Below are 106,933 nucleotides of genomic sequence, written 5' to 3'. Positions count from 1 at the left end.
GTGGATTAAACAAAAGTTAATTTCTTCTTTTTAAAAAGTAAACATGTTATTTTGAATAAAGTGCTGTGAATTTCTTTGCCCTATTATTGATTTCCTCTATTGCTTATTTGTCAAAATTAATTGTCTCAGATCTTCATTACATATGTAAAATAAGACTAAGAGAACCTGGGTAAATAAAAAATGTAGTGTTTAAATTAATATATTGTTTTAAGAAAAAATGTGAACAGGAACCTGGCCCTGTGTGAAAAAAATTATAATTTGTGGTTTGTGCTCACTATTTACAATGTATGAAAAGGGAGGCTCTCTGAACCTGTCTATTTCCTTTGTGGGCAGTGGAATAAGTGAGGTCAACTAGCTAGTCTCACCACCAACAGCCGACCATTTAGCCAAACACAAGATGTTAGTCTGAAAATAAATATTGGATCAACTGCAACAAAATGGTTTCTCACTGTCTTTTACATGTCTTGATTTCATGTCAGTTTTGTCTGTGTGATGGTGAAGAAGCGTGATGAACACTCATCAGATTCTCATCATATAGAAAGTTAGTAGGTAAAACTTTTGTTCAGAGAGAGTTACTCATCACCAAGACAGAATGGTTCATTCCTGGTTCTGTGTTCTACTCTGTGAGTACTGACTTAAAATAACTACTCTATCACTACAATACAGTTTACATTACTGTGTTACTACTGTATTATAATGACTTTCTATGTCTTTGTCATAGTACTGAATACCCTCATCTACTGTGGTCACTCTCAAGGTAATAGAAGATATTCATGCACTTGATCAATTTCACTGTGCTTCATCCTTTTAGTCTCTGCCACTACCTTTCCTTTTTCAAGTACATTTTTACTAAATAGGTGTTTTAGTTGTGTATGTGATTAAGAGAAGTCAGTAACACTATTTTGTGAGTCCCAAAAGAGTGCCTGTAGATGCTCTACAGATTATCTACTGACTATCTGTAACATTTTAACTATCTACTTACCATAACCCTTACCTATATTCTAACCCTAAACCTTATTCTAAACCTAACCTTAGCAAAGAGTTGTTCATCAACTGATGATGTTTTTTTAAGTGGGTAGTATTACATGATAGTATTACTGTGACGCCCTCCTCCGACGTGGACCCACAACCACGCTCCACTGCTCCTGAACGCACCCCTGATTTACTGCCACACTGGCCCCGCCCGGCGACCCTGCTCCTGATCCTCCGCCGGTTCTGGGTCGGTGCTCCTGTCCCCGTCCCATGGAAGAGCCTCCACCTTGTTGCCCTGCCCGCCCTCCCCTTTGTTTGGTTGGCGTCCGTGTGTCTGAGCCTAGAGGGGGGGGGGGGCTGTGATGCTCTGTTCTGGTTTGGCTTTGGTTTTGAATGTAGCCCTGTAATGTTTTGTTTTTGTTTGTGTCCTTACTTGTGTGTCCTTACTTGTTTGTTTGTGTCCTTGTTGTTTGAACCTGTGTCTTGTTGGTCCTCATTAGCTCCCTATTTAATTTGCCCTCTTCTGTTAGTCCTTTGTCTGTCATTGTGTTTTTGTGCTTGGTTTATGTCCGTCCCTGCTACAAGTCTGTGGTTTTCCTGCCTGCCTCTGTTTCTTCTGTTTCCTTGTTTTGATTTTCCCGTCTCTGTTCCACCAAATAAATCCTTTATTTGTCCTTCAAGTCTGTGCTTGGATCCTGCTACTCTGAAATCGTTACAATTACTATCTTTAGAACATCTACAGATGGAAATAGGCACTCTCTAAATAATGTGTCACAGAGAAGTCTATATAATTAGTGTTTTATTGTATGTCTGATACTGAAGGTAATTGTGTTATGATGGTTTTGTTTGTGTAGGTAAACTAAAGCATGTAGTGACACTGAAGCCCAACAGTCCAATATTCACTGGAGAGACTGTCACTATCAGATGTGTGGTAAAAGGATGAGATACTGACTGGGAGTATGACTTTTATAAGAATGGTCAGTCAGTTTACTCTGACACAAAGCCTGAGTACAAAATCAGTCCTGTCTACACATCTGACAGTGGTGAATACAGTTGTATCAGAAAACACAGAAGAGTCCAAAATGATTCTGAGTGGAGTGATGCAGTCAAACTGAAAGTGTTTGGTAAGATCATGTCTATTTTTAATCTCAGTTCCTCCATAATGACTTTTATTTGGACGTGTCTTTAAGGAAGCTGTTCAGCCATTTCTACTGAAACATTTGTTGTAACATTGTCATTGTTATTATTAATGTGGAGCCCCATTGATAACAGAATTATGTCTATTATCACTGGATGTTTGTGTCTGAAGGGTTGAGAAAGAAATATACAGGACCTGATGTAGTTACATTCATGAATTATTGTTTCCACAGATCTGCCCAGGGCCTCAGTGAAGATAGTCTCTCCTCAGGAGCCACTGTACACAGGAGACAGAATCACTCTACAGTGTTACATATCAGAATACACAGACTGGACTTATGTCTGGTACAAAGATAAAGGGCTCCTTCCAAGTGAGACCAGTAAAACCGCCACCATCATTCTCCCAGACCAGGCTGGTCAGTACCAGTGTCAGGGGAAGAGGACAGATCAGCCCCAGTCATCATATATTAGTCCTAATCACCCCATCAGTGTTACTGGTAAGATTCCTTAGAAACCAACTTATATTCAATATCCACATAATCCTATGACTCTCAATGTGTCTATTTATTCTGTCAGTATTTTTGTTTTGCATCAGTTATATTATTATATAAAAGTAAGATCATACTGAGGAAAGATTGTTGATGTGACTGTATTTCCTTTCATTTATGTCAATGATGCTACAGCTCTACCAACTGCCTCAGTGAGTGTCTCTCCTCATGGTCTCCTCTACTCTGGAGAGACTGTTACTCTGAAGTGTGACATGTCAAACTACACAGACTGGACATACAGGTGGTACAGAGAGGATCAACTACAGAGTCCTGGTTCACCTTCTAAAACCATCACTACTCTGTCTGACCAGGTGAGTCAGTACCAGTGTCAGGGGAGAAGAACAGATCGTCCCCAGTCGTCACAACGCAGTGATTACCTCCACATCAGTGTCACTGGTGAGTTCACTATTAATATTACAAGGTTTTTCAATTTGTTGTTGTTGTAATCATGGTGGCGATTGTGTTACCCACTCAAACCTATTTAAACAGCTAATCAAACAAAGGCCACACTGAGTTCAGACCAACAGGACATATTGACAGGAGACAGTGTGACACTGACCTGCACTGTAGAATCTTCTGGATGGAGGTTTTACTGGTACAAACACAAACAAGACTCTGAACCTGTAAAAACAACCTCTGGATCCTCCTACACACTCAGCCAGGTCAGTGTCTCTGATGGAGGACAGTACAGGTGTAGAGCTGGGAGAGGAGACCCTGTCTACTACACCCAGTACAGTGAACCAGTCCACATACAGGTTACTGGTGAGTCCAAGCATGTTATATTGTTATTGGTTGCGGTGTCATATGGACAAAAAAGTTATATGTATTAATATTTAGTCAGCTTACTCTATCTCCATAATTGTAGCTCACGTAAAGCTTTAGTAATGTGTAGACAGATTTCTACATTATTATATTCAATATAATGCATCTGTATATTCTACTGAGTTTGTTGTCTGTGTTGTTTCTGTCCAGAGAGACCTGTTGCTGTTCTGACCCTCCAACCCAACTGGACCCAGATATTCACAGGAGAGTCCATCACTCTCAGATGTGACATACAGGGGGGAGGAGATACTGACTGGGAGTATGACTTTTATAATAAAGGTCAGTCAGTTTACTGTGACACAAAGTCTGAGTACACAATTAGTCCTGCCTACACATCTCACAGCGGTGAATATCGTTGTATCAAAAAACACAGAAGTGTCCGAAATGATTCTGAGTGGAGTGATGCAGTCAAACTGACAGTGTTTGGTAAGATCCTCTCAGTTCCTCAATAATAGCTTCAAATTGGACGTGTCTTTCAGGAGTCTGTTCAGCTGATTCAAACATTATTAATATCTGGAGCCCCACTGAAAGCAGTATGATGTTTATTATCATTGGAGGCTATTATCATTCTGAAGGCTTGAGAAAGAAAGACAGGAACTAATGTAGGTATATTCATTGTTGGTGTTTCCACAGATCTGCCCAGGGCCTCAGTGAAGATAGTCTCTCCCCAGGAGCCACTGTACACAGGAGACAGTGTCACTCTACAGTGTAACATACCAGAATACACAGACTGGACTTATGTCTGGTACAGAGACAACCAACACCTTCCCAGTCAGACCAGTAAAACCTTCACCATCTCTGTCCCAGACCAGACTGGTCAGTACCAGTGTCAGGGGAAGAGGACAGGCCGGCCCAAATCATCATATATTAGTCTTCATCACCCCATCAATGCTACTGGTACTCCCCTTGCCCCGCCTCAGTCTCAGTTCCTTGTTCTCTGCATTCCGCCTGAGCTTCCCCTGGCCTGCAGCCCATCTCCTCCCCTAGCCTGCACCCCATCTCCTCCCCTGGCCTGCACCCCATCTCCTCCCCTAGCCTGCACCCCAGTCTGACCAGGTGAGTCAGTACCAGTGTCAGGGGAGAAGAACAGATCGTCCCCAGTCGTCACAACGCAGTGTTTTCCTCAACATCAGTGTCACTGGTGAGTTCACTATTAATATTTTAAGGTTGTTTTTCATTTTGTTGTTGTTGTAATCATGGTGGCGATTGTGTTACCCACTCAAACCTATTTAAACAGCTAATCAAACAAAGGCCACACTGAGTTCAGACCAACAGGACGTATTGACAGGAGGCAATGTGACACTGACCTGTACTGTAGAGTCTTCTGGATGGAGGTTTAAGTGGTACAGACAAGACACTCCAACCCAACTGGACCCAGATATTCAGAGGAGAGACTGTCACTCTCAGATGTGACATACAGGGGGGAGGAGACACTGACTGGGTGTATAACTTCTATAAGCAGGGGTGCACATAAAAGGTACGCAGGTACGAATGCGCGACAAAAATCAGGAATGCATAATGCCACTTGTGTTACTACGCGCCTTCGCCATCTTGACCAATCTTCTCATCTAACCTTACACATGACATGATGTTGCTTGTCAACTACTGTCAGAGATCTCCAAAAAGCAACAGACATTAAGCAGCTTCTTTGGCGTTTCGCCACCTTCAAAGAAACCCCAACTGGAGCCAGAGCCGAAGAAAATACCTTTTTCGGAAAAGTGGCTCCAAAATGTACAGTGGCTTGAAGCTAACGATGAGCGCGCTGAAATGTGGTGCAAGATTTGCCGCTCAAATCCACATCTAGCAGACAAAACAGGTGCCTTTTATAAAGGCTCAAAGAATTTCAACCATCCTTTATTTGACAAACATGAAAAGAGCAAGGAGCAGCCATTGCTAATAAACAAGCTAGCCGAGAAGAAATGTCCTGTCGCCCACTTGCCAGATGGCGAGACAACTGAATGAAGAGCAAGCTCTGTTTAATATTTTTCTCCTCGCCTTCCATAAAGCTAAACACGCACGTCCCACGTCTTCCTATTCTGAGGATTTTCCTTTACTGAAGCAGCTTGGAGTAAATGTCGGTGGTGCATCTCCTTCTCGTGAAGGGGGCACACGGATCATGCAGAGCATCGCTCACACCATCAGCGGGGAGTTACGAGCCAATTTGCAGACTGCTGAATTTTGGGGGCTGCTTTTTGATGGATCTGAGGACATCACAAAAACTGAGCAGGAAATCGTTTACATTTTGTCTGTGTCCAGCAACGGAGAGTTTACTTCGGACTTTATTGGACTGATTGAATTCGGTGCTGACCGCGCAGGCCATAACAGACGGACTTGTGAGACCTTTCCAGGAGACAAGCTTGGATGACTGGACAACAAAGTTGGTCGCTGTGTGCACAGATGGGGCTGCTGTCAATGTCGGCAACTTGCTGCGGTTGGAGACTCCCTTGTGCACATTCTGTGCACCGCACACACACTGGAGAATTACGCAAAATCAGCTGATCGCAACGTTCCTTACTGTGAGACATTTAATCGCTCTGTGGTCAAGCTGCTGCAGTTTTATTTACAAAAAGGTGGAGCAAAAAAAAAACTACTGCACTAAAGAAGTTGTGTGAAGAAAATGGGATCTCTTTTGTGAAACTGGGTAAGTTTCATAATATCAGATGGTCTGCATGGAGGCATGAAACACTGTTAAAAATATCAAGACTATTGCCAGCCATTAAAATGCAACTGGCTACGAGTGATAACAGTGACTTGCAGCATATCTGCACAGGGAGTTTTCAGTGCTTTCTGTCAGACATGCTTGACATTGGTAACATTTTGAAGACCACATCTATTAGGTTTCAGAAGGAAAAGCTGACCCTTTGGAGATTGTAAGGATGAACTCATGGTGGCCATTGGACAGTTCACATGTCTGCTTGATGGTGAAAGCCACAGGGCACACACTGTTTCTAATGCTGATGCTGACAGAGACAAGACACATTTACTCAGGGGTTCATTGAAGGGTTTGAAATCAGATATGACTCCCTAAAGTCATGTGATCATTTCTTAGTATTTGATCCTTCAACATGGCCTCAGGAAATGCAAGACCTCCACAGTTTTGGAATCACAACAGTTTGCAGCATTCTCAAGAAATATGAGGCCACCTTGAAACTTGACATAGATACCACTGTGACGGAATGGATGCGCTTAAAGCAGGCAGGAAAATGCCTGGGAGCCTCTTCTGTGTATGACTTGGTCCAAATAGTAAATACAAGTAACCCAGATACTTACTCCAACATCAACACCGTGGTTAAGCGGTCTCTTACACTGCCTTTAAGCAGTGCAGCTTGTGAGAGGGGATTCTCACATCTCAACATAATAAAAACCAAGTATAGATCTCGTCTGTCACATGCTCGTCTCTCAGCCCTGATGCACATTCACCTGTCAAAGCAGACCACAGAGACATTTGACCCAAAGCCTGCTGTTGACCTGTGGATGGAGACAGCTAATCGGAGGCTGCATCTGCAGCATCTTCATCATCTACCATGCAGGAAGCTGAATCAGATGACAGTGGGGGCGACACTGAAGAGGACAGTAGTGTCGGCACTGAGGAGGACAGTGAGGAAGACTGCACTTATTAAGACCACGCTACATATGGGGTGAGTTCCAGACACCATCTGCTGGTACTCACCTGAGTAACTCACTGGAAAAGTTATATGCACCCCTATTTATAAGAATGGTCAGTCAGTTTACTCTGACACAAATCCTGAGTACAGAATCTGTCCTGTCTATACATCTCATACTGGGTCATATACCTGTATGGGTGTAAAGGGAAACAAGGAATCCATAACCAGTGATGCTGTACAACTGACCGTGTCATGTAAGGATATCTAATAATGTTAACATCTGAATAGCAAACTAAAATACTTTGTAAGATTGACTGTTTGAATCTTGTTCCCTGTCTCATCACAGATCAATCCAAGGCTGTCCTGAGTATCTCTCCTCAGTGGATGAACCCTGGAGACTCAGTGACTCTGAACTGTGAAGTTAAAGAGTCGTCTACAGGCTGGAGGTTCTCCTGGTATAAGACTGTTCCCTACAGAGCTGGGTTACCCTCTCTATTGGACAAGTCCTACTCTGTAGAGCCCCTATCTGGATATGGGACTACTGAAGAGTCTTACACTCTGAGTCCTGCTGGTCCTACTGACACAGGAGGATATGTGTGTAGAGCTGTGAGAGGAGACCCAGTCTATTACACAGACTACAGTGAACCTCAGTTTCTCTGGTCAGGAGGTAAGTACATTGAATTATATTTAGGTTACCCTTATGTGTACAAAATGAGCGATGAAAGTTTGACTCTGTCTGTCTTTGTTCAGATCTGCAGTCTTCAGTGTCTCTCAGAATAAGTCCCAACAGAACTCAGCACTTTACATCAAAGTCTCTCTCACTGACCTGTGATCTGAAGGGGAACTCTACTGGATGGAGACTGATGAGATACACAGAGACAGGAGTGAAGTCAGGGTGTTCCCCTAACTGGGGATCAATAACAGGGTCCACATGTACCATCACCTCCACAGACACATGGGACAGTGGAGTGTACTGGTGTGAGTCTGGATCAGGACAGTACAGTAATGCTGTCAACATCACAGTGTCTGGTAGGTCCATGAGGCAGTCATTTTAGTATTATAATATTAGATATTATGTATTATTCTGGAACTGAATGATGGAAGCTCTTATGCCAGTGAATAAGTGTTGATTCCAGATTGACTGTATTATTTTATATTATGTTACACAGGTGGTGATGTGATCCTGGAGAGCCCTGTCCATCCTGTGACTGAAGGAGACTCTGTGACTCTTCTCTGTACACATAGAAATCAACCACACACTAACCCCAAGGCTGATTTCTACAAAGATGGAGTACTCATCAGTAATGAGAACACAGGAGAGATGACCATCCCTACAGTATCAAAGTCAGATGAAGGTTTCTATAAATGTAAATCAGATCAAATAGAATCTCCTGAAAGCTGGGTGACAGTGAGAGGTGAAACATTTATTATCACATTACCTTTATATCAGTGGTAGTCAGTATTTTTTTATGTAGTTTTAGAATTGTATTATGATTACATTGTCTTTAAAACAGTGGTAGTCAGTAATTTGTCATGTAGTGATAACATTATATTGTGATTGCAGTGTGTCATGGTGCGGTGAGCAGCAGCGCCACCGTGCCATGTTTTCACAAGTTCACATATCTCACGAACACATCCCGGACTGTCACATGTTTCCAATCTTCCACACCAGGTCCCAATCTAGCTCGTTTGTATGTGTATATATGTTTCCCCTCTGCTCCCCACATTGTGGCTCATTGTTCTTGTCGTGTTTGGATGTCGTGTGTGTTGCCGGTATTTGTAAGTACTTGTGTCATTTCTTATTGTGGTTTTTGCTGCTTTAGTCAGCCCTTTGCTTTGTGTGTTTTGTGCTCGGTGTTTTGTTTATTTCTTATAAATTAAGGTATCAACACCGACTACCCCTGCCTGCACCTGGTTCCTTGTCCATGCAACACTGCACTACACCACCCTGTTTGTGACAGAATGAGCCACCTAATCTGGAACCCGCAGGCTATGACGGAGGAGGACCACCTGTGGAATCGCCGCCTCCTCTCATGCATGCTCGGCACGTTCCTCTACCGAGACATGGAGCGGGACGCTCCCTTTACGGTGGAGCGTGTACTCGTGGAGGCGTGCAGACAACGGGCCATCACCAGCACGAAGGAGCTGCTGGCCCGGTACCCATTCCATCTGCGGAGGGACATCTTCCCTTCGTCTGGGAAAGCACAGAAGAGGGCAAGGTGCCCAACGCTCAGCCCGAGGTCCCCCCAGGAAAATTTTAGGGGGGGGCTGAGCGGGTGCCCGAGGGAAGCCCCGACGGCGCCCCCTCTATGTCCGGGGCCTCCTCGACCCCGTGCAGGCTGGCCAGGCTGTAGGCTGGCAATTAGGCGCACACCGCTTCCTGCTCTGCGGCCTTCCGCCGCCCCTGTCCCTGCGCCACGGCGCCGATTGCCCCCTGCTGCATTGGAGCAGCAGCCAGCGCCTCCTACCTGCCAGCAGCGGCAGGAAGCGCCCCCTGCTGCATTGGAGCAGCAGCCAGCGCCTCCTACCTGCCAGCAGCGGCAGGAAGCGCCCCCTGCTGCATTGGAGCAGCAGCCGAGGAGGAGTGGCCTGCACCGCCTGAGGCCGAGGAGGAGTGGCCTGCACCGCCTGAGGCCGAGGAGGAGTGGCCTGCACCGCCTGAGGCCGAGGAGGAGTGGCCTGCACCGCCTGAGGCCGAGGAGGAGTGGCCTGCACCGCCTGAGGCCGAGGAGGAGTGGCCTGCACCGCCTGAGGCCGAGGAGGAGTGGCCTGCACCGCCTGAGGCCGAGGAGGAGTGGCCTGCACCGCCTGAGGCCGAGGAGGAGTGGCCTGCACCGCCTGAGGCCGAGGAGGAGTGGCCTGCACCGCCTGAGGCCGAGGAGGAGTGGCCTGCACCGCCTGAGGCCGAGGAGGAGTGGCCTGCACCGCCTGAGCTTGCCGGGGTTTGGCTGCCACCGCCCCTTCCTGTCCCGGCCGCCCCGGCGGCCGACCCACCGTCGGCTCTTCCGGCTACCGACCCACCGTCGGCTCTTCCGGCTACCGACCCACCGTCGGCTCTTCCGGCTACCGACCCACCGTCGGCTCTTCCGGCTACCGACCCACCGTCGGCTCTTCCGGCTACCGACCCACCGTCGGCTCTTCCGGCTACCGACCCACCGTCGGCTCTTCCGGCTACCGACCCACCGTCGGCTCTTCCGGCTACCGACCCTCCTTCGGCTCTCCCGGCCTCTGACCCTCCGCCGGCTACCGACCCTCCGTCGGCTCTCCCGGCCTCTGACCCTCCGCCGGCTACCGACCCTCCGTCGGCTCTCCCGGCTACCGACCCACCGTCGGCTCTCCCGGCTACCCACCCACCGTCGGCTCTCCCGGCTACCCACCCACCGTCGGCTCTCCCGGCTACCCACCCACCGTCGGCTCTCCCGGCTACCCACCCACCGTCGGCTCTCCCGGCTACCCACCCACCGTCGGCTCTCCCGGCTACCCACCCACCGTCGGCTCTCCCGGCTACCGACCCACCGTCGGCTCTCCCGGCTACCGACCCACCGTCGGCTCTCCCGGCTACCGACCCACCGTCGGCTCTCCCGGCTACCGACCCTCCGTCGGCTCTCCCGGCCTCTGACCCTCCGCCGGCTACCGACCCTCCGTCGGCTCTCCCGGCCTCTGACCCTCCGCCGGCTACCGACCCTCCGTCGGCGCTCCCGGCCCCTGACCCTCTGCCGGCTCCTGATCTTCAGCCGGTTCTGCCTCCCCGGCCTGTCCCGACGGCTCCGCCACCCTGGTTAGTCGCGGCTGTACCGCCCCCTCGGCGGGTTTGTGCCGATGGGGGTACTGCGCTGCCCCGCCCCCCCCTCCCTTGGGCTGGGGTTTGTCTTGGGGGGGGGGGTACTGTCATGGTGCGGTGAGCAGCAGCGCCACCGTGCCATGTTTTCACAAGTTCCCATATCTCACGAACACATCCCGGACTGTCACATGTTTCCAATCTTCCACACCAGGTCCCAATCTAGCTTGTTTGTATGTGTATATGTTTCCCCTCTGCTCCCCACATTGTGGCTCATTGTTCTTGTCGTGTTTGGATGTTGTGTGTGTTGCCGGTATTTGTAAGTACTTGTGTCATTTCTTATTGTCGTTTTTGCTGCTTTAGTCAGCCCTTTGCTTTGTGTTTTGTGCTCGGTGTTTTGTTTATTTCTTATAAATTAAAGTATCAACACCGACTACCCCTGCCTGCACCTGGTTCCTTGTCCATGCAACACTGCACTACACCACCCTGTTTGTGACAGTGTTTTTAAATCAGTGTTAATTGTTAACACTTTCCGATAAGGGTACATGTACTACCATTAACGAATATCATGAACGAATTATTAACAATGACATGAACAAACAGTTAATAATGATAACCCTTAATTTGTAAATAATTTACCAATGTGTTGACACAGGACATAAACTCATTTTGTTTTTTGAGTGAACACACAATATGTACTGTAATTGTTTAATGTTGATGCAGAACATGCATTCATGTAGCTAGTTGTTTGCATAAATATGTTAAGTACTATACATTAGTAATAAGATATTTAAATTTGTGAATTTGATTACAGTGCGTCAACCATTATTACTAAGGTAGGCTGGCTACTTGCGTCTTCAAATAGGTGTGACGTGCACAAAATGTATGGTCACATTTAGGGTTATGTATTGTCTGAAATGGGGATACATTACTTATATTAATGGACACTTACTATGGTTGGCCAGTAGGGGGCAGAAAGACGTGGGCGCTTTTCGTTGGGACTGAATTCGATCCAAACAAACACCTGTGCGTTCTGGTAACTCTTGAAGGCAAAGCAATGTTTTATTTCAAATTATTTATCCTGTTTTCCAGGTCGGTAATAGAGTACAATAGTACACTGGACATTTTGATACTTGCCTGTTAAAATGTATGTAGAGAGTTGGAAAAGCAGAGTAATTTTATAACTATGAGCTAGACAGGAAACCCATGTTGAATGTAAAATGCCATGATTTGGAAAAAAAACTGAATTTGTTACATACTGAATGAAAATTTTATTTTCTAAAACAACACTCCTGACAATATCCCTAGGATTAATATCATTTAATTTTGTAATTGTATTGATTATACATTTTGCAGTTGTTGCACTGTAAGGGGTTAGCGATTAGCTTGTTCCTGTTAGCTGGCTCCAGTTAGCTGTATTCTAACTCCAGTAAATTGTTTGTTAGTTTCGGTTAGCACTTTGGTAGCTTGCTCAGCCATATATTATATTTGTGTTAACATTAAGGTAAATTGCAACTGTCTAATCCTTTTACCAGATTTTACTACACTAGATGAACATGGAGGTGTTATAAACACAAGTACAACATTACTGCTGTATAGAACTTTGTGAAATGCCTGATGTAAAAAGGGCTTGACAATTACATTTGATTGACTGATTAATGTGACTGTTTTGGCATAAGCCTTGCCTGATTACACTTCTACAAAAATACATTACTCATCTCTTCCTTCATGATGTCCATGTTCCCAGAGTGGTTGTTTTGCAAAGTGTCTTTATAGCCTACACCTAATCCTGTGATTCTTTAAGGGAGGACTATGTGCTGTCACTAGTATTCTAACACCAAATCATTAGTTCATACTCTTTTGGCCCACTGAGTAACCATTGAGCTGGAGTGAAGCACTAATAAAGGATACCTCACTATTAGGTAATTATTTTGTGTCCCTTTAATTAAAGTGATTAATTATCATACATTTATAATCTCTAATGACCTGAGTTCATGTTCTGACAAATTACACTACACACTGTTAGTTAATGCTTTGGTAAATAATAAAGTAGGGGTTATCATTATTAACAGATTGTTTATGTCTCTGTTCATAATGTGTTCATGTTAAATACTGTATTCATTAATGGTAGTTCATGTATCCTTATTGGAAAGTGTTACCGTGGTAGTCATTGATTTGTAATGCAGTGATAACATTATATTGTGATTGCAGTGTCTTTACATCAGTGGTAGTCGGTGATTTGTAATGCAGTGATAACATTATATTGTGATTGCAGTGTATTTACATCAGTGGTAGTCAGTGATTTGTTAATAAAGATAAATTATGCAGTCCTGCAAAAAATTAAGAAACGACTGCACCTTTTTCTTTCCTTTCCTAAAAGGTTTAAAAGGAAAGTTTTAAGTGAGGAAAAGAAGCGTTCAATTTGCAGTGGTCTCATTATTTTAACCCTTCTGTTCCTCACTCAAAACCTTCCATTTCCCCAAAAAAATATGCAGTAATGTTTTCCAGAGCTGTATATTCAGTATCTAAAAAATAATGGATGTCCCCTACTTTAAATATAAATATATATTTTATTAACAGTGACTTTATTCTGCATCTCATGGTGTTGTGCTTTTCTCCCCTGTCATAGTTCCTGTATCCTCTACATCAGTCCTAGTAGGAGTGGTTGTGGGTCTGGTTGTTGTTGCTGTTGTTCTACTGACCATCTTCTTGATCCTACTTTGTCAATACAAACAAAACAAAGGTTTTACTATGTCTTAACGTTTTAGAGAACATTAGTTCAATACATAAATGACCTGATATCATTTTGTGTGTTTCTCTTTACAGGTTTTTGTTCTAACAGAATATTCTGGTGAGTACATGTGCCTCTAAATAATGTTGATTCATACAGTAACACATTGTCTATATTCTTTATTAGTATTTCTCTCCCTATTCATCCCCAGAGCACCAACCAGGACCCTCAACAGGACCACGGATCTACCCAGGTTCAGTCTCCTGATGCTGGGTATACAGGTCAGTAGTATGGTCAGTCTCCTGATGCTGGGTATACAGGTCAGTAGTATGGCCAGTCTCCTCATGCTGGGTATACAGGTCAGTAGTATGGCCAGTCTCCTGATGCTGGGTATACAGGTCAGTAGTATGGTCAGTCTCCTGATGCTGGGTATACAGGTCAGTAATATGGTCAGTCTCCTGATGCTGGGTATACAGGTCAGTAGTATGGTCAGTCTCCTGATGCTGGGTATACTGGTCAGTATGGTCAGTAGTAGTTAGTGTAAGGTATATTGTGTCAGAATGGTGATTTATGGCCCTGGGGGGCGGGACTTCCATATTGATGTGACAGGTGGGCAGGACATCCGGTTTGTAGGGTGGGACTTCCGTTATGACGTATGTTAGGGTGGGACTTCCGGTATGACGTATGTTAGGGTGGGACTTCCTGTATGACGTATGTTAGGGTGGGACTTCCGGTATGACGTATGCATGTCCGGTGACTTTGTGATTTATGATTACATTGATGTGTCAGTGTTTGATGTTTTACAACGCTTGATGAGCAAACCAGACTAGTGTTATAACAGGTGGGTTATGTTTGATGATTAACAAATGGGGTTTAGGTATGGGCTGAAATATGTGCCACCAGAAACTGAATTTGAATCATTTATATTTGAATTTGAATTGCTAAATTTGAATAATTGCATTGAAAAACTGAATTTGAATCACATAATTTGAAATTGTATTGTTTAATTTGAATAATTGCATTGAAAAACTGAATCTGAATTGTATAATTTGAAATTGAATTTATTCGTTTGGATCCGAAGTCCAATAAAATGTGATCCTCACTGAAAATTAAACTCTCTATATCTTCACATTCACTTCTCACAATTCAGATTCAGTTCTCAAATTCAATTTCAAGTTACTGAGACAGACATCCGGGTAGTTGGAGGATGAAGGAAGAGCAATCGAGTGCAGATCGATAGATAGCGTTCATTGGCGCACAGGACTCCTCTTGGGCCAATCAGCACCTACGTTTTGGAGCATAGTACATGAAACAAGGAAGAAGCTCTTGCCTTGCCAGTGGCCGGCCTTGACCCAGAACGCCCAGTCTGGCGTGACCACCATGGATTCGGCTGGGACAAATACGGTAATTACAATTTCACATATCTACGAACTAACAATCTTTTGTTTAACTGTTGTTAATGTTATAGCTGTTTTGTAGAAACGTTTCGTTTAGTCCGCGAGCATACACAAATCATGTTTACAATTACATTAGACGACTAGCTCGCACCATTGTTCTATATTTATGACTAGCACGTTAGCATTGTTTCTGCTATTATTTTAGCAACGCAGCTAGGAGCGCTGGAGCTAGTCTACAAACAGCTGTGCGTACAATAACAACCCCTTTTTTCTTTCTTTTTTTTTACTGTCAGTGAATAGTACCGAGTGAAAGTCAATGATTTCTTTATAACTAGTGACAGTGATCATGTCGTTAGCTCAGATAAGTACCGGTAAACTTAGTAAGATCTAGAGATAGAAGGCATCGTGCTAGCTAACTTGCCAGTCCCACCTATGACTTTAAACAACCCAGCTGTTCTTTTGGAGATACATTTTTGACCAACTTATGCTGTGATCTGCACAATGTTTAGCAAGGTGAAACTTACCGTTATAGTGATTATGGGCATGATCCAACCAGTTACAAATTAGTTTTTACTGTTAACATGGTATAGGAAACATATCTGGCAATATTGTTACATTCATAACTAGTTGGCTTGTAGTCACATAACAAATATAATTGGTTTGCTACTATTCCTTAATTTTGGTGGTTCCTCATCCATCACATTTGATATTAACTTGACATGAAGTCCATAGCAATCAGTGATGATTGAATCTGTTTATGATAAAGCAATTACATTTCTTGGCAATGAAAACCTACTACTTTCAACCTTCACCACTTCTAGATTATGTTACCAGCTACCTCTCTGTAGCTCACATCTCCTATTTGGAATATTATTAGTTCCACAATAGATATTAATACCCTACTATTAATGTATGAAATACATAGTATGTCAGTGATTCTCAGTGACATCCGAAAAGAATAGCTCCAGCTGATGAAATGGGTTGCATTACTAAATGATATATGTTAACAATTCATTAATACTATCTTCTGTTGGTTTTAGGGAATCCAAATTGAGGATTTTGATTGGGAGAGCTCAGGGCTCTCTCATAACTCTGCCAACACAGGTGTTACCATGCCAGAAATGGACTGTCCATTGAAGACCGAGGACATTGAATCTCTACGCGTTGCCATTGATCCCCTTTCTCATTCAAATAGTTTTGGAAAATACATTTATTTGACCACACTTGCACATGCATTGTACCTACTTCACCATCATTGACAGTCATGCCTGTGCCAATCAGAGGACTAAAGGCTTTTAATAATTCATGATTGCTTAAGTCCAGTCTAGGACCCCATGTATCCAGGCACCTTATAGTCCACCTTCCATTCACAGCAATTTTTTTAAATCTGACTTCTGTCTTGCTGACACAACCACAGGGAAGCGGGAAAGAACGTAGTGAAGAACATCTTCTCTGACAAACATTGTAATGGAGCGATGCACATATGGAAATGCTTTTTGAAGTGTAACATTCAATGTGGCTAACAATGATTTATACTTTCTAAAATATCAAATCAATTAGCCATGCACACTGGGTCATTTAATACACCCATGAACATTGAATTGGGTTAACATACAAACTGGATTTGACAAAAAATTAAATAAGACTGCACAAATATCTTATCTATTACTATTTGAGTCTGAATGTACAGGTGCTGGTCATAAAATTAGAATATAATCAAAAAGTAGATTTATTTCAGTAATTCCATTCCAAAAGTGAAACTTGTATGTTTACATTCATTCCACACAGACTGATCTATTTCAAGTGTTTATTTCTTTTAATTTTGATGATTATAACTGACAACTTATGAAAACCCCAAATTCAGTATCTCAGAAAATTTGAATATTGTGAAAAGGTTCAATATTGAAGACACCTGGTGCCACACTAATCAGCTAATTAACTCAAAACACCTGCAAAGGCCTTTAGATGGTCTCGCTGTGTAGCCTACAGAACTAGACTATCATGGGGAAGACTGCTGACTTGACAGCTGTCCAAAAGACAACCATTGATACCTTGCACAAAGAGGGCAAGACACAAAAGGTCTTTGCTAAAGAGGCTGGCTGTTCACAGAGCTCTGTGTCCAAGCACATTAATAGAGAGGCGAAGGGAAGGAAAAGATGTGGTAGAAAAAAAGTGTACAAGCAATAGGGATAACCGCACCCTGGAGAGGATTGTGAAACAAAACCCATTCAAAAATGTGGGGGAGACTCACAAAGAGTGGACTGCAGCTGAAGTCAGTGCTTCCAGAACCACCACGCACAGACGTATGCAAGACATGGGTTTCAGCTGTCACATTCCTTGTGTCAAGCCACTCTTTAACAAGACACAGCGTCAGAAGCGTCTCGCCTGGGCTAAAGAGAAAAAGGACTGGACTGCTGCTGAGTGGTCCAAAGTTATGTTCTCTGATGAAAGTACATTTTGCATTTCCTTTGGAAATCAAGGTCCCAGAGTCTGGAGGAAGAGAGGAGAGGCACAGAATCTACGTTGCTTGAAGTCCAGTGTAAAGTTTCCACAGTCCGTGATGGTTTGCGGTGCCATGTCATCTGCTGGTGTTGATCCACTGTGTTTTCTCAGGTCCAAGGTCAACGCAGCCATCTACCAGGAAGTTTTAGAGCACCTCATGCTTCCTGCTGCTGACCAACTTTATGGAGATGCAGATTTCATTTTCCAACAGGACTTGGCACCTGCACACAGTGCCAAAGCTACCAGTACCTGGTTTAAGGACCATGGTATCCCTGTTCTTAATTGGCCAGCAAACTCACCTGACCTTAACCCTATAGAAAATCTATGGGGTATTGTGAAGAGAAAGATGCGATACGCCAGACCCAACAATGCAGAAGAGCTGAAAGCCACTATCAGAGCAACCTGGGCTCTCATAACACCTGAGCAGTGCCACAGACTGATCGACTCCATGCCAGGCCGCATTGCTGCAGTAATTCAGGCAAAAGGAGCCCCAACTAAGTATTGAGTGCTGTACATGCTCATACTTTTCATGTTCATACTTTTCAGTTGGCCAACATTTCTAAAAATCCTTTTTTTGTATTGGTCTTAAGTAATATTCAAATTTTCAGAGATACTGAATTTGGGATTTTCATTAGTTGTCGGTTATAATCATCAAAATTAAAATAAATAAACACTTGAAATATAGTCTGTGTGGAATGAATGCATACATTATGCAAGTTTCACTTTTTGAATGGAATTACTGCAATAAATGAACTTTTTGATGATAATCTAATTTTATGACCAGCACCTGTATATGCATATTTAAAGCTGCAACATTTCACTTAAACCTGATGAAATGCCTGCCCTAGATGGAAGGCCTCTGTCATCACTTTTGCATATGCAGGCAGGAGGATTGTATTACTACATGCAGCGACTGTTGGGTGGCAAACTGTATGTGAACCATACAGGATGTCACAGGTGTGATTGAACTGCACAAAGACTGAAGTTTTCTTCTGGTAAGACAGGAATGTGGCCCTGTCCTGTGAGCCACTGGAGAAACGTCCTGGGGGACAGGTGACCTGGATAGTCTACTGTGTCACCCGCCTCTGGATGTTCACCTTTTCAGAGACAGAAAGCAAACAATCATGTTAAATATTTGGTTTACCTGTACCAGCACAGAGGTACATAAGTACTTACAATGATAATGAAATCTACATGGAAACTTAATTACCAAATAAAAAATTACAAAGTGGGATGTTTTCCATATTCCAAAGAAAATGTATTGCAAAAAGTTATTCAAGTAAATGGCTAGCTATATCAATATAAAACATTAATACAACAGGCACTATATTTATAGACCACAATACCATATGCACTATTACATTTAATGTAAACATGACTGTTTTTACACTAAGTTGACCAAGTATGATGTTATTATATAGTGGCAAGCACGGTTTTATAGCTACTAGCCCATATTTACTGTAGCGCTAGCTAGATAATGCTCTCAACAAAATAATGAAAGCACTACTGGATTGCTAGTTTTAAAAACCATCCCTTTTTATTTTCCCTGCAAATACGGAGAACAGCCAGCTTTCTTTCGAAGAGTAAATGTGCTATTTTTGTGTTCAAGTCAACCGGAATTAGCTATGCATTCAATTCAAATGAGTAGGGCTAGTGCTATGGTGTAATTGCCCGGAAGTTTATGGCCTTACATTATCCTAACATCTGCCAAACACAGCAACACAGACACTACTCTCCCTCCCTCCCTCTCAGTAAGCAGTACCCTGACGGTGTCAATGACAATCACAAGGAGTAGTTATCGGAAATTATCATGCTGAAGACATGACCAGTCTACTTGGCGGCGGCTAGCACTAGCTACGTTTGCAACAACATTTTCACCGGAGGAAGAGGCAAATGCTTAGAAATAATTAACACCAGGCAAAGATGTTACCAGAGCTCTTTTATGGTAGCCTACTAAGTAGGCTACCATAAAAACGTGGGATAATAGCTACTGTGTTTGCAACATCGAGAGAAAGATTTAATTTCCCCTGTTTCTATAAAAACAGCTATATCATTAACAACATTTAAACAAAAGATCATTAGATCGTAGATATGTGAAATTGTAATTACCGTATTTGTCCCAGCTGAATCCATGGTGGTCACGCCAGACTGGGCGTTCTGGGTCAAGGCGGCCACTGGCAAGGCAAGAGCTTCTTCCTTGTTTCATGTACTATGCTCCAAAACGTAGGTGCTGATTGGCCCAAGAGGAGTCCTGTGCGCCAATGAACGCTATCTATCGATCTGCGCTCGATTGCTCTTCCTTCATCCTCCAACTACCCAGATGTCTGTCTCAGTAACTTGAAATTGAATTTGAGAACTGAATCTGAATTGTGAGAAGTGAATGTGAAGATATATAGAGAGTTTAATTTTCAGTGAGGATCACATTTTATTGGACTTCGGATCCAAACGAATAAATTCAATTTCAAATTATACAATTCAGATTCAGTTTTTCAATGAAATTATTCAAATTAAACAATACAATTTCAAATTATGTGATTCAAATTCAGTTTTTCAATGCAATTATTCAAATTTAGCAATTCAAATTCAAATATAAATGATTCAAATTCAGTTTCTGGTGGCACATATTTCAGCCCATACTTAGGGTTCCGGAATGTTAAATTCCCAGGCAGTAAATAAGTGTTGTGTCAGCGGTAAGGTGTTTGGTGTTAAACAAAAGGGGGCCAGGGTTCCAATGCCTTGTGGTACAGATGTAGTACAGCCATTTCTGTTTAAACAAGCCTTCCCATAGCCCCTTTGTTGTTATATATTTTATTTCTCAGTGTTCTTTGTTTTGCTTGTTTTTGTAAAGCATCTTTGGGTCATTGAAAAGCGCTATATAAATCCCATGTATTATTATTATATTATTATTATGTAAACTTCCATGTTTTGCAATGTGGTTGTAACATGGTGTTTTTCCATAAACACGGAGTTACACGTGAGAGACGTGTTTTTCTGTAAGATATAAAGAAGGGGATGGGGCGGGACTTACAAGTTTGGATAGTTTTCAGCCCAACATTCATTTTAACAAGAGATGGGCTTCAAGGTTACATCTGCCCAGCAGTAATGGTCCCTAAATAACCACTAATACAAACTGTAGTATATGCAGGTTAGAAACCATCCCGTGTCTCACGGTTTGAAGTCCAACACAGCATTACAGCAAACTTACATCACATGAGCAATGCTATTATTTTGAAGGAGCATCCATGGCCCAGGGCCAACCACACATTTCGCAAAGGTGGATTGTGTCATGGTTGGGGGGTTTTAAAATATTGTTATAAATAAAAACAAGTGTATGTATGAGCAATGTTGAGTTTTGTAATAAAAATGGTTAAGTCAGCATTAACTTCTAAGTTGCATTATATGGCAAAACGTTACAAAGTTACCAGCAAGGTCGCGTATAAATTTGCATGAACAACGGGGAATCGTTGACAGGTAAGGATAGGTTATTTCAGGTAATTAAAACATTCGTAAAGCCGTCTTTTGAAATTGTACAACAGAGATCAACGCAAGATTGTTTTACCACACATTGGTAGAAATGTTTAATAATAGGCAACGTTGGTTAAAAAAATACTATAGTATTTGTGTTAGTATGGGGTTATGCTGTCACTTCCGGGTGAAGATGCTGCATTCTCTTAATGACCAACTCGTGAAATCTGATTTTGTATTGCTGTATTATGGTCCTGTGTTTGTTAAATGTTGAACTGATTAATGGCGATATGGTGACAATAGCAAGCGTTTATATGTAAGCAGATGAGTTTATCGTTAATATATACAATTCTATGACGTGATGTCACGATCTTGGTAAGTAGACTTTTGACATTATTGTTAATCAGCTTTAATTACATGTATACGCTTGTTAATCCTATTTGTATTTAGTTCAAGTGACCGCGTCAGTTGGACTGGGTGGTCAGACTGTGATCTTACACAACCTGAGCAGATACTTTGTGTAAGTTTAATTATTTACAGACATTTTTAGTCTTGTTCTAAAGTGTTATTAACAATTATGACTATGCATACTGACCCTTGGTACAACATTCTATATTCCAACAGATTGAGGACAGCCGGGTGATGATACAAAGTACATTACCACAATGGGGTCAGTTACGGATAACCTTCCTTGTGGCTGCACAGCGTGAGGGGATTTTTGTTTTCTTTCAGGCTTGAAAGCTGAAGGTAATACAGCCAACTCTTCAAAACTGTGCTGTATGTAAATGTATGTTTGAGTTAGAATATTCAAATCTGAAAAGTGGATTGTTATTTACACGTTAAACCAGAGAAATGGCGAAAGATAATGCTAACGACAGTCCAGACACGGAACAGCCAACAACCTCTACACATAATCAATCGACCACACCCCAAAATACAAATGAACCAACCGTTACTTTGTTACACAGCAATGAGCACAATAATCCTCAGATACAAGGCTTGTTAACTGAGCTTATTAGCCCCCATTTTTCACACGATCTAGTTGACACTCCTTGAGCTCTCTGATGCAAACTCAGTGCAGTGATGTTAGAGTTATACAGCGTAATGCGTTTGACAATGTTGAATTACGACAGTTGATAAATTTACAAAATGTTGGTGATTTTGGCACATTCTACGCAAGTATTATGGCAGGCTTGGATACTTTGATTGTTAGAGCCTCAGACTTTGTACAAGGGCCTGGTGATCGTCTGCAGATTGAGTTGATTGGTGAATCTCTGATAGACCCTGTACATGTGACCATGAGAGCGGATGAATATAATGAACGCACGTTTGGTAATTTACTTGAAAGTGTTATGCAGAGTAATACGGAGCTTATGATTGATGAATCACTAGAACTGGTGGTACAAATTGTCAAAAACCGTGAGGGTGGTGCCCCACGACGTAAAGCTCAAACATTGTTGATAGATCAGATTATCAATAAAAAAAGAAGACATTTATATGTGGCTGTGAATAATGATTCTACGTGTTTTTCTGTTTGTTTGATGGGTATGTTGAACCCGCAGTACACATATCCCGAGGCCCTGGTTAGTGGTCGTGAGCTACATAAGGGGGCTGGTTTTACCATTTCTACGGTATCATGAATCTGAAGGGTTTTCTGGGTGTGTCTTATGTTTGTGACTGGTGCTATACCGGTTTCAACACACGTGGTGATCATGGTTGTAATCATAGCTGTAGTGTCTGTCTTCATGAAGATTGTCATACCCAACCCCGTAACACAAAGCAGTGCCCTGACTGTAAACGGATATGTTATTCAGATTTTTGTTATAGCCAGCATAAACGTTTGAAGCACCACAAAAGTGTGGATCGTTGGGTTAGCAGGTGTGACCAAAAGAAATACTGTGTCGATTGTGGTCGCTATTACAATGTCAGTATTACCAACTATAAAGCACACAGGTGCAGAGCTAACATGTGCCCCAATTGTAATGTGGATCTGGCTTTTGAAATGAATCATCAGTGTTTTATAAAACCTGCCAAGCCCGAGGACCCCAGTGAGTGCTACATATTTTATGATTTTGAGACAATTGCCAATCCGGTGAATGGTGTACACACTGCAAATTTTGTGTGTGCAATAAGCTTTGATAACAAGACGTGGTGTTCAGCCGGAGATGGTTGTGTCACTGCTTTTTTTCAAAAGTTTAGGCAACCGAAATATAATGACTACACATTTATAGCACACAACTCTAAAGGTTTCGATGGTTACATCTTGATGCAGTACCTTGCTAACAATGGTATTGGCACGACACTTATTGCTAATGGTAGCAAGCTCATGATTTTTACAGACAGCACATTCAATCAGAGATACATTGATAGTCATTGCTTTCTACCTATGAAGCTGTCAGCCTTGCCACGTGCTATGGGTTTTAAGGATTCGAAAAAAGGCTACTTTCCTTACAAGTTTAACACCAAGGAGAATGAGAACTATGTTGGCCCCCATCCAGAACCGCATTACTATGGTGTGAATACCATGATGGCTAAAGAAAAAGATGAGTTTTTGCAATGGTATGCAACTGTTTCCGCAGACCCCTTTGTCATGCAGGATGAAATAAAGGCATACTGCGTGAATGATGTGGTCATCTCGAGAGAGGGTTGTATGCGCTACAGACTCGAGTTCCTGGAGTGTGGTGGTGTTGACCCATTCCGGTCAATTACGATTGCTTCGGCTTGTATGAAAGTCTTTTGCAACAGATTCCTCACCAAGGACACCATTGCATTGGTCCCCTCAGACAACTACAACCGTTGTCAGAAGACATTATCAAACAGCTCAATCCAGTGGCTTGAGTATGTGGCCTCCGATGAGAATATATCAATACAGCACGCCCTGAACAGGGGTGAAGTGAAAATCGGTGCCTACTACGTTGATGGATATGCTGAACGCGATGGTTTTAGCACGGTCTATGAATTTCTATGTTGTTTCTGGCACGGTCACCCAAAGTGTCATTGTTCAACAAGCATCAATCCAATGACAAAGATTCAGTATGGGTTGATGCACCAGCATGGACGAGGTAAATTTAGTAGAACTATTAACTTGAACACAAACTACCTCATCTTGTTTAAAAACCCCCACGACAATCAGCAGATTAGTATTTTAGGCAGACAGGTATACCCCAGTCTTTCTCGATTCTTCATGGAGAGTTTTAAAGATGCAACACATCCGCCTTTTGGTTATTTACTTATTGACTTTAAAGCTACAACACCAGAAGACTACCGTCTGAGAACAGGGTTATTTTCAGGGGATTGGCCTGTCGTGTACGTTCCTAAGAAAGTTTGATCATGTCTAAACGCATTCGTAGAAATGTACCACTTTTCAAAATGATATTTAAGGCACCGGCAAGTCAACGAAAAGTTATTTTAGAATCAGCATCCACCAACCTCATTCTATCACTCTGTGAAATAGCGCTTAATCTAAGGCGCGGTAATATACCCTTAACCGAGTCGCAGCTCCGAAAAGTAAAGAGACAAAAAGCCAAAACTATATACATGTCTAGAAAGAACACTTCAGTTGCAAGGAAAAGAAAAACCATCAACCAATCTGGAGGTTTTCTACTGCCGTTACTAAGCGTTGCAGTTCCATTCTTAACCAGTCTAATTGCATCGAGACAGGGTTAAACAACATGGAGCATGCTCAGAAAATGTTTCTGGTGCCACAACATCAGTTAGAAAAACTGTGAGAATCCAAAACGACTAGCCCCGATGTAAGACAGTCTGTTGAGAATGATTTGGACTCATCGATTCCCAATATACTGTTGAAGCCTGATATGGATTTACATGAGAAAGCTAAAAGATACTCTGCCCTTTTACAAAGATTTTTGACTGTTGTGCGCCAGGAGGAGCTTGATACAAACACCCTGACTTTAAGTCTACCCGGATCTGAGACCGGGTCTGCTGTAGTAAACGTGACTGAGAATAAGCAAACTGTTGACCGAAATGTTGACCTTGTTGATGAAATTTTGGATAATGTGCCTGTGAAGCGTAGAAAGAATGTTGAATATATTCTTAATAGAATGCACAGGTCTAAAGATTTGACTTCATGGAATTCAAATGGTGAATTTGTTTTCAAAGGAGAGATAATCAAGGGCTCGCACCTATTGGATCTTGTTAAAAGTGTGACAGCTACCAATAAAATTGCTGACGATAGAAGACCGTTGGGGTGGAGTGTGTTTTTAGAGGCCATGGCATGTCTCAACATGCCTTTTACAACTATTCCAACTGCTCATGTAAGACGTAAAATCAATTTGTATAAACAAAAGTCTGGTGACACAATGGTTGATTTAGCCACACCACCAGCAACTGGTTTTCAAACAACCAAAGCTTTCTTTGAACCTCGTACCACGGACCCCGCAAAATGGCTTCCATTTTAATGTGTTTTTATTTTATTTGTGATACATTGTATGTTTGTTTTATCTTGAATAAATGTTGTATGAAAAATAATATGTAAACATTGATGTGGTTTTTATTTTTGTTTTTATTTTTGAATAATACATTTGACATACACTCATCTGAGACGAACTGCATTGTGGGATTGTTGACGTGCTGTACCCTGCCTGCTGTTACCTACCTGGCTACCTGCCAAACTTTTTCGAATTTACTCGATATAAACTAATTGGTCAAAATTCTATTTTAGAGTTTTACCAACGCAATATTTATCTGTTGACCTCTTACCCAACTTTTCTACACCGGGACTCTTTTTGGACATAATTAACAGAACTACTTACCCCTGAACACCCGAGGCTAAGTATCATTACAATGCCTTTTCACTGTAATTGTTGTAGCAACAACACGGAGGAGAATGTTCGTCTTAAGTTAAAGATAGCAGAGTTAGAGGCTCGGCTTCTGACGCAAATGCCAGGCAAGGATTATGCTAGTGTAGAAATAGAAAAATCTGCGTCAGTGCCACCAGGTAGAAACGATAGTTTTGTTAGCCCCCCGGCACAGCTCCTGCAGCCGGGCAATAACTTTCTCTTGGTCACTGGGAAGAAATGCCGTCGACCAGTTAAACCTGAATCGTTGCTAAAACCAACTGAGACTTTGAACAGGTTTTCCCCACTGGAGTCGGAGTCAAGACCCGAGCCGTCTTCGGAGGGGAATGGTCGGCAGGCATGTTCTACCGGTGGACTTGAAAAACTGAAAACTTTAGTCATTGGCGATTCCATCACACGCAGTATTAGACTAAAGAATCAGCCGGCGATCGTACATTGTTTACCGGGGGGCAGAGCCACCGACGTAGCCGCAAATCTGGGGTTGGTGCTAGCGAAGTCTAAAACTAGCAAGTATAGAGAGTACAGAGATATTGTTATCCACGTTGGCACCAACGATGTTAGGATGAAACAGTCAGAGGTTACGAAGCAGAACATAGCATCAGCGTGTAAATTAGCTAGAAAGATGTGTCGGCATCGAGTAATTGTCTCTGGCCCCCTCCCAGCTAGGGGTGGTGACGAGCTCTACAGCAGACTTGCGCAACTCAATCGCTGGCTGAAAACGGAGTTCTGCCCGTCGCAGGAGGTAGAGTTTGTAGATAACTGGCCTTCTTTTTGGGACTCTCCCAGAAATAGGGCCAGGCCTGATCTGCTGAGGAGCGACGGACTCCATCCTAGCTGGAGTGGTGCTCTTCTTTTGTCTAGGAACATTGACAGGAGTCTCACTCCTATAGCTTTAACATGAGATAGGGTGCAGGTCAGGCTGCAGGCTGTTAGCCAGCCTGCTAGCATAGTGGAGTCTGTCAATAGCATAGCCAGAGTAGTTAGTACAGCTTTACCTATTGCCACTGTGACTCGTTCCAGGCTGAGAAAAGTTAAACAAGGTAGTGCTAACAAAAACAACCTTATTAAGATAAAGCCTTCCTCCACCTCGGTCAAAAATAAAAATAATTGTATCACTTCGCATCTCAAAATGGGACTCCTAAATATTAGATCTCTTGCTCCAAAGGCAGTTGCGGTAAATGAATTAATCTCTGATCATAAACTAGATGCTATTGGTTTATGTGAAACGTGGCTAAAGCCTAAAGAATTCACTGCCTTAAATGAGGCCTCTCCTCCTGGCTATACTAGTGATCATATCCCTCGTGCATCCCGAAAAGGAGGGGGTGTCGCTAATATTTATGACAGTAAATATAAACTTACTCTCAAACATATCACAGAGTTTCATTCTTTCGAAGTTTTACTCATGAAAGTTAACCAGGCCGATAAATCATTTTACATAGCTACTATTTATAGGCCCCCCGGGCCATACACATTGTTCCTCAATGAGTTTCCAGAATTCTTGTCTAACCTTGTAGTCATGGCAGATAGTATTCTAATTTTTGCCGATTTCAATATCCATATGGAAAACCCCCATGATCCTCTTCAAAAAGCCTTTCAAGCCATAATCGACTCAATGGGTTTCATCCAACATGTCTCAGGTCCAACACATTGCCACAATCATACCTTAGATTTAGTCCTGTCACGAGAAATAGATATTGTAGATCTAATAATTTACCCCCAAAATCCTGGATTATCGGATCACTGTCTTATTACATTTACCGTTAAAACAAGAAATTCACTTGCCCCCCAAACAATGAGTTTCAAAAGCCGTACTATAAATTCTCGGATTACAAATAAATTCCTTGATATTCTTACTAGTTCGCTCTTAAATGACAGAGTAAATAAATCTGTAAACGATCAAATCGAGGATCTAAACTCAATACTGCGAAATACATTAGACATAGTTGCACCACTAAAAACTAAAGAAATACGCAACAAGAAACTTGCTCCTTGGTACACCGACAATACTAGAGCACTTAAGCAAGCCTCCAGAAAATTGGAGCGAAAGTGGCGCTCCACCAAGTTGGAAGTATTTAGACTAGCCTGGATAGACAGTACAGTACAATACCGAAAATCACTCACGTCTGCTCGATCAGCTTATTTCTCCAACCTGATTGAGGCGAACAAAAACAATCCAAAATTTCTCTTTGATACAGTTGCAAAGTTAACAAAAAAGCAAAGCTTAGCATGTGAAGTGGGTCTTCACTTTAGTTGTAATGAATACATGAACTACTTTGATGAAAAGATCGTCACCATTAGAAAACAAATAACTGAATCCCTAAATAGTTATGGTCCTAAAAATCTCGGTTGTCCGGAAAATTTCCGGAGCCTCCCTGATCAGGTGTCAATGGGGACACTTGAGTTTTTTGATACCATGTCGCTTGACACATTTACAAAATTTGTAATGAGTTCTAAACCCACAAACTCTCAGCTAGACCCGATTCCTACAAAATTACTTAAGGAGTTATTTCCTGTGCTAGGTCAGCCAATGCTGAACATAATAAATTGCTCCCTTTCCTCCGGATGCATACCAAACTCACTAAAAATTGCGGAAATTAAGCCTCTTCTAAAAAAAATCGAATCTAGATCCCGACATATTAAACAATTATAGGCCAATATCAAACCTCCCGTTCCTCTCAAAAATCTTAGAAAAATGTGTTTCCCAACAACTGAATGCCTTCCTAAAGACAAAAAACATTTATGAAATATTCCAGTCTGGTTTTAGATCTCATCATAGTACTGAGACTGCACTCGTGAAGGTAACAAATGACCTTCTAATGGCCTCAGACAAAGGTTCCGCATCCGTCCTGTTGCTTCTTGATCTTAGTGCTGCTTTTGACACTATTGATCACTCCCTTCTCTTAGAGAGACTGGAAACCAATATTGGGCTACGTGGACATGTTCTAGCCTGGTTTAAATCTTATTTATCTGAAAGATATCAGTTCGTTAGTGTGGATGGCATATCCTCTGACAAGTCAAAGGTATGCTTTGGAGTTCCTCAAGGCTCGGTTCTGGGCCCATTACTTTTCTCACTATACATGCTCCCTCTGGGCGATGTAATCCGAAATCACAATATTAACTTTCACTGTTATGCTGATGACACACAGTTATATATTTCAATGAAGCATGGAGAAGCCCCTAAATTAGCTATTTTGGAAGCATGCGTTTCAGATATTAGGAAGTGGATGACAGAGAATTTCTTGCTCTTAAACTCAAATAAAACAGAAATGCTCCTTTTAGGACCCAAAAAACAAATAGCGTTGTTAGCAGATCTCACTGTGAACCTCGACGGCTGCATGGTCGTATCCCAAAAAACTGTAAAAAACCTTGGCGTTACCCTTGACCCTGACCTCTCCTTTGAAGAACATATAAAATATGTCTCAAGAGTTGCTTATTTTCATCTTCGAAACATCGCAAAAATTAGAAACTTCCTATCAAAAACTGATGCAGAAAAATTAATCCATGCTTTCGTTACTTCTAGATTAGATTACTGCAATGCTCTTATCTCTGGTTATCCAGACAAATTAATAAATAAACTTCAATTAGTGCTGCACACAGCTGCTAGAATCCTAACTAGAACAAAAAAATTTGAACACATTACTCCTGTCCTGGCATCCTTACATTGGCTGCCTGTTAGGGTTAGGGCTGATTTTAAGGTTTTACTCTTAACCTATAAATCAATACATGGACTTGCTCCTACTTACCTTGCTGAAATGATCCAGCCATATATACCTACACGTAACCTTAGATCGCAAGACGCAGGCCTTTTAATTGTACCTAGAATTTCTAAACAAACAATTGGCGGCAGGGCCTTTTCTCATAGAGCTCCACTCCTGTGGAATGATCTGCCAATTAAGGTTAGAAATGCAAACTCAGTGCAAACTTTCAAGTGTCTACTAAAAACTCATCTCTACAGCACGGTTTATAATTAGGTGTAGCCTGGCCCGGGGGCGTGAAGGTGACCAGTAGGCTTGATACTGTCCACCCTTGCTGTCTTGCCAGGTGGGCTCTCGTCGCCACTGGGATGCCCTCCCTCCAATGCCCTTCGGGGGAAGAGTCACTGGCTTGTTGTTGACTCTCTATTGCGCACTTGTGCAGTTGGGCTGTACGCTGCTCGCAATACTCGGCCCTCATTCAGGGGGGTTGCGGTTGGTGGGTGTCCCTTTGGTTGATGCCTGGCAATGTGGTTGGATTGATTTCCTGCCTGTTGGGCCCTGTCCGGGGCCTCCCCCGGGTAGGGCCACAGTGTCACCGGACCCCCCCGTCTCAGTTTCCAAGGTGTTACGCTGCTATATTATTGTGCTGGGGGACATGAGGGATGTACTACTAACTTTTCTCAGTTTCCTCCAATTTTAAATTTTAGAAGGAGATGAGGTCCTGGTCCACACCTGCGGATTACCTGGTTTGGGGGGACCGTTGCTGTTCCTGTCCTTGTCCACTTGGTCATACTTCTGACCTAGTCTAAAATCAAATATACTCTGGATTTAGCCAAGAGAAATTTATTTATTATTCCAATTGGACTCTTAATATCTCACCCGGCACAGCCAGAAGAGGACTGGTCACCCCTCTGAGCCTGGGTCCTCTCTAGGTTTCTTCCTAAAATTCGACCTTCTTAGGGAGTTTTTCCTAGCCACTGAAATTCAACACTACTGTTGTTTGCTCCTTGGGGTTTAAGGCCGGGTGTCTCTGTAAAGCACTTTGTGACAACTGCTGTTGTAAAAAGCGCTTTATAAATAAATTTTGATTGATTTTGATACACGTGATTGGCTTTTCTATTTCTTCAACAACCATGGCACAAATTAAACGTTTCACAAGATTGAGCATGTTGTATGCAATTAAACAGTTGCTTATCACGCTTACTCTGGTACATCTTAGCTACAAACTTTGAGACTAGGGCATCATTTTCTCGTAAATCATCAGCATAAAAAGACATAAAATCTTTATAACTCAGACATTTTGTCATTAGAAAGAGAAAGAACAAACAATGCTGTCCACACGTGGTTGAAACCAGGTCCTGTACTTGTTTTGAACTGTATTCCACATTCTCACAGGTTTTCAGAAAGGCCTTGATTGACAAATATGTAAAATCCGGGGGGTTTCCAAAACTGTCATAAAACCTTCCAATGCCACCATCCGTTATGTAAATAGCCAGCCAGTGCTCCCCAGGGTGATTGCTTGGGTGTGTATTAACAATCATCAATGATGCAACATCTCGGACAGGCACCCTAGGTAGTTGGTCACTTGCCAGCACACCATAGAAATGGGTCCTAGATGAAAATTGGTTCACCACACTGGTCAACTCTGCAATATTCATTTCCACACAGTTCTCCTAATAGTAGTCAACCATGACTTGTCGCCAGTTTGACACTTCGATAATGGAGTCAAAGATTGAATAAACAACTAAATTAATTGTGTGGGGTAGTGGTTGTCTGAACCTCATCTCAAGTCGTACATTCCCTGACTTGATCAAGGATATGTGCTGACCACATTCCTTGTCTGGCGCGCAGTTGAATGCATAAAGGGCATAGCCGTGTAAGAAGTCTGACCTGTCAATAGCCAAGGCTTGGTCCTTTAGGTGTTTTCCTGAAGCTAAGGCCAATTGGTAAAATTCACGCACTGCTGACCCTGTTGTGTAATTTGGTTGGAATGGTTTGCTAGGAAATTGCTGACCATCTACATACATAGCCATAAACTCCAAATTATAATGTTTGAAATTAAATGGATTCTTTGTGTAACTTCCGGTAAAACTGTCATTGTCCACCAATCCGATTACAACACATTTTGGCAGAGGTCCTAAAAATAGGTTTTCCAGGTTACAAACACGACCCCCAGCCGGTAAACTAAATGTCTTCATACACACTCTTTCAATTGGGTACTTGGCATTGGTTGAGAGTAGCGCTTGAGCGTGTCCAAGTTTCACGGCTGGCGAAACAGACACTTTCTTGACAAATAGTGATGCTGATAGTATATGCAAACGATAACGCACATCCCCGACCCCCATAAGGCAGAACTCATCTTTACCGCGCACCATCCTCACCTTTATGTCAATGCCGTTTAACATAAGTTTCTCTTGAAAGAAGATATCGCTATAAACAGGGCCGATCATTTCAAATGTTGTGCTATCCGCCGAATAGGCTGCCCTTTTCGTAAGTCCATCGTTCTCACCTACAGGGTCCGTAACATCCATGTGACCTGCGGCATCCTTGTAAAACAACCCAGCTGAAAACTGTGTCTTTAATGTATCACATCCATAATTCAGAATGCTCTCTATAACGGCTCTGTAGGGGTATGTGTTGCTACTCTGGCTAATTAAACGATCACCCAAGGACACATCCACTTGTGAAAATAGGGTGGCTATCGGATAGTTGATAACCCCAACACGTGCTCCGGCATCAATATTAGTTCCATCCGGTTTAGTGATTTTTACACGTAGGTACAGCAAAGTATTGTTTAGATCAACGTAGTCTTCGCCAATAAAGAACTCCAGAGGGGCTGCGTCTGATATTGCTGATAGGGTCGGTATTTCAATGTATGTATTTTTCTCAATAGATGTCTGTGTGAATGGAACTGTGAATAAATCCAACTCTGTCTTCATACATTCGCCAGACATACGGTGTAGGAGTGCCATCTCTCTAAAATATATTCTTAATCAGATTTGTCGTGTTCCCTTTGAGTGTCCTCCGGGGTGTATGTCCTCTTTTAACCACGGCTCTTGTTTTTGTCTCATTCTTGTGTTTTTTACTCTTGGGTTGGCTCCGCCTACCAGGTGGTCTCTTTCTAACACCTCGAGACATAACCATCAATCCAGAACCGTCCTGCTGTTTTGTTTGTCGTGACATAACACTGTTGACAACATCCCGACTATATTCCTAGCCGCACTCTTCAGATGTGGTTTTGCTATGGAGAACCCGCGCTTCAACAAAGGTATTGCCATCCGGAAAAGCCCTCGGAAAAGGCCCCCTAGACCAGCCCCATACATTGCTGAGCTACCATGATACCCTGGTAAACCGTTACCGGCCTGTGTTGTGTAGTATTCAACAGACCTTTGAGGATCATCATAGAGCTTCTGCAGCGGCATCTTAAACTCTAAAAGATTGTTTGACGGGTCTGAAGTGTAATTTTGCAATCACCTTCCCCACTACAAATGAAACCAGCTGGTTTTGATCAGATTTTACTTCAATACAGATCTCATCAAATTGTCTCTTACTAAGAGGTACGTAGTGTGGCTTGTCGTACGTCACTGTGACAACTTCATTCTTTCTCCCTGTAATATGTACAGTTTGCAGCAGTGGGACATGACTGTCACCAACACATTGATAATCAATTATATCTGTGTAGATGTATAGGGTGTTAAACCCCGCCAGAATATCTGTGGGGTATGTTCCGTACCATGTGGCGGGCCACCGCTCGCCTGGTTTTAACCCCAATATCTGTTTCAGTTTTGCGCTAAATTTCAAACTAAACTGGGGCTCACTTTTTAGAAACACTCTATTTTTAAATTCATCGTACCCCACCGATAAACCATGTGTTTTTATATGACTGTTGAGCTCTATCACTAGTTTTAATATGCTGCTGTAATAACCGGTGTCGAGTTCATATTTCCAAGTTTTGTCGTTTTTCAAGTCAAGTAGTTCAAATGCGTTTTCGCCCAGTGTAAAAGTTTTCCACGTATGCGGGTATTGGAACTCTATCAAAGATACTTCCCAATCGCCTTTCAAATCTATACCTTTGGCAAATTTAGTGGTATAGCACGAACTCGTGTTGCTTGGATAGACATGTCTCGATGAGTTACTGGACAGCGTTATGTAGAAACCACCGTCACCCATGCTGATCGCAGTCAATGTAAATGACGTGATCCTGGAAATCCTGGAGTTTTATCTAGTTTCTTGGTCAACCACTTGTTCCGATGGTATCCAGCTGTTGAATTTCTCAGGCCAACCAAGCCACTTCACAAGACACATTTTCCTCCCTTTCTATACTTTCTCATTCAAAACTGCTTCCACTTTAAAAGTTTTATCCTTAGCCACGATTATTTTCAGCAATTCCTGTTCATAAAATGTCCCGACTATCACATCACCATCGTAATCTTTTATTCTATATATAGGAGGTACCCGAGGAATGCATTCTGTTATTGTAAAATATTCATCTGTGTACCCTTTTTCATAGCCTTTTGTAAACGCACCTCTCAGCTTTGAGAGTCTCACAGTATCCCCAACCTGGAAATTGTAGCTTTGATTACCATTTCTCGTTAATGTTGTGCCATACAGGTTCTTGAGAACTAATCTAACATTTTCTTCACAAACGTCAGCAGGCTTCATCTTAATAGACCGATGGTAGCTATGGTTGTACCCACAAACTAAATCTTGAATAACCTCAACATAGTGGTGAGTGTTGGCTGCTGTCAGATACCTCCACATTCGTGATTTAATTGTTTTATTAAACCTCTCAACGATACTCGCTTTGACATAATTTCCTGTAGCAAAATGTTTTATGTTGTACTTCTTCATCAACATTTCAAAATGTGAATTAAAAAACTCCTTCCCCTTGTCCGTTTGGACTTTTTGTGGTGTTCTTCCTTCTTTTAATATGTCTTCAAATGCTCGCTTTACCTCTATAGCGCTTTTATTTCTCAGCACGCGAATCCATGCGTATTTGCTTAATACATCTATGCATGTTAACATAAATTTCATGTTATCGTTTTCCACACTGTAAGCACTCATGTCAACCAAATCCAGCTGAAATTGTGAATTTTTATCATGAACAATAACTCTATTTCTTTTAAAATGTATAGCTACAGGCCTGTGTAGCGTGTATGTATCCTGGGCGAGCAGCCAGCCATCGGCCTCACCATTTTTGAGGATCTCCCCGGTTTTTTCCAAGTATGCTCTTTTCAAACCCTCTCTACCCACATAAGCACCAGGGTTTGCCGGGTCATAGTAAATACTTTTCATAACCTGTTCAGACATCGTAGAGCGTTCGAGCAATAATGAGAATGAATACATGTTTAACAATGTTTTATTTGAGTTTTTGAAATTACACAACCAATATATTCAGAAAAGTTACACAAACATTCAGATTTCTCATAGTCTTTGTTTATATACATGTTAACATGAGAACTGAAGCTACCCTGGCCTTAGACAACAGACTCTTTGCTTTCATCACACCATGACCCCGCTGCGTCACATACAACATCCTTATTAAATTTGTCCATGTACTCATCCCTGTTCTCACTCAGTCTCTGTGTGATGTTCGGCTCCAACTTGAGCTTGTGCAGAAAGTTCTCAGCGGCCTCGTGAACATCAGTCATCGGTGTGTGAAAACCAGATGCGTTCAAAGCCTTGACCAACACATGTTTCAGTCGCGGCAGTCGCGGTGTTAAAACTGTTGCCACAATGTCATCATAATGGGCCTCAAAAAAATACTCAGGCGGTTCAAGACATGAATGTCTTGTCTGGCTCGGGTGGTCCACTTCACATCCGATGCATGCTTTGTGTAGAATAGCCCCAACAACGTTTTCCAGAATCATACCCATTGTTGCTTTGATGATCTTTAAAATTTTTGGTGCAAGTTGTTTGTCCATTTTGTGATAACTCTTGTTAGTATTTGAAAGGTATGACAGGTTAAGAGGACCTAGTTGATCACCAACCCTGTCAATCCAATGGTAGTTTCTTGTTGGGTATGCCAGTGGAATCGAGCTGTCTGGGTCAGGGGTTCCGTAGAAGGCTTCAGCGTTGTCATCCCAGGCGTCACACAGCCAGTCCTCAGCCTTGGGTTCTTCAATCACCGCTTGGTTGTAATCTTGAGACATGTTTCGTAAATTCTTCCGACTGCTTGAATGTCACCGGCGGTCTGTCGGTTTTTATGCTGTGCTGATGAAGGTGTTGGCTTAAGGCGGGGCTTCGGGGGGTCTTAGGTCGGTCGATCAGTCCGCAGTCACAAACTAACGCGCCGATATTTAAATAACTCCAATCTGACAGAGTCATGCTCTTTCAGCCCCTCGACAACTTTAAACAGTACATCTACTGTATTATGTGGGCCTTGTTTTGGCCCCAAATAAAACACTTTTCGAAAGGTGGCCCATAAACTGGCATTAAAAACCATTTGATCAGTCACACCAGCCTTAAACACTTGGCCTTCGGGTAATTCATAAAATGCAACCTCTGGTTGCTCTGGGTTGAAGATGTATCCCCCGATCCGACCATCGTCCAATTTCCACTCCTGTGCCACCATATCCGGGTGTAACTGATGGATTCGGGTTAAACTCTGCATCGGTTTCTTCGGGGCTGGCATGTTGATTGCATCTCTGCGGTCCATTTGCAATTTCTTACCAAATCGCTGAGCTGCGTTTAAGCTGTTAGCTTTCACCGGTGTTTCACCCAAAACATTGATAGCTACACAATCCTCCATGTTTTGTAATGTGTAGGTAAGTTCGCTCAGGCAAGACTGAATGACCATCACCGATGTCAGCGTGGTTTAAATACACATACCACGCCAGTCAACCCATAAAACATGAAAGGTTAACAACCACCGTTTGTATGCCAGCTGTTGCAACACTTGTCAGAAGATAAAACACCAGGGTTTTATATTTGTCGAACACCATTTGCTGTACACCAAACACCTTACCGCTGACACAACACTTATTTACTGCCTGGGAATTTAACATTCCGGAACCCTAAGCCCCATTTGTAAATCATCAATCATAGCCCACCTGTTATAACACTAGTCTGGTTTGCTCATCAGACGTTGTAAAACATCAAACACTGACACATCAATGTAATCATAAATCACCGGACATGCATACGTCACTCCTGAAGTCCCACCCTAACATACGTCATACCGGAAGTCCCACCCTAACATACGTCATACCGGAAGTCCCACCCTAACATACGTCATACCGGAAGTCCCACCCTAACATACGTCATACAGGAAGTCCCACCCTAACATACGTCATACCGGAAGTCCCACCCTAACATACGTCATACAGGAAGTCCCACCCTACAAACCGGATGTCCCGCCCACCTGTCACATCAATATGGAAGTCCCGCCCCCCAGGGCCATAAATCACCATTCTGACACAATATACCCTACACTAACTACTGTCAGTCTCCTGATGCTGGGTATACAGGTCAGTAGTATGGTCAGTCTCCTGATGCTGGGTATATAGGTCAGTAGTATGGTCAGTCTCCTGATGCTGGGTATACAGGTCAGTAGTATGGTCAGTCTCCTGATGCTGGTATACAGGTCAGTCTGTAAACTATGTGAATGTTCCCTTTCAAGAGCAACACCTACAGTTGCTCTTAATATTTATTTAATGACAGATTTAAAGATGGTAATGTGGGACCAATACAATTAAAAAGTTTAGAAAAAATACAATTGGATGTCATGGGGCTCAAATCAGCACATACGTGATATTCTATAATACACAATTATTTGGGAATCTTTCTGGCTGATCAGCACCACCTTCACAACCAGTGGCTAGAAATTACAGACTGCATCTTTGAGTCTTCCTGTTTTATGCATCAGATTCTGCTGGTGTTTCTGCTGATGGGTCAAGTGATGTGACATATGCCCAGATTCAACTGAAGAAGATGGACAAGAAACAAAAAGGTGACACAACCGTGCCATACATTAATAACATTATTTATCACTGAATTAAATCTGAATAACAAAAACAAATGACTTGCACCACTTCAGAAAAGCCAGCTGATCCAAATGAAAATACAGTCTACTCTGTGTTGAAGACAGTGAAATCTGCAGGTAAGACATATTCTACAAGTTGACTGTCATTCACATTTTAATTTGTGTTTCTGTAGTTTTGGACAAAGAACAGGCAATAGGCTAATTCACTTGATTATTTACCTGGACATTTTCATTGTCAGCATCGTCTGGGCCAGTTGATGTAACCTATTCTGAGATTGACCTAAAAAAGATGGTCAAAACCCAGAAGAAGAAAAGTAAGACTGGACATCCTTCTCTTCATTTTTCCCCATTCAAAACCTCATCCCTCTTTATCCCATATTGAATAGTTGGATAATATCCTGTATAAAACAAATATTGTTTAATTCCCATCTACTACAGAATCAACACCCCACCAGAGTCAGAATCAGTCTATTCTCCAGTAAAGACACAGTAAGACTAGATCACATCTATTAAAGGGTATGGAACTAATGGTCTGATATTAGAGTATATCTAAGTATGTTCTAACAAACTCTATGCGCTGACATGTTGCAGGTCCTTGAGAGAGATGAACACAATCAGTTGAGGAACAGGAACAACCAGGGAACATGGATGTGGTTTTTGTACCCACACTCTCCCTGTAACCACAGAAATGTGACACACACATCACACACCCAGTCACATATGGACCACACACACAATAATGCCTTATACATGAAGGATTTCTATCATACTATGCTATCAACTGAGTTTAAGTTGTAATAATTAATAAATGAATGTGGGCTGTGTCCAGAGTCAGTAAAACCTAATCAAGGTCAGAAGCATGACCAGATGGACAAGGACAGGGACAACCTGGGAGGGGTCAGCAGAGTGGCAGCTGGAATCGTCAGGTATCTTCTTGATCTGCAACACAAGGACAGGGACAACGAGTCTTTTTAGCCTGGTACTTTTTACCCAGGTGTGGGCCAAGACCTCATGTCCTCGTAAGTTTAAATGGCGCAGGAGAGAAATTTGGAAAGCACAAGGATTTACAGTGGAGAAGGAGAACTGACCCTACTCCCTCGGAACATTAATATAGCAGCATAAAAAAATAATATTTATATGAATTTTATTCACGTGTTTGGGGCCGCAAGAATTTTTAGATTTCGGAATGGGGTCGTCGGCCAAAAAAGTTTGGCATAGCCTGACCTTAATTAAAGTGACAATCTGTGAAGTGTGATGGCAATTACACTGAATAGAAAATTAATTATCTTTGTACAATGTACTGTTTTAGTAAGCTTTCAAGGAGAAAGTAATCATAGTAAAAAGGTAAACCATGAGACATCTCTGAAGAAGTTGGAAATATATTCAATACTTATAACAGAATGGGTGGGGGTAAGAGTTTGTCCTCTTGTGAAAACAACATATGTTCCTTATTCCTTCCTACTCCCTGTTGTGTGTTTTCCTCTATCCTGTCCTAAAACACATTGATCTGTCCTGACCCCCACTCTTACAATTGGTTTACATCAACACCTCTGGCATTCCTCTTCTTGTCTAAACACACTAAGTACTTCAATGCAACAGAAATGCAATCCAACAGTAATGTTTTGGTACCCTTCCTCACATCTGTGTCTGGACACAACCCGGTATCAAACTCATCTGGCAATTCCTTCAACTTCATGACTTGGTATTCACTCTGACATGTGAGGTCAAATGGGGAACATTATGTAGACAGTTGTGTGCCTTTCCAAATCATGTCCTATGTCAAAGTTGTTTAACCAGGTGTTGTCTGTCAAATGTCAGTCATGTCATTTTTGATGGGAAAGACTTCTGTTATTTTTGTATTATGTTATTATTGTATTACTTGGCGAGTTGAAGGTCTGTTTGTCTTATTCCCAAGGACCCACAGTCAGGTCAGCCAGTCACCATTAATAGGCTTTTAAGAAATAGCTTGTTTTGTTGTGCTTTGTCATGTTCACTATGTAACTAAGAGTCAAACACATTTATGGCTTTGATAATATTTTATTCCGTAAGGCCCTAAGGTTAGGGGGGGTCTCACGACAGTGATAAATACATAGAAATGTTTAAATTATCTGACTCCAAATTGTTTGTAAACACACTGAAACCTCAATGACCATTATATGCTGGAAGTTCTTAGAAAAAGTAGCTAATCTTTCGTCATGAGCCAAACATTTAAAATATTGAATGTTTCATGGCCTACGTTCTCCTCAATGCTCCTCATCAGTCCAAAAAACAAGGGATCATTTAGCAACATTGAACTCAGAGACGATCAGTCTGGTCACTTTGATTTACGTGTGTGTATGTGCCTCTATCAGTTATCATAAGCGCCCATTAGGTGTAGGTGGTTTAACACGAATTATACAGTAAAATGCTGTGTGTTCCTGGGTCTAACAGAAAGTTAATTATGCCCAACGACCCAGGGATGATTACATTGTCATGTGTTCCTGGGTCTAACACTTTATTATGCCCAACAACTCAGGAATAACTCAAAAGTCATATGTTCCTGGGTCTATCCAAACTGCTCCAAGAATTCCAGGACTCAGGGACTTCAAGTCTGGTCTCTTAGACTTACTAATGTGTGTGTAATTACCAGTAGCCCTACGAGCTTCAGTATGGAGATGAACGAGGAATGCCGTAGTAATCTGTATTCCAAATAACACAATTTATTCCAATCAAGTAATACAGTTACAATACAAAACATAGTTACATACAGACACGATTCAATGTCCGCCCAACTAGCCTAACAGTGTACTAATTATACCACAGGTATTAAGACACTATAGCACAAAGGTATGCAAGGAGCTTCTGTCGAAGATAGACTCCTGAATATGACTACAACACAACGTGTCGGGAGGTCTCTTTAACAATGACAAACTCCTAAATATAAGTACAACACGATGTGTGGGGAGGTCTCTTTAACAATGACAAACTCCAATAACTTTTTGGAGACATGGCTATTTGTCCCAAAATCAAACATGTCTAACAGTTCCCAAAAAGTCATTATCATTACTTTACCTTGTAACACAATGAACACAAAGGACAGGAACTGTCCCAATTAATTAATGTAAAATTATCCAATAGCAGGGGATTGCTGTCAGTTGTTGTTTGACATGCAACAAGGCAAACATTTCTAAAATGTTCTTGTGCAGTTTGACCCAACACCCATACAGTACAATAAAGCATATCAGTCTATTCTGCCCTTTATGGGGAACAGGGAAAATCTAAACACTACAGATAAATGTCCACAATATCATGCATTTAGATACACACCAGTTTGCTCAGAGTTTCACACCTCTTCAGGTGAGCTTAGGAGGGTGAGGCTGATGGCCCACACATGGTGTTCCAGATCTTTATAGAAGCATATGTTACCCAGGACACTGAATAACTTCACCAAGGGTGTGTTGGAGACTTGGTGGGTCCAGATCTTTAGAGAAGTAAATGTTATGTAGGACCCCTGATTAACATCACCAAGGGTCTGTTGGAGACTCTGTTGGGCCAGATCTTTAGAGAAGTAAATGTTATGCAGGACCCCTGATTAACATCACCAAGGGTCTGTTGGAGACTTGGTGGGGCCAGATCTTTAGAGAAGTAAATGTTATGCAGGACCCCTGATTAACATCACCAAGGGTCTGTTGGAGACTTGGTGGGGCCAGATCTTTAGAGAAGTAAATGTTATGCAGGACCCCTGATTAACATCACCAAGTGTCTGTTGGAGACTTGGTGTGGCCAGACGCACCTCTTCATCGAATACCCTTCCACTCTTCCTCAACAGACATGTTTCATTACACTCCTCTAGTACACGTAGGGAACTCTAAACCAAGTGCTACATTGGAAGTTGGTACAATTATAATTATAATCTAGTAAAATAGTCTCATGGTGTTCTTACAAAATATTAAAATATTGTGTTTTCTCTCATGGTGGAATGAAGAATCCACATGGTGATAATGTTTAATGTTAGGGAGAAACGCTGTGTAGCATAAGGACTGAATTTGAATCCAATATAGTCATAGCCTATGAAGAGGGTAATACAGCCAAAATGTAATAATGTAGTTTCTCGTTTGTATTTATATTTACAATGATAATTGGGATAATACTTGTGTTTTACAACAGATGCCTGATACTCGTTAAAGGAGTTTAAATTCTAAAATGGTCAATTTACTAATGAACAAATAGGGTATAGATGTAACAGTGTTTAAGGCTACATTGAGTGTCCTTTGGATTACTTATTGTACCTTGATTTTAGTGACGTCATACATCTGATTTCTGTCTACACCACCATTCTCATAAGTACTCATGTGGTACTCTGACCTGTAGTATGTGGAGTCCTTCCAGTCAACTGGCCTGTGGTACTCTGACCTGTAGTATGTGGAGTCTTTCCAGTCAACTGGCCCGTGGTACTCTGACCTGTAGTATGTGGAGTCTTTCCAGTCAACTGGCCCGTGGTACTCCGACCTGTAGTATGTGGAGTCTTTCCAGTCAACTGGCCCGTGGTACTCTGACCTGTAGTATGTGGAGTCTTTCCAGTCAACTGGCCCGTGGTACTCTGACCTGTAGTATGTGGAGTCCTTCCAGTCAACTGGCCTGTGGTACTCTGACCTGTAGTATGTGGAGTCTTTCCAGTCAACTGGCCCGTGGTACTCTGACCTGTAGTATGTGGAGTCTTTCCAGTCAACTGGCCCGTGGTACTCTGACCTGTAATATGTGGAGTCTTTCCAGTCAACTGGCCCGTGGTACTCTGACCTGTAGTATGTGGAGTCTTTCCAGTCAACTGGCCCGTGGTACTCCGACCTGTAGTATGTGGAGTCTTTCCAGTCAACTGGCCCGTGGTACTCTGACCTGTAGTATGTGGAGTCTTTCCAGTCAACTGGCCCGTGGTACTCTGACCTGTAATATGTGGAGTCTTTCCAGTCAACTGGCCCGTGGTACTCTGACCTGTAGTATGTGGAGTCTTTCCAGTCAACTGGCCCGTGGTACTCTGACCTGTAGTATGTGGAGTCCTTCCAGTCAACTGGCCCGTGGTACTCTGACCTGTAGTATGTGGAGTCTTAGTATTGTTTCTTGTTATATGCTGGTGGCTATGCTATTTCATTTTGGTAAATAATGTTCATAGTAAGTTTAGTCGGATGTTTATTAATGTGCATTATTATTTGCTTATATTTCAGAACTACATCTAACTTCATGTTTGAGTTGTAAATAAATCTGAAAGTCAGACATCTCCGGTTCAAGTTCTTACCGGACACACTACAGCCGGCCAGTGTTTTAGTAGCCAGTTTTCAATAGTAAATAAAAACTCTGGTCACTATAACCGTGAGGTTAAATGTTCCTACCGTTGCATCCCTATACATGACTATAGTTATGTTATTAGGCTGTATCTTCATAGAGTTTAATCTGCTTTATTGCTATAAATTCTGTTGATTTTGTTCTGTGATAATTTCCATTTTGTCTTTTGTTTTATAGATATTTATAGATCTCCTTTGCTGCCACAGTTAACATCACAAGAAATGGAGTTGGAGAATCAAGAAGAACACTTCAAGAAGCAAGATTTAACTCAATAAATAGTAACTAATGGACGGATAAACAGTCTTTAAGAATCATTTACAGCAAATAACTTATCTGAAGAACACTTGCTAGCTACAGAATTAGGCTACTTTAACAAACACTATCTAAGTCTTCAACATCATGTCAGAAAGCTAGTAAGGAATGTGCCACCACTGCTCAAGAAGAAGTGTAAAGGACTGTAAAACAACCATTGTTCATTGATTACAGTCAATGGATTCATACATGGATTATGTCTGGTTTCTTTATTAAGTATTCAACAGATGGCGGTAAAGGGCAAGTTTTAATGACCAATGATGATAATGAATAATAATCAGGTCAGTGGTCGTCTCCGGTGTGACAGGTCTCTGTCAGGGATGGGGAGGCCTGCCAGGGTCAACACCCCTACTCTGTTGTCATGGACACTGATTTTAACATCCCTCACAAATGTAAGCCCTCCATTGGACTACACTGCTATGGGGCACTGATACTTTTTACATCAAAACAAGAGGGAAGAGTGCCCCCTGGTGGTTCCCCAAAACCACTTTCAGCAGCATCTGGTCTCCTGTCCAGGAGCCAACAGTGACTGACCCTGGTTAGTTTCAGAGGGTGCTATGAAACAGGAATACCGATTTCCCCCAACATTATTCTAGTTGATTCAGAGTTTTGACATGTCTTCTTTGCATCTTTAAGTGTTGTAAAGTTGTAAAGTTATGCTATGTGTCGAACTGTCAAGATTGCAAAAGCGTTTGGTACTCAAATGTAAAAATCCATGTTGGGGGAAACTGGGTAACATTTTATTTGTGAGTTAATTTATACTCCCCTTTGAGTATCTCTCTACAGAGGCTCTGAACTGTGAAGTTAAAGAGTAATCTACAGGCTGGAGGTTCTCCTGGTACAAGACTGTTCCCTACAGAGCTGGGTTATGTAATATATGTGAGAAGAGAGGGGTTGTCTCAGGATGGGCAGTGGAACCATTGAGGTTAGCTGGTTATGCTCACTATTAGTAACCAACTTAGTGAATGTTTTAGGGGATTAGTGTAGTAGGAGTGAGATTGATATTGATGGGATGTTATATCCATCTTTTACAACTTTCATATAACAATAAATGATCAGACAGTAGACAGAGCTCAGGTAACGTAAATTTATTTTGGTTCATTTGGTTAAATTATTTGGTTCATTTGTTCACATTATTCTTTTCCCTTTACTCATGGTACTGTGTCTGATAAAACAACAACAAGTTCAGTAAGACAATCAATACAATTGGGTTAAAATTAAGAGACCACTGCAATTTTAATGCTTCTGTTCCTCAATTAAAACTTTACTTTTAAATTTTTTTGGAAAGGAAAGAAAAATCTATAGATTTTTTCCAGAACTGTATTTGTCTAAATGCATGGTCTCTGGTCTTCATTACTTAAAATAAGACGGAGAGAACCTGGGTAAATACAGTATGTAGTGTTTAAATTATCATTGAATTTTTTTAAGTAAAAAAGACCTGTCAACTAGAAACTTGCCCTGTGTGAGAAAAAAATATATTTATAATTTGTGGTTTGTGCTCACTATTTACAATGTGTGAAAAGGGAGGCTCTCTGAACCTGTCTATTTCCTTTGTGGGCAGTGGAATAAGTGAGGTCAACTAGCTAGTCTCACCACCAACAGCCAACTAAAGAAGGGAGGCTAATTTAAACCTCATGTACATCTGTATGTAGGGAACAATACCAGAAACTGATCTCATCTCATCACGTCTCTAGTCTTTATTCTTCTAATAACAAAGAAGCAACCAGGGTCAAACGTTTTAACCAACCATAAGATCTTAGTCTGAAAATATACATTGCATCAACTGCAACAGAATGGTCGTGTCACACATTGGTTAGGAAGGCAGGACACAACCACAGAGGTTTAATGATGTTTCACAGAAGGAAAATACAAAAGGCACAAATGGCAGAAACAGAATTCAGAACCAACTCACTAACGACAACGACCAACACGAAAAAAACTTAATTAGGGACACAATGAGGAAGTAAATAAGGTACAGGTGGGAACAATAAGGACAGGCTGCATGTAGAAACACACACAAAACCCCAAAATAACGGAGGTACATTCAAAAACTAAAACCCAAATGGAACAGGTTGCTCATAGTCTTTTAGATGTCTTGATTTCATGTCTGTTTTGGCAGTGAGAGGGTGAAGTGGCGTGATTTAACAAGACCCTTATCATATAGGAAGTAGAGTGGTTAGTAATGAAAGGGCATTAAAACAAATAAAGGTTATTTTAGTTGTTTTTAATGCCCTACATGATCAGCAGCCTTCTATATTTCAGACCTCCTTAGCAGCACTCTTCCTCAAGGACCCTTAGGTCGTCCAACAAACTGCTTTTGTGTTCCACGTCACATCTGAAGTTTAAAGGAGATCGGGCCTTTTCTGTTGCTGCTCCAAAGTTGTGGATCAGCCTACCTTTATATATTAAGGCCTCTACTAGTAGTAAAGTTTTTATATCTCATCTTAAGACCTATCTTTTTTCTTTAGGAAATGGGTAGTAAGTTCTGTTTCTGTTTGTCATGTCCTATAAATAGGTTTAGTTGGCTATATGTTTTGACTGTACAGCACTTTGGTCGACATAAGTGCTTTATAAATACATTTGACTTTGACTATTGTTCAGAGGGAGTTACTCATCACCAAGACAGAATGGTTCATTCCTGGTTCTGTGTTCTACTCTGTGAATTCTATTTGTATGTTTGTTATGAGTACCAAGTGTACTAAGGTTAATTACTACTCTATTACTACAAAACAGTGTATATACCTCTATTACTACTGTACTGTAATTACATTCTTTGTCTTTGTTGTAGTACTGAATACCCTCATCTACTGTGGTCACTCTCAAGGTATATAGATATAAGATATTCATTAATTTGATCAGACCTCAATCTCTTTGTTCTTCGTCCTCGGTGTCGGTCACTGCCTTTCCTTGTTCATGTTCATTTTTATTAAATAGGGGATTTAGTTGTTTTTGTTTCAGAGAAGTTTCTGTAATATGTGTTTTATTTTGTCTTATACTGAAGGTAATTGTGCTATGATGGTTTGGTTTGTGTAGGTAAACTAAAGCCTGTAGTGACACTGAAGCCCAACAATCCAATATTTAGAGGAGAGACTGTCACTAACAGATGTGTCATAGAAGGAGGAGATACTGACTGGGAGTATGACTTTATTAAGAATGATCAGTCAGTTGATTCTGACACAAATACTGAGTACAGAATCTGTCCTGTCTACACATCTCATACTGGGTCATATACCTGTATGGGTGTAAAGGGAAACAAGGAATCCATAACCAGTGATGCTGTACAACTGACCATGTCATGTAAGGATATCTAATAAATGTAACATCTTAATGGCAAAGTATTCCATTTGCAATGGTGTCTTAATTTTAACCTTTCTGTTCCTCACTCAAAACCCTCCTTTTCGGCTTTTTTGGAAAGGAAAGTAAAAGGGGCAGTGGTCTATTACTTTTTTCTGGAGCTGTATGTTCATGCAAAGAGCAAACAACAAGCTGCACAGAACTCACTACTGTGATGGTCCAGGTTACTATGTGACTCATGTTTGCATCTCAATGTAAAAAAATAGTCTTTATGATTTTCACAAAGAGGGCAGCTGATGCTACTGAGCCAGATGTTTATGTGTCAGGGGAGAAGCTCCTGGTGGTTCCCAGTTTTAGGTACCTTGGCATCATACTTGATTCCAACCATTCTTTTAAAAGCAGGTGAAAAAGGTAACTCATCTTCATCCGCTTATCTGCTCGGGTTGCGGGAGCAGCAGCTCCAGCAGGGGACCCCAAACTTCCCTTTCCCGAGCCACATTTGCCAGCTCTGACTGGTGGATCCCGAGGCTTTCCGAGGCCTGTGTCGAAATATAATCTCTCCACCTAGTCCTGGGCCTACCCCGAGGTCTCCTCCCAGCTGGACGTGCCTGGAACACCTCCCTAGGGAGACGTCCTGGGGGCATCCTTACCAGATAACTGAACCACCTCAACTGGCTCCTTTCGATGCAAAGGAGCAGCGGCTCTAATCCGAGTTCCTCGCGGATGGCTGAGATTCTCTAAGGGAGAAGCCAGACTTCTGAGAAAACCCATTTCAGCCGCTTGTACTCGCGATCTTGTTCTTTCGGTCATGACCCAGCCTTCATGACCATAGGTGAGGGTAGGAACGAAAAGTGACCGGTATATCGAGAGCTTGGCCTTCCGGCTCAGCTCTCTTTTCATCACAATGCAATACCTCCCCCGCTGCTCCAATTCTCCGGCCAATCTCCCGCTCCATTGTCCCCTCACTCGCGAACAAGACCCTGAGATACTTGAACTCCTTTACTTGGGGTAACGCCTCATTCCCTACCCGGAGAAGGCACTCAATCGGTTTCCTGCTGAGAACCATGGCCTCAGATTTAGAGGTGCTAATCCTCATCCCAACCGCTTCGCACTCGGCTGCGAACCGGTCCAGTGAGTGCTGAAGGTCACAGACCGATGATGCCATCAGAACCACATCATCCGCAAAAAGCAGCGGTGAGATCCCCAGGACACCGAACTGCAACCCCTCCTCACCCCGACTACGCCTCGATATCCTGTCCATAAAAGTTACAAACAGGATTGGTGACAAAGCGCAGCCCTGGCGGAGGCCAACCCCCACCTGGAACGAGTTAGACTTACTACCGAAAACCCGAACACAGCTCTCACTTTGGACGTACAGGGATTGGATAGCCCTCAGAAGGGACCTCCTCACCCCATACTCCCGCTGCACCCAGGGGCGTAGTTTATGGGGGGGATGGGGGGGAGGTAACCCCCTCAATATTCAAATCCATCAGTTACAACCCCCCCAATATTTCGACATGAGAATTACAGTAGATCAAATGAAAAGTATGAAGAATTCATATATTTTGTAACAATAATTGTTCCTACTCAAATAGGAGTTTGTCAATCAAATAGGAAAAAAAATAATAATAATACTCCCCTCCATTGAACCGATTGGTAACGCCCAAGGCGCACTTTTTCCAAAACAACGCGAGTGGAGAGCACACGAGTCACGACGACGGGTAACGTTCAAAAATGAAGAGAAGCGCTGCACAGCGGACTTTATTTAACTGCTGGTCAGAGAGGGATGTAAAAAAACAACAACCATGTACTGAGAATGAGGTATGAGAATATTGTGTAATAGCTAAGTACACACCAGTGAAACCAGATATATTTTAGCTAGCTAATCTCCATTTCAATGTATTTAACTTATAGCTCACTTATCAGTATAACAAGTTACCAAATCAGCCGTCTGTTTTGCTAGTTCATTTTTCAATAGTGTCTGTAATTATCAATGACAAAAGTATTCACATCGGTGTTTGTTTTCTTCCTAAATTAATCTGACTTTTTAACGAATTGGATGAATGAACGATTTACTGGCGGTTTCTGTACTTAAGGCGAGACACGGCAGGCAAAAACATCGTTTTTTTCACTGGTCAATGTTGAGATTTGGGGCTCTATGGGGGCTATTTGTCTTCAATAACATGACTTCTGTCAGACTTGTGGTGTAAAAAAAGTCAAAAATACACATTAGGTCTTTATTTTACTACATTTCTAGTCTATTTGAGTCTCTTGATTTCGCCTAAATTCATCAAATGTTGTCGTTCTAAATCAACTTGCTGCTCCGCGCGATCGCTGTTTGTACCCTGTCATATCATATATCACTGGAAAGGTCTCTCTCTCATGGTGAGTGCTGTTGGGTCTAAATATGCTAATTTTCTTTTTATCAGCAAGCAATCGTCAAATTAAAATTGGGCATTTTACTCTAAAAGCGGATCTCATTGGCTGATGTCAATTTCTGACAACGTGATTCGTTCAGACGCATCACGTGACATGCTCGGAGTGTGTTTTTGCCTTTTCTTTTCGCTATTCTGTTCAGTTAAAGGCTATAAATGCTGTGTTATAAGTGTTGAAGTTTTTTTTAGATGGTTTGTATTGTTGATTGCTAATGATTTTATAAGATATTATGTTTGTAAATAGTTTTTTCCACAAAAAAGTATGCATTTTTACAATACAAATCTTTAAAGGCTGTTTTCTCAAAATGGGTTTTTCTCATACTCTGAGCCAGAAATCTCCACTTCAGCAGCACTTACATTCACCAAATTTTCCATGTGTATTCCTATCCTTATACTCAAGGTTTTTACAGAGGGGTTTGTTTATATATCATTCACATTCTGATTTATACAACATTTTGTACCTAAAAGAGGGGCGAAAATTGATTTTTTTCTGGCTGTTGGCAGTTTTTTCTAATTAATGGAGTGATAAAAAGAGATATCCAAAAAAAAAAAAACAGGCAGCACACAACTTTAAACCCCCCCAATGTTCAAACCAAATCTACGCCCTTGGCTGCACCTCCCATAGTATCTCCCAGGGGACCCGGTCATACGCCTTCTCCAGATCCACAAAACACATGTAGACTGGATGGGCATATTCCCAGGCCCCCTCCAGGATCCTTGCAAGAGTGAAAAGGTAACTCCAAATTACCAAATTCAACCTAGATCATTTCCGCTTTGTAGACTATAGAGGTAGCAAAACTGTATATTCAATCTATGATACTCCTTCACTTAACATACTGCTTGACTAGTTGGGCCAAAGCTTGCAGTACAACATTAAAATAAATAGTCCCTCCAGTTTCTCTGGTCTCCATCTCTCTGTCCAGACTGCTGTGTGGTCTACTGGTGGTGTCTCCATTTCTACTGGTGTCCATCATACTGATGGTAGAAAACTTCAGAGCTGGAGTTGAGAACTTTCTTACAGTGAATCTTATAGCCACTGATCCAGATGTATTTTCTCCTTTATTTCATGCTCATATCACTGTTAATGGTTGAATTAAATGGTTCATTTAAAATGTTACTAGACATTTGGCCAGGGTCAACTATTTCTGTTTTATTGGTACAGTTTCTCCTGAAGACATGTTACGATCTGATGATGTCCTTGGTCAGACTGAATCATCTTTGTGATCATTACAATTTGAACTATTTTGTTGTTAATCAAACAATATTTAGTATCTTATTTTAATATGTAAGGATTTTACATTATGTTTTCCCTTTCTGGATATTGTCTCTTTCTAACTGAATGGTTTCAGATCTTCATCCAAAATATAAAGTAGGATAAAAAGAACTGACATCATCTGGCACTGTGTGAAAAAATAATTCATTTAAAATGTGTGGTTTGTGCTCACTATTTACAGTGTGTGAAAAGGGAGGCTCTCTGAACCTGTTTATTTCCTTTCCGGGCAGTGAGGTTAACAGGCTTGGTTCACCACCAGTAGCCAACTTAGTAAAAGACTGAGGGGAGGCTAATTCAAACCTAATGAAAATCTGTATGTAGGGGCACAATTCCAAAAAATATGATCTCTTCTCATCTCTCTCTTCTTTATTCTACTTATAATGAGCAAGGAACCAGGATCAGACCATTTAGCCAAACAAAAGATATAAACATTGGATCAACTGCAACAGAATGGTTGCTCATAGTCTTTTACATGTCTTGATTTCATGTCAGTTGTGTCTGTGTGATCGTGAAGAGGCGTGATCTAACAAGACTCTCATCATATAGGAAGTAAGTAGGTAAAACTGTTGTTCAGAGAGAGTTACTCGTCACCAAGACAGAATGGTTCATTCCTGGTTCTGTGTTCTACTCTGTGAGTACTGACTTAATATAACTACTCTATCACTACAATACAGTTTACATTACTGTGTTACTACTGTTTTGTAATGACTTTATATGTCTTTTTTGTAGTACTGAATACCCTCATCTACTGTGGTCACTCTCAAGGTAATGGAAGATATTCATGCACTTGATCAATTTCACTGTGCTTCATCCTTTTTTCCTTTTTTTTTGTTTTAGTTATGTATGTGATTAAGAGAAGTCAGTAACACTTTATTTTGAGAGTCCCAAAGGAGTGCTTTTAGATGCTCTACATATTATTTACTGACTATCTGTAACATTTTAACTATCTACTTACCATAACCCTTACCTATATTCTAACCCAAAACCTTATTCTAAACCTAACCTTAACAAGCAGTTGTTCATCAACCGTTAAAAGTGGGTAGTATTACTGGATAGTATTACTGTGACGTTCTGTTTTGGTTTGGCTTTGGTTTTGAATATAGCCCTGTAATGTTTGGTTTGTGTCTTACCCACAACCTGTGTCTGTCCTTGTTGTTTGTACCTGTGTCTTGTTGGTCCTCATTAGCTCCCTATTTAGTTTGTCCTCTTCTGTTAGCCCTTTGTCAGTCATTGTGTTTTTGTGCTTGGTTTATGTCCGTCCCTGCTGCAAGTCTGTGGTTTTGCCTGCCTGTTTTCTTGTTTTGAGTCTGTGGTTTTTCTTCGGTTTTCCCGCTTCTGTTCCCCCAATTAAATCCTTTATTTGTCCTTTAATTCTGCGCTTGGGTCCCGCTTCTCCGAAAGCGTGACAATTACTTTCTTTAGAGCATCTACAGATTGAAATTGGGACTCTCAAAATAATGTGTCACAGAGAGGTCAATATAGTTACTGTTTTATTATATTCCTGATACTGAAGGTAATTGTGCTATGATGTTGTTTGTGAATAAAGCCTGTAGTGACACTGAAGCAGTCCAATATTCACTAGAGAGACTGTCACTATCAGATATGTGGTAGAAGGAGGAGACTCTGACTGGGAGTATGACTTTATTAAGAATGGTCAGTCAGTTTACTCTGACACAAAGCCTGAGTACAGAATCAGTCCTGTCTACACATCTGACAGTGGTGAATACAGTTGTAGGAGAAGACACAGAAGTGTCCATTATGATTCTGAGTGGAGTGATGCAGTCAAACTGAAAGTGTTTTGTAAGATCACCTCTACTTTTAAAAACACTTCTCTTCTCACGTGCCTATGACTGAGCACTTAAACCTAACCACACTGTTTAGCCTTATAGCTTCCTATGTTTTTATCCCATTTTTAATCTCTATACGTTTTCTTATTGTATTTTTTATTATTATGATGTATTCATTTGTGCCGATGTTTTCATTTGAGTATTTGTTCTTATGTTATTGTACTTTCATATATTTTTCTTTGTAAAGCTCATTAGATTGCTACGATGTATAATTTGTGCTATATTAATAAACTTGCTTGTTTGCTTGCTTTTTAATCTCAGCTGTATAATACCTTTTAGTTGGAGGTGTCTTTAAGGAAGCTGTTCAGACGTTTCTACCAAAACATTTGTTGTAACATTGTCATTGTAATTAATATGTGGAGCCCCATTGAAAACAGAATGATGTCTATTATCACTGGATGTTGGTCTCTGAAGGGTTGAGAAAGAAATATACAGGAACTGATGTAGTGACATTCATGTATTATTGTTTCCACAGATCTGCCCAGGGCCTCAGTGAAGATAGTCTCTCCCCAGGAGCCACTGTACTCAGGAGACAGAGTCACTCTACAGTGTTACATACCAGAATACACAGACTGGACTTATGTGTGGTACAAAGATAATGGACTCCTTCCCAGTGAGACCAGTAAAACCACCACCATCATGCTACCTAACAATGCTGGTCAGTACCAGTGTCAGGGGAAGAGGACAGGTCGGCCCCAGTCATCATATATTAGTCCTAATCACCCCATCAGATTTACTGGTAAGATCCCTTAGAAACCAACTTATATTCAATATCCACATAATCCTATGACTCTCAATGTGTCTATTTATTCTGTCAGTATTTTTGTTTTGCATCAGTTACATTATTATACAAAGGTAAGATCATACTTAGGAAAGATTGTTGATGTGACTGTATTTCCTTTCATTTATGTCAATGTTTCTACAGCTCTACCAACAGCCTCAGTGAGTGTCTCTCCTCATGGTCTCCTCTACTCTGGAGAGACTGTTACTCTGCAGTGTGACATATCAGTCTACACAGACTGGACATACTGGTGGTACAGAAAGGATCAACTACAGAGTCCTGGTTCACCTTCTAAAACCATCAGCACTCTGTCTGACCAGGTGAGTCAGTACCAGTGTCAGGGGAGAAGAACAGATCGTCCCCAGTCGTCACAACGCAGTGTTTTCCTCAAAATCAGTGTCACTGGTGAGTTCACTGTAAAAATTCTATCACTAACTTGTTTGTTGGTAGCATAGATGTGTTAGAAGTATTGTGTGTTAGTATAGAGGATTTTCAACTCATACCACTTAAATCCAAACAGCTAATCAGCCAAAGGCCACCCTGAGTTCAGACCAAAAGGACATCTTGACAGGAGACAGTGTGACACTGACCTGTACTGTAGAGTCTTCTGGATGGAGGTTTTACTGGTACAGACACAGACAAGACTCTGAACCAGTAGCTACAACCTCTGGATCCTCCTACACACTCAGCCAGGTCAGTGTCTCTGATGGAGGACAGTACAGGTGTAGAGCTGGGAGAGGAGACCCTGTCTACTACACCCAGTACAGTGAACCAGTCCACATACAGGTTACTGGTGAGTATAAAAGACATGTTTTAATTATCTTACATGGATGTAAATGAATCTAGGATATGGTAAATTCTCTTGAATATCATGTGTATTACAACAAATGAAGCTGTTGTAAATCATTAATCAAGAATAGAACCCCATCAGTGGTACAGGTAAACTAAATTATATTAAAAATAAATGCAATTATATCACAATATCCTTGTCTCTTTTTATGGAACGCTATTATTTGAGGAAATCATGTAATCATTATCGGTGTGCCACTATTTATGTTGTAAGTGTCATTAATACAGTACTACAGTATACAGAGGAAAGATCATGCATCTGAAATATTGGCTTGCTGACTCTTTGTCTTCATTTGTGTTTCAACAGCTCCACCAACAGCCTCAGTGAGTGTCTCTCCTCATGGTCTCCTCTACTCTGGAGAGTCTGTTACTCTGCAGTGTGACATATCAAACTACACAGGCTGGACATACTGGTGGTACAGAAAGGATCAACTACAGAGTCCTGGTTCACCTTCTAAAACCATCAGCACTCTGTCTGACCAGGTGAGTCAGTACCAGTGTCAGGGGAGAAGAACAGATCGTCCCCAGTCGTCACAACGCAGTGTTTTCCTCAAAATCAGTGTCACTGGTGAGTTCACTGTAAAAACTCTATCACTAACTTGTTTGTTGGTAGCATAGATGTGTTAGAAGTACTGTGTGTTAGTATAGAGGATTTTCAACTCATACCACTTAAATCCAAACAGCTAATCAGCCAAAGGCCACCCTGAGTTCAGACCAAAAGGACATCTTGACAGGAGACAGTGTGACACTGACCTGTACTGTAGAGTCTTCTGGATGGAGGTTTTACTGGTACAGACACAGACAAGACTCTGAACCAGTGGCTTCAACCTCTGGATCCTCCTACACACTCAGCCAGGTCAGTGTCTCTGATGGAGGACAGTACAGGTGTAGAGCTGGGAGAGGAGACCCTGTCTACTACACCCAGTACAGTGAACCAGTCCACATACAGGTTACTGGTGAGTATAAAAGACATGTTTTAATTATCTTACATGGATGTAAATGAATCTAGGATATGGTAAATTCTCTTGAATATCATGTGTATTACAACAAATGAAGCTGTTGTAAATCATTAATCAAGAATAGAACCCCATCAGTGGTACAGGTAAACTAAATTATATTAAAAATAAATGCAATTATATCACAATATCCTTGTCTCTTTTTATGGAACGCTATTATTTGAGGAAATCATGTAATCATTATCGGTGTGCCACTATTTATGTTGTAAGTGTCATTAATACAGTACTACAGTATACAGAGGAAAGATCATGCATCTGAAATATTGGCTTGCTGACTCTTTGTCTTCATTTGTGTTTCAACAGCTCCACCAACAGCCTCAGTGAGTGTCTCTCCTCATGGTCTCCTCTACTCTGGAGAGTCTGTTACTCTGCAGTGTGACATATCAGACTACACAGACTGGACATACAGGTGGTACAGAAATAAACAACTACAGAGTCCTGGTTCACCTTCTAAAACCATCAGCACTCTGTCTGACCAGGTGAGTCAGTACCAGTGTCAGGGGAGAAGAACAGATCGTCCCCAGTCGTCACAACGCAGTGTTTTCCTCAAAATCAGTGTCACTGGTGAGTTCACTGTAAAAACTCTATCACTAACTTGTTTGTTGGTAGCATAGATGTGTTAGAAGTACTGTGTGTTAGTATAGAGGATTTTCAACTCATACCACTTAAATCCAAACAGCTAATCAGCCAAAGGCCACCCTGAGTTCAGACCAAAAGGACATCTTGACAGGAGACAGTGTGACACTGACCTGTACTGTAGAGTCTTCTGGATGGAGGTTTTACTGGTACAGACACAGACAAGACTCTGAACCAGTGGCTTCAACCTCTGGATCCTCCTACACACTCAGCCAGGTCAATGTCTCTGATGGAGGACAGTACAGGTGTAGAGCTGGGAGAGGAGACCCTGTCTACTACACCCAGTACAGTGAACCAGTCCACATACAGGTTACTGGTGAGTATAAAAGACATGTTTTAATTATCTTACATGGATGTAAATGAATCTAGGATATGGTAAATTCTCTTGAATATCATGTGTATTACAACAAATGAAGCTGTTGTAAATCATTAATCAAGAATAGAACCCCATCAGTGGTACAGGTAAACTAAATTATATTAAAAATAAATGCAATTATATCACAATATCCTTGTCTCTTTTTATGGAACGCTATTATTTGAGGAAATCATGTAATCATTATCGGTGTGCCACTATTTATGTTGTAAGTGTCATTAATACAGTACTACAGTATACAGAGGAAAGATCATGCATCTGAAATATTGGCTTGCTGACTCTTTGTCTTCATTTGTGTTTCAACAGCTCCACCAACAGCCTCAGTGAGTGTCTCTCCTCATGGTCTCCTCTACTCTGGAGAGTCTGTTACTCTGCAGTGTGACATATCAAACTACACAGGCTGGACATACTGGTGGTACAGAAAGGATCAACTACAGAGTCCTGGTTCACCTTCTAAAACCATCAGCACTCTGTCTGACCAGGTGAGTCAGTACCAGTGTCAGGGGAGAAGAACAGATCGTCCCCAGTCGTCACAACGCAGTGTTTTCCTCAAAATCAGTGTCACTGGTGAGTTCACTGTAAAAACTCTATCACTAACTTGTTTGTTGGTAGCATAGATGTGTTAGAAGTACTGTGTGTTAGTATAGAGGATTTTCAACTCATACCACTTAAATCCAAACAGCTAATCAGCCAAAGGCCACCCTGAGTTCAGACCAAAAGGACATCTTGACAGGAGACAGTGTGACACTGACCTGTACTGTAGAGTCTTCTGGATGGAGGTTTTACTGGTACAGACACAGACAAGACTCTGAACCAGTGGCTTCAACCTCTGGATCCTCCTACACACTCAGCCAGGTCAGTGTCTCTGATGGAGGACAGTACAGGTGTAGAGCTGGGAGAGGAGACCCTGTCTACTACACCCAGTACAGTGAACCAGTCCACATACAGGTTACTGGTGAGTATAAAAGACATGTTTTAATTATCTTACATGGATGTAAATGAATCTAGGATATGGTAAATTCTCTTGAATATCATGTGTATTACAACAAATGAAGCTGTTGTAAATCATTAATCAAGAATAGAACCCCATCAGTGGTACAGGTAAACTAAATTATATTAAAAATAAATGCAATTATATCACAATATCCTTGTCTCTTTTTATGGAACGCTATTATTTGAGGAAATCATGTAATCATTATCGGTGTGCCACTATTTATGTTGTAAGTGTCATTAATACAGTACTACAGTATACAGAGGAAAGATCATGCATCTGAAATATTGGCTTGCTGACTCTTTGTCTTCATTTGTGTTTCAACAGCTCCACCAACAGCCTCAGTGAGTGTCTCTCCTCATGGTCTCCTCTACTCTGGAGAGTCTGTTACTCTGCAGTGTGACATATCAGACTACACAGACTGGACATACAGGTGGTACAGAAATAAACAACTACAGAGTCCTGGTTCACCTTCTAAAACCATCAGCACTCTGTCTGACCAGGTGAGTCAGTACCAGTGTCAGGGGAGAAGAACAGATCGTCCCCAGTCGTCACAACGCAGTGTTTTCCTCAAAATCAGTGTCACTGGTGAGTTCACTGTAAAAACTCTATCACTAACTTGTTTGTTGGTAGCATAGATGTGTTAGAAGTACTGTGTGTTAGTATAGAGGATTTTCAACTCATACCACTTAAATCCAAACAGCTAATCAGCCAAAGGCCACCCTGAGTTCAGACCAAAAGGACATCTTGACAGGAGACAGTGTGACACTGACCTGTACTGTAGAGTCTTCTGGATGGAGGTTTTACTGGTACAGACACAGACAAGACTCTGAACCAGTGGCTACAACCTCTGGATCCTCCTACACACTCAGCCAGGTCAATGTCTCTGATGGAGGACAGTACAGGTGTAGAGCTGGGAGAGGAGACCCTGTCTACTACACCCAGTACAGTGAACCAGTCCACATACAGGTTACTGGTGAGTATAAAAGACATGTTTTAATTATCTTACATGGATGTAAATGAATCTAGGATATGGTAAATTCTCTTGAATATCATGTGTATTACAACAAATGAAGCTGTTGTAAATCATTAATCAAGAATAGAACCCCATCAGTGGTACAGGTAAACTAAATTATATTAAAAATAAATGCAATTATATCACAATATCCTTGTCTCTTTTTATGGAACGCTATTATTTGAGGAAATCATGTAATCATTATCAGTGTGCCACTATTTATGTTGTAAGTGTCATTAATACAGTACTACAGTATACAGAGGAAAGATCATGCATCTGAAATATTGGCTTGCTGACTCTTTGTCTTCATTTGTGTTTCAACAGCTCCACCAACAGCCTCAGTGAGTGTCTCTCCTCATGGTCTCCTCTACTCTGGAGAGTCTGTTACTCTGCAGTGTGACATATCAGACTACACAGACTGGACATACAGGTGGTACAGAAATAAACAACTACAGAGTCCTGGTTCACCTTCTAAAACCATCAGCACTCTGTCTGACCAGGTGAGTCAGTACCAGTGTCAGGGGAGAAGAACAGATCGTCCCCAGTCGTCACAACGCAGTGTTTTCCTCAAAATCAGTGTCACTGGTGAGTTCACTGTAAAAACTCTATCACTAACTTGTTTGTTGGTAGCATAGATGTGTTAGAAGTACTGTGTGTTAGAATAGACGATTTTCAACTCATACCACTTAAATCCAAACAGCTAATCAGCCAAAGGCCACCCTGAGTTCAGACCAAAAGCACATCTTGACAGGAGACAATGTGACACTGACCTGTACTGTAGAGTCTTCTGGATGGAGGTTTTACTGGTACAGACACAAACAAGACTCTGAACCAGTAGCTACAACCTCTGGATCCTCCTACACACTCAGCCAGGTCAATGTCTCTGATGGAAGACAGTACAGGTGTAGAGCTGGGAGAGGAGACCCTGTCTACTACACCCAGTACAGTGAACCAGTCCACATACAGGTTACTGGTGAGTCCAAGCATGTTGTATTGTTATTGGTTGCTGTCTAACGTGAACAGAACATAATCAAGGTCATAATATTTAGTCAACTTAATCACCTTAATTGTAACTCATAGTGCTGTAGTAGGACGAGTCATACTCAGGTGCTAACATGAATCTGAAGGAAATCCTAACATGAGGGGTGTCTAAATTATGTATTGTTTCCTGGGAAATTCAAATATCGGTTTATTTTATAGGTAGGATTGTTTTAATCTACATAATATTTTGTATTTCTAAATTGCCAATTTGACCCTTTCGAACCACTAAATATATTAAAACCCTTCACGGACTATCGGGACGTGGATCTCCTGAATCCACCTAATATGAAATATCTTTAATACTGTTAATGACAGCAAGAATCGGTTAACATCACCGTTTTCCTGATGTCGAGCAGAAAAAAATCATGTCTGGGTCGATTGCTCATGTCTTTCCTGGTCGTGGTCATCTATCCTAATGCAAGCTTTACCCTTATGCACCTGACCAATGGATGGGCTGATGGGTGACCTCATCAATGCAAAATCGACCAATGGAAGGCTGTTAATAGGCAAAATAATTCATTTTACCCAATCAGGGGAAGGTTTCTGCTACGTTTTTGAGCAAATCAATAGGTGGGACATAATGAGTTTGTATACTAGAGTGAAATACAATATGGAAAGTTAAAGTTTGTAGTCATAGCTTGGATGCTAACGTTTTAGAATTTTGTCCTAGCGCAACGATAACGTGTCGTACAGAAAGGATATGTTTTGTTAAGAATTAACGTGTATCAGAATCTCTGAAGATGGACGAGGCTTCGGTCCGAATGAAGATTTAACACAAAGATTTATTAATTAGAAAATGATGAGCCAAAATACATGAAATACGCTGCAGCGGTCAAATACTTTTGATAATGCTGACAAGATGCTAACGCACAGCAGTTTTCTAAAATTAGATGTTAACATCAAGTAAAATATTTATCATAAATAATGTACTACAAATGTGATCATTATAGATATTGTCTGCTTTGCGTATTTGGAATGGGAGAACTGTTCCACATGGGTGTTTGTGGCCTGGTATCACCTGGTAATCAATGATAAATGGAAGAATGGGTGTGAAAAGCATATTGGACAGTTTGCACAAAGGGGAATTATTTCATTGTTCTGTTCACATTTATTGTGATACAATGCATATTTGTGTAAGAATAAGTGTTTGCAGAAAACATTTGTGTTTCAAAAACGAATCGAGACTGTTGTGGTCAGAATTAAATTATGTATAGAAAAAATCTGTTTTTTTTATTTTTATGATTAGTTCATTGTGCATAATCACTCAAATACTACCTTTATAAATACATTTTCATGCGTGTTTATATCAGTTGATGTTATTTAGAATGATTTGAAGCCAAGTTCATGATGGTCCATAAACATTACATATTGTTTATAGCCTAATGTAAAATTAGTGAAAGGGGGGGAAACCCCCCAGTCCCCCAAGGGTCCCAGATATAAAGGAAATCCTTCATATTTATGGAGCCAAATCTAATGTACATATTTATGAACTAGTGAACTGCATGAATATCACTGGAAACAATTACAAGGAACAATCTCCTGACTTCCTGAACTTTGCCAGGTTACACAAGTCCTTCTTTGATTCATTCTTGGCCCCCTGCTGGTCTCCTGAGCCCTGATCCCTCCATCCCTCTTCTCCTGAGCCCTGATCCCCCCATGCCTCTTCTCCTGAGCCCTGATCCCTCCATCCCACTTCTCCTGAGCCCTGATCCCTCCATCCCTCTTCTCCTGAGCCCTGATCCCTCCATCCCTCTTCTCCTGAGCCCTGATCCCTCCATCCCTCTTCTCCTGAGCCCTGATCCCTCCATCCCTCTTATCTTGTAAAAGGGTGTTGATGGAGTTTTGATGGAGTTTTTTAACTCCAGATGTGCCAGCTCCAGCTTCCTCATCACTCCAACATTCATACCAGTGTTGACATTTGTTGAGTCTCCTCCAATGGCCCCCAAGATCTTATCAAAAGCCTTCTCTTGTAGCCGGTCCAACAAGACCTTAGCAATCTGCTCAGCATGTGACTACTGTTTAGTAGATTTTTCTGGGGTAAAGTGGAACAGATAGTTACTTCCAGGCTCTCTAGCAACACTATAGTGTTCTTCTTTGATCTTGGCAGGAAAAGATTGGTCACTGCCCTCATCTTCCATCATCACATTAGTCAGGTCAATCCTCCCATCAAAGAGGATGTAGGAGACCCCCCCCTCCTCCCTGCATTTCTCCACCAACTCTTCACCTAGCTCTCTCATCAACTTCTCCTGTGCTCTCTTGACTTTATTCTTATCAATCACTTGTGTTGTCTTCTGTGCTGATTCCCACATCAGTCAGGGGGGCAGTTGTTATAGCTGTTGTTGGCCTCAGCCCTATGCCATACCTTACATTAGCAAGGGCAGTGTTTGGAATCTCATCATTATTTTTTTGTATCTCCACAACAGACCCAGGGTCAGTTTCAGGGAAGAGCTCATCTTCAGCATTACTTCTCTTCAATCCCATATCTTTCCTGGCTGCCTTCTCTGCTGCTGCAGCATTTCCCTCCTTCTCCTTTTCTCTGCCTTCTTTTCCACCTGCTGCCTTTCCAATGTCCTCACCTGTCTCGTATGCTCTGGCAGATAATTGTTCTCTCTTCTGCAGAAACAGTTAATGTGGGCTTGGATCTCACAGCCTTCACAGCCTCCCCCTTCACAACTGGTAATCTGACACTTTCATGTCAAAATATCAAATAACTTGTCTAACTTGACCATGAACCTCTCTATTGGAATCAAGTTTCCCCTTCCCAAGAGAGAACTTCACTGCCTGATTCCAGACCTCCTTGAGCTTGGACATGATAGTCACCCTCTCATTGATAACAGGTGGCTTAAAAAGAGCATTAGCTTTGCTCCACTGACAAATCAGACCAGGGTAGATGTCCCTCACCAGCTGATCCACTGGGTAGTTCCTCCTGTCATCTTCACTTTGCCCCCTCCAGGAGATGCTCTACCTCAGGATATCCTTCACAGTTGGCAGTTTAGACACCAACAGATCCCTGCCAACAAGATTACTCAAATGAGAACTTGACCTCCTCCTTGTTCTGATTTGAGCCATTTATTCCACCAGTTCATAACTCAATAACTGTCACGGCTTCGGGGTTTAGAGGAGCAAGGAGGAACCGGAGAAGGCGTAGTGGAAGGATTGTTTAATTGTATCCCAGCGAAAGTATATAGCATAAGCTTTAACAAAGCGTTGTATGGCTCTATTAGTAGCTAGAGACAATTACACACAAAGTCAGGGGGAGCAGAGGGAACATATATACCGGGGGAAACAGCGATGATGAGGAACAGGTGCATTAAACGAGACACAGGTGAAATGTATGATGAGACGGTGGTGTCAGAAAGCCGGTGACGTCGACCGCTGGGGCCCGCCCGCTGCAGGGGGAGGTGAACCAGCAGAGGTCGCAGTTGTCACAGTACCCCCCTCTGACGCGCGGCCCCAGCCGCGCGACGACACCGGCCTCGGGGCCGACCCGGGGGGCGCGGAGCAAGGCGATCCGGCCGACGCTGATGGAAGTCGCGGACAAGGACGGGAGCCAGGACGTCCTTCACCGGAACCCAGCTCCGCTCCTCCGGGCCGTACCCCTCCCACTCCACGAGGTACTGGAGGCCCCCCTCCCGGCGCCTCGAGTCGATGATGGAGCGGACAGAGTACGCCGGGGCCCCCTCGATGTCCAGAGGGGGAGGGGGAACCTCCCGCACCTCACACCCCTGAAGGGGACCATCCACCACCGGCCTGAGGAGAGACACATGGAACGAGGGGTTAATACGGTAGTCGGGGGGAAGGCGTAACCGATATGTTACCTCGTTGACTCTCCTCAGGACTTTAAAGGGCCCCACAAACCGCGGGGCCAGCTTCCGGCAGGGCAGGCGGAGGGGCAGGCCCGGTCGCCCGGCCGATACACCGGGGCCTCCCCGCGGTGGCGGTCCGCAGAGGTCTTTTGACGGCGGACAGCGAGCCGGAGGCGGGATTGTACTGCCTCCCATGTGCCCGCTGCCGGCCGGAACCAGTCGTCCACCGCAGGGGTACCGGTCTGGCTCGGCGTCCAGGGCGCCAGGACCGGCTGGTTGCCCAGTACGCACTGGAATGGCGTCACGCCCGTGGAGGAGTGGTGCAGAGAATTCAGTGCATATTCTGCCCACGGCAGAAACTCTGCCCACTCCCCCGGCCGGTCCTGGCAGTAGGACCGGAGGAACCTACCCACTTCTTGGTTTACCCGCTCCACCTGCCCGTTGGACTGGGGATGGTAGCCAGAGGTCAGGCTGACCGAGATCCCCAGGTGCTGCATAAATGCTTTCCACACCCTGGACGTGAATTGGGGACCCCGGTCAGACACGATGTCCTCGGGCACCCCATAGTGCCGGAAGACGTGTGTAAACAGGGCCTCCGCGGTCTGTAGGGCAGTAGGAAGGCTGGGCAGAGGCAAGAGGCGGCAGGACTTCGAGAACCGATCCACAACGACCAGGATGGTGGTATGGCCCTGGGAAGGGGGGAGATCAGTCAAAAAATCAACAGATAGGTGGGACCATGGTCGTTGTGGAATGGGCAAGGGGTGCAACTTGCCCACAGGTAGGTGCCGGGGTGCCTTACTCTGGGCGCACACCGAGCAGGAAGAGACGTATACCCTCACGTCCTTGGCTAATGTGGGCCACCAGTACTTACCGGCCAGGGCGCGCACTGTTGGCCCGATGCCAGGATGACCGGAGGAGGGAGATGTATGCGCCCAGTAGATGAGGCGGTCGCGGACAGACGCCGGCACATACGTACGGCCCTCAGGGCATGTGGGCGGAGAGGGCTCGTCGCGCTGCGCTCTGGCGATGTCCGCATCCAGTTCCCATACCACCGGTGCCACGATGCATGACTCCGGGAGCACGGGAGCATCATCCACTGGCCTCTCCTCCGTGTCATGCTGGCGGGACAGCGCGTCAGCCCCGACGTTCTTACTCCCCGGCCTGTAGGTCAGAGTAAACACAAACCGGGTGAAGAACATAGCCCACCTTGCCTTGCGAGGGGTCAGCCTCCTCGCTGCCCGCATGTACTCCAGGTTCCGGTGGTCAGTCCAGACGAGGAAAGGGTGTTTAGCCCCCTCTAACCAGTGCCTCCACGCCGACAGAGCTCGAACCACGGCCAGCAGCTCACGATCACCTATGTCGTAGTTCCGCTCCGCCGCACTGAGCTTCTGGGAGAAGAAGGCACAGGGACGGAGCGTGTTACGACACCCCGTCCGTTGGGAGAGGATGGCACCGAGCCCACAATCGGACGCATCCACCTCCACGATGAACTGGAGCGACGGGTCGGGATGGGCCAGGACCGGAGCGGTGGTGAAACGGTGTTTCAGTTCCACAAACGCCCGCTCCGCTTCCACGGTCCACCGCAACCGGGTCGCCCCCCCCTTCAGAAGGGAGGTGATCGGAGCCGCGACCTGGCTAAAGCCCCGGATAAACCTCCTGTAGTAGTTAGAGAAGCCTAAGAAACGTTGCACATCCTTAACCGTGGTTGGGGTCGGCCAATTACGCACGGCGTCAATGTGAGGCTCCTCCATAGCCACACCCGTGCTGGAAAAGCGATAACCCAGGAAGGACACAGACGACTGGAAAAACAGACACTTCTCGGCTTTAACGTACAGGTCATGCTCCAGCAGTCGAGCCAGCACCCTGCGTACCAACGAGACATGCTTGGCGCGGGTGGCAGTGTATATCAAGATGTCATCGATATACACCACCACGCCTTCGCATAACAAGTCCCGGAATACGTCGTTAACGAAGGACTGGAAGACTGAAGGAGCATTCATTAACCCGTACGGCATCACTAAATACTCGTAATGGCCGGACGTGGTACTAAAGGCCGTTTTCCACTCGTCTCCTTCCCGGATACGCACCAGGTTATAGGCACTCCTGAGGTCTAATTTAGTGAAAAAGCGGGCCCCGTGCATCTTCTCCACCTCCGCAGAGATCAAAGGGAGAGGGTAGCGGAACGGGATGGTGATCTTGTTCAGCGCCCGGTAATCTATGCACGGGCGCAAACCACCGTCCTTCTTTTTCACAAAAAAGAAACTCGAGGAGACCTGTGACTTGGAGGGCCTAATGTAGCCCTGTGCCAACGCTTCCGTAACATACGCGCCCATGGTTTCCGTTTCGGTGCGGGACAGTGGATACACGTGACCCTTCGGGAGTGCGGCTCCGTCAACGAGGTCTATCGCACAATGGGCACGGCGGGAGCACTGTCTGGACTTTCCACCGAGGTCGAGCCAACGGAAACACCCAAACACCTACCCTGGCACTTCCGCGACCACCCCGACAGACGTCGACTAGACCAGGAGATGACGGGGTCATGTAGGGACAACCAGGGGAAACCTAAAACGACTGGGAACGTGGGTGAGTCGATCACGTGAAATGAAATGGTTTCGCTGTGTCGGTTGTCGGTAATCAGGAGGAGGGGAACAGTGCAACTTGTGACTAGGCCTGACCCTAGTGGCCGGCTGTCTAAAGCTCTCACGGGCAGGGGGGTGGTGAGGACCTGGAGGGGTATGCGTGACCGCAGGGCAAAAGACCTATCCATGAAGTTCCCAGCTGCGCCTGAGTCTACCAGCGCCTTACACCGGGAAAGCAGCGGAAAGCCGGGGAACCTAACAGGGACCGTGCACATAGAGAGGGAAGAGGTAAGTGGTGAATGTGCATGTGCTACCTGGGGTGACGCGGAAGTACCATGCCTGTCGCCTCTCGACTCAGGGAGGGAGGTGCGGTGTGGTGCAGTTGAACGGCCTCGTTTCCCCTTGGAGGCACTCCGCACCTGTCCTCCCCGACGTCTGCCCGGCAGTGCAGCCGCCCCCAATTCCATGGGGACGGCGGTGTCGGGTTAATATGGTTGATAGGGTGGAACGGACGGGCCTCTTCCGGGACGTCCTTGGGCAGCCAGCAGGTTGTCGAGACGGATGGAGATGTCAACCAGCTGATCGAAGGAGAGGGACACGTCTCGACAAGCCAGCTCCCTCCGGACGTCCTCGCGAAGGCTGCAACGGTAGTGGTCGATTTGAGCCCGTTCGTTCCACCCTGATCCCGCTTCCAGGGTCCGGAACTCCAGTGCGAACTCCTGTGCCGACCTCGTCCCCTGCCGTAGGTGGAACAGCCGTTCACCCGCCTCTCTTCCTTCGTGTGGATGGTCGAACACGGCTCGGAAGCGGCGGGTGAACTCGGCGTAGCTGCCCTGGGTGGGCTGCTCGGTGTTCCAGACGGCGGTGGCCCACTCCAGGGCTTTTCCGGACAGGCAGGAGACGAGCGAGGTGATCTTCTGAGCCTCGGTCGGCGCAGGGTGCATCGCCTGGAGCGCGATGTCCAGCTGTAGGAGGAATCCCTGGCAGCGGTCCGCCGCCCCGTCGAAGTCCCTGGGCAAGGGAAGATGCAGTGCCCCTGGCGGCTGCTTGGCTGCACGGCAGGGGCCGGCGGAGAAACGGCCGGTGCTGCGGGGGTCTGCTGGCTCAGCTCTAGGCGCTGTACCGCTTTTAAGACGTTGTCCATTGCAGCGCCTTGGCTGGCCAGCATCGTTGAATGTACTTGGACCGCCTCCGCAACACTGACCTCGCCCGTGGCTCCATATCCTTGCTGTCTTGTGGTGGTGTGTAATTCTGTCACGGCTTCGGGGTTTAGAGGAGCAAGGAGGAACCGGAGAAGGCGTAGTGGAAGGATTGTTTAATTGTATCCCAGCGAAAGTATATAGCATAAGCTTTAACAAAGCGTCGTACAGCTCTTATAGTAGCTAGAGACAATTACACACAAAGACAGGGGGAGCAGAGGGAACATATATACTGGGGGAAACAGCGATGATGAGGAACATGTGCATTAAACGAGACACAGGTGAAATGTATGATGAGACGGTGGTGTCAGAAAGCCGGTGACGTCGACCGCAGGGGCCCGCCCACTGCAGGGGGAGGTGAACCAGCAGAGGTCGCAGTTGTCACAATAATTATGTTACAAATTAATGAAGTTCTCACTCACTCAGTTCGTCTCTTCCCTTTTAGAAACATAACAGCGGTCTGGTTTCTCCTTCACAAAATATGTTGCTATTTCCTGACTGAATTGGGGCATAACTATTTGGTTACTTGATGATCAAATGCTGTGTCTGGACAAAATTACCAGACACAACATTGTGTGACATATATGAAATATCAACACATTTCCTGGATCCCCATTTCCCATGAGAATATTCAACTATCTTTAAACCATAGGCCAGATTTTCAAAATGTAAGGGGCTAAATCAATTAAACTTTGATTTCTCACTTAATAAATCCCCTCAAACAGCCATATTATTACTTTTACTAAGCATACTTGAATACTTTGTGAGATTGACAGTTTGATACTTGTCCCGTCTCCTCTTAGATCAGGCTGTCCTGAGTATCTCTCCTCAGTGGATGAACCCTGGAGACTCAGTGACTCTGAACTGTGAAGTTAAAGAGTCGTCTACAGGCTGGAGGTTCTCCTGGTACAAGACTGTTCCCTACAGAGCTGGGTTACCCTCTCTATTGGACAAGTCCTACTCTGTAGAGCCCTTATTTAGGTTACCCCCATGTGTACAAAATGAGCGATGAAAGGTTTGACTCTGTCTGTCTTTGTTCAGATGTGCAGTCTTCAGTGTCTCTCAGAATAAGTCCCAACAGAACTCAACACTTTACATCAAAGTCTCTCTCACTGACCTTTGATCTGAAGGGGAACTCTACTGGATGGAGACTGATGAGATACACAGAGACAGGAGTGGAGTCAGGGTGTTCCCCTAACTGGGGATCAATAACAGGGTCCACATGTACCATCACCTCCACATACACAGGGGACAGTGGAGTGTACTGGTGTGAGTCTGGATCAGGACAGTACAGAAATGCTGTCAACATCACAGTGTCTGGTAGGTCCATGAGGCAGTCATTTTAGTATTCTGATAGGAGATATTATTTTATTCTGTAACTGAATGATGGAAGCTCTGAAGCCAGTGAATAAGTGTTGATTCCAGATTGACAGTATTATAAATATATTATGTTACACAGCTGGTAATGTCACTTTGGTGAGTCCAGCCCATCCTGTGACTGAAGGAGACTCTGTGACTCTTCTATGTACACATAGAAATCAACCACACACTAACCCCAAGGCTGATTTCTACAAAGATGGAGTACTCATCAGTAATGAGACCACACGAGAGATGACCATCCCTACAGTATCTAAGTCAGATAAAGGTTTCTATAAATGTAAATCAGATCAAATAGAATCTCCTGAAAGCTGGATGACAGTGAGATGTGAGAAATTGTTCATGATCACATTACATTTACTATATTGTGAAGTGTGAGGGTTGAGTGTGAAACTGATGAGGCAAAAAGGAAAACAACACAACGATAATGCAGCTTTAGGATTAGTCTCATTTATAGAAACCCACACGGTTCTCCAACAAAGAAACAACAATCCATACATTAAACATCACAAACAACATTTATATACAGAACTAAATAGGTGATTGGGAGCAGGTGTGTCCGTGGGGTGTGTCTCTGACATCAGTCTCCTGCTGGTGGTTAGTACACCGATGAGGTGGAGCACTGGAGAAGAACAGGTGTTACACAACATCATGAGGAGCAGGTGTTACACAACATCATGAGGAGCAGGTGTTACACAATGTCATGAGGAGCAGGTTTTACACAACATCATGAGGAGCAGGTGTCACACAACATCATGAGGAGCAGGTGTTACACAACATCATGAGGAGCAGGTGTTACACAACATCATGAGGAGCAGGTGTTACACAACATCATGAGGAGCAGGTGTTACATAAGGATAGTCTTTGCAGTCCTGCAGGTTTTCTAAACCCAAATGTACATTCTGTATCCAAAGCATAATGAAATATGTCCCATCCTTTATTTATTTTATTTACAGTGACTTTATTCTGAATCTCATGGTGTTGTGCTGTTCTCTCTCCTGTCATAGTTCCTGTATCCTCTACATCAGTCCTAGTAGGAGTGGTTGTGGGTCTGGTTGTTGCTGCTGTTCTACTGACCATCTTCTTGGTCCTGCTGTGTCGAGGTAAATAAAGACTTTGTGAGACTTTTACCATTCACTAAGTTTTCAGGTGATAAGATTAGCAACTCTTAATAATTGCGGTTCAAAACAAAAACAACCTGCTTTAATAATGTCTATTTCTCTGTACAGGTTCCTGTGGTAACAGAATATTCCGGTGAGTACACCTGTCTTTAACCAATGTTACATACAGTACCATATTGTCTGTGTTCTTCATTAATGTCTCTCTCCCTGTAGGCCCATCCATCCCCAGAGCACCAACCAGGACCCCCAACAGGACCAAGGATCTACCCAGATTCAGGCTCCTGATGCTGGGTATACAGGTCAGTAGTATGGTCAGTCTCCTGATGCTGGGTATACAGGTCAGTAGTATGGTCAGTCTCCTGATGCTGGGTATACAGGTCAGTAGTATGGTCAGTCTCTAACTTTAACTTCAGACTCTGTCTCTTAACCACCCACTCTGTATTACATGTTATAGAAGTCTATGTCTTTAGGAAAGCTGAGACGATTCCAATACTTTCTCTCCTTTGCCCAACAGGAAATTTAAACATCTACCATCTGATCCATCACCCAGACAACAATGATAATGGTAAACTGTAATGTGATGTTTTTCAGTTTGCTTTTCCCCACAATATATATATATATATATATAGGTGGCGGATCATAAGGTCTCTAACATCCACCAGCTCTGTGATGTTGTAATTCGAGTGGCAACCTGTGAAGCTCTGGTGAACTCCATGTCCAAGAGGGTTGAGGCAGTACTGGAAAATAATGGTGGCCACACAAAATATTGACACTTCAGGCCCAATTTGGACTTTTTCACTTAGGGGTGTACTCACTTTTGTTACCAGCGGTTTAGACATGAATCGCTGTTTGCTGAGTTATTTTGAGGGGACATCAAATTTACACTGTTAAAGTTGTACACTCACTACTTTACATTGTAGCAAAGTGTCATTTCTTCAGTGTTGTCATATGAAAAGATGTAATCAAATATTTGCAAAAATGTAAGCAGTGTGCTCACTTTTGTGAGATTCTGTGTGTATATATATATATATATATATATATATATATATATATATATATATATATACACACAGTAGTTTGTTATAAATGTGTAACGTTAGTAAACTATGTGGATATTCACTTTCCTAACACTTATAGTTGCTCTAGATTTAGATTTAATATGACAGGTATAAATTTAATAACGCCAATTTTGACCTGGACCTTGAATATGTTTATATAGAATATATACATAGTATTTAAGTAAAATCTCAGTTATCCATGAAATTCCACATTTAAAAGCCATTGGTTTTTATGACATGGGGCTCAAATCGTCATATACATGACATACTGTAACACAGTTATTTAGGAACCTCATCAGCGCCACATTAACAACCAGTGGCCAGAATTGCAGACTAAATCCTTAATTAAATGAGTGTTACTGTTTCATGTATCAGATTCTGCTGGTGTTTCTGCTGCTGATGGGTCAGGTGATGTGAAGTATGACAAGATTCAACTAAAGAAGTTGGACAAGAAAAGGAGAGGTGATTCAACAGTACCATAATTTAATATTGTTGTCACACAATTAAATCTGAATAACAAAAACAAATTATTCGCTTCTATTCAGAAAAGCCAGCTGATCCAAATAAAAATACAGTCTACTCTGAGATGAAGACAGTGAAAACTGCAGGTAAGACATATTCTACAAGTTGACTGTCAGTCACATTTTAATTTGTGTTTCTGTAGTTGTGGACAAAGAAGAAACAATATGCTAATTGACTTGATTATTTTACTGTACATTTCCATTGTCAGTTGATGTAATCTATTCTGAGATTGACCTAAAAACAATGGTAATCTTTCCCCATTTATAACCTCATACCTCTTTATCCCATATTGAACAGTTGGATAATATCCTGTATGAAACAAATACATTCTTCCTCTGTTTAATTCCCATCTACAACAGAATCAACAACCCTGCCAGAGTCAGAATCAGTTTATTCTCCAGTAAAGACATTCCCAGTCCATAGTAAGACTAGATCAAATCTGTTAAAGGGAATGGAACTAATGGTCTGATATTAGAGTATATCTAAGTATGTCCTAACAAACTCTATGTGTTGACATGTTGCAGGTCCTTGAGGGAGATGAACACAATCAGTTGAGGAACAGGAACAACCAGGGAACATGGATGTGGTTTTTGTAACCACACTCTCCCTGTAAACACCGAAATGTGACACAGACATCACACACCCAGTCACATATGGACCACACACACAATAATGCCTTATACATGAAGGATTTCTATCATACTATGCTGTCAACTGATACAATATTTTTATTATTCTACTTGTAGCTAGAGACTATTTTTTTTATTAGTTATTGTACAGTAGTTTTGTAAATCTATTGACATGTATCATCTTTGACTTGTTGGATATGAAATTCAAATGATTTAATCAAATTTTTGTAAATGAATTATACTTAATAATAGAAGTGAATTATTATCAATCTATCAATCAATCAAATGTATTTATAAAGCCCTTTTTACATCAGCAGTTGTTACAAAAGGCTTTTGCAAAACACCCAGCCTGAAATCCCAAGGAGAAAACAACAACACTGTTGATGCACAGTGGCTAGGAAGAAATCCCTAAATGGTGCTGAGATTTAGGAAGAAACCTAGACAGGAACCAGGCTTGGAAGGGTGACCTCTTCTGGCTGTGCCAGGTGAACATTCTAAGAGTATAAGTTGTAATAATTAATAAATGCATGTGGGCTTTGTCCAGAGTCAATAAAACCTAATCAAGGTCAGAAGCATGACCAGATGAACAAGGACAGGAACAATCTGGGAGGGGTCAGCAGAGTGGCAGCTGGAATCGTCAGATATCTTCTTGATCTGCAACACAACCAGGAAGATTTAGGACAGGGACAACAACAAGTCTTTTTAGCCTGGTACTCCGGAGGTGTGGGCCAAGACCTCATGTCCTCCTAATTTTAAATGGACCAGGAGAGAAATTTGGAAAGCACAAGGATTTACAGTGGAGAAGGAGAACTGACCCTACTCCCTCTGAACAATAACTAAGCAGCATAAAACCTTGGGGCTGAGACTGGGGTGTCCAGTGACACTGTATTATACAGTAAACCAAATGTTTTGATGTAATTGCCTGTCATTTCACAATGTCGATTTGTTTTTTTAATAATATTTGTTTTCAACCACCAGATGGCATGGCTGCCTACCTGTGTGCACTAACAACCTAAATCAGAAGTTCCCAAACTAGGGGTTGTGACCCCATATGGGGTCACCAGATATGAAAATGGTGTCGGGGGAGAATGTTTTACAATGGACTCTCATAGCCTCAAATAAAAAAATAACGATTATATGAATTTTCTTCACGTGTTTGGGGTTGCAATAATTTTTAGATATCGAAATGTGGTTGTCGGCCAAAAAGGTTTGGGAACCCCTGACCTTAATTAAAGTGACAATCTGTGAAGTGTGATGGCAATTACACTGAATAGAACCCTTTAGGAAGTAGGTACCGAGGAAAAAGTCTCTTGGCACAATGTATGGTTTTAGTAACCTTTCAAGGAGAGAGGAATCATAGTTTAAGGTAAACCATGAGACATCTCTGAAGAAGTTGGAAATACATTCAATCCTTATACAAGAATGAGTGGGGGTAAGAGTTTGTCCTCTTGTGAAAACAACATATGTTCCTTATCCCTTCCTACTCCCTGTTGTGTTTTCCTCTATCCTGTCCTAAAACACTTTGATCTGTCCTGACCCCCACTCTAACAAATGGTTTACATCAACAACTCTGTCATTCCTCTTCTTGTCTAAACACACTGACTCAGTTCATCCAACAGTAATGGTTTGGTACCTTTCCTCACATCTGTGCCTGGACACAATCCGGAATCGAAGCTCTACGCACATTTCCTTCAATCAATCAATCAACTTTAAAACCGGGCAGGAGACAAGGAACATTTATTAAATTAATTCCTTAGATCTAAAATGAAGACCCACTTCACTTGAGTGCTGCTTTTTAAATTTTGCAACTGTTTCAAAGAGACATTTTGGATTGTTTTTGTTCACCTCAATCAGGTTGGAGAAATAAGCTGATAGAGCAGATGTGAGGGCTTTTCGGTATTGTAGTGTACTGTCTACCCAGGCTAGTCTGAATACTTCCAACTTGGTGGAGCGACACTTTCACTCTAATTTTCTAGAGGCTTGCTTAAGCGCTCTAGTATTGTCTGTGTACCAGGGAGCATGTTTCTCGTTGTGTATTTATTTTCTTTTTAATTGTGCAACCGTATCTAAAGTTGTCAGCGTTCTGTAGGCAGGAAGTCACGCAGGGAGGTAGCTTGCGACTGTTTATTCAAGGTGAGCAAGCAGAGGAGGGTCACCCAAAAAGGCAGCCACGTCAAATGCTGGGCAATAACAGGGTACTTAGTAACTTAGAAAATGTACATCCAACAGAACGGTGCAACAAACAATAACCCACAATCCCCCTAACCAACAGACATCCATGTACCGACACTAATCACACACAACAATGAGCAGATGCAGAGGGGAAGGGGGGGGTGGCTTCAGAAGGCCGGTCACACCAACCGCTGGAACCCAGGAGCACCAGCAGGGGGAGCCCCAGGGGAGGGAGTCGGGACAAAGTATGTTGAGTTGAGTTTAGTGTTGAGTTTAGTTCCTCAATGAGATTGTTTGTGGATTTATTCACTCTGTTGTCGATGAGCAAACCTGGAAGAATGTCAAGGAATCTATTTGTAGTCTGAGAATTTATAGTTTGGCTTTTGAAAGTCATTGTTTGCGGAGCAAGTGGATTTCTTGTTTTAACGATAAATGTAATTAGACAGTGATCCAATATTCCAGGATTGTGGGGGAAAATTATTAGATCTACAATATCTATTTCTCCTGACAGGACTAAATCTAAGGTATGATTGTGGCAATGTGTTGGACCTGAGACATGTTGGATAAAACCCACTGAGTCAATTATGGATTCAAAGGCTTTTTGAAGAGGGTCAATGGACTTTTCCATGAATATTGAAATTGCCAAAAATGTGAATATTATCTGCCATGACTACAAGGTTAGACAAGAATTCTGGAAACTCAGTGAGGAACATTGTGTATGGCCTGGGGGGCCTGTAAATAGTAGCTATGTAAAACGATTTATCAGTCTGGTTAACTTTAATGAGTATTACTTCAAAACAATGAAAACCAGTGATGTGTTTCAGAGTAGATTTATATTTACTGTCATAAATATTAGCAACACCCCCTCTTTTTCAAGATGCACGAGGGATATGATCACTAGTATAACCAGGAGGAGAGGCCTCATTTAGGGCAGTAAATTCATCAGGCTTTAGCCACGTTTCACATGAACCAATAACATCTAGTTTATGATCAGAGATTAATTAACTTACTGAAACTGCCTTTGGAGCAAGGGGTCTAACATTTAGGAGTCCCATTTTGAGATGCGAGGTGATACAGTCATTTGTATTTGTGACCAAGGTGGCGGAAGGCTTTACATAATAAAGTTGTTTTTGTTAGCACTACCTTGTTTTACTTTTCTCAGCCTGGAACAAGTCACAATAAGCAAAATGATACTAACTACTCTGGCTATGCTAACGACAGACTCCACTATACTAGCAGGCTGGCTAACATCCTATCTCATGGTGAGGTTATACTCTGACATTGATTGAGACAAGTGAGGCCTGTAGATCCTTTGATATTAACCAGGGGTTCTTAGATACATGTTTTGGTCAGCTCTTTGGCTGCATTTAGTGAGACATCCTGTCTCATGTAGATTAACAGTGGTCTGGAATATTCTCCATTTTGTCAATGATCTGTTGGTCAGTGGAGTGATATGCTTCAAATTGCTTGGATATGGCTTTGCAACACATTCCACACTCACAGGCATCAACAATCCTTTGATTTTTCTTTGATCTTGGCATAATGTGTTAGCACACACCCTACGGTTGAGACCAAACCAGACCTTTCTAATGTTCAGGTACCAATTAACATTATAATCAGGTGTTTAATGTCATCGTAAAGGTAAGGTTGTATATTTACCACAATCTGAATTTGCATTTTGGTTGGAATTAATTGCATAGATCATTTTGAATGTTACATTCATCATCTATGTACATTTAATGTTATTATTTTATTACTTGGCGAGTTGAAGGTCTGTCTGTCTCGTTCCCAAGGACCCACAGTTAGGTCAGCCAGTCACCATTAAAGTCTTTGACAAAATCCATTTCTAGACGTAACAGGAGAGACAGTTGAGGAATGTGCAGGCCATTTTACAGGTGACAATGGGGTTTTCATTTGTTTCTATTACATTTCTTTAAAAAAATAACTAATCGCACACCTGTAGTGGAATAACCAGGGGCCTGTTGCACAAAACCAGGATAAGAGATTAAGCCGGGATATCCAAGTCATCCTGGATTAATTTAGCTTTGACTTGGTTGCACAAAAGCAGGCTGAGTTAAACCCAGCCAAGTAACCATGGAGATTGATTCTTTGCAGCTAGCCTGCTCCAGAGCAGGCTAACAGCCAGGCTAAGATTAATCCTGGAGTCCTGTGTTAAATTAGCTGCCGCTCTGATCCGAAATAAACGTCTAACAGTTGTTCCGTTCTCTTCTGAATGTTTTCTACTTTATTGTTAACATGCATTACTTGTCACTGTTGCTGTGATGAGTTTGATTTAAATCCTACTATTGCAGTTTAGATGGTTTGTAGTGGTTGATGGATTTGCAACGGGGATTTCAATGAAGTCAGTGATGAGGGCAATATATAAAGTCCCATTCACCTGTGTTTCTCCCTGCACCATGGCATGCCCATTTCTGAATGACGTTTTGGATGAAGAAGCGCTGATATTTAGACGTGCTTTCAAACGTGAGAGGGTGTTTCGGGACAGATCAGACCCTTTAGCTTTTCCCGACGAGTACCTGCATGAGAGGTATCGATTTACTGGAGATGGAATCCGTTATTGTGTGGCACTGCGTTTTTTTAGAAGCAGCATGTTTTTATATGCCGTGGGACATGCCGAAATTCTAAATAAAGGCACTATTTGCCGTTGTGTCAGAAGTGTGTTTGGCACTCAAATCCTTGGCACACATCTTTATTACATTCGCTGGCCACAGAAGAATGTGCTTCATCAAAGAGATTTCTACAAGATTGCAGGTAACATGAATTACAGATTACAAAAACGTGTTACATTACAACAGTCACAGGATATACTCAGACTATTTTATGGTTACAGCTTTCCCTAATGTCATTGGTGCGCTGGAATGCACAGATCCACATTAAACTCCCCTCAGAAGCCCACGAGGGAGATTGTGTCAACAGAAAATCCTTCCACAGTATCAATGTTCAGGTAAAAATTATTTAGTTACTGTCAACTAGCCCAAATGTATTCTGTGCATGACATGTATACTGAATAGGAAACATTGCATTGTTTCAGATGATCTGTGATGCTGCCTGCATCATTACCAATGTGGAGGCAAAGTGGCCTGGGTCCGTCCATGACTCCCCAGTTTTTAGGTCCAGTACCATTTCCCAGCGACTATCACAAAGTAGGCCACACACATTTCACTGATAAACACAGTTGCGTCAAAGGTTTTACTTGTGTAGTTGTAATGATTACATTTTGTATTCTCAGATGAATTCTCTGCCGTTCTGCTGGGAGACAAGGGTTATGCCTGTGAGACATACCTTCTCACTCCCCTTGCAGACCCTCAGACAGCAGCACAGCAAGGATACAATCTTGCCCATGCAAGAACAAGGGCCTGAATTGAGATGGCATTTGGCCTTCTCAAGTCACGATTTCAGTGTCTCCACCACCTGAGGGTCACCCCAGACAGGCCCTGTGACATTACTGTAGCCTGCATGGTCCAACACAATATTGCCTGTCTGAGAAAGGAAAGGGGTCCAGCAGTGGCACCGGAGATTGAGTGGGACAATGCAGCTATATTCCCAGATGACATTAATGGCAGGCTGGTCAGAGACCCATACATTATTTCAGATGAGTGATTTCATTGTCTTGTCCTTCTCCAATAAAGGATTGTTTGTGTTACTCCTTAATTAGGCCTAATGTTTTATTCAATATTATAGTAGCTTACTTTGGTTTCATAACCTCAATTTTCATCTCACTTCACTGAACTAATAACTTTGCATAGTGTAGTGTACATTCATCACACAGGGAACACCACAATGCTTCTTAAGCTTTTTATTTTAGTGCTGTCACTTGTCAGTTTGGAGCTTGGGAGAGAGAAAGAAAATCATGATTAATACATTGTTTTACAGATGAGCTAACAGTGGGGATTGAAGTCACTTATTTTTCTAGTTTCTGGATTTTCCTCAGTGTTCTATTCTTGATTTCTATACCAAGGTCCAGATCCTGGAGAGTCCTTTTACTTACAGCAATCTGTGCATCTGCCAGCTCTATTTGCTTGTTCAGATGTCATGTATACAGACATCTTACAGTTTGTGAATTCTGTAAACCACCCATTGATTAGCACAGCAGGAATTGTGCATAATTCAGATTTCCATTAGCCCATACTTACTATGTTGCCAGGCGGGCTGTCATACTGTACTGCATCTGGATCCTGTTACATACAGATCCTTCCATCACAGGCCTTCCTTGGTTCAAATCAAGGGCCATTTCCTCAGCTGGGGTGAAGTGTGGAGCTGGCGGCCCCAACACAGTGCCAGACAAATGAGTCTTCTTAACAGCTAAAATACATTTAGATAAAATATGTGAGCAGGAATCTTGTAAGGAGTTTCTACATACCATTTGCACACTGTTAAGAATTAAGGCACTTACCAGCTTGCAAAATGTTTTTATATTTGATCTTTACTTGTTGCCAGGTTCTTTTTTGCCCAGTCACATTTGTTCTGAATGAACATTAAGCCTAGTCTTTAGGGTAAATTTCCTGAGGAACATTAATTCCCTCTGCTCACTTTTATGGCAAAGTAGGCTAAATAATATAATGTTATTTATATTGTGCTTTACATGTTACTCAAAGACACCTACAGTACAACCAGCACATTTAGCACACAACGAGATACAGCACTGAAACCGACACATAAAACAAGCATATTAAAAGCAATTAAAACAGTGTACAACTTTTCTAGAAAGTAGATATTTTTAAATCCTTACGCATTCAGTCGGTCCGCTATTGTCTGCCAGGGTTTTCTCTCAGTTTAATAACAGCCGCCGTATTTCCTTTTCCGCATAGTATATGCTTTACCTCCTCATAACTTTCCATAATTAGCTGCTGCTCCTCGGGTGAAAAATATGCCGCACGCGTCTTCTCCATCTCTGAATCAGTAAATCTGTGATCGATACCGTGGTCTATTTCAGAAAGCCGTGGACGTGCACTTATCCCGACTATCTACACCTGGCTTGACATAGCTTCACCTTCTCATCCTGGCTCGGCAAACATGCAACCGATTAAGCCGCGATGAGCGGATCACGCTAAGTCAAGCTGCGCTTTTTCAGTTATCCTGGATTTCTTCATTCTACTTTTGTGCAACAGGCCCCAGGTGTGAGAAAAAAATAACAATACAAAATATTGATATTCTTGCGTGTTTCCTTGTTATGCAGGTACTGGTCACTTAGCAACAGAACACTGTTCCTTCAGAAGTCTGCGGTACTCAAGTTGTGATTGATTCTGAATGCTTGTTGACTCAGACTGTTGTCTGGGCGTGTGTAGAGTCTGAATGCTTGTTGACTCAGACTGTTGTCTGGGCGTGTGTAGAGTCTGCATGCTTGTTGACTCAGACTGTTGTCTGGGCGTGTGTAGATTCTGAATGCTTGTTGACTCAGACTGTTGTCTGGGCATGTGTAGATTCTGAATGCTTGTTGACTCAGACTGTTGTCTGGGCATGTGTAGATTCTGAATGCTTGTTGACTCAGACTGTTGTCTGGGCGTGTGTAGATTCGTGAGGCTCTGCGCTACCTACACTTCAAACATTTCGCTCACTGACTTGAAACAATGAGTGTCTCTCCTCATGGTCTCCTCTACTCTGGAGAGACTGTTACTCTGCAGTGTGACATATCAGACTACACAGACTGGACATACTCGTGGTACAGAAATAAAAAACTACAGAGTCCAGCCTGCCCCGACCTGGCCCAGCTCCTTCTTTAACACCTTTTGTCTATTTATTCTATCGGCAACTAAAAACATGCTAAAGTGAAATCTATATTTTTCATACCTTGTAAAGGCTTAAGCCTACTATTGACCTATAGATGGGTGCTGGCAGCCTGGCACAAAAAAAACACACCCACTACAGCAGTCCTCCCCAGTAGTTTCTGATACAGTTAAAGATGTTTACGGCACTGAATGAGATGTTTAACTTAGATTGTAAGAAAAAAAATTACGTTTTGTTTTCAGCAGCCAAGTCAACTGAACATGAAAAGTGTGATGATGTCATCGAACAGACTGAATCATCCAATATAAATAATGGTTGGTTAAAACTCACTGAGCAGACCTTCTATTAAACCTTTGTTTATAATGTTTAGTATTTCCTTTAAATGTGTATTATTGTTTCACTTTCAACATATGTATTAGAATGGTCACTTTTTAATTATTTTTATGATCAAAATGGCTTCAATACACCTTCGTAACATTGCATTTATACAGCAGTTGTTATATAAAACAGTGTTCCAGTATGGAGACTGAATGAAGGTGTGTTGTACTGTATTTTGTACAGGCAAAGTGTTACGATTCCCCAAGTTGGTTGTCTAGAAATTGCTCTGTTTCAGCAGTAATGAAGAGCTTGACTGTGGGATGGAGGATGTGCCTTCTGTACCATTGAGAGACAGTGAAATAATATCTATAAATGTGGTTTTAGGATTAAAATGAAATACTATATGTGAGAAGAGAGGGGTTGTCTCAGGATGGGCAGTGTAACAATTGAGGTTAGCTGGTTATGCTCACCATTAGTAACCAACTTAGTGAATGTTTTAGGGGATTAGTGCAATTGGTGTGGGAGTGATATTGAGGGGTTGTTATATGTATGAAGTTTTTACAACTTTGAAATAATAAAAGATCAGAAAGTAGACAGAGGTCAGGTAAAGTAGCTTCAGTTGGTCCATTCGTTCACATTATTCTTTTCCCTTTACTCATGGTACAGTGTCTGATAAAACAACAAGTCCAGTAGGACAATCAATACAAACACAACAGGGGGCAGATTATATATTTTTTCGAACTGGTAACATTTTCGTCCTTGAAATTGAAACTTCCTCAAATGTATTGGATTTTTGTATCTTCATGGTGTAAAACCACAACATCTGATCTCATCTCACATGTCAATGCTCATTCTCTCCTCCTTTTTTCTAAAAATGAGGAAGGAACCAGTCTGAGGTCATGTACCATAAGGAGAAGTTGGTCTATAATAAACATCTATTTCTGTCTGTTTGAGGGTACAGAGATGCTATCTAACCAGACTCCCATCATATACGAGGTAGAGGGGTTTGTAAGAACTCTCAGAGAATGTTACTTATCACCAAGACAGAATGGATCATACCTGGCTCTGTCTTCTACTGTGTAACTAACTTTGTATGTTTAAGAGCATAAAGTTCACAAAGGTCAATATTACTACTGATATTGTTGTATAGTGGTTACTTTAGTAAAAACATACCCGGTCGAAAATCAAGGGAGACATTTTTTTTATTAAAAACACTGCAGCAGATTTGTCTGATGATACATATTCAATCTCACATGTAAAGATTGTTGCTAGCGGATATATACAAATCACATTTTCACTACAACCTACTGCCAAATGGTCAATGTCAACATTCCACATCCCTGAGGTCTGCAGAGTGTGACCTACAGAGAGGGAATCTAATTACAGATGTTGTCATGGTGCGGTGAGCAGCAGCGCCACCGTGCCATAGTTTCTCAAGTTCCCATATTCTCACGAACACATCCCGGACTGTCACATGTTTCCAATCTTCCACACCAGGTCCCAATCTAGCTAATTTGTATGTGTATGAATGTTTCCCCTCTGCTCCCCATGTTGTGGCTCATTGTTCTTGTCATGTTTGGATGTTGTGTATGTTGCCATAGTTGTAAGTACTTGTGTTATTTCATATTTTCGTTTTTTGCTGCTTTAGTCAGCCCTTTACGTTGTGTGTTTTGTGCTCGGTGTTTGTTTATTTCTTATCAATTAAAGAATCCACACCGACTACCCCTGCCTGCACCTGGTTCCTTGTTTAAGCAACACTGCACTACACCACCTGTTGTGACAGATGTGTCTGTTGTTCTCATTATCTAGGCATGTTTAACTTTCATTGACACATACATGCATGATTCCACACTACTCTACTGCAGCACAGTGTATTGTACATTACTGTATTTCTAGTGTACAGTAAAGACTTAGTCTTTGTTGTAGTACTGAATACCCTCATCAATTGTGATCACTGAAGGTAATGGCAGATATTTATATGGTCATACCTCCATCTCTTTATGTTTAATCTTATTTGCTTTTTCTTCCTCTTGCTCTTTTGACTAAATAAATGACTCAGTTGTGTTATGTATTATCTGTGTGATCATTGAAGTGGTGTTTGTGTCATCCACTTAAACCAGATATCATTTCAAAGTCACACTGAGTTCAGACCAATAGGACATATTAACAGGAGCTGTTTTGAATAACAGCCAAGTCCACCTCGCTTTCTATTTGACTGAATCACTTAGGAGTAACAAATACAAGTCCAACTACTCAACCTCCAGTTCACTACCCTCCTGCTCTCTGGGGATGAGCAACTCAACCCTGGGCCTAACACCACTGAGCCAGGGATACTCACCTTAGTGGAAAGCAGTGCATGGCATTGCCCTCTGTTATGGACATTTTTGACTAAGGTGCATTTGAGAAATGTCTGTCTCTCTATTGGCTGGTATGTAAATCTTTACTTTGATTGTGACACACGTCTGTATAATATCAGAGGATTATTAGGTATTTGGGCCATGTCCTCCTGCCTAGACAAAGAAGGGTGTCAGTCCTTTCTGTTCCTTATGAATGTAGGAGAGAGGGATCTGGTATTTGTCCTAGGGGGGCATCCTCTGACCGGCACCAGTAGGTTGTAGGGTTCATCATCTGTCGACCTGTAGGTTGTCTAGATGCTTTAAGTTGCCCTCAATGGTTGAGAAAGTTAACCAGATGGGGGAAGACAACATGTCCCTTGTGTCAAGCCCAGGACATGTGATAGAACAAAGGGCACGTTCATGTATGGAGTTCGAGACTCCTCAGACGATTATGTCTGTTAGCGTTTTTAACGTCTCTCTCATTTGCAAATTATTTAATAAAACTGTTAAATTGTGCCAAGAGAACTTTGTCTCTGTTTCTTACTCCTTTAAGAGTGTCGATACATGGAATTGCCATCACACCTCTAACCATGCCCCTCATGGAAGTGGGTGAGGTCTATGGTACAATGATTTCTCTCGAGTCACCAGGCTCCAGGATGAAAGTTGAATCTCCAAACATATCAAAGATGCAATATGCAACCCCTGACTCTGCTCCTGGCACACAAGCTGTTTTAATTAGTTCTCTGTATATAGACCAAGTGAAAGAGAGAGTTAACATTCCTTTTCTCATCTAAACAGTTGCTCAGTCGTTTAATCAGTTAGAATACATTATTAAAGAAATTTCTCATACAACAATCCATCCTCTTGATACCATGTCAAACCTTGGTATCAAACCTTAAACAGTTCACTCATTAGGATGTAGACTGCAAAACAGTACTCTGTAACAACATGACCCACTCAATATTATTACCCGTAATGATTAGAGAACTGAGCAAATCTGAAATGTCTGGATCCTCAATTACATTCTTCTAGATGATTACTTTTCGTATAAAATCCAAGATCACACATTGTCATCATAAAGAATCATAACATAGTATAGCAAAACCTTTATGTTAAAATCATCATAAACACCTATCACTGAATGCAACCTTCAATTAATTACTGTTACAAAGTCCTCTTATGCCAATTACTCGATTCACTGAAAAGTCCTCTTCATGGTTCCAATTAGATGTACTTCCAAAGTCATCACAAATGTTCTGCTCCTCCAAACGTCAGACAGTCAGTTATGAACCATTTCTTTGGCAGGTCGGTGTAACAGACCGAAAAAGTCAGATGTATATTCCAAGGTGTTGTCCTTCACAGCTCAGATGCAGACACAGCTCTTGTTGTCTCCATTCTAGCTGCTTTATCAGCCAGGCCAGGAGAATCTGTGTGTTCTCCCTTGTGAACTCCAAGATGACCAGTTTTAGCTAAAGGTTCTATAGCCAAAGGCCATGTAGAAAGTGACTGGTTACGAGCACCAGAAAATTCACTTTCCCTCAGTGACTTCAATTCACTGTGTCTAACCCTTTAAACACTGAAGTCCTCTTGTAGCGTGTCGTCGATCCCAGGTTCCTCTCTCAGCTACCTGGACAGCAGATGAGATGTACCTGGTATGGACCCAATCAGCGTAGCATGATGTCGTGCAGTAGATCTTTCCGCCCCCCTAAACGTTTTCCATAACCGGAGCTTTCCTCGCCTCCATCCTCTCGACCAGAGGTTACCTTCTCCATCACATTGCAGAATCATCAGGACTCGAGTCAGTCCAGCTCACAGGAAACCAGCATCCTGTAGACGTGCGGCACCTGGACGTGCAGCGAGCCAGAGTAGACTCCTCTCTCAGCTGTAGGACAGTCTGTCTGTGAGATCCATCTCATCTCAGCCACCTCACAGCTCTCCTTTTAAGCCAAGCTCAGTCTCTCTCTGGGCTCAAACAAGTCCTCTATTGCCGAATCGCTTTCAAGTGTCCTGTATCTGAAGTGTGATTAATTGCAACTGCACAGTACATCATTAGCTTGTTGCATCTTGCTGATAAATTATAACAACACACTATCAAACACTCAAACCCTGTATTTCCAATATCTCTCTACTTCTTTTGTCCAAATAGAATAGAACAGTTGTAAACAGTAACAGTATCATTAAAACATTAACATCTCTGGTGCTTCTGTTCTGCTAGTGTAGCAAAATAACCATTCCACTCTTTTCTATAGTTGGTTTAACAATCAACACAAAGAACAGAAGAACACAATTTCACATTTCTCATTACTGTTCCAAAAACTCATCAGTTAAGATAGTTTGCTTATATTGAAGTACCATTCTCTAATAGTAGTTCATGAACAATTCTCAGTTCACCTATATAATTTACATCTGATTGTATTGTATCGGAACTACAATCAAATTCACCCATTGTTTCACATAAAGGATCAAATACCTTATTTCAAATAAAAACATTTCACACCATCTTGAAGGTCAGCTAACATAACTGTTATTTAGCCTAATCAAAAGATGAAACTCAGTGTGAATGTCTCCAAGTCTCTTCTTATTATCCTAGAACATCAAACACACTCTGAAATCCTGTCATAAATCGTGACCCCCCCTTTTTACTCCTTTATCACCACAGGGCTCTCCCTGGAGTGGGGGGTGGTCTACTAACCTAAGAACAGACCCTGGTCTTGAAGAATGGTCAGTTCGAGTCCCTTTCCTTACAGGTTAACCGTGCACGGCCAGAGATAGCTCTGGAATTCTAGTATCGTCCAGAAAAGGCTTATCCTTTGACGGGCTGAGAAAGAGTGCCTGACGGGAGCTGGGACTCGTGCCTGATCAGTACAGGTTTCCTGCGGAAATTGAATTTGGAGGTAAGAACGCAATACGGTTAGATTCGAGTGTTCAGCCTGTTCTCACCCGTGGTAATTTTACCAACACAAGCATGTTCAGTTTTGGGACGATAAAACATTAAGTGAAAGCTAAATATGTTTTCCTCTCACTGGCTTTAATGTTTACATTTCTGATTTTGGATCAAATTGTAGTAAGGGTGAAGACCTTCAGTCATCCAACATTGTTAATTGCTAGTACAAATTTGATGTCTTTGCATGACATATGCATGAAAGTAGCGATTTTGGCTGACCGCCACTATTTTTGAATGACATAGACATACATCTAAAATTGAGTCATGATGTTTGTTGGTCTCAACTTAGTTTGGCCGTTGCCTGTGGAAATGCACATTTTGATATGCTACTTTGGGAGTTCCTTCACACGAGCGACCGTGTGTGTGATACAGTTTTTTTATTTCCTTTGTGGGTGTTTTTCTTATTTTCGGTTGTTTTGGTTGGATATTCAGTTTCTGCTTTCAAGCTTGGAGTCATTTTCCGTTTACTCTGTCGTGAAAGCAGGGGGGGATTGTATGAAATGATTATCTATAGTGGCAAAGAGTTAAACTTAGAGTTCAAATGAAAAAGAGTTGAACTTAGAGTTCAAAGCAAATTAAATAGGTACTTAAAGAAGTTACGTGAATAATGTAGTTTGTCTAATTGGGTTTTTGAAAAGTATGTTTTATGCGAAATCTAACATGGTTATGGTTGAGTAGAATACATCTTACCATTTTGAAATGGTTTAGCTAAGCAATAACTAATTTGATGGGTGTGTTACTGTTCAGTTAGTTTAATATTTGATTAGAAGTAATCATGTTAATCTCCTGCATTATGGAATAAGTGGGTAAAAACGTGCAGGGAGCACATTTTGTTATTTCTTACATGTTTACAAAATGTTACCATGTTTTAATTGATACTGAGAAAGTAATTCTGAGGTACAGACCCACTGGAGCACTCCACTCACTGACACAAAAACCCGTTTGAGATGGATTTTTTCTTGTTTGGACTCTTTAGAAGAGAAACAGACATTATCAAAATTGGGTATTCTAATTTAATTTCTGTCCTAGTAGGCAATCATTGGGAAGTTAATGGTTAACAGAGGTTTCTTTGAGGTGAATGATGAGAAGGAAAAAAGTTTCACTATTGTCTGGCCTGGGTTGTTTCTCAAGATAACAACAGTGTCCCTTATTGATAAGGTGACCATTCTTCAAGACCAGGGTCTGTTATCCTTAGGTTAGTACACCACCCCCCACTCCAGGGAGAGCCCATCCATCCATCCATCCATCCATCTTCTTCCGCTTATCCGGGGCCGGGTCGCGGGGGCAGCAGTCTAAGCAGGGAAGCCCAGACCTCCCTCTCCCCAGACACTTCCTCTAGCTCTTCCGGGGGGACACCGAGGCGTTCCCAGGCCAGCCGGGAGACATAGTCCCTCCAGCGTTTCCTAGGTCTTCCCCGGGGACTCCTCCCGGTGGTTCGGGACCGGAACACCTTCCCAGGAAGGCGTTCCGGAGGCATCCGAAACAGATGCCCAAGCCACCTCAGCTGACCCCTCTCGATGTGGAGGAGCAGCGGCTCTACTCTGAGCTCCTCCCGGGTGACCGAGCTTCTCACCCTATCTCTAAGGGATCGCCCGGCCACCCGGCGGAGAAAGCTCATTTCGGCCGCCTGTATCCGGGATCTTGTCCTTTCGGTCATGACCCAAAGCTCATGACCATAGGTGAGAGTAGGAACGTAGATTGACCGATAAATTGAGAGCTTCGCCTTGCGGCTCAGCTCTTTCTTCACCACGACAGACCGATACATCGACTGCATAACTGCAGAAGCTGCACCGATCTGTCTGTCAATCTCCCGTTCCATCCTTCCCTCACTCGTGAACAAGACCCCTAGATACTTAAACTCCTCCACTTGAGGCAGGCACTCTCCACCAACCTGAAGTGGGCAAGCCACCTTTTTCCGACTGAGGACCATGGCCTCGGATTTGGAGGTACTGATTTTCATCCCCACCGCTTCACACTCGGCTGCAAACCGTCCCACTGCATGCTGAAGGTCCTGGTTAGAAGGGGCCAACACGACAACATCATCCGCAAAGAGCAGAGACGAAATTGTGTGGTCCCCAAACCTGACACCCTCCGGCCCCTGGCTGCGCCTAGAAATTCTGTCCGTAAAAATTACGAACAGAACCGGTGACAAAGGGCAGCCCTGCCGGAGTCCAACATGCACTGGGAACAAGTCTGACTTACTGCCGGCAATGCGGACCAAGCTCCTGCTTCGGTTGTACAGGGACCAGACAGCCCTTAGCAAAGGACCCAGGACCCCATATTCCCCAAGCACCCTCCACAAGATGCCGCGAGGGACACAGTCGAATGCCTTCTCCAAATCCACAAAACACATGTGGATTGGTTGGGCAAACTCCCATGAACCCTACAACACCCCGGAGAGGGTATAGAGCTGGTCCAGTGTTCCATGGCCCGGATGAAAACCACACTGTTCCTCCTGAATCCGAGGTTCTACTATCGTCCGTATTCTCCTCTCCAGAACCCTGGCATAGACTTTCCCGGGGAGGCTGAGAAGTGTGATTCCCCTATAGTTGGAACACACCCTCCGGTCCCCCTTCTTAAAAAGAGGGACCACCACCCCGGTCTGCCATCCCAGAGGCACTGTCCCCGACCGCGTGTCAACCAAGACAGCCCCACAACATCCAGAGACTTGAGGTACTCAGGGCGGATCTCATCCACTTTCATGTCAAAATATCAAATAACTTGTCTAACTTGACCATGAATCTCTCTTTGGAATCAAGTCTCCCCTTCCCAAGAGTGAACTTCACTGGCTGATTCCAGATCTCCTTGAGCTTGGACATGATAGTCTCCTTTTCATTGATAACAGGTGGCTTAAAAAGAGCATTAGCTTTGCTCCATTGACAAATCAGACCAGGGTAGATGACCCTCACCAGCTGGTCCACTGGGTAGTACCTCCTGTCATCTTCACTTTGCTCCCTCCAGTAGATGCTCTACCTCAGGATATCCTTCACAGTTGGCAGTTTAGACACCAACAGCTCCCTGCCAACAAGATTACTCAAATGAGAACTTGACGTCCTCCTTGTTCTGTTTTGAGCCATTAATTCCACCAGTTCATAACTCAATAACTATGTTATGAATTAATGAAGTTCTCACTCACTCAGTCCGTCCCTTTCCTTTTAAAAACAAAAAAACGGTCTGGTTTCTCCTTTACAAAATATGTTGTTATTGCTGTTGCTATTTCCTGACTGAATTGGGCCATACCTTTTTGGTTAATTTGAAGATTTGATTTCTCACTTAATAAACCTCCTCAAACAACCATATTATTACTATTACTGAGCTTGATGGTGCAACAAAACAATATAGTTCCGGAATAATATTCTGGAACAATATTCTGGAATAATAGCTAAAAATACAAAATGAAACACAATTCAACAGCATATTCATGTTGGTTAGGGTCATCAGAATTTTAAAAATGATTCAGGTTTGTTCTACACACCTAAATACATTATTTGAACACCCCTCTCAATTGATTTATAAAATACAGAGCTTGGCCCACCCTGGTGCTATAGTAATGTGTAGGTACATTAATACACTCAATCATGTGTCTGTTCATTCAGTTGAGTTAGTTGTCTGTGTTGTTTCTGTCCAGAGAGACCTGTTGCTGTTCTGACCCTCCAACCCAACTGGACCCAGATATTCAGAGGAGAGACTGTCACTCTCAGATGTGACATACAGGGAGGAGGAGACACTGACTGGGAGTACAGTTGGAACATTAATCATAACACATCTGAGTACAGAATCAGTCCTGTAGACACATCTCATACTTGGTCTTATACCTGTATGGGTGTAAAGGGAAACAAGGAATCCATAACCAGTGATGCTGTACAACTGACCGTGTCATGTAAGGATATCTAATAATGTTAACATCTGAATAACAAACTTGAATACTTGGTGAGACTGATAGTTTGAATCTTGTCCTCTGTCTCATCACAGATCAACCCAAGGCTGTCCTGAGTATCTCACCTCAGTGGATGAACCCTGGAGACTCAGTGACTCTGAACTGTGAAGTTAAAGAGTCGTCTACAGCCTGGAGGTTCTCCTGGTACAAGACTGTTCCCTACAGAGCTGGGTTACCCTCTCTATTGGACAAGTCTTACTCTGTAGATCCCCTATCTGGTTATGGGACTACTGAAGAGTCTTACACTCTGAGTCCTGCTGGTCCTTCTGACACAGGAGGATATGTGTGTTGAGCTGGGAGAGGAGACCCAGTCTATTACACAGACTACAGTGAACCTCAGTTTCTCTGGTCAGGAGGTAAGTACATTGAATTATATTTAGGTTGAGCAATGAAAATGAGCGATGAAAGGTTTGACTGTCTGTCTTTGTTCAGATCTGCAGTCTTCAGTGTCTCTCAGAATAAGACCCAACATAACTGAACACTTTACATCAAAGTCTCCCTCACTGACCTGTGATCTGAAGGGAAACTCTACTGGATGGAGACTGATGAGATACACAGAGACAGGAGTGGAGTCAGGGTGTTCCCCTAACTGGGGATCAATAACAGGGTCCACATGTACCATCACCTCCACAGACACAGGGGACAGTGGAGTGTACTGGTGTGAGTCTGGATCAGGACAGTACAGTAATGCTGTCAACATCACAATGACTGGTAGGTCCAATGGACAACATTGAATAATGGTTTATATTTCAATGTGTTGAACTGATTGTATTGATGTAAATACAAATCCATAAGACCTTGACATGTGGTCAATGATGGTTCCAGATTAACTATTCTTTACAAATTTTTCACAGATGGTGATGTGATCCTGGAGAGCCCTGCCCATCTCGTTACTGAAGGAGACTCTTTGACTCTGTGCTGTAAATGTAGAAATCAAAGAAGCACTAATCCAAAGGTTGATTTTTACAAAGATGGAGTACTCATCAGTAATGAGACCATAGGAGAGATGACCATCCTGTCACGCTGTTAGGTATGGAGACGGAGGCAAATGCAGAAGTCCATAGGGTTTCCCCTTTTTATTAAACAAACGAAGGAATAACGTAACTGAGTGCCGGGCACTACAAAAAGTCCAATGGTGCAGGAGCACAGGAACAACAGGTGTACACGACATATACACACACAATGACCCACAAGGACAAGGAGAACCAGGGCTGAACTAAATACACTGAGAAAACGAGGAAAACAGAAACAGGTGGGGGCTAAAACACAGGTGAACTGAATATAACGTTGAACAGAAACAAGAACAGGAAAGACCATACAAGGACAAGACAAGGAAACACAGAAAACACGAAGCGGAATGGCCCCTTAAGGAAGGGACCATTACACATACAAGGACAAGACAAGGAAACACAGAAGACACGCAGCGGAATGGCCCCTTAAGGAAGGGACCATCACAGTACCCCCCCCCCAAAGGCGCGGACTCCCGGACGCGCCCAAACGCCCAAAGGGGGGGACGGGCAGGGCACCAAGGCGGAGACACGGCCCCAGGACTGGGACCAGGGACCGGAACACAAGGAAGACCCCCAGCAGAGCCCCGATCCGGCGGCCCCAAGGACCCAGGAGACCCAGCCGGGACAGCCGGGCGGCGGGAGCAGGGAGCACCGGGACCAGGGAGGGTCGGAGGCGGGCCGGGACCATGCGGGGCGTCGGGAGCCGGGGGGACCGGCGGGGTTCCGGGAGCCGGGGTGGCCGGCGGAGTTCCAGAAGCCGGGGAGGCCGGCGGAGGTTCAGGGGCCGGGGTGACCGGCGGAGGTTCAGGGGCCGGGGTGACCGGCGGAGGTTCAGGGGCCGGGGTGACCGGCGGAGGTTCAGGGGCCGGGGTGACCGGCGGAGGTTCAGGGGCCGGGGTGACCGGCGGAGGTTCAGGGGCCGGGGTGACCGGCGGGGGTTCAGGGGCCGGGGTGACCGGCGGGGGTTCAGGGGCCGGGGTGACCGGCGGGGTGTCAGGAGCCGGGGTGACCGGCGGAGTGTCAGGAACCGGGGAGGCCGGCGAAGGTTCGGGAGCCCAAGTGACCGGGGGAGGACCGGAAGCCAGGGGAGGACCGGTGGCCGGGGGACCCGGCGAAGGTCTATGACTCGGCTGAGGATCAGGGGCCGGCTGAGGGCCAGGGGCCGGCTGAGGGCCAGGGGCCGGCTGAGGGCCAGGAGCCGGCTGAGGGCCAGGAGCCAGGAGAGCCGGCTGAGGGCCAGGAGCCGGAAGAGCCGGCGGAGGGTCGGGGACCGGCGGAGGATCCGGCTGAGGATCCGGCTGAGGATCCGGCTGAGGACCAGACGGAGGAGCCGGCGGAGGAGCCGGCGGAGGAGCCGGCGGAGGAGCCGGGGCCGGCGGAGGAGCAGGGGCCGGCGGAGGAGCCGGCTGAGGAGCAGGGGCCGGCGGAAGGGCCGGCGGAGGAGCCGGGGCCGGCGGAGGAGCCGGCTGAGGAGCCGGGGCCGGCGGAGGAGCCGGGGCCGGCGGAGGAGCAGGGGCCGGCGGAGGAGCAGGGGCCGGCGGAGGAGCAGGGGCCGGCGGAGGAGCCGGCTGAGGAGCAGGGGCCGGCGGAAGGGCCGGCTGAGGAGCAGGGGCCGGCGGAAGGGCCGGCTGAGGAGCAGGGGCCGGCGGAGGAGCCGGCTGTGGAGCAGGGACAGGCGAGGGCGCCGCTGAGGCCGGGACAGGCGAGGGCGCCGCTGAGGCCGGGACAGGCGAGGGCGCCGCTGAGGCCGGGACAGGCGAGGGCGCCGCTGAGGCCGGGACAGGCGAGGGCACCGCTGAGGCCGGGACAGGCGGCGATGCCTGGGCAGGAGTGGACGCCGCGGGACGAGGCGGCGGTGTCTGGGCAGGAGAAGGCGCCGCGGGAGGAGGTGGCGGCTCGGGCCACCAGTCCTCCAGGGGCGGCTCGGGCCACCAGTCCTCCAGGGGCGGCTCGGGCTGACCCTGGGCAGCAGGGGGAGCTGGCGGACCCTGGGCAGCAGGGGGAGCTGGCGGACCCTGGGCAGCAGGGGGAGCTGGCGGACCCTGGGCAGCAGGGGGAGCTGGCGGACACTGGGCAGCAGGGGGAGCTGGCGGACACTGGGCAGCAGGGGGAGCTGGCGGACACTGGGCAGCAGGGGGAGCTGGCGGACACTGGGCAGCAGGGGGAGCTGGCGGACACTGGGCAGCAGGGGGAGCTGGCGGACACTGGGCAGCAGGGGGAGCTGGCGGACACTGGGCAGCAGGGGGAGCTGGCGGACACTGGGCAGCAGGGGGAGCTGGCGGACACTGGGCAGCAGGGGGAGCTGGCGGACACTGGGCTGCAGGGGGAGCTGGCGGACACTGGGCTGCAGGGGGAGCTGGCGGACACTGGGCTGCAGGGGGAGCTCCAGGGCAGCAGGGGGCGCTGGCTGCCTCTGCAGGGCAGCAGGGGGCGCTGGCTGCCTCTCCAGGGCAGCAGGGGGCGCTGGCTGCCTCTCCAGGGCAGCAGGGGGCGCTGGCTGCCTCTCCAGGGCAGCAGGGGGCGCTGGCTGCCTCTCCAGGGCAGCAGGGGGCGCTGGCTGCCTCTCCAGGGCAGCAGGGGGCGCTGGCTGCCTCTCCAGGGCAGCAGGGGGCGCTGGCTGCCTCTCCAGGGCAGCAGGGGGCGCTGGCTGCCTCTCCAGGGCAGCAGGGGGCGCTGGCTGCCTCTCCAGGGCAGCAGGGGGCGCTGGCTGCCTCTCCAGGGCAGCAGGGGGCGCTGGCTGCCTCTCCAGGGCAGCAGGGGGCGCTGGCTGCCTCTCCAGCACCGGTAGCGGAGCTGGAACAGGGACCGGGGCAGGCCGCGGGACCGGAGTAGGGACCGGGGCAGGCCGCGGGACCGGAGTAGGGACCGGGGCAGGCCGCGGGACAGGAGTAGGGACCGGAGTAGGGACCGGGGCAGGCCGCGGGACAGGAGTAGGGACCGGAGTAGGGACCGGGGCAGGCCGCGGGACAGGAGTAGGGACCGGAGTAGGGACCGGGGCAGGCCGCGGGACCGGAGTAGGGACCGGGGCAGGCCGCGGGACAGGAGTAGGGACCGGGGCAGGCCGCGGGACAGGAGTAGGGACCGGGGCTGACCGCGGGACAGGAGTAGGGACCGGGGCTGACCGCGGGACACGAGTAGGGACCGGGGCTGACCGCGGGACACGAGTAGGGACCGGGGCTGACCGCGGGACAGGAGTGGGGACCGGGGCTGACCGCGGGACACGAGTAGAGGCCGGGGCAGGCCGCGGGACACGAGTAGAGGCCGGGGCAGGCCGCGGGACAGGAGTAGAGGCCGGGGCAGGCCGCGGGACAGGAGTAGGGCCCTGGGCTGACCGCGGGACAGGAGTGGGTAGCGGGGTACGCCGAATGGCCAGCCTGCTACCACGCCAGGCCGCTCGGGGAACCTGGGAAATGAGACAGGGTGCCGACCGGAATGGGTCTCTGGGTCGGCTTTGCTGTGGCTGACGCGGGCTTACGCTGGGGGATGGCCACCGGGGAATCCAGCGGTCCAGGGGGTGACGGTAGGGGTCCTCCTCCTCGGAGTCGGAATCTGGCCATCCGAGGAGTTCCCCTACCGTCCACTTCTGCTGCCTCCTTTTTGGTCGGTGGGTCATTCTGTCACGCTGTTAGGTATGGAGACGGAGGCAAATGCAGAAGTCCATAGGGTGTCCCCTTTTTATTAAACAAACGAAGGAATAACGTAACTGAGTGCCGGGCACTACAAAAAGTCCAATGGTGCAGGAGCAACAGGCGCAACAGGCGCAACAGGCGCAACAGGCGCAACAGGCGCAACAGGCGCAACAGGCGCAACAGGCGCAACAGGCGCAACAGGTGTACACAACATATACACACACAATGACCCACAAGGACAAGGAGAACCAGGGCTGAACTAAATACACTGAGAAAACGAGGAAAACAGAAACAGGTGGGGGCTAAAACACAGGTGAACTGAATATAACGTTGAACAGAAACAAGAACATGAAAGACCATACAAGGACAAGACAAGGAAACACAGAAAACACGAAGCGGAATGGCCCCTTAAGGAAGGGACCATTACACATACAAGGACAAGACAAGGAAACACAGAAGACACGCAGCGGAATAGCCCCTTAAGGAAGGGACCATCACACATCCCTACAGTATCAAAGTCAGATGAAGGTTTCTATAAATGTAAATCAGATCAAATAGAATCTCCTGAAAGCTGGATGACAGTGAGAGGTGAGAAATTGTTCATGATCACATTACATTTACTATATTGTGAAGTGTGAGGGTTGAGTGTGAAACAGATGAGGCAAAAAACGAAAACAACACAACGATAATGCAGCTTTAGGATTAGTCTCATTTATAGAAACCCACATGGTTCTCCAACAAAGAAACAACAATCCATACATAAAACATCACAAACAACATTTATATACAGAAGTAAATAGGTGATTGGGAGCAGGTGTGTCCGTGGGGTGTGTCTCTGACATCAGTCTCTTCCTGGTGGTTAGTACACCGATGAGGAGGAGCACTGGAGAGGAGCAGGTGTTACACAACATCATGAGGAGCAGGTGTTACACAACATCATGAGGAGCAGGTGTTACACAGCATTATGAGTAGCAGGTGTTACACAACATCATGAGGAGCAGGTGTTACACAACATCATGAGGAGCAGGTGTTACACAACATCATGAGGAGTAGGTGTTACACAACATCATGAGGAGCAGGTGTTACACAACGTCATGAGGAGCAGGTGTTACACAACGTCATGAGGAGCAGGTGTTACACAACTTCATGATGAACAACTGTTACAGTCAGTGGTAGTAATGCACTGGTAACATTAGATTATGATTAGAGAGTCTTTAAATCAGTGTTAGTCAGTGATTTTTAATGTAGTGTTAACATTATTTTATGATTACAGTGTTTTTAAATCAGTGGTAGTAATGTACTGGTAACAATAAATTGTGATTACAGTGTCTTTAAATCAGTGGTTGTCAGTGATTTATTAAATAGGGATAGTCTCTGCAGTCCTTCAGGTTTTCTAAACACAAATGTATATTCTGTATCCAAAGCATAATGAAATATGTCCCACCCTTTATTTACTTTATTTGCAGTGACTTTATTCTGCATCTCATGGTGTCTTGCTGTTCTCTCTCCTGTCATAGTTCCTGTATCCTCTACATCAGTCCTAGTAGGAGTGATTGTGGGTCTGGTTGTTGCTGTTGTTCTACTGACCATCTTCTTGGTCCTGCTGTGTCGAGGTAAATAAAGACTTTGTGAGACTTTTACCATTCACTAAGTTTTCAGGTGATAAGATTAGCAACTCTTAATAATTGCGGTTCAAAACAAAAACAACCTGCTTTAATAATGTCTATTTCTCTGTACAGGTTCCTGTGGTAACAGAATATTCCGGTGAGTACACCTGTCTTTAACCAATGTTACATACAGTACCATATTGTCTGTGTTCTTCATTAATGTCTCTCACCCTGTAGGCCCATCCATCCCCAGAGCACCAACCAGGACCCCCAACAGGACCAAGGATCTACCCAGGTTCAGACTCCTGATGGTGGGTATACAGGTCAGTAGTATGATCAGTCTCCTGATTTTGGGTATACAGGTCAGTAGTATGATCAGTCTCCTGATTTTGGGTATACAGGTCAGTAGTATGGTCAGTCTCCTGATGCTGGTATACTGGTCAGTAGTATGGTCAGTCTCCTGATGCTGGGTATACAGGTCAGTAGTATGGTCAGTCTCCTGATGCTGGGTATACAGGTCAGTAGTATGGTCAGTCTCCTGATGCTGGGTATACAGGTCAGTAGTATGGTCAGTCTCCTGATGCTGGGTTTACAGGTCAGTAGTATGGTCAGTCTCCTGATGCTGGGTATACAGGTCAGTAGTATGGACAGTCTCTAACTGTAACCTCAGACTCTGTCTCTTAACCACCCACTCTGTATTACATGTTACAGTATTCTATGTCTTCAGGAAAGCTGAGAAGATAATTAACCTTTGTCTCTCCTTTGACCAACAGGTAATGATAACATATACCACATGATCAATCAATCAGACAACAATTATAATGGTAATCTGTAATGTTATATTCTTCAGTTTTCTTTTCCCCACAATATATAGTTGAATCTGTTTATAAATGTGTGAAGTCTGTAAACTATGTGAATGTTCCCTTTCAAGAGCAACACCTACAGTTGCTCTTAATATTTATTTAATGACAGATTTAAAGATGGTAATGTGGGACCAATACAATTAAAAAGTAAAAACAAAAATACAATTGGATGCCATGGGGCTCAAATCAGCACATACATGATATTCTGTAATACACAATTATTTGGGAATCTTTCTGGCTGATCAGCACCACCTTCACAACCAGTTGCTAGAATTTACCGACTGTGTCTTTAAGTGAGTCTTCCTGTTTTATGTATCAGATTCTGCTGGTGTTTCTGCTGATGGGTCAAGTGATGTGACATATGCCCAGATTCAACTTAAGAAGATGGACAACAAAAAAAAAGGTGACACAACCGTGCCATACATTAATACAATTATTTATCACTGAAATAAATCTGAATAATAAAAACAAATGATTTGCTCCACTTCAGAAAAGCCAACTGATCCAAATGAAAATACAGTCTACTCTGAGATGAAGACAGTGAAAACTGCAGGTAAAACATATTATACAAGTTGACTGTCAGTCACATTTAAATTTGTGTTTCTGTAGTTTTAGACAAAGAAGAGGCAATATGCTAATTCACTTGATTATTTTATTGTACATTTCTATTGTCAGCATCGTCTGGGCCAGTTGATGTAACCTATTCTGAGATTGACCTAAAAAAGATGGTCAAAACCCAGAAGAAGAAAAGTACGTCTGGACATCCCTCTCTTCATCTTTTCGCATTCATAACCTCATACCTTTATCCCATATTGAATAGTTGGACAATATCCTGTATAAAACAAATGTTGATTCTACAACAGAATCAACATCCCTGCTAGAGTCAGAATCAGTTTATTCTCCAATAAAGACACAGTAAGACTAGATCACATCTATTAAAGGGTATGGAACTAATGGTCTGATATTAGAGTATATCTAAGTATGTCCTAACAAACTCTATGTGTTGACATGTTGCAGGTCCTTGAGGGAGATGAACACAATCAGTTGAGGAACAGGAACAACCAGGGAACATGGATGTGGTCTTTGTACCCACACTCTCCCTGTAAACACAGAAATGTGACACACACATCACACACACAGTCACATATGGACCACACACACAATAATGCCTTATACATGAAGGATTTCTATCATACTATACTGTCAACAGATACACATTTTTTAATCTGTTACTATAAAATCTAATTGACTTGTGGTAATGATAGTAGCCTTTTCTACTTGCAGCCACAGTGACTGTAGGTTTATTATTGGTTTTTGTACTGTTGTAAATGCATTGAAATAAATAATCTTTGACTTGTTCATTATGACATTTAAATGATTTAATCAAATATATGTTAATGAATTGTACTTAGGAGAAGTGTCGTATTATCAATCAAATGTATTTATAAAGCCCTTTTTATATCAGCAGTTGTCACAAAGTGCTTTGACAAAAATCCCAAGGAGCAAGCAAAAACAGTTTGCAAGCACAGTGGGTAGGAAAAACTCCTTTAATTGGGCTGAAATTTAGGAAGAACCCAAGAGAGGAACCAGGCTCGGATTGGGTGACCAGTCCTCTTCTGGCTGTGCCAGATTAACATTCTAAAAAAGTTTTAATAATTGACAAATGCATGTGGGCTGTGTCCAGAGTCTATAAAACATAATCAAGGTCAGAAGCATGACCAAATGGACAAGGACAGGGACAACCTGGGAGGGGGGGGATCAGCTGAGTTGTGGGCCAAGACCTCATGTCCTCCTAAATATAAACGGTGCAAGAGACCAGGAAGATCTACTGAATGCACTCCTTAGATGTACAAGGATTTACAGTGGAGAAGGAGAACTGACCCTACTCCCTCAGAACATTAATATTGCAGCATAAAACCTTGGGGCTGAGACTGGGGTGTCCAGTGACGCTATGTATTACATGGTATACCTAATGTTTGATGTAATTGTCTGTCATATATTTTCCAAATAAAATTTGTTTTCCACCACCAGATGGCATGGCTTACAACCTGTGTGCAGGTAGACAGTGAAAACAAAGTGACAATCTTTGAATTGTGATGGCAATTCCATTAAATAGATCCCTTTAGGAAGTAGGTACAGAGGAAAAATTATCTTCGCACAATGTACGGTTTTAGTAAGCTTGCAAGGAGAAAGGAATCATAGTTAAAAAGGTAAACCATGAGACATCTCTGAAGAAGTTGGAAATACATTCAATCCTTATACAAGAATGAGTGGGGGTAAGAGTTTGTCCTCTTGTGAAAACAACATATGTTCCTTATCCCTTCCTAATCGCTGTTGTGTGTTTTCCTCTATCCTGTCCTAAAACACTTTGATCTGTCCTGACCCCCATTCTTACAAATGGTTTACATCAACATCAGCACCCCTGTCATTCCTCTTCTTGTCTAAACACACTGACTCAGTACTTCAATGCAACAGAAATGCCATCCAACAGTAATGGTTTGGTACCTTTCCTCACATCTATGCCTGGACACAATCCGGTATCGAAGCTCTACGCACACTTCCTTCAATCAATCAATCAACTAAATGTATTTATAAAGCCCTTTTTACATCAGCAGTTGTCACAAAGTGCTTTTACAAAACACCCAGACATGAACCCCAAAGAGCAAACAACCACAATGTTGAAGCATAGAGGCTAGGAAAAACTCCCTAAGAAGGTCGAAATTTAGGAAGAAACCTAGAGAAGAACCAGGTTCAGAAGGGTGACCAGTCCTCTTCTGGCTGTGCCGGGTGAACATTTTAAGAGTACAAGTTGTAATAATTAATAAATTTATGGGGTCTGAGTCCAGAGTCTATTCAAACCTAGTGCAGGTCAGACGCATGACCAGATGACATCAGCAGAGTGGCAGCTGACATCGTCAGGTATCGTCTTGATCTGCAACACAACCAGGAGGACTTTGGACAGGGACAGCAACGAGTCTTTCAAGCCTGGTACTCCGGAGGTGTGGGCCAAGACCTCATGTCCTCCTAAGTTTAAAACAGGACAGGAGAAGGAACAAGGAACATCTAAAAGGAAGACCCACTTCACTTGAGTGTTGCTTTTTTAACCTTGCAACTGTATCAAAGAGACATTTTGGATTGTTTTTGTTCACCTCAATCAGGTTGGAGAAATTCGCTGATCGAGCAGATGTGAGGGCTTTTCGGTATTGTAGTGTACTGTCTACCCAGGCTAGTCTGAATACTTCCAACTTGGTGGAGTGACACTTTCGCTCCATTTTTTTAGAGGCTTGCTTAAGCGCTCTAGTATTGTCTAGTTTCTCGTGTATTTCATTTCTTTGAAACTAATTGGCTTTTGAAACTAATTGTTTGCGGAGCAAGTGGATTTCTTGTTTTAACTGTAAATGTAATGAGACAGTGATCCAATATTCCAGGATTGACCTGAGACATGTTGGATAAAACCCACTGAGTCAATTATGACTTCAAAGGCTTTTTGAAGAGGGTCATTGGACTTTTCCATATGAATATTGAAATGAGTTTCCAGAATTCTTGTCTAACCTTGTAGTCATGGCAGATAGTATTCTAATGATCCTCTTCAAAAAGCCTTTAAAGCCATAATTGACTCAATGGGCTTTATCCAACATGTCTCAGGACCAACACATTGCCATAATTTTCCCCCACAATCCTGGAATATTGGATCACTGTCTTATTACATTTACCGTAAAAACAAGAAATCCACTTGCTCCGCAAACAATGAGTTTCAAAAGCTGTACTATAAATTCTCGGACTACAAATAAATTCCTTGATATTCTTACAAGTTCGCTCATTAACGACAGAGTAGATAAATCTGTAAACGATCAAATCGAGGATCTAAACTCAACACTGGACACAGTTGCACCACTAAAAACAAAAGAAATACGCAATAAGAAACTTGCTCCCTGGTGCACAGACAATACTAGGGCCATCTGTCCATCATCTTCCGCTTATCCGGGGCCGGATCGCTTGGGCAGCAGTCTAAGCAGAGATGCCCAGACTTCCCTCTCCCTAGACACTTCCTCGATCTCTAAGGGATCGCCCAGCCACCCTGCGGAGAAAGCTCATTTAGGCCGCCTGTATCCTGGATCTTGTCCTTTCGGTCATGACCTAAAGCTCATGACCATAGGTGAGAGTAGGAACGTAGATTGACCGGTATATCGAGAGCTTCGCCTTGCGGCTCAGCTCTTTCTTCACCACGACAGACCGATACATCGACCGGATTACTGCAGAAGCTGCACCGATCCATCTGTCAATCTCCCGTTCCATCCTTCCCTCACTCGTGAACAAGACCCCTAGATACTTAAACTCCTCCACTTGAGGCAGGGACTCTCCACCAACCTGAAGTGGGCAAGCCACCCATTTCCGACTGAGGACAATGGCCTTGGATTTGGAGGTACTGATTCTCATCCCCACCGCTTCACACTCGGCTGCAAACCGTCCCAGTACATGCTGAAGGTCCTGGCTTGAAGGGGCCAACATGACAACATCATCCGCAAAGAGCAGAGACGAAATCGTGTGGTCCCCAAACCTGACACCCTCCGGCCCCTGGCTGCGCCTAGAAATTCTGTCCATAAAAATTACGAACAGAACCGGCGACAAAGGGCAGCCCTGCCGGAGTCCAACATGCGCTGGGAACAAGTCTGACTTACTGCCGGCAATGCGGACCAAGCTCCTGCTTCGGTCGTACAGGGACCTGACAGCCCTTAGCAAAGGACCCAGGACCCCATATTTCCAAAGCACTCTCCACAGGATGCCGCGGGGGACACAGTCGAATGCCTTCTCTAAATCCACAAAACACATGTGGAATGGTTGGGCAAACTCCCATGAACCCTCCAACACCCCGTAGAGGATATAGAGCTGGTCCAGTGTTCCACGGCCCGGACGAAAACCACACTGTTCCTCCTGAATCTGTGGTTCTACTATCGGCCGTATTCTCCTCTCCAGAACCCTGGCATAGACTTTCCCGGGGAGGCTGAGAAGTATGATCCCCCTGTAGTTGGAACACACCCTCCGGTCCCCCTTCTTAAAAAGAGGGACCACCACCCCAGTCTGCCATCCCAGAGGCACTGTCCCCCATCGCCACGCGATGTTGCACAGGCGTGTCAACCAAGACAGCCCCACAACATCCAGAGACTTGAGGTACTCAGGGCGGATCTCATCCACCCCCGGTGCCTTGCCACCGAGGAGTTTCTTGACCACCTCTGTTACTTCAGCCCAGGTGATGGACAAGTCCACCTCTGAGCCCTCATCCTCTGCTTCCTCAATGGAAGACGTGACGGCGGGATGGAGGAGATCCTTGAAGTACTCCTTCCAACGCCCGACGACATCCCCAGTTGAGGTCAACAGCTGCCCACCTCTACTGTAAACAGCGTTGGTAGGGGACTGTTTCCCTCTGCTGAGGCGCAGACGGTTTGCCAGAATTTCTTCGAGGCCAGCCAATTGTCCTTTTCCATGGCCTCACCAAACTCCTCCCAGGCCCGAGTTTTTGCCTCCACAACCACCCGGGCTGCAGTCCACTTGGCCTGTCGGTACCCGTCAGCTGCCTCAGGAGTCCCACAAGCCAACCAGGCCTGATAGGACTCCTTCTTCAGCTTGACGGCATCCCTTACTTCAGGTGTCCACCACCGGGTTCGGGGATTGCCGCCTTGACAAGCACCGGAGACCTTACCGCCATAGCTCTGAGCGGCCACTTCGACAATGGCGGTTGAGAACATGGTCCACTCGGACTCAATATCTCCAGCCTCCCTCGGGATCCAGTCGAAGCTCTGCCGGAGGTGGGAGTTAAAGATCTCTCTGACAGGAGACTCGGCCATACGTTCCCAGCAGACCCTTACAGTACGCTTGGACCTGCCGAGTCTGTCCAGGTTCTTCCCCCGCCATCGGATCCAACTCACCACCAGGTGGTGATCAGTTGACAGCTCCGCTCCTCATTTCACCCGAGTGTCCAAGACATATGGCCGCAGGTCAGATGAAACGACAACAAAGTTGATCATTGACCTGCGGCCTAGGGTGTCCTGGTGCCACGTGCACTGATGGACACCCTTATGCTTGAACATGGTGTTTGTTATGGACAAACTGTGACTAGCACAGAAGTTCAATAACTGAACACCGCTCGGGTTCAGATCAGGGGGGCCGTTCCTCCCAATCACACCCCTCCAGGTGTCACTGTCGTTGCCCACGTGGGCGTTGAGGTCCCCTAGTAGAACGATAGAGTCCCCAGTCGGAGCACTTTCCAGCACCCCTCCCAGAGACTCCAAGAAGGTCAGGTACTCTGCACTGCCGTTCGGCCCGTAGGCACAAACAACAGTGAGAGACCTATCCCCGACCCGTAGGGGGCAGGGAAACGACCCTCTCATTCACCGGTGTAAACTCCAGCACATGGCAGCAGAGCTGGGGAGCTATAAGCAAACCCACACTAGCCAGCCGCCTCCCACCATGGGCAACTCCAGAGTGGTGAAGAGTCCATCCTCTCTCAAGGAGTGTGGTTCCAGAGCCCAAGCCGTGCGTAGAGGTGATCCCGACTACCTCTAGTCGGAACCTCTCAACCTCACGCACGATCTCAGGCTCCTTCCTCGCCAGCGAGGTGACGTTCCATGTCCCTAGAGCTAGTTTCCGTGTCCAGGGATCGGGTTGTCTAGGCCCCCGCCTTCGACTGCCGCCTGATCCTCTCCGCACCGGCCCCTTATGGTCCCTCCTGTGGGTGGTGAGCCCACGTAAAGGCGGCCCCATGTCGCTCCTTCGGGCTGAGCCCGGCCAGGCCCCATGGGGAAAGGCCCGGCCACCAGGCGCTCGCGTACAAGCCCCAACCCCGGGCCTGGCTCCAGGGTGGGGCCCCGGCTGCGCCATACCGGGCGACGTCACGAACTCATAATTTTTTTTCATCATTAAGGGGGTTTTGATCCGCTCTTATTCTGACCCATCGCCTGGGACCTGTTTGCCTTGGGAGACCCTACCAGGGGCATATAGCCCCAGACAACATAGCTCCTAGGGTCACTCGGGTACTCAAACCCCTCCACCATATTAAGGTGGCAGTTCATGGAGGGGCAATACTAGAGCACTTAAGCAAGCCTCTAGAAAATTGGAGCGAAAGTGGCGCTCCACCAAGTTGGAAGCTTTCAGACTAGCCTGGATAGACAGTACAATACAATACAATACCAAAAATCACTCACATCTGCTCGATCAGCTTATAGGTGAACAAAAACAATCCACAATTTCTCTTTGATACAGTTGCAAAGTTAACAAAAAAGCAAAGCTCAGCAAGTGAAATGGGTCTTCACTTTAGTTGTAATGAATGCATGAACTACTTTAATGAAAAGATCATCACCATTAGAAAACAAATAACTGATTCCTCCTAAATAGTTATCGTCCTCAAAATCTCAGTTGTCCTAAAAATGTCCTGAACCTCGCTGACCAGGTGTCAATGGGGACACTTGAATTTTTTGATACCGTATCGCTCGACACATTCACTATATTTGTAATGAGCTCTAAACCAACTCCCGCTGTTTAACACCTTGCGTCTGTATTTTATCGGCAACTAAAAAAACATTGCTATGGTGAAATCTTCATCTTTTGTAGATGTATTGATTGTATAAGTTAGTGAACTGTTGTAAGCTGTTGTAAGAAATGAAACAAAATATTAACTGTTTGTAACTTGTGCTAAAACTGAAGGTGCAAGTAGGAGAATAGGAAACCCTGTTCAAGCGGTTGCCGGGGAGAGAAAGATTTAGTATGTCTGTCTTTTGAGAAACAGGACACAGGTTAGAGACACACACACATAGTCTGACAGACAAGACAGAAACCAGAAGGGGGCAAGAAGATGTTTGCATTATCCTTATAAGGATTAGAACTGGAACTGGAACAATAGCACACTTGCTTTGTTAACTTAACGCCTCTATCTCTTGGGCGTAGTTGAAGTATAAAATGATGTTTTGACTGTTGATCCTTAGACATTGTGCGGCGTCACTTGTCTCCGGAAGCTTCTGTAATAAATGGATATACGATACGATAATTGACCTGACTCCTGATGTTTTATTCTCCTTTCCAACAAACCAACTCGGGGAAGTGTTGACTTCAACACTTTATGGACGTTTACAAACGACTCTAAGACATAACTTGTCAAGGCCTACGCCTACTATTGAGCTATAAAACAGTGCTAGCAGCACCGACACACACACTTCTCCAGTCTTCCAACTGATCATGTGGTTGCCACAATGAAAATATCTGAAAACAAGCCACATGCAAATGAAATAAATTCTCTGGTTAAAGAGTTCTCAAAGCAACCCAATTGTGTTTCCATAACAGATAGGGAAACAATGGAACTCGTTTGTGTGCTACTTGCTTTGCAGCCCTCTTCGGATAAATTGTACTCAAGTGTCCAATCACAGTGTTCCAAGCATAAAACACTGCAGTCCAATGAGGACAGCTCTATCAAATGGGTTAGGTCCCGCCCCTTTGCATTTGGACCATGTAAAACTTCACACCATCCAAATGAAATGTCTATTACATTTGGATGATGCATGAGTGTACCCAATGCAAATGTAATGTTAATATATTTATTTATATTTTTAATAATGTAATTGTTTAATTATTGTTTGCTTGTCTGCGCAATACAAATGAAATACATGAGTGGGACATTCAGTATGATTGAGGTGTTCCCATTCCATTATGTCCGTGCACACTGAAAACACTGTTACTGGAAACTTGACACTACACTCCTTTAACAACCTGTAACCCAGAAGAATATGGCAAGTATTGGCTGGTTTACAGATACGAGTCTTGTAGACATTTTATGTACAATATGTAGGCACCATAAACTTATATATATGAAAAGAAATGTAATTACATCCTAATCGATATTATGCCATGATACATTTGATTCATATTAAATTCTCAGTATAAAGTGCAAAGCAGTTTTCCAAAATCACAAAGCACATAATGTTCTTTTTCTAAACAAATGAATGTTCTATATTGGGCTCGTTTTGGGATTTGTAAGAAAACGTTTGCGTTATTAAGTCCATTCAAATGTGTAGTTTGTAGGAGGCTACACACTTAGAGAAAGATATTAAGACAACATTGACCACTGACCAGCAGTAGCATTCAGGCAATAGATGTTAAAAATCTTTCATTTGCACACCACACTTGGCAGCCCTGCATGCTTGTGTTCCCTGCATAAATGGTGAAACAAACACAACCTACCAGTAGCCAAACTCACAGAGAATAGAAAGGAAAAAGTGATTTCAGTATCTCATCAGGCTCTGGATAAGGCATGTCAGATTGCTTATGTCTACACATAGTCTGCCTGATACATTCAGGCCTATTCAGGTTTTGAATGGGTGTTGGGGGTTTTGTTGTGATTGTTAAAGCTGATTATAAAAGGGAAGTGGAAAATGTGACTTGAGTTTCAGTAGTTTCTGATACAGTTGAAGATGTTTACGGCACTGAATGAGATGTTTACGTTTTGTTTTCAGCAGGCAAGTCATGAAAAGTGTGATGATGTCATCGAACAGACTGAATCATCCATTACATTACATTTGTACAGCAGTTGTTGTATAAAACAATGTTCTACTATGGAGATTGAATGAAGGTGTGTTGTACTGTATTTTGTACAGGCAAAGTGTTACGATTCCCCAAGTTGGTTCTCTAGATATTGCTCTGTTTCAGCAGTAATGAACAGCTTGGCTGTGGGGTGGAGGAAGTGCCTTCTGTACCACTGAGAAACAGTGAATTAATAACCTATGAATGTGGTTTTCAGATTAAAATATTTCAAATGTGTGTGTACAATGTAATGTTTGTGAGAAGAGAGGGGTTATCTGTGGATGGGCAGTGATAGACAGAGGTCTGGTAACATAACTTTAGTTGGTTCATTCATTCACATTTTTCTTTTCCCTTTACTCATGGTACAGTGTCTTTAGTTGGTTCCTTCATTCACATTATTCTTTTCCCTTTACTCATGGTACAGTGTCCAGTAGGACAATCAATACAAACACAACACGGGACAGATATATATATATATATTTTAATCAAAGTGGTATGATTGGGGGGAAGGGGGGGGGGTTCCATCTTCTAGCACTGGGGGTGGGGGGGCATGTCTGCCCTGTCCCCCCCTTCTCCTACGCCCTTGCAAGAGAAGCTTCCTAAAATATATTGTATATCTGTACCTTTATGGTGTAAAACCACAACATCTGATCTCATCTTTAGTGTCAATGTTCATTCTCTCCTCTCTTCAAAGAATGAGGAAGGAACCAGTCTGAGGTCATGTAGTCAACCATGAGGAGACATTGGCCTAAATTATCTCACTCTTTTTATCTGTGTGTGGGTACAGAGGTGCTATCTAACCAGACTCTCATCATATACGAGGTAGAGGGGTTTGTAAGAACTGTAGTTCATAGAGAGATACTTATCACCAAGAGAGAATAGGTCACACTTGGCTCATGTTTTATTCTGTGAGAACTGACTTGGTATGTTTAAAAGCACAAAGTTCACTAAGGTTAATATTACTACTGTGGGAATATATCATTGTTTAGTGGTTATGTTAGTAAGAATGTACTCTTTTGAAAATCAAGGGAGAAAGAAAAGCTTTATTAAAAGCACCGCAGCAGAGTTGTCTGATGATACATGTTCAATCAATCTCACTGTACAGATTGTTACTAGAGGTTATATACATTGAAGGGTGTCCTTACCTATCACAGATCACATTTCCAAAAGAACCCAATGCCAACCGGTCAATGTCAACATTCCACATCCCTGAGGTCTGCATTGTAAAAAGAGTAGAAATCATTGTGAATGTCAGTTTAACACAGGATGCAGTTGAAATAGCAACAGCCTTCATTTCTTACTTTGTTGAATCTGTCAAACCAGTGACACAGAACCCCTCCACTGGTCTTTATCCTCAGTGCCAGTGAATGACACTCAACCTCTCGTCATCATAAGAGGTTTCTGAGTCAGAGCTGAACTCTAAAGACAAAGATGTGTTTGGGCTGGACTCAACCTTTCATAAAATACTACAAAGTGTCAATTATTGGCCCCATTACTAAGGTCATCAAGACATCTATTGGTCAGGGGGTGTTTCCAAGGGGCTGGAAGTTCACCATAATAACAGAAATCTTTAAATCATGTGACCCTGCAAACGTGAGGAACTACAGGCCCATTAGCATATTACCTGTGGTGTCAAAGTTAAATGTGTAGCAGAGAAACTGATTGACCACCTCAACAACAGCCCCTCCACATTACACTCCATACAGATTGGCTTCAGAGCAAAACACTCTACAGAAACGGCCAACTGCTTTCTTCTGGAAAATGTGCTGTTGGGGCAATATTTCTAGACCTAAGGAAAGCTTTTGATACTGTTGACCATGAGGTTCTCATTACAAACCTGTCCAAGTTAAACTTTTCCCCCAAATGCCTTGAGATGGATGAAATC

General features: G+C 43.6%; 2 protein-coding genes and 2 long non-coding RNA genes across 4 annotated transcripts; all 4 read left to right on the top strand.

The window, feature by feature from the left end:
- Window positions 1-580: 580 nt before the first annotated feature.
- Window positions 581-2,421, top strand: LOC105010120. The gene is made up of 3 exons (XR_004575387.1): window positions 581-623; window positions 722-757; window positions 2,343-2,421. It is a non-coding gene; the product is annotated as an uncharacterized LOC105010120 (long non-coding RNA).
- Window positions 2,422-2,869: 448 nt separating this feature from the next.
- LOC114830270 (basement membrane-specific heparan sulfate proteoglycan core protein-like) lies at window positions 2,870-71,038 on the top strand. The gene is made up of 20 exons (XM_034290830.1): window positions 2,870-3,053; window positions 3,147-3,419; window positions 53,868-54,128; window positions 54,244-54,516; window positions 54,880-55,140; window positions 55,256-55,528; window positions 55,892-56,152; window positions 56,268-56,540; window positions 56,904-57,164; window positions 57,280-57,552; window positions 57,916-58,176; window positions 58,292-58,564; window positions 68,601-68,696; window positions 68,823-68,847; window positions 68,928-69,013; window positions 69,229-69,279; window positions 70,148-70,234; window positions 70,318-70,380; window positions 70,654-70,716; window positions 70,819-71,038. The coding sequence occupies exons 1-20, from the start codon at window positions 2,870-2,872 to the stop codon at window positions 70,824-70,826; spliced, it is 3,606 nt and encodes a 1,201-aa protein (XP_034146721.1). The 3' UTR covers window positions 70,827-71,038.
- Window positions 7,213-13,817, top strand: LOC117593920 (neogenin-like). The gene is made up of 7 exons (XM_034290650.1): window positions 7,213-7,338; window positions 7,431-7,751; window positions 7,835-8,113; window positions 8,254-8,499; window positions 13,492-13,605; window positions 13,689-13,713; window positions 13,805-13,817. Coding segments are annotated over exons 1-7 (1,047 nt in total). The 5' UTR covers window positions 7,213-7,277; the 3' UTR covers window positions 13,806-13,817.
- Window positions 14,951-16,213, top strand: LOC117593926. The gene is made up of 2 exons (XR_004575385.1): window positions 14,951-14,997; window positions 16,031-16,213. It is a non-coding gene; the product is annotated as an uncharacterized LOC117593926 (long non-coding RNA).
- Window positions 71,039-106,933: the final 35,895 nt, after the last annotated feature.

The sequence above is a fragment of the Esox lucius genome, chromosome 24, assembly GCF_011004845.1.
Source record: "Esox lucius isolate fEsoLuc1 chromosome 24, fEsoLuc1.pri, whole genome shotgun sequence".
NCBI classification, from domain to species: domain Eukaryota; kingdom Metazoa; phylum Chordata; class Actinopteri; order Esociformes; family Esocidae; genus Esox; species Esox lucius.
The sequence above is the reverse complement of the archived record's forward strand: the minus strand, read 5'-3'. Positions and strand labels throughout refer to the sequence as shown.

Excerpts from the sequence above, each read along its gene's own strand:
- LOC117593920 (XM_034290650.1), top strand. The coding sequence starts at position 7,278 with ATGGGTGTAAAGGGAAACAAGGAATCCATAACCAGTGATGCTGTACAA. Across the intron at positions 7,752-7,834 it reads TCAGTTTCTCTGGTCAGGAG|ATCTGCAGTCTTCAGTGTCT; the intron begins GTAAGTACATTG and ends GTCTTTGTTCAG. Across the intron at positions 13,606-13,688 it reads TCAATACAAACAAAACAAAG|GTTTTTGTTCTAACAGAATA; the intron begins GTTTTACTATGT and ends TTCTCTTTACAG.
- LOC114830270 (XM_034290830.1), top strand. The coding sequence starts at position 2,870 with ATGTCAAACTACACAGACTGGACATACAGGTGGTACAGAGAGGATCAA. Across the intron at positions 55,141-55,255 it reads CCTCAAAATCAGTGTCACTG|CTAATCAGCCAAAGGCCACC; the intron begins GTGAGTTCACTG and ends AAATCCAAACAG. Across the intron at positions 68,697-68,822 it reads CTTGGTCCTGCTGTGTCGAG|GTTCCTGTGGTAACAGAATA; the intron begins GTAAATAAAGAC and ends TTCTCTGTACAG.